General features: G+C 51.8%; 21 protein-coding genes across 21 annotated transcripts; 13 read left to right on the forward strand and 8 right to left on the reverse strand.

Moving 5' to 3' along the window:
- Positions 1–4,748: 4,748 nt before the first annotated feature.
- Positions 4,749–16,967, forward strand: fsdS (Fusaridione A synthetase fsdS; the record flags this gene model as incomplete). Its single annotated transcript, XM_032027666.1, has 5 exons — positions 4,749–5,747; positions 5,813–8,889; positions 8,951–11,374; positions 11,433–14,008; positions 14,074–16,967. 5 exons carry the CDS (start codon positions 4,749–4,751, stop codon positions 16,965–16,967), a joined length of 11,970 nt encoding a protein of 3,989 aa, XP_031875985.1.
- A 472-nt stretch (positions 16,968–17,439) lies between these two features.
- psoB (Alpha/beta hydrolase psoB) lies at positions 17,440–18,744 on the reverse strand (the record flags this gene model as incomplete). The annotated part of the gene is made up of 1 exon (XM_032027665.1): positions 17,440–18,744. One exon carries the CDS (start codon positions 18,742–18,744, stop codon positions 17,440–17,442), a length of 1,305 nt encoding a protein of 434 aa, XP_031875995.1.
- Positions 18,745–19,290: 546 nt separating this feature from the next.
- Positions 19,291–19,861, forward strand: CGGC5_v017370 (uncharacterized protein; the record flags this gene model as incomplete). The annotated part of the gene is made up of 2 exons (XM_032027664.1): positions 19,291–19,361; positions 19,429–19,861. 2 exons carry the CDS (start codon positions 19,291–19,293, stop codon positions 19,859–19,861), a joined length of 504 nt encoding a protein of 167 aa, XP_031875989.1.
- A 479-nt stretch (positions 19,862–20,340) lies between these two features.
- CGGC5_v017371 (uncharacterized protein) lies at positions 20,341–21,014 on the reverse strand (the record flags this gene model as incomplete). The annotated part of the gene is made up of 2 exons (XM_032027663.1): positions 20,341–20,868; positions 20,961–21,014. 2 exons carry the CDS (start codon positions 21,012–21,014, stop codon positions 20,341–20,343), a joined length of 582 nt encoding a protein of 193 aa, XP_031875990.1.
- A 599-nt stretch (positions 21,015–21,613) lies between these two features.
- FUS6-7 (Efflux pump FUS6) lies at positions 21,614–23,559 on the forward strand (the record flags this gene model as incomplete). Its single annotated transcript, XM_032027662.1, has 2 exons — positions 21,614–21,876; positions 22,032–23,559. 2 exons carry the CDS (start codon positions 21,614–21,616, stop codon positions 23,557–23,559), a joined length of 1,791 nt encoding a protein of 596 aa, XP_031875991.1.
- A 1,486-nt stretch (positions 23,560–25,045) lies between these two features.
- Positions 25,046–26,722, reverse strand: CGGC5_v017373 (uncharacterized protein; the record flags this gene model as incomplete). Its single annotated transcript, XM_032027661.1, has 3 exons — positions 25,046–25,294; positions 25,353–25,812; positions 25,863–26,722. The coding sequence occupies 3 exons, from the start codon at positions 26,720–26,722 to the stop codon at positions 25,046–25,048; spliced, it is 1,569 nt and encodes a 522-aa protein (XP_031875996.1).
- A 1,077-nt stretch (positions 26,723–27,799) lies between these two features.
- Positions 27,800–28,186, forward strand: CGGC5_v017374 (uncharacterized protein; the record flags this gene model as incomplete). The annotated part of the gene is made up of 1 exon (XM_032027660.1): positions 27,800–28,186. One exon carries the CDS (start codon positions 27,800–27,802, stop codon positions 28,184–28,186), a length of 387 nt encoding a protein of 128 aa, XP_031875986.1.
- A 5,993-nt stretch (positions 28,187–34,179) lies between these two features.
- CGGC5_v017375 (uncharacterized protein) lies at positions 34,180–34,926 on the reverse strand (the record flags this gene model as incomplete). The annotated part of the gene is made up of 3 exons (XM_032027658.1): positions 34,180–34,472; positions 34,523–34,680; positions 34,898–34,926. The coding sequence occupies 3 exons, from the start codon at positions 34,924–34,926 to the stop codon at positions 34,180–34,182; spliced, it is 480 nt and encodes a 159-aa protein (XP_031875988.1).
- Positions 34,927–36,745: 1,819 nt separating this feature from the next.
- CGGC5_v017376 (uncharacterized protein) lies at positions 36,746–37,380 on the reverse strand (the record flags this gene model as incomplete). Its single annotated transcript, XM_032027655.2, has 4 exons — positions 36,853–36,865; positions 36,923–36,946; positions 37,044–37,206; positions 37,263–37,380. 4 exons carry the CDS (start codon positions 37,378–37,380, stop codon positions 36,853–36,855), a joined length of 318 nt encoding a protein of 105 aa, XP_031875979.2.
- Positions 37,381–37,586: 206 nt separating this feature from the next.
- CGGC5_v017377 (LysM domain-containing protein) lies at positions 37,587–38,369 on the reverse strand (the record flags this gene model as incomplete). Its single annotated transcript, XM_066153907.1, has 2 exons — positions 37,587–37,773; positions 37,978–38,369. 2 exons carry the CDS (start codon positions 38,367–38,369, stop codon positions 37,587–37,589), a joined length of 579 nt encoding a protein of 192 aa, XP_066006717.1.
- Positions 38,370–46,286: 7,917 nt separating this feature from the next.
- Positions 46,287–50,102, reverse strand: CGGC5_v017378 (uncharacterized protein; the record flags this gene model as incomplete). Its single annotated transcript, XM_032027652.1, has 6 exons — positions 46,287–48,361; positions 48,422–48,480; positions 48,538–48,754; positions 48,813–49,487; positions 49,549–49,758; positions 49,805–50,102. 6 exons carry the CDS (start codon positions 50,100–50,102, stop codon positions 46,287–46,289), a joined length of 3,534 nt encoding a protein of 1,177 aa, XP_031875980.1.
- Positions 50,103–51,827: 1,725 nt separating this feature from the next.
- On the forward strand, positions 51,828–52,501 carry rnhA-2 (Ribonuclease H; the record flags this gene model as incomplete). Its single annotated transcript, XM_032027651.1, has 3 exons — positions 51,828–52,104; positions 52,166–52,194; positions 52,238–52,501. 3 exons carry the CDS (start codon positions 51,828–51,830, stop codon positions 52,499–52,501), a joined length of 570 nt encoding a protein of 189 aa, XP_031875981.1.
- Positions 52,502–52,561: 60 nt separating this feature from the next.
- pif1-1 (ATP-dependent DNA helicase PIF1) lies at positions 52,562–54,263 on the forward strand (the record flags this gene model as incomplete). The annotated part of the gene is made up of 5 exons (XM_032027649.2): positions 52,562–52,602; positions 52,656–53,025; positions 53,080–53,550; positions 53,606–53,801; positions 53,863–54,263. 5 exons carry the CDS (start codon positions 52,562–52,564, stop codon positions 54,261–54,263), a joined length of 1,479 nt encoding a protein of 492 aa, XP_031875983.2.
- A 1,757-nt stretch (positions 54,264–56,020) lies between these two features.
- Positions 56,021–56,475, forward strand: CGGC5_v017381 (uncharacterized protein; the record flags this gene model as incomplete). Its single annotated transcript, XM_066153908.1, has 2 exons — positions 56,021–56,368; positions 56,431–56,475. The coding sequence occupies 2 exons, from the start codon at positions 56,021–56,023 to the stop codon at positions 56,473–56,475; spliced, it is 393 nt and encodes a 130-aa protein (XP_066006750.1).
- A 1,646-nt stretch (positions 56,476–58,121) lies between these two features.
- CGGC5_v017382 (uncharacterized protein) lies at positions 58,122–59,359 on the reverse strand (the record flags this gene model as incomplete). Its single annotated transcript, XM_066153909.1, has 2 exons — positions 58,122–58,234; positions 58,285–59,359. 2 exons carry the CDS (start codon positions 59,357–59,359, stop codon positions 58,122–58,124), a joined length of 1,188 nt encoding a protein of 395 aa, XP_066006751.1.
- Positions 59,360–59,581: 222 nt separating this feature from the next.
- NPHP3-3 (Nephrocystin-3) lies at positions 59,582–62,605 on the forward strand (the record flags this gene model as incomplete). The annotated part of the gene is made up of 5 exons (XM_066153910.1): positions 59,582–59,871; positions 59,928–60,844; positions 61,181–62,073; positions 62,431–62,435; positions 62,488–62,605. The coding sequence occupies 5 exons, from the start codon at positions 59,582–59,584 to the stop codon at positions 62,603–62,605; spliced, it is 2,223 nt and encodes a 740-aa protein (XP_066006715.1).
- Positions 62,606–62,927: 322 nt separating this feature from the next.
- On the forward strand, positions 62,928–67,097 carry CGGC5_v017384 (ATP-dependent DNA helicase tlh1; the record flags this gene model as incomplete). The annotated part of the gene is made up of 8 exons (XM_066153911.1): positions 62,928–64,310; positions 64,352–64,433; positions 64,499–64,829; positions 64,913–65,894; positions 66,675–66,706; positions 66,789–66,932; positions 66,995–67,039; positions 67,094–67,097. 8 exons carry the CDS (start codon positions 62,928–62,930, stop codon positions 67,095–67,097), a joined length of 3,003 nt encoding a protein of 1,000 aa, XP_066006748.1.
- Positions 67,098–68,281: 1,184 nt separating this feature from the next.
- Positions 68,282–70,408, forward strand: CGGC5_v017385 (uncharacterized protein; the record flags this gene model as incomplete). Its single annotated transcript, XM_066153912.1, has 1 exon — positions 68,282–70,408. One exon carries the CDS (start codon positions 68,282–68,284, stop codon positions 70,406–70,408), a length of 2,127 nt encoding a protein of 708 aa, XP_066006713.1.
- Positions 70,409–77,862: 7,454 nt separating this feature from the next.
- On the forward strand, positions 77,863–80,132 carry CGGC5_v017386 (uncharacterized protein; the record flags this gene model as incomplete). Its single annotated transcript, XM_066153913.1, has 2 exons — positions 77,863–78,451; positions 78,574–80,132. The coding sequence occupies 2 exons, from the start codon at positions 77,863–77,865 to the stop codon at positions 80,130–80,132; spliced, it is 2,148 nt and encodes a 715-aa protein (XP_066006714.1).
- Positions 80,133–80,648: 516 nt separating this feature from the next.
- Positions 80,649–84,367, forward strand: CGGC5_v017387 (uncharacterized protein; the record flags this gene model as incomplete). Its single annotated transcript, XM_066153914.1, has 3 exons — positions 80,649–80,847; positions 80,917–84,078; positions 84,132–84,367. 3 exons carry the CDS (start codon positions 80,649–80,651, stop codon positions 84,365–84,367), a joined length of 3,597 nt encoding a protein of 1,198 aa, XP_066006749.1.
- Positions 84,368–86,686: 2,319 nt separating this feature from the next.
- On the forward strand, positions 86,687–91,482 carry CGGC5_v017388 (Bloom syndrome protein-like protein; the record flags this gene model as incomplete). Its single annotated transcript, XM_066153915.1, has 4 exons — positions 86,687–86,698; positions 86,727–86,731; positions 86,786–90,815; positions 91,165–91,482. 4 exons carry the CDS (start codon positions 86,687–86,689, stop codon positions 91,480–91,482), a joined length of 4,365 nt encoding a protein of 1,454 aa, XP_066006747.1.
- Positions 91,483–102,744: the final 11,262 nt, after the last annotated feature.

Below are 102,744 nucleotides of genomic sequence, written 5' to 3' on the forward strand. Positions count from 1 at the left end.
AGTTATTCATAGTAACTTTTAAAATAAAGATAATAAAATAGTTTATATTATAATTACTAATTGTATTACTCTATAAATCTATTTACTAATTATAGTATTTAAAGATCTAAAACTTTATTAAGCTAATATAGTTATAAATCTCTTTAATATCTTTAAAAAACATTATAATATTTATATTATTTAACTTTAGAGGTTTAATAATAAATTTAGCTAGTTTTATAGACTAAAGAAAATATTTTATAGTTTTAAAGAATTATTTCTTCTTAAGTATAAGTAAATTATTACTATCTTTTAATAGGTAGGCTTTTAATTACTCTTAAAAGAACTTTATATGTTAATTAGTAAATATAGTATTATAGTATTACTTTATATTATTAATATACTTATTACTATACTTAACATTGAGTAAATTAATAACTTTAAAGATAACTTATATAACTTCTTTTATATTAATAATTTAAGTAAACTATATTAGTTTCTTAGGGTTAGAATTATTTGTAACTATAATTTAAAATAACTTTATATTCTTTAAACTGAGTATATAAATATTATATTAATAGAAAAAGATATTACTAAATATGATTCAATATTCTATATTTTAGTAAGATTTAGTTACTAGAAATTACTAAATAATATGAAATACTTAACTACTAAAATATATAAATATTAAAGTAATCTAAATAAGCTATAATAGATTATAAATAGTATTAAACTTAATATTTTTATATTTATATGTAGAACTACTAAATATTAATAATATATTTCTAACAAGTATAATAAACTACTAAAACATGTATAAAAATATACTTATAATTTAAAAAATATAAGTTATACAGGTGAGGCTGCTAACCTTACTGGTAATAAAGCTATTATTAATAAGGCTGATAGCTATAACAGTATAGCAGCTATAAGTTAGCGTGAGCAGTTATTTTGAACTCCTAGGTATATATACTGTAAAGCTATTAGACTAAGCACTAATTAAGGTGCTTTTACTGCTTTTTACTTTACTATAAAAACCCCTACTAAGTAGGGTTCAAACTTCCTTAACTAAATTTCAAAAATATAATATTCTACTCAAATAGTATATATTTTATTATTAATAACTTTAAACTATTAGTTTATTATAATACTAATTAATAAATTATAAAAGATTTTATAACTTAATTACTAACCATATAGATATATATTAAAAAAAACTTATTACTTAAAAGTTAACATTTTAATTATTTATAGCTATATAAATTTATAATACTAAATATATAAATCCTTTATTTAGAAGTAAAGCTTTATTATATATTGTAGATCTTTTTATAAGAATAAATATCTCTATTCAACCATTTCTCTTAATATATATAAATTTAATAAATATCTTTAATAATTAGTTACTTATCAAGTAAATAATTACTTAAACTATATTATATTATAACTAAGGGTTGCTAAATTAATACTAATAATAGTAATAGAAACTTTAAAAGTAACTATATATTAGCTTTAGAAATGGTTATTAGTACTTTTATTAAACCTTTAATAATAGTAGAATATTATAAATAAATAGAATAAAAAGTTTACTATATCTACTAAAGCCTAATAATAAATCTTTATTAAAAGATAAAATCTTTAAACTTAATTTTAGTTAAGCTTTTATTATTTATTTATTTCCTTTATATATAATAACCTTAATTTTTTATATTTCTCTAATTAAAAAAACTTTTACAATTAAACTTTATATTATTTTAATTAGTTTAATATATTCTTTTTAATAGTTAAATTGCTTACTATAAACTTTTTCTATAGAAAAAGTTATTTAATAATAAAAACTTAAAAGAATAATCAAAAACTTTAAGTTTATAAAGTTATAACTTAATTATTAAATTAGATATTCTAATTAGATCTCTTATTAAATTAAAAGTATATTAATATTAATAGTTAGAAGGTTATATAACTTTATTTTACTTTCACTAAATCTAAATTAATTTTAATATTTAAGTTAAAATAAAAATAAAAAAAAGACTAAACTTCATTACATTTCTTAATAATTCTTTTAGTTTATTAAACTTATATAATTATAACCTCATAACCTCCTAAGTTTCTAACTACTTCTCCTAACTATAGCTATACTTATATATACCTATTAACAACCTTATAATCTTTAACTTCACTTTAATAATAATATAGTTTATAATTACTTAATTACTATAGACTACTAAACTATTAACCTATCCTCTTATATATTACCTATATTATTATTAAATATTATCTCTATTACTACTTTACTATCTACTAGTTCTCTTATTTAGTTAGACTAGCTAACGCCTTTATAGTAGTTATACTATCATTAGTAATACTCTATATTTAGTATAAGCTATACTTACTAATCCTTATTAAGCTACCTTAGCTTTAGTATTATAGAAAGTCTATATAAAGAAGAGCTACTTCTTAGGATAGCTAAAAACCTATATAGCTTCTACTTTAAGGCCTTTAGTAGTAGCTATTACTTTAATTATAATATAGATAAGGCTTTTTAGAGTATTTCTAAAAGCTTTATCTAATACTACTCTAATAATATACTACTAATTAGAAAAAGAGTATATACTAAACTAGAGGGTTTTATCTAGAGTATAGATATTATATTTCTTAGTAATAGCTTTAGTATAGCTTTTAAAAAAGAGTATACTTTATATAAAGCTAGTATTCTTATATTCCTTATATAATATAGATATTATAAAGGATTTATTATAGGTTATAGGAAGAGGAAAAGGGATAGGTATTGCAAAGGGTTGGTAGGAGCAATGTTGCAACTCGTACTTCCTTTCTCAAATGAGAATCCTCAGATGAGGAAGGAAGGTTTCTTGTTCATCTCAGCTACATCTACATGCCCTTTTATCTTCGACCCTGATATCCTATCCCTTGATATCCTATCCCTTGATATCCTATCCCTTGATGTCTTACTCAGTGCCGAACATAGCCGAGAGCATCCCATGTGACAGACCTAGCCTGTTACAGGTATAACGCTTTACTTATAATAGAGCTTTTATACTTCTAGCTATAAGAACCTCTTAAGATAACCTTTTTAGTTAAAAAGTTATCTCTTATATAGTAGTATTTAAAGTATTTTACTAGAAGGTTTAATAAAAGCCTTAATAACCTATTTAGCTCTAATATAATTAGCTCTATAATATATATTACTATACTATTTAGCTTTATACTATATAGCTAGTACTATTACTATTCTACTAATCTATTTAGCTAAAACGCGCGTATATCTTTATATAGTAATGTTTAGAGGCTTTATTTACTAGTAGGAATATATAGGGTTTCTATATTATTTTCCTTAATTAGTAGAAGGTATAGGTTAAAGTGCTTATATAGTGTTTCTAGAATTATACCTATAAATAGAGTGAATTTTGCTATAGTCTTTTTACAGGGGGGCTATATTATAATTATAAACTTAAAACTAATATTTATAAAGGTTTTTAAACTTTATTATATTTTAAAATATTATATCTAACTATAAAATATATATTAATACTTTTTACCTACTTTTAAGTATAATTAAATTTAATTACTATAAGCTTAATTTAAATTCAAAACTTTGAAATTTAGTTATTAGTTTTTTTATTTTAAATTTATATAACTTAATAATAGTTAACGTATTAAACTATGTAGTTTAAGTTTAATAATAGCTCTATATTATAACTAAGTATTTTTAAAAAAATAAAAAATAAAAGTATTTTTAGAAGCAATATAAAATAATAAAGATTATATAATATAATAATAAATAAATAAAACTAAAATTAAAGCTATATAGTTCTATAATTAATAAGTTATTATTTTTAATAGAAATAGTTTTATAATAATATTAAAAATATAAGCTAAAAAAAGGGTATAAAATAGAAGTTAGCTAAGCCCAAGCCTAAAGCCTTAATACTACCCTTAGAGGCGCGCCTACAGCGTTTATAGCTAGATTAATCAAGCCGCTTCACGCAGAACACCACCAGTCCGTCCAAGCCTCATATTCTAGAAAACCCCGGTCAGCAAATGCCGGCACGCCCCTTTTCCCCCATCGGCTGGTGAACGAATCGCTTCGGACTAATTGTCTCACCGAAGACGATCCAGACATGACAGCCTTATTGCTGATCCGCGCTTATCAGCCGATGGTGCATCCACATGGGGGTCAGGTCGGGCTTGCCACCACGGCCCCTGTTGACGTGCTTCGGACCCGTGCCGTCTTCCCACATGAAAAGCTGCATCTCTTACTTCCTAGAGCTGGCCGAATCACCTGCGAGCCACGACCCCGGCCCTCCGAAAACGGGACCCTGGCCCCGAAGTTCGAAAGGTTTTCGGTTTCGGGTATTACTCAGCTGTGTAGTCTGCTGAACGACGCCCCTTTGACGGCTCGGAGGATTATCGTGAACTCGGCAAGCCATCGGACCTGCTCCTTCGAGTTGAGGCCGCAACTGCACGGGCCAGAGCAGCCGAAGCCTACTGACGCGGAGTGTGAGCACGGCCTGAATCGGGGTTGCCGCTTATGCTTCCCCCAGACTGCAGCAAGCCGGGGATCATGGCGACTAGGCAGGTTGCCGAGTATAGAGACGACCCCATGCACCCTCGTATCCCTTGCTTGCTTCTGGCTACGAGGCTGCGTCAGATAGAGAAAGCTTTATCTCGACTCCAAGTTCGTACCTATCATTATTTCTGCTCGCTAAGTTGAGAATCCATAAACCGAGCTGTGGCTGCTACTCGTAAAGATGAACCAACACACCCATCGCCATGGCGAGAACGAACCCATCGCCGTTGTCGGCAGCGCATGCAGGTTCCCTGGCGCACTCGATACCCCGTCCAAGCTGTGGGAGTTCCTCAGAGACCCCACAGACTTGTTGACAAAGATACCCAAGGAGAGATTCAACGCCGATGCCTTCTATCATCCCGATGGCATGCATCATGGCACCACAAACGTCACAGAGTCCTACCTTCTCCGGGAGGATGTCCGCCTCTTTGACGCCGGCTTCTTCAATATTAAGCCAGTCGAGGCCCACTCTATCGACCCGCAGCAGAGGGTTCTCATGGAAGTCGTCTATGAGTCGCTCGAGGCGGCTGGCATGCCTATCGAGTCTCTTGCAGGCTCCGAGACTGGCGTCTATGTTGGTCTTATGTGCGAGGACTACGTTGACCACCTCCGGCGCGATATCGACACTATGCCAACATATATGGGAACTGGTACTGCGCGTAGCATTATCTCTAACCGAATCTCCTACTTCTTCGACTGGCACGGTCCCTCCATGACCATCGACACTGCCTGTTCGTCTAGCCTGGTAGCCGTCCACCAAGCTGTGCAGCTTCTCCGCAGCGGTGAATCCAATCTCGCGGTGGCCGCCGGTGCCAACTTGATTCTTGGCCCTGAGCTGTACATCGGCGAGTCGAAGCTCAAGATGCTAGCACCGGGCAGCCGGTCCCGCATGTGGGACGTCGAGGCAGATGGATACGCTCGAGGGGAGGGCATCGCCGCCGTTATTTTGAAACGGCTCAGTGACGCTGTCCGTGATGGAGACCATATCGAATGCATCATCCGTGAGTCCGGCGTCAACTCAGACGGCCGTACCAAGGGAATCACCATGCCCAACCAGGTTGCACAGACTGATCTCATTACACGGACCTATCGAAAGGCTGGGCTTGATGCAAAAGACCCCCTTCAACGTTGCCAGTACTTTGAAGCCCATGGAACAGGGACACCGGCGGGGGACGCACGCGTGAGTTCGAGTCCTCCATCCACATGAGGCCCAGTTCTTGTTGCTGACGACATACGGCTCTATAGGAAGCAGAGGGAATTGCAAGGGCGTTCTTTGAGCCCGGCTCAGCCCCCATGGCACAGACCGATCCTCTGTATGTAGGATCCATCAAGACCGTCATCGGCCACACTGAGGGGACCGCGGGTCTGGCTGGATTCCTCAAGGCCTCCCTTGCCTTGCAGAACTCTACGATCCCGCCGAACCTGCTGTTCCATAACCTCAGCCCCGAGGTGGCGCCGTTCTACGAAAATCTCGAGGTAGCTTCCAAGGCCAAGCCATGGCCCAAGCTACTGACCGGGCCACGACGAGCGTCCGTCAACAACTTTGGGTTTGGAGGCACCAATTCCCATGTCATCCTTGAGAACTTCGAAGGGGCCCCGGAGGCCGTGATGGAGAAGGAGCCCGCTGGTCCCAACTTCGCTCCGTTCGTGTTCTCGGCTGGATCGGAGACAGCCCTGGAGAAGACCCTCGAAGTATACACGGCACATCTCAAAGACAACCCCGACATCAGCCCTCGCGATCTGTCTTTCACCCTGCACTCGCGCCGGTCAGCTCTCAGTACCAGGGCCACATTTCCGGCCTCGTCTATTTCTCAGCTCGCTGTGAATATCGATGAACACATTGCCCTACGCAAGAGCAACGTCGACCAAGCCGCTGACCGGATCGAGACGAGGCCCATGACAGCCCAGCCTCGCACTCTCGGCGTCTTTACTGGCCAGGGCGCCCAGTGGGCCACCATGGGAAACGAGCTGATCGCGGCATCCAGCCATCTGCGCAAAACGCTGGCGGGCCTTCAAGCCGCACTCGACAGTCTTCCCGAGGACCATCGCCCTTCGTGGTCTCTGGCCGATGAGCTGGCCATGACACCACCCAAGTCTCGCATCGGCGAGGCTCTCCTGTCGCAGACGATCTGCACGGCAGTACAGGTCTTGTTGATCGATCTGCTGACGGCCGCCGGGATCGAGTTTGAGGCGGTCGTTGGCCATTCCTCGGGCGAAATCGCCGCAGCTTATGCCGCCGGCTTCATCTCGCGCGAGGACGCTGTCAAGATCGCATACTACCGCGGCTATTTCACCACAGCCATCACGTACGAGAAGAAGGGCGCTATGATGGCGATCGGCACTTCGATCGAGGACGCCAGAGAGGTGTGCGGCCTGGAGGCCTTCGAAGGCCGCATCTCCGTGGCGGCGTGCAACTCGCAGTCCAGTGTCACGCTTTCTGGCGACGAGGATGCCATCGATGAAGTCCAGCTTGTATTTGAGGAGGAGAACAAGTTCGCAAGAAAGCTCAAGGTCGACAAGGCTTACCACTCACACCACATGGTCCCCTGCTCCGAGGCATACGTCAAGGCACTGGAGGCATGCGACATCCGCGTTCTTCAGGGCAACGGGCGCTGCAAGTGGCATTCCAGCGTCTACCCACAGACTACGGTCACGAGTGCTTCAAAACTCGGCGGCGAATACTGGAAGGACAACATGCTGAGCCCCGTGCTATTTGCCCAGGCGCTCGAGAACGCGGCCGGCAGCGAGGAAGCCTTCAACATTGTTATCGAGGTCGGCCCTCACCCTGCCCTGAAGGGTCCGGCCCAGGAGACTCTCAAGACGTTCTATGGGAAGCCACTCGCCTGCACCGGCGTTCTGCAGCGCAACAAGAACGACGTCGAGGCCTTTTCCGCCAGCCTCGGGTACGTGTGGGCGCGGTTCTCCACGTCTTTTGTCAAATTTACCGAGCTGAACGAACTCCTGGATCTTGCTCCCTCACGCACTCCGCGTCTCCTTACGACACTTCCGGCGTATTCGTGGGACCATGACCGCGTATACTGGCATGAATCCCGCCTCACCAGGGCGTTCAACCAGCGCAAGCATGCCCACAACGCCCTGCTCGGCAGCCTCTTGCCCGACGGCGTTGAGGATGAGATTCGTTGGAGGAATCTTCTTCGGCCGAGCGAGCTGCCGTGGATCCAAGGTCATCAGCTTCAGGGGCAGATGGTCTACCCCGCCGCCGCCTACATATCCTCAGCTGTCGAGGCTGCCCGTGTTCTCGTCGACACTCAAGCCATTCGGTTCATCGAGATTCACAACTTTGTTATCGGCAGGGCACTCGTGTTCCAGGACGACCAATCCAGTGTCGAGACCTTGTTTACGCTGTCCAACATCGACAGGCGGAGCCAAGATGATGTGTCCGCCAATTTCAAATTCCACGCGGCTACGAGCGCCAACGCCGATAACCTGGCATGCCTGGCAACGGGCCAGCTCGTTCTCAAGTTGGATGCCGCTCAGCATCCAGACCGTTCAGCGCGATGCCGAAACCCTGAACCGCCCTACATGCTGGATGTGGCACAGCACAACTTCTACAGCTCCCTGGAGAAGCTGGGCTACCAGTATGAAGGCGTGTTCAAGTCCATGTCATCGATGAAGCGAAAGCTGGACTATGGATCAGCGTTCGTCGAGGTCCCGCACCAAGAGGCCGCCGACGCCGTTCTGGTTCACCCTGCGCTCCTGGACGTGGCGTTCCAGGCCATCTTCCTCGCCTACTGGTGGCCTGGAGACGGAAGCATAGACAGGCTCCATGTGCCAACCTCCATCTCCAGCATCAGGATCGACGTCCAGCAGTGCGAGGATGGCCTTGTTCCCGGGACCATGTTGCCATTGCAGTCTCATCTTACCGAGAACCCACTCTCTTCCCACGTTATCGGAGGAGATGTTGACGTCTTTAGCCACGGCGACTCCTCTCCCTCCGTGATCCAGGTGGAAGGCGTCCGCGCGACGCCGTTCTCCGACGCCACCGCCGAGGCCGACAGACATCTATTCTCTGAGCACGTCTGGGGGCCGCTTGTTCCCGATGGACATCTGGCGGCGAACAACCAGGCCACCGACCGAGACAGGGAGCTTGCCACCGATTTGGAGAGGATATCGCTCTACTACATGAACAAGGTCAGTAGATTAATCCCCGTGGGGCAACGCGACGCCGTCGAATGGCACCACAAGGCCATGTTCGACTGCTTTACGCATGTCATCCATCAGACACGTGAGGGGAAGCGGCGATTTACCAAGAAAGAGTGGCTGAAGGACACTTGGGAGGATATTTCTTCCATTATGGACAAGTACGTTCTGGCTCTCCTTCCATCCCTTGCCGGCCCTTGAAGCCAGCTGACTTGCCATCAGATATCCCGATAGTATCGAGGTGAGAATGAATCGTGCCGTTGGCGAGAATCTCCCTGCCGCAGTTCGTGGCGAGACGCAGATTCTGCAGCATATGACTGCAGACAACATGCTCAACCGCCTCTACGTGGAGGCCATGGGTGTCAAGGAGTCCACGGCGTTTCTATCACGAACAGTCGCTCAGATCGTCCACCGCTATCCGCACATGGAAATCCTCGAAATCGGCGCCGGCACAGGCGGCGCAACCAAGCTGATCATGGAAGGAATCGGGCGGTCCTTCAACTCGTACACCTTCACGGACATCTCGACCGGGTTCTTCGAGCGAGCGCAGGAAGTGTTTGCCTCGCACTCGGACAAGATGACCTTCAAGGCCCTGGACTGTGAGAAGGATGTTATGGAGCAAGGCTTCCCAGAGTATTCATACGACCTCGTCATCGGCTCCCTCGTTCTGCACGCCACAAAGGATCTGCACAGGACCCTGACCAACGCGCGTCGCCTTCTCAAGCCCGGGGGTTACCTTGTGATCCTCGAGATTACCAGCAACGATGTCCTCTGGGTTGGTTTCGCCATGAGCGGTCTTCCCGGCTGGTGGCTGGGAGGCGAGGACGGCCGCAAGTACTCGCCTTGCGTATCCTCGGCCGAATGGCATACCCTCATGACGGGAGCGGGCTATTCTGGGATTGACACGCTCACCCCTGAGATCGACACGCTTGCCCGCCCGTATTCGGTGCTGGTAACGCAAGCCGTCGACGAAAAGGTGAATCTTCTGAGGGAGCCCCTGGATTATCGCCCGCTGTTGAGCGAGGACGATGCAGAGAAAAAAGAGCTGGCCATTATCGGCGGTACCACTCTCTCAACTGTCGTCCTCATCGACCAGTTCCTCCATCTCATCCGTCACCTTGACTTCTCCATCACTCGGTGCCGCTCTCTCCACGATATCTCTCCATCTTCCATCGGGCCTGCTGCCCTGGTCCTCAATCTGACCGAGCTGGACAGTCCCATCTTTCAAAACCTCTCTGCCGAAAGCATGCGCGGACTGCAGTCTCTGTTGGATTACCAGCGGACGATTCTCTGGGTCACGCTGGGTTGCCGCGCCGAACAACCTTACATGAACATGAGCGTGGGCTTCGGCCGGACGGTCGCGCTGGAGATGCCAGATATCTGCCTGCAGTTCCTCGATCTCGAGTACTCGCGAAAGCCAGACGCAAGGCTTGTGGCAGAGATGCTTTTGAGGTTGAGCCTTTCGGAGCCGGACAGCATGCTGTGGTCCGTCGAGCCAGAGATGGTGCAGGAGGACGGCCGCATCATGATTCCGCGATTGATCGCCAACCGAGAGTCCAACAATCGGTACAACGCCTCCAGGAGAGCCATTGTGGAGGAGAGGGACCCCAGAGATGCTCCTCCGCTCATGTTGTGTGGCGCGGAAGATGGCAGAAACTACATTCGCGAGTCGCAAGTGAGCTCCGGGGCGGACGATGTCGTGATCCAAGTCAGGCAGTCCACCCTGTTTCCTATCGCGGGAAAGTTGCACGGAGTGCTGGGTACCAGCATCCACGATGGGAGAACGATGCTTGGTTTTGCAACTGCCAACGGCTCCCGTGCTGTTCTCGCGTCTGGCAAGCAGGTGGAATACCCCGATGTTAACAGCGAAGGGGCACTCCTCCTCAGCCTTCTCGACCTCGAGGCCGCTGCATACAAAGTCTTGGATGCGGTCCCCCCTCACTCGTCCATCATCGTCCACGAGCCTCACAAGCTACTTGCTGAGAAACTGCAGATTAATGCTCAGAAGAAAAACATCCAGGTGGTATTCACGACGGCTCGGCCCCTTGAGGCCGGAGATGATCGCACACACTGGCTTCAGGTCGACAGGCTGCTTCCGAGGCGACTGGTCAAAGCCATGCTGCCTTCAGATGCGTCCATCGTTGTCGACTGCTCCATCAACGGGTCCGAGGACCTTGCAGCTTTCGTGGCAACATGTCTTCCAAGTGGCTGCCGGCAAGTCTCGCTGCTGGAGGTGCAACGACGACGCGGCAGCTCCGACGCTGAGAGCCTGGGTCAACTCCTCACTGCGGTGCAAGCTATAGATCTCGCAACGGCTTCTACGGTCTTGCCCTTCTCCTTGCCGACTGTTGGAGTGAAGGAGCTCACAACAAGCTCAACCCATGCAGATTCCAACACGGTCATCGACTGGGAAGCCGATACCACCGTTCCTGTGCAGGTCTCCACGGTCAATGACCAGATCAGTCTCCAAGCGGACAAGACTTATGCCTTGTTCGGTCTGACGAGCGATCTGGCAACGTCTCTGTGTGACTGGATGGTCACTAGGGGCGCCCGGAACTTTGTGCTAACCAGTCGTAATCCCAACGTCGACAAGAGGTGGCTGAAGCAGATGCAGGAAGCCGGTGTCACGGTGTCGGTGCACGCAAGGTATGAAATCCACGCCCCTGGAATGCGAGAGAAATCCATGAACTGACATGAGCTGCAGCGACATCACCGATCTCGGACGCACGGAGCAGCTCGTCTCCAAGATCCGCCGCGATCTCCCTCCCATCGCCGGCATCATGCACGGCGCCATGGTGCTTCAAGACACGGCGTTCGCGGAGATGTCCTTTGAGACCATGAAAAGGGTCCTGGACCCCAAAGTCATGGGCATGATACATCTAGACCGCCTCTTCCGGGGCGAGACCCTGGACTTCTTCATCATGTTCTCGTCTCTCGCCTCCGCGGCCGGCAACCGTGGACAGTCCAACTACAGCGCCGCCAACATGTTCGGCGTGGCCAAGACGCTCGAGCGTCGCCAACACGGGCTGGCAGCATCCGTCGTGCACATTGGCGCCGTTTTGGGCGTTGGCTTCGTCATGCGCGAGCTCGATGAAACGGTGCTGCCCGCCATCTATCGAGCCGGCTTCTCGTGGATGGAAGAGCGTGGCTTCCACCAGTGCATGGCCGAGGCCATGATCGCCGGGCAGCCAGAATCCGGGCGCAATCCCGAGATCGTCACCGGCTTGCGGACCATCAACGCCCATGAGGAGGAGCCGACGCCTTGGATGAACAACCCGCGCTTCCAGCACTGCATCACCTGGGAGGGGAACGCGAGCCTCAAGAAGTCAGCAGGTGCCAACGCTGCAGTGCCGATCAAGACCAGGCTCCAGGAGGCGGCCACCCCCGAGGAGGTGCTGTCCATCATCCGAGCTGGCTTCACGGGCAAGCTTCAGGCCGTACTCCAGCTTCCACTCGAAGATGAGGCGGCCCGAGACGGCATCATCGGCATGAGCGCCGACGACCTTGGCGTAGACTCACTCGTGGCGGTTGAGATCCGTTCCTGGTTCATCAAGGAACTGGCCGTTGACATGCCTGTCCTCAAGGTTCTGGGCGGAGCCACCATCGGTGATCTGCTGGCCTTCGCCTTGGAAAAGCTCCCGGCCGAGATGACCCCTAGACTGGGTCCAGATGCGATCCCGACAACTGCGGCCGAAGGAGCTGGGCAGAAGCCTAGCACACAACCAGCCCCGACACGAACGCCGTCGCCAAGTAATTCGTCCGATGACCGTGGCTCTGCCAGCAATGGAAGCTCAGGGGCCTCGGGGACTCTCATCAGTTCCCCCGAGTTGCCCTCGGCCCTGGACGGCAACCCCGCAACCCCGATGACCCTTGAAGAAGAAGACGAGGTAGAGAAGCCCTCTCCCGTGTCTTTAACCAGGCTGGTCCAGCGCAGCGATCTCGAGAAATCCATGCCCATGTCTCCAGGTCAATCAGGCTTCTGGTTCTTGCGTCACTTCGTGGAAGATCAGAGCACCTTCAACATCACCTTCTCCATCAAGTTGACAGGCGCTCTGCGTACGGAGAAATTCGAGGCGGCCGTCAGGGCCATGGGCCAGCGGCACGAAGCGCTGCGAACAGCTTTCATCACAGAAGACGAACGTACGGTGCAGGGAGTTCTCAAGGAATCTCGCCTGTATCTGGAACGAAAGACGATCGGGCATGTATCCGAGGTCACTGATCAGTTTGAGGCGACGAGAGACCACATCTACGACATCGAGAATGGCGAGAACATGAAGATCACGCTCCTCTCCTTGGCCCAGGAAGAGGCCTATCTCGTCATGGGCTATCACCACATCAACATGGACGGGGCCAGTCTGGAGGTTTTCCTAGCTGATCTTGAGAGAGCGTACACGGACAAGCCGCTCAGCAAAAGCCCGCTCCAGTACCCCGACTTCTCCATCACGCAGAACAAAGAGCTCGAGAAAGGGGGCATGAGAGCCGAGCTGGAGTACTGGCGAGCCGAGCTGGGAGACAGCCCGGCCGCGCTACCACTTCTGAGGTCCTCCACGGCGGCCAAGACCCGTGAACCGATCCATCGTTATGACCACAACACGTCAAGGCGCCCCATCAACCCTGCTCTGGCCTCGAGGATCCAGCAGATGTGCCGCAAGCAGAAGGTCAACATCTTCCACTTCTACCTGGGCGTCTTCGAGGTGATGCTCTTCCGCCTCCTGGGCACGCCTGATCTCTGCATCGGCATGGCGGACGCCAACCGCTTCGAGGGCAACCTGGCCACCAGCATGGGCATGTATCTCAACCTTCTCCCTCTGCGCTTCCGCCCCAGGGCCGATCATACCTTCAAGCAGGTGCTGGCGGAGGTGCGACGAAAGACCCTGGGCGCTATGGCTCACGCCCGCCTCCCCTTCGACGCGCTCGTTGACGGCCTCAAGGTGCCCCGTTCGACCCTGCACGCGCCCCTATTCCAGGCCTTCATCAACTATCGCGCCGGCGTGGCCAACAAACGCCGGTTCGGCGGCGTCGAGGCCGAGGGCCTGGAGAGTCTGGCGGGCCGGACGGCCTACGACATCAGCATTGACATTTTCGACAACCCCGGTGCCGACACCGAGGTTGCCTTCGTGGTTCAAGAGCAGCTGTACTCGGTTGCGGATGCAGAGCTTCTGTCTCGTGCCTACTTTGACATGTTGGACTACTTTTCTCGCAACCCCGCTGCCAGCTTGGCAGATGCTCCTGTGCCGGAGCCAGAGGAGCCCCTGGAGGAGAGTCTAAGTCTGAGTTACGGTGAGCCACCTACTATTGCCTCCGGCACAGCATAGATCAAGAACTGACAGATTCGCGTTTCCAAGGAGGCACGGCCGAGTCTCAGTGGCCCGAGACCGTGGTGCACCTTATCGACGCCATGATCCAGACGCATCACGACGCCATCGCCTTGAAAGACACACAGGGTCAGGAGTGGACATATGCCCAGATGGCGCAACGGATTCATGCCATTGCATCGGCCCTCTTGGGTCAAAATATCGTACCCGGCTCTCACATTGGCGTCTTACAAGAGCCCGGCCTGGCATGGATCTGCTCCATGTTGGCCGTTCTCCGTGTTGGGGCGACTTATGTCCCGCTCGATCCTGGGACTCCCGCCGCGCGACTCTCAAGCGTGATACGAGACTGCCGGCCAGCTGCACTTCTGGTTGACAATACCACGCTTTCTGGTGTGGGAGAACTTGGAGAACAGCCAAGTGCATGCACCATCAACGTAAGCACGATCCCGGACTCGAAAGGCGCCATCGTGAACAAGGCCGCTGCAAACACTGCCGCCGTCATCCTCTACACGAGCGGAACGACAGGGACTCCCAAGGGTGTGATTCTATCGCATCGAGGCCTGCGCAACTACTTCGAGTGGGAGTTCGCCGATGGCCCCGAGAAGTTGAAGGCGCTCCAACACAGCGCACCCGGCTTCGACCTGGGACTCTGGCAGTCGCTTGTGGCCCTCGTTCACGGGGGAACCCTCATCATCGCCCCTCGCGCTCTGAGAGGAGACCCGTCTTCCATCGCCATGCTCATGGCTGAAGAGCAAATCACCCACGTGGGCGCGACGCCCTCCGAGTATCTCAGCTGGATCCAGCATGGCTTTGCCCACCTCGCCCGATGCACCACCTGGCGGTACGCCATGTCCGTCGGCGAGCAGTGTCCTGACCAGTTACTCGAAGATTTCGGCAAGCTCGGGCTGCCCGATATCCGCTTGTTCAACTCGTATGGACCCAGTGAGGCGACCATGGGATCAAGCGCCACCGAGCTCGTGCTTGGGAGGCATCCCGGGGGCCGCGTGCTCGCAGGCCAGGCACTCACCAATCGCTCTGTGTATGTCCTCGGTGATGACCTACGACCTCTGCCTCGGGGAGCCACCGGAGAGATCTACATCGGAGGAGCAGGCGTCGCCGACGGATATCTCAACCAGACCGCCCTTACGTCGGAGAAGTTCCTTGACGACCCTCTGGCCTCCGACCACTTCAAGACCAACGGCTGGACCCGGATGTACCGAACCGGAGACAAGGGACGTATCACGCAAAACGGCTCCTTGGAAGTTCTGGGCCGTATCGACGGAGACACCCAGATCCAGCTTCGCGGAATACGCATCGAGTTGGAGGATATCGAGAACACGATCCGCCAGGCCGCTAATGGAGCAATCCACAGTGTTGCCGTCAGCGCCCGAGGAGAGAAAAACCCCTTCCTTGTTGCTCATGCAGTCCTGAACGGGGAGCTCGAGAACGAGGACGCCTTCCTGCAGAACCTTGCCACCTCGCTGCCGCTTCCCCAGTACATGCGTCCAGCCGCCATCACTGCCATCTCGGAGATGCCCCTAACGAGCAATGGCAAGCTTGACCGCAAGGCTGTCCAGCAGCTACCCATCTCCCAGGGCACTCAGCGCGCCACTGCTGCTGCCCAGCTTGGGAACGTCGAACAGCAGCTCAGCAAGGTCTGGGAGGCTGTCCTCCCGGAGGAGATCTTGAAACTCCACACCATCGAGCCCAGCACCGATTTCTTCCACGTAGGCGGCAACTCGATGTCGCTTCTCCAGCTGCAAAGCCGGATCAAGAAGGAGCTGGGCGTCTCGTTGACGGTCATGAAACTATTCGAGAACAGCACCCTTGCCGTCATGGCCCGGCTTGTCGCGGATGCCACGTTTTCTGTATCACTCGACATAGACTGGACGGAGGAAACCGCACTCACCAAGGATGTCGTCGACGCCGGCGCCTATCGCGCTCGGCCAGTTCGTCCCGAGCTCCGGGGCTCCATCATCCTCACCGGCGCGACGGGCTTCCTCGGCAACGAGATCCTCAGGCAGCTGGTCGACACCCCCGAGGTCACCCAAGTTCACTGCATCGCTGTCAGGTCCGCTTCTAAGCTCGGTGACTTGAAGTCCTCCCCCAAGGTCACCATCCACTTGGGCGATCTCACCGACCCGCAAGTCGGCCTCTCGCCCGAGACCGCATCAGACATCTTCGGCACCGCCACCGCCATCATCCACAGCGGCGCCGACGTCTCCTTCCTCAAGACCTACCCAACCCTCCGCCGCAGCAACCTGGAGGCAACCAAGGAGCTGGCACGCCTGGCGCTGGCCCACGGGGTGCCGTTCCACTACATCTCCACCATGGCGACGGGCCGGCTGAACGGCGCCGACGTCTTCGGCGAGGAGTCGCTCGCAGCGCACTCGCCTCCGCCGCAGTTCCCCGACGCCTACGTTGCCACCAAGTGGGCAGGCGAGGTGTTCTTGGAGGAGGTCAACAAGCGCCTGGGTCTGCCTGTCTGGATCCATCGTCCCAGCAGCATCACAGGAGAGGGGGCGAGCGACCTGGATGTCATGAACAGCGTCGTGAGATTTGCGCGGCAGCTACGGGCCGTGCCAACGTCCGCAAGATGGAGAGGGAATCTCGACTTTGTGAGTCTGGAGGCGACGGCAACGGGCATCATGGACGTCGTGCTTGAGGCTGCGAGAGAAGACCGGGAGGAGGGGCTGGCCTTCCTGCATCATTCAGGGGAAGTGGTGATCCCTGTCGAAGGGTTGAGAGAGCATCTGGAGAAGGAGGACGGGGTGGTCTACAAGGAGTTAGCGCTCTCCGAGTGGACGGATCTAGCTGTGGAGGAGGGTTTGAATGTTCTGATCGCGGCCTACCTTGCTGCGATTGATGAGATGGGCCTTGATGTGGTCTTCCAAGACCTGGTCAAGGGGGAGACTGCCGCATAGAGCTATACCTTGTTTTCGGGCGTTTATGACTCGGAGTATAGCAGGGTAGTACTTTGTTTCGAACGGCTGGATGGTCTTTGTTTTGCTCTTCTCTTCAAATAGAACAGCAGGCGTTTCAGATTTCTTATTTATAATTAGTTAATGATAGATGAAAAATAATACCAGCTTATATAAAGTCCACAATGCAGTAGTTATCAGCGTTAAGAACCCGCTCGTTAAAAACGAGCGACTCGCTCCCTAGCTTCCGCACCTAAAACCGTAAATCCGTCAAAGACCTACTACTAATAATATACCCTTTAGTATATTACAACTCCCTTACTTATACGTTCTTCAGAGGTATAGGTTACTATAGAGCTATTAAGATTTGAAACTATATCAAACGTGCGTATAACTACTTATATAATAAAACAGCTTGTATACCGGGGTGTTGTAAATGTGCGACAAATCAATGGAAATTCGTCTGGAAATACGTCTAGCTCTGCTGAGAACACGGAGCACGCTTCACCTCTAGATGTTTGTCCAAAAACTGGAAGCTCTTCTGCGCCAACAGGGCCCAAGCCCCAACCTTTCCCGTCATGCCCCCATTCCCAATGTCCTCCGGTATCCAGACCTCCAGCGACGGCTCAGGCACCTGCTTCAGGGCCTGGGCAACAGCCACGGTACCATCCTGCGCACTGGCATAAAGAGACCGAGATGCACCGGTGAGCAGCACAGGGCAGCGAATGTTGTCGAGAACGTTTCGGCCATCCGCAGTTGGTACGTCAAGCGAGAACTGCTGGAATCTGCGTAATGTGTTCCCCGGTGTGGAAGTGCCCATCATCGCCATGCCCAGGCCGAACTCCCAGCGTGTCGAGAAGTCCATCGCCATGCCGAAGTGGATGGACTGGTCAAAGGCCCACTCGGGGAGCCAGCCGCTCAGCCAGAGGGACGCATACCAACCGGGCATCCGGTCCAGAGCCACGGCCCACAGGCTGTAGAAGCCGTCAATGGCGACGCAGGCCTTGATGCGCCGGTCTGTGCAGGCGCGCAAGGAGTAGTACGCCCCCATAGAACCCCCCGCGATAGCGATGCGCTTCAGATCCAGGCCGAATTCCGGGTGAGCTTTCGCGGCCCCCTCCAAGTGGTCGAGAATCGCGGAAATGACGGCTTCGAAATCAGGCCGCAGGCTCGTCTTGTGTTTCTGGCGCATTATGCCCTGCCCAGGGCCCTCGAATGTAAGAACCGCATAGCCCAGCTCAAGGCCGGCGGCAGGAAGGGCAAAATAGAGCTCTTCTTGGGTCGAATCGGCACCGCAGCAGTTGATGAGAACGGGGGCTTTCCCTCCCGCCAGTCGCTTCGCCCCTGGAGGCAAATACAGGTAGCCCGGCAGCCAGATCTCGCCCCGTGCTTCGTGTTGGTACGGTATGTCGACAGGCACCACTTGGCCTTCCATGTATGCGCATGCCTCCTTGAACAGCGCTACCGAGCGTTCTGCCGTTTGGAGAATACGTGCATCGGAGCCCGTGAGCATGTATCCGCTTGCGCGAGCATAGTTGGCCGCTCGCAAGAAGGCGCCCAGCGCTGCCCGGCGGTGGCCGTGTTGAACGGCCTCTCGAGCGATCTCTTCGGTACGGGCCGACTGCTCGGCCCAGGCCGTGAACCAGGTCTCAGGATCGTGGACTTTGAGCTTGCCCACCGCCTCGAGGAACTCGGCGATGTCGCACCCTCCGGTGCTTGTGCAGCCCAGCAGGCGTGTGAGCTCGAAATTATAGAGGTCGCTGCGGAAAAACTTGTACATCTTGAATGCTGAGGAGCTTTCCAGTTGGGTGTCGAGTGGTTCAGTTCCCGAGACCGTTGCTTGCCTGCCTCCCTGGATGGATTCGTGAATCACGTCGACTGCTTTCTTCCAATTGCGCTCTTCCTTACGTGTCTTCCGACATTGCACAGCGTATACTTCTAGCCAAATATTGGGGTCATCCGGCAAAACAGCTCATATTCGGAGCAGTGGCTTCGGTCGGGCGGGTGTAAGCCGGGGTTCACGGCATGTCATGTCGGGCCCGGTCTCTGGGTCCGCGTCGGCCCCTCACCTCCGCTCCGATCAGCCAATCGGACATTATTGCACCCACCTTCTCCGGACCAAAGCCCACAATATCCCGGCCCTGTATGTTTCGGAAGCCAAGCATGAATACGTGCCGTCAAGTATTTTAGGTCTCTAATTTGTGTCCGAGTCCGACGTCATTGGGCGGTCACCCATCCATTCAACTCTTCACCAACTACCTCCCCAGAAACCATCATCATCCTCCCTGCTCGCTCTCGTGCTGTCGCGCTAGATCAAGCCGAAATAATGTCGTTCGAATCTCCGTCGCTTGGCATGACGCTCCTCCGCGTGTCACCGCTAATTTTCGGCACAGCCATGTAAGAGATGCTCATATAAAACTTGTCCGTCTCTGGATTACAAATCTCATGTGTCCCTCGTTCATAGGTTTGCCTTCTCCGTCGGCCACGGGTTCGCTTCCGGTGCCTTCCTCAGCCCTCAAATCCCAAAACAAGCCCGTCATGCTGTCTGGGCGTACTGGCTGAGGGACTACGGCCGCATCGTGGTGGTCAACTCGCCCTCCATCCTCACCACCCTCGCCACCTGCCTGATCAACATGTACTATTCGCACATCTCGCGGGCTTGGTGGCTGGCCGCCGTGGTCCTCATCCTGGGTCACATGTTCCCGTTTAGCGTCGGGCTGCGCTGGATGACCCTCAAACCAGAGGATTTCAAGGCCATGTCGGAGGCTGAGGGGGTGAGGTGGATCAGGGAGGTTCCCGACGTCAATCGCCGGAGGGCCTTGTTTCCGGACCTGTTCGCGTGGTTGACGGTTGTGTATGCGGTGACGACCAACCTGCAAGCTGCAAGCGCACAGTAAAGTCCCCAAAATACCTCGGATATACCCTTCCCTGTCCACTAGCCGCTACCATACGTCTGGTTCACTCGGGGAAACCTGATGTTGGGGGTCCGCAGGCTTTTTCAAGCAAATACCACAACCAACGACTCTTATTGGCACCGAGATAAGTCCCCGAATGCTTCCTTCAGCAGCGTAGAATCTAAAAAGAATCCACTCTAAATTGCGGATGCATCTCTCGACTTGATCCCCGAGTAATTTAAAAACCACGAGTACCTCCGAGAGACCTGTGCACGCACCATTTATTGCGCGTGACCTAAACCCCTTACCAGGGAAAAAACCCCTTACCACCCCTAGTAACTCTTAAACGAATTATAATAATAATAAAGTAAAAACGCTTAAAATTAAGTTTAGGAAATCTAGAATATTCCTATGCAGATCGAGCGGCAGAAATAGCAGGTAAATCGCTGCCTTGAAACATTCATAGAGGAAATCGTCTGGATTCATTCTCGCCCGACCCATTCATACACCACTCGCACCGGAGCAATCTCTTCTCCTTTGCTAACCAGGAACTTGGCGATACGGTACCGTTGGCCATCGATGTTGGAAAATCCCCAGACCTGATCCGCTTTCCACCCGGCCCTCTCGTTGATAACATTGACCGTGATGTGGCCAGGTTGTCCTGGCTGCTCCTCGTCCAACCACCCCTGAAGCAGATACGGGTCCAACGGCTCACCACTCAGGCTCAGGGGGTTTGTGGTCTTGACGTCCAGCCAGCTGCTGCGAACATGCTGGGCGCCAAACATGAGGGACCCGTGAATGTTCTCTGCTCCATCCAGCTTGTGCTTTTCGTCCTCGCCCTTGATGCCGCCTGAGGCAGTCTGTTGTATAGCAATGGATGTGATTCCCTTGTCGTCTTGCGTCTGGGATAGCTTGCCAGTGATGGTCGCATAGGAAACGGCCTTGCGGAGGATCCACGGCATGCCCTGGAGGGCAAGGGATGGGCCCAAGTCATCGGATAGTGTCTTGCTCTGTTTGTGCGACGTGAAATGTTAGACAGCTGGTCTTGTGTTGCTATTATTGAGGGTAGGGTCGACTGGTCGGTCGGGTGTGACTTAATTACCATGCGCCATGTCCCATTGAGATCTCGGATAGTGACCTGTGTCGGTGCTGCCATTGTTCCGGTATGGGTGAACGAACCCCTATTACAACGTAGGTTGCAGATGTGACCTGCAATGGTCCGATGAATATTCGAGCTCGGAAAAGTGACCCGCGCAGGTTTGCTGCAATCAGAGATGTCCATGCAATTTGTAGCAACTTGAAGGTCTGGGTGGTGATTAGGGCCCGCGCAGCTGAGGGCGGCGGCATCAAGCTTCAATGACGACACCGCACCTATCTTCCACATCGTTTCTTCCCTTTTCCATCTGTTCTAAATCAGTTTTGGGCTTCCTCCTCATCCCGATCTCATTCACACATCAAATGCGAAGCAAGGCACCCATTCCGACGCTTCGACCCGAACACCAACACCGAATCCAAAAGGGGACTCAAAATGCACCGAAAGTGACCGAAAATGGGAATGCACCGAAAGCGACCGAACCCGCATCACCAAAAGGAACGCCATCCCAGAAACCACACCCGACCACTATAGCTTTACACGGCAACTTCCTTCCCTCACTCACAGCTCTTCTTTTTTTTTTTTTTTTGCCCCCATTCCTTACTCGCCACTTTCCCCGAGAGGTTAGTTCTCACCCACACCAACGAGAGCCTTGCAGCAACATGAGCACCTCCGTGAGCTCCCCGTCTGCCGATGATGCGGCGTCAGGTCAAACGCCTTCAGAGCATGCCGTGCCCGCCAAGTCCGCCACGCCTGCACTGAGGAAGGACTTCCGCTTCTGGGCCATCCTGGTCGCCATGGGCTTTGCCGGTCTCCTGACGGCGCTCGAGGCCACTATCACGTCTACTGCTCTCCCAACTATCATCGCCGACCTCCAGGGAGGAGACCTCTTTATTTGGGCCGCCAATGGATACTTCCTCGGCATGTAAGTGGTTTCCAAGTTCAACTTTTGGTCGAGCCCGACGTTACCTGTCCCATATTCCCATCCTCGCCTGCCTACCTAATCCTGGGACGCTTAACAGCCCCTCCCTCTGCCTCGCCCACTCCAAACTCACTCGTCCTAACACACCATGTCTATAGGACTGCCCTGCAGCCCCTCTTTGGGCAGCTGGCCAATGTGTTTGGACGTCGTTGGCCCACAATTCTTTCGACAGCCGGTTTCCTCCTCGGGAGTGGCATTTGCGGCGGCGCCACCAACATGGCCACCCTCATCGCCGGGCGTACCATACAGGGCGTCGGGGCTGGCGGTATCAATGTTCTCATCGAGATCGTCATCTGTGACCTGATCCCCTTGCGGGAGAGAGGCACTTACTTTGCTCTCCTGTTCGGCATGGTCGCCATTGGAACCGCTCTTGGTCCATTCTTCGGTGGCCTCATCGTGGATCACGCCTCCTGGCGCTGGGTTTTCTATCTTAACCTGCCCATTGGCGGTGTTGCGCTCGTCATTCTGCTCTTCCACCTTCGGGTCAACTACAACAGGGAGCTCACGCTTGCCACACGCATCACTAGCATCGATTGGACTGGCACCTTCATTTTTGTGGGTGCCATCGCCGCCATTCTGATCCCACTCTCATGGGCAGGCATCATGTACTCCTGGTCGTCCTACCAGATTCTGGTCCCTCTCCTGATCGGTCTTGCCGGCCTTGTAGGCTTCATGTTCTTCGAGGCCTCGCGATTTGCCCCGCAACCGACGGTTCCGCTTCGCCTCTTCTCCAACAGGACGTCGGCCTCCGTCTTCGTCTTGACGTTCTTGCACAGCGTTGTCACCATGTGGGTGCTGTACTTCCTGCCAGTCTACTTTCAAGGAGTCCTCGGCTCCTCTCCGTCCTACGCTGGTGTGCAGCTACTTCCCACCATTCTTATGCTCATTCCCTCAGCCATCCTCGGCGGCGGCCTCATGTCCAAGATTGGCCGCTACCTGCCTATCCACTACGCCGGCTACGCTCTCATGATCATCGGCTTCGGGCTCCTCACACTCCTCAACAAAAACTCGGGCACCGGAAAATGGGTCGGCTTCCAGATGATCGAGTCATTCGGTTCCGGCCTCATCATCCCCACGTTGCTGCCAGCCGTCATGGCGCCGCTGGCCGAGTCCGACGCCGCCGTTGCGGCTGCCACCTGGGCCTTCCTGCGCAGCTTTGGTCTGACCTGGGGCACCGCAATCCCCGGCGCCATATTCAACAACCGCTTCGACCAACTGGCTAGGAACATCGAGGACCCGATGGTGCGAGCTGCCGTGTCGGGAGGTCGGGCGTACGAACACGCCACAGCGAAGTTCGTGGAAACGCTCAGCTCCACTACACGCTCGCAGTTTGAGTGGGCACTGAACGAGAGTCTGCGACGTACGTGGCAGGTCGGCATCGGCTTTGCTATGCTGGGTTTCTTGTTCGTGTTTTTTGAGAAGGAGGTGCCCATGCGCAAGGAGCTTGATACGGAGTTCGGAATAGAGAACAGGGAGAAGGATACGAAGGATCCCGAGGAGGGCGAGGTGCCGTCCAGTCAGGAGGAGAGAAAGTACGCGGGCGAGGAGGAGAGGAACAACGCTGGTGTTGAGGAGAAGAGGAACACCGAGGAGGAGACGAAGACTAAGGCGGCGACGGAATCTTAGCGGATTCACCACCTGCATGATGTATTAGTTGGCGTCTTTTTAGACCCTATGGACGAGGCTGACGTCTTGAGACGCAGAGGAAAACGCGGTAATTGTCTAATACTCTGGGACCATGGGTGGTTAGCCCTTGCTCTAGTTAGAGACTTCACGGCGTTAGATAGTCAACGCCATGGATAATTGGCTGAAACTTGGTCTTTATGACTTTATGAACTCTGAAGCTTTAGTGGCCTTATGTAGATGTTCTGAGTCTCACTGTATTAATGTTTTAGGTAACGTAATCCACGGGTGAGTGGTCACCCCAACCGGGTCTCATAGGAGTTAAACCTTCATAACACAACCCTAACGCCTTGAATCAATTGAAACCAGTTGCTATCCTTTATTTCAGACCTAAGAGTAACCGTCTGATAAGTTCTTGCGTTGTGACCAGTCTTTCCGCAGACGCTATAGCATTGTTTCTTCGACGCGGACCGCGTCGACGGGGCTGGATTTTGACGCGTTTCCTCCTCCAACTGAATATCTAGCTCCCTCTGGGCAATCTGGTCCTATCCCTCGCCTAGAGTAAGACTCCCTCCTTTCTGTAGTTATACCTTTTTAGCCTTCTAACGCCAGCTAAGGGTTGTATTCTAGTATTTGTGCTCGTTTCGATTTCTGACACCTTTGGTGATCATAGCAGGAGTGGACTTGGATATGAGCTTGTGGAAGGGGAGGAGGAAGCATAATGGATTCGATAAGCGGAGCGGTAAACCCGTTTCTAGTACTATATTCCTAGCAAGACGAGTCTGGTAACGGTTGCTGCTTGTCTAACAGTGCAACTCGAAGTTGGGTCCCCTCTATAAACCTTCAAGGCGGCGGCGACTCGGATCAGAACGCGAAGGTGCTAACAGCGGAGCTATAGCGGTAAAATGTGTGAGAGTTGCTGATTCGGCAGTGACATAAGCCAACAATGCAGAGCCGCTTCCTCTACACGTGTTTGCTAATTGTTGCAGACTGCGTCTCCTCCTCGTATCTCTTGTGGTAAGATCAAGAACCCCATACATCCTTCATCGCGGCGGCGAACCCGACAACCTTGCCGCTCATGATGACCGCAGCACTCGCCATCTGCCAAACGCCCCTGCATATAACAGCCGCCAGTATAGTCACGACGGCCTCCATCACACAGTGCCATCGACATATTGGCCGGTGGTGCAGGATCTCGCCAGACGAGACCGGCCTCGTCTCGGTGGACACGGCAGGAGGCTCAACCCTGGCTAGCCTCCACTCCTATTCTCGACAGGATTCCGTCGGCCAGTGCATCACAGTTGTGAGAGGCGACGCGCGGGGTTGGGCAGTTTAGGCTCCTGCAATGGGAAAACTCTACACTCGGGATGCCCTATGTGCATGTCCTGTTGCCCGGTATAAAACTTTGACGCCAGACATATCTGGAGTCCGAGCCCTTGATTTCTCGGAAGGATTTAGGCGATACGGGTATGCAGAATATGACCGGAGTTCAACCGTCGGCGCCAATGCTTTGGTCGGCATCGGCGGTGATGTCTGTATCACTGGTCATGGTCATGTTCTCGTCACTAGTCGTGGCCATGTTGGCATCACCGGCCGTCGAAATGCCCAAGACCGCGCGAAGGTACCACGGCCAGAAATGGTCCCTCGAGTATTCAGCAAGAAGCTGAATGGCGTAGATGATTCGGTATATGCCGAGGACGTTTCTAGTCGACCCCATGGAGACCTCGCGCCAAAGAATCTGGAGCATGTCAGCATAGAGCGAGAAGACGAGGGAAACGCCAAGCGAGGGTACGAACCTTTTTGTGGCCCTCTCTCATGGTTGCCGCGAAGTACCAGTCGTGGCCTCGCACAAGTACTGCAGGAAGATAGTCAAGCTGACCAAGGACCTCGTGACATCGTTCTTGGCGAGTCTGCGGTGGCTCGCCATTCGCAGCAAGACGCATCTGCACGAGCTTCTCCAGATGCCGCCACTGAGCGGTCTGCCACACACCCATCTGCAATGCCTGTTTCTGGCCGCCCTCATCCGGACGCTTAGTCTCGATACTGACGGAGATGGGATCTCGCAGGAGAGGGTTGTGGCCGGTGTGATTGATGGAGTTGTCCGTAAGTTCGGTTCGCAATACGTCAATTGCCTCAACGGCAGGGGCATGATGGGATCCAGCCTGTCGGGGGCAGAGGTTGATGCAAAAGTCGACCATGTGTGTTGTTGAGGATCCTGACTTCGATCGGTAGGCGGCGAGGGGCTTTGCGTGCGTGCTGTGAAGGCGATGTTAGCAAGGGAGGTCAATTGGTGGTGGAAAATCTACCATGAGTCGAAGTCGACAAGCTGCCTCTTGCGGCCGTCAGCGCCATGGAGAGCCAGCTTCAGCAGGGGGAAGTGGACGCTGCAGTTCCAGGTGTGTTCCGTGTGCACCAGCTCCTGGCAACGCATCGCCTCGTGGACAAGGTCGAGGACGTGGTCAATGGGCGGCGTAGGACCCAGCGCGTCTCTCTGGCCAGAATTGTCAAAGGCGGCATTGCCTATGCGAGAAACCTTGCGATTTTTCGTGTACTCCAGGAAGACAGGACGCATTGCCTCTGGTAGCAGTCCCTCGTTGTTGTCCAAGTATTCCATCTTCTCGAACATATCGAAGGCCGGGCCGGCAGGAGGTCTCTGAACACTCGAGTTGTATTCTTTTGTGTCGAAAGGGGCATTGCCGAGGCTCACGGCTGCAAGCCTCTTGGTCGGTGATGATTGGCCGGAAACACTAGAGAGGCTAGACTCGTGGTCGCTCGCAGTAGGAGTCTGGGTGCCGAGAGAGGCTGTGTAGATGCCGGGTGCTTGCCTGCCCTGCGTGGGTGTGGCATCAGGGTCTTGCGACAAGGGCTGGTCGGTTGGACTGCCGGGAGCGGTTTGGTGATGCCGCTTCTGGCGTTTCCCAGAGGGCGTATCCGCCATGTTGAGGGGGAGGGCCTCTTCGCCGTCGGAGGAGGAGAAAGAAGGGCCCGGGTGGGATGGCGGGGGAGACACAAGGAGCGGGCGGCGCTTCCGTTTGTTCAGTGATTTCTCAACATTACGGTCGAGATCGGCTCGGTGAATGTGTTCGAGGCAGATGTCGTCGGGGATCTGCGAAAGCCAGGCCGCAATGTTGATAGGACGTCCCAAATTCGAGGACGAGCAAAGCATCGCAGGTCGCGGATGAATGGTGCTTCAGGCCCACGAAGATGTGTGCTGATGATGCACGATGCGGAGGTTGGACAGCTGGATGGATGCGATGGTGATGGGTGACATGCTGGAAGACGCGCTGGTGATGTTGTCGGTGCGCAGTTGAGCTCAGGATGGTGCGGCCAAGTGCGTTGGCGGGGGGATGTGACGCTGGTTGACGCCCCACTTCAGGCTTTCTTCGCACTGCGTCACTTTCTGTGCCTGTGTGATGGTGGCTGCCTACCTAGGACGCTGCGCCACTACGCCACACCGAAGAGGGGTTCTCGTGCTGGAATTTCCGAACTAAAACCCCACATCCTAATTGACCAGCCAATCATAGCGATGCAGGTGGCTTGTAGCTATTCCAGCCACAGATGTGGCTGGAGTGCGTGAGATGGCTTCTGCATTGCATAAGGATTCCCATCTCGATGTGTAAGCTAGATGTACAGGAACTCAACCGGCCTTCTGGACTCCGGCGACGGTATCGTCTCACAGTATCTTCAACAATAGCATCCCTCGATGCGACCGCCCATCCATGCGTGCTGCTAGTGAACTTAACCTTGAAAGGTCTTCCAGGCGTCTTGATCAGTCAAATTTAATTTGAGGATGTCTTCAAATCTCAGTGCTGCACTTTTTGTTCTAGTCCAAAGCCGTCAGGATACCCACTGCAGCACTCCTGGCCGGACTCACCTTCGATATCATTCCCTCCTCATCACATCCACTCAAGTCTCAAACCTTTTGGAGCATGCCACAAGGTGTAGCTGGCAACGTGAAAGTCAAATGTATCGCTGAATTATCGGTCGGGTCCCTGCTAGAACGGCTTTCCCCCAGGACCTCAGTCAGTTCAATTCGACCAAGTGGAAGGTGCCATCCTGTAGCCACTATCTTTTGCGAAGCACACTGCAGGCAGGGCAAGAGGCCACTACCTTTCCCCACCTACTGGAGCACCTACCCAAGCTTCTCAGTCTGCAAATCGACCGCGCTGGGCACCACGCCTCCCCAAACTTCACGACGACTATCGTCACCCCCAAGGTCCAACACACAGGCTCCCTCTCCCACATGAACGACCAAGACAAGAGGGACGAGGAAGGTCACGTCCGTCGGCAGAGATCGCGACCCTCTGATCGCTCTCAGCTGTGCGACGTCATGTCTACTGCCCTGCATTCCACTGTCGCAATGACCAACGCACAATACCCCAAACGCCGGGCGGTGCTGCCGTTGCGGCGCCCGAAGACCCCATTCTCGACACTTTCTCCCCGCCAGCATGGCAAAGGAAACTCAGACTCGGCACTCCTAGTTTGGCTTGACGTCACCCACCAGGCCCAGGCAATCCAGAGGCATCTTCGCCAGGAGATGCAGGTCAACATCCAAACCTACCTCCAGGACCCTGGAATTGCACCAACAACGGCAGCCGTCATGTCGGCAGACATTATCCGTGACGTCTAGGAAATTACTAATCCTTATACCTTCTACTGGAAAATCCCATGCTAAAAGTCGGGTTTCCAGAGGACTGCACATCGTTATCGCTGATTCTATGCTCGGTAGTCCGACAGCGCCAACCTGCCCCTCCTGGTTCGCATCGGCATTTTCTTTGTCTCCATCCGATTGTTCGCCACGGTTATCTCGCTTGCTGGAATTATTTTGATCGCAACCGCATGGTTCTGGAAGCTGCGTGCCATAAGTTGGTATGAAGCAGTCAATGGGGTTAGGGATATGGTGATTGGTATCTCCCGAGGGAACTGACGGCAAGCTGGGAACTGTGAGCTAGCGGGAGAACAAATCTGGGGTCTTGAGTACAGGAGAACTGAGGAAGACTTTCTGTCAGGAATTTCGGTATGCGGGGCAAGCCCAGATGTATGATATTAGATGGAAGTTGACATGATCACGACCCTTGTGATGGAGTTGGAAATCTTCTCCCTCCACTACCATCATTATTTTGCAAGCAATAAATCCCAGCTTGGTTAGATCACCTATGAACAGTCTCCCCTTCTCTGTCTTTGATCACGGCATCCTATAGTGGATTGGTGTGGCCATCTTGGCGTCAAACAGCCGCTTTGCCACCCAAGATCGTGGTTCATTGTCGTCGCGCCTACTTCTTTGGAAGGGGGCCGTCATGGTCGACTTGGTTGGAAATCCGAAGCGAGAATCTCCATTGGGAATCCCCGAAACTCCGAATCCTTCATCTGACGCAAATGTAAGACTTGGCCGTCTTGTTACCGGTGCGGCATGGGCTTCTGGAATATTGCAGATACCAGATTTCACATGCGTGGAGTGACTAACAATGATATTCGTTCTAACGATGAGTGCTAGTTCCCGTTCGGATGGTGGAAAAAGTCGCCGTCTTCGACCTGGGCCAACGTCTTCTGTGGCGGATAGAGGCTGAGTCCAGGAGATCTCCTGGACTCGGAGGACTTGGGATGATCGAAGAAAAGCTGGTTCAAGCAATCAGGATCAATCTGCAGGTGCTTGTTATCAACATGTGGCAAGAGGAGTTACGCGCCCTTTCTCCCAGTCTGAGGCTAGACGAACTTCTACAGAGTCCGTTCAACTTAGCCCTCTCCTTGGTTGTGGCTTCGCCGTGTCCATCCCCATGCCCTGTATCTAAGACGCGTTTGAGAACGCGATATATATTGTTGATGGTTTGCAAGTCTGTCTTCCAGCTTCCAGAACGCCTCATGCCCGTCGATATCCCACGAGGCCTGCAAATCGGTCTACCATCGCGTCAACTCGGCCCGACATACCAACGCAACGATTACACTCCCCGCCCCATTTCCAAATTATGACAACAAGCACCTGCCCGCTTTCACACGCACTAAACTCGTCGCATGCCGCTGTTTGCCATACCTGTCCATCGGTTGGAACCCAGGCAATAGGGACATATTATTACGCTAAACTCCGATATAGAAGAGGGAAACTCAGACTGCCAGGACAGAGAACGGCTGGGGGGTTGAGATCCGAAAATTATCCCGAAAGGACAAATCCACGGCGAGTTAAACCTCATCATCGGACACCCAAGACCAGCCAGAGATTGTGGGTGGAAACGACCGAACATACAGCACTCTTCGGACGGATACTAGGCCGCATAGGTCGGAAATACTTCAGTATTGGCTTGAGATTCGAGCGCAGGTACAATCAAACAACAGCACGCGCAACTAGGCACGGGAAAAGTTCGACCCATAATATGGAAATGAGCGGGGTAGCCAGGAGGGCAGGTTTCGAGTCCAAATAATCTCCAACCCCAAGTGTCGGTAGAACAAGGAAGACTACCGCCAGACTGTGGACGAGTAGCTTGCGGGAAAGATTCAAGGAGAATTCCAAACCTGCGCCTCAACAGCAGCCATGACATCTGGATTCGAACCTGGGTTTTTAGCGTGTTATTCCGTTGCTCACCTGGCACTTCAGATAAAGGCGTACTTCCAATTGCAGGCTAGAGACTAGGTGGCTTCTACTTTAGGTGTTCGTATTAAGCTGTAACAACAAGGATGGGGCGCGGCATATAGTGATTTTATCAAAGCTATTCCTGGGCACAAGGCTCAGAATATGATTCGATAATCTCGTCGCTAAACAGAGGCAGCAGAAGACAGACGAATAATGCTGCGTATTTGCGGCGTGGAGTTGTGGAGTCTAGATCGCCGGAACAGAAACGTCAATTCAGCTCTGCAGAAGAGATCCAATGCCACCAGCCTGCATCAGAAGATATGTAGAATCGTCTCAGGCTCCTCATACAGACACAACACCTGCCAGCCGTTTGGTTGGCTTACTCTTGCTAACAGCCCCGTTCAAGAGATCCCGATGGGGCTGGGTGGTCCCACCGTAGAATCGGCAGAACCTACACACGCGGCTTACTTGCAAAAAGCCACCTCGGCCAAGAGGTCCGGCCAGCGCTGAAATACGACAACGCTTATGCTCGAATCCAACTTGGACGCAATCTGCTTGCCCACAGCGCTGATACCTCGGTCGAAGAGTCGTGTTAGGACTGGCCGGTAGTGGTCCCCGTGAAGGCCAGCCCAAGGAATCTGGTACCCATCATGTTGGGTGCAGATGGCCTCCGCGCAGTTGCAACAAGCAGTGCCTCGCAACTTGAAGAAGTATCAATCTTTTGGACTCTCCTTGAGAACCACAATAAACAAGACTTATCTCATCCTCTTGCAATATTTTAGCTTCATGTCTGAGATTAAACATATCAACGCCAAGTTTGAGCTTGCAATTATGGGGGCCAAACGGATCGCGCAGAGATGTTTTGGAAGGGAACCATTGAAGCGCTGGACGTGGCCTTGCGGCCGACAAAGGGGTACTCAGCTGTAGAGGTAAAGATAGATCAAGGCGACTGCGGGTGGTTGAAGATAACGCAGACACGTAGAGGGTCCCTGGAGATGACAGGCAAAGGGAAATTTCAAATGAGTGCCGCTTTCTCAGCTGGAGTTCTCTGACTCAACCTACAAGAGAAGTTCGTGGTCTGCATTCACCTCAAACAAATTGAGTCAATCATAACTCGTCCATAACGTCCAAAACGTTCTTTGCAGCAATCTTAGCTTCCCCTCGGAGCTGCCACGTCAACTTCCTGCCCCTCAGCTTCGCCCTTTACCAATCCCCTTCTCAAGCCTTCCATTCTTCATCTCGTACTTTTCCTTCTTTGCCTAACTCCAAGCTCCTGACGCTCTCAAGATGTCGTCTCGCTTTCGACATGTTTCGCCACCTTTTTTCTGCACCCTGACAGAAAGTTTTACCCATTTCCCTATCCCCCGTAGTGTTGCGGTGTGACAGCAGCCCGGGGATATGGGGGGTTTTGGCACAGCCTGCACCGGCCTCGACCAATGCAATGCCCGCACTTGTTCCCTTCTCCCCCTTCCTATGCATTAAATGATTACCTTGAGTCGAGGACGAGTTCCACCAGCGAAGTTGACAGAGCCCGCAGCTTCAACAGCTGTGAGTCGAACGGTGCCGGGTTTTCTATTCTTATCCTGCCCCCCTTCAAAAAGGGAATCCTTGCAACTGTTTAAACTGCTGGCATACCTTTATGGGCGTACTAACGGTGGTAAGGAACCGTGCATAAGGGCTACCAGAATGATTGAAGGTTCCGGGGAATCCATGGCCAACACAAAAGACCAAGACGCGTGGGGTGATGATGTTTTGCCAAAGGTCGGGCTCGCAGGCATTTGATCGCGACAAGGACTTTAGGACGTGCGCGCCATGCATTGAATCATGGACGACTCAAGGTGGAGGCCGTACAGTCGGAGAGAGGGAGCCGTACATTGAGCAGTGCCTTCATCGCAGCCAAGCTTGGGCCTTCGATGAGGTCGACCATCCTCGCTAGGGCCGCTAGGGTGATGATTTCGAAGGTCGGGCTAGGCCGGTGGCTTGACTTCCAGGCGGTTTCTAATGAAATTGAAGTGATGAATCCTAGGTGTGAACCTTGGTGATGAAGAAACAGCCCTCTAGGTACCAAGGAAGAATGTTGCGTGTTGCAGTGTCCCGGAAGTTGACGTCCGGAGTAAACTCCGGGACCCGCCAGCGCACGGGCCAATCTCACAAGCTCCCACAACAGTGGGAGCTTTTAGGCCAGGCCCCGTTAATTAGGGGCCACCTGCTGATTCGCTCAGGGGTTACCCACCAATTCTAGCGCTAAAATCGGTAGATAGCCCCTGAAGCAGCCGCCACACCCAATTTTGACCACCTCATTCACCCGCTCTCGCGATCGGACGTGGCGACCACATCATGGCAAGCTGTTTGAGCCGCGCAAATGATGGAAACATTCAATTGATCTGCTAGAATAGAATCCCCAGATATTCCGAACAAGTTCCCACCCTCTTCCGCCTTTCATCATCATCTGCCACCACCATCATCGCCCTCACTTCCATCGGAGTTCTTATCGGTGTTAAGATCAAGTCATCTCCACTACATGTCGTCCATCAAGCATTGATCTCATTTGGGGGCAGGATTGCCGGAGTAATATGGCTAAGAGAATGACCAATTTAATGATCTAGTGCCTCACAGAGAATGGGCTGCATACTTCTTCTAGTGGTTGGAAGCCCCGGAACCTGCTGCTGCCGGAGCCGTGAAGATGACCATGTCCCATGCCTTCTTCTTCCGCCTTTGGCCAAACAAGCGTCCCGTCACAGCCGAGACCAACTTCATCATAGGGATCTGAGGTAGAGTAATAGCACCGGATGTCACGTTGATCAAGGTTTGGTTGCAAGTGCGGCCATTGACCTTGAAGTCCTGTTGATGAACCCCACGTTTACGGTCCGACCCGAATGTCCATTTGGCAATCGACACGCCCATTTATGTAGAACTGTTGATGCAATATCAGTCTCTGCATTTCGAGTTTGAGTCATAGCACTCTCAATGAATCATTTTATAGGGACTCCACTGACATTTGGGGAGAAGTTGCGACGGCCATACACACTGGGAGCGGAGTTGTTCCTCGACATCCGAGAGCTGGACCCGATCCATTGCCGGCAAGCGGGAAAGTGCCCTCGTCATCGAGATTCGTTCATACCAAATCACTCGCAGTCCGTCACGGCATCGTCGTCCTACTTTTTCTGCAGCAGGAGTCATGGAGAGAAATATCTTTTGGGAGAAGCTTCAGCTAGCTGACTACATGTAACATAATATAGCTCCCCTTCTGGGATCGCCTCTATCCAAGACCGCCGTGAATGAATGGAAGACACAAAGTAATCATGGGCGGAAGGACAGCCTCCTGTGACCCTTTCGTCCACTCGACCGTATGATCCCTGCCTGCCTCGGTCACCAGGCCCCCCGTTGTGACCGGCTGACACTGAAAATGACGCCTGTAGAAAGCCTCGAACCAATACTCATAACCAAAATAATAACAACGATAAAATACCAAAATATACAAAAGTGTATATAGAAAATCCTTACGCTAGTTAATAGAAAAATTATTCTTAAAGTTGAATGTCTCCATGGGTAGTAAGAGTGCTGGAGGGCATGGCTCGCACTGAGGTCCAGCCAGATGGACAGCCCTTTCGGGGACTGGAACATCCGGGGGGAAGATTTGCGTTGCGGGACGTCCGGGACCAGCCGAGGTCTTCTTAGCATCGTTCGAGTTTGTGTCGTCGAGGTTCGCCATGGAGGGAGCCCGCCCCAGGCCTGACATTTAATTAGGGGTACCAGCGGCCAGCAAATTGGGCTTGGATGGCTGCTTTGGGCCCGGAGTGTAAGGGTCTAGGACAAGGTCGATGCCATTGGTCTAGCCTACTACTACGAGTACAATAAATCTTCTTGAAGAACAGGAAACAGAACCGTATCCTCCCTATTTCCTGGGCATTCTTATAACCTTGCCATTGACCTTGTCGATATTCCTGGAACCTTCTAGCGAATGCGCCATTGGATTTGGTGGGTCCAATGAGTCGTGGCTGAGGGTCTTGCCGAAGGCCGAACACCGGTCCATAGACCGTGACACGGAGATGTTGGCCGGGTCAAGCAAGGGGCGGACCTAAGGCGGTCCGGGGCAAGCTGCGGTGTTCGATCGACAATAAGTCGGAAGCCAGAGACTTGCAGAGGAGAGGCTTGTCGTCGAGGTTGGCCTCGGAGGGAGACCGCTTAAGGCTTGACTTCTGGCTAGGTGTAGTGGGGACCAGAAAGTAGACCTTGGAAGGCTGTTTGAGGATGGACTTTGGGTGGCCCGGAGTGTCGTCAAGGTTGGCCTTGCATGCGGAGCGCTTCAGGCTGGACTTGGGCTGAGTGGGAGTGTCATCCAGTAGTTGGTATACTTCAGCAGGTGAGTATAGGCAGAGACCTTGCTATAGAGAGCGGACCCACCAGTTTCTAATGATATTCTCCAATTTGGGCAACCGAAAAGCCTTTGGGTCTCGCCACGGAGGTGCTGGACTTCTGGAAGACATGGATCCCCACGGAACGAGACGAACTCGAACTTGGGAGGAGTGGGGTCCTTGGGCGGGCTATCGGGGGTTTTGGGCCTAGAGATGTTGCCGTGATCGAGAAGGGAGCGGACCCAATGCAAGATTGAGCTGCTGCGGGATTTGTTCCGAAGATGGGTTGAAAATGAGAGGTTGCTGGTGGAGAGGTTGGGAGAGACTGGGAGTTTTGGGGCGGACGTGGATGGAGGAGACACAAATCACATGGGACCTAGGAGGAAGGCGAGTGGTTCTTGCCTTTCATTCCGCCGGGTATTACAAGAAAGGCGGAAGCAGCCATGAGGGCATTGCAATTACAGAAGAAAGTAGCCCCCGCTAGCAGCACCGGTCGGGGGGGTTAAGTGTTACGAGCGGGTCAGGGCAACCAACTGTGGCACAAAGCAAAAGCTTCGATAATGACAAATCCGTTGTCATTGTCCCCTGTTCTGCACTATATAGTTACGAGCCTACAGTGACCAACTGTAGCGGTCGTAACACTAAGACTGATCACCTTAGTCTCTGAAGACCCGATCTACTACCAGCCTACGACCTACGACCAGACCACGACCCCAGTGTACTGTTATAACGTGTCAATCCCCAGCTTCTGTTAGCAGACCCTACTGTCGGATAGCTGACCGTAACAATGAGGTTCTTTAGGAAAAATATGTTATAGTATATATATAACTATAGCAATTAATTAAATAACTTATAAGTTAGCTAACTAATCAAAAACACTAAGAAAAATCTTATTAACAGCAAGTATGGGGGTTAAAATTGACTTGATTGCACTTGTGGGGCCGCTGCTGCAGTGTTACGACCCGTTATGCAAGGATAACAGTTGACCGACCCACCCGGGCGTCGGGCGGCTAGGACAGGACATTTGTGTTACGGTCAGCTATCCGACAGTAGGGTCTGCTAACAGAAGCTGGGGATTGAGACGTAATAACAGTACACTTGGTCGTGGTCTGGGTCGTAGGTTGTAGGCTGTAGTAGATCGGTCTTCAGAGGCTAAGGTGATCAGTCTTAGACTCAACAAGTAATTCGCAGTGAAGGTAAGCTGAGAGTATCCGTGAGGATGAATACTAAGTTGATTGCTGAAGAGCTATGGAAGTCTGACCATGAGCCAGGCTCAGGGTCATACTATATACAAGTCTAATTCCGAACATGTTCCTTTGTACCTTGGGTCGATCTGGATCATTCTGATCCAGAATGATCGTTCGGCCCCCAAGTCGTGTTGGATCATATTGATCCAATATGATCGTTATCTTATCGTCACGTGACTTGGACCATAGTTCTTCCGTTTACCGAGTGAGTCCCTGTTGTTCCCGTGATCCTGCAGTACAAATGTCCTGTCCTAGCCGCCCGCTGCCTAAGTGGGTTGGTTATCTGTTATTCCTGCATATCGGGTCGTAACAATTTGTACTGCAGGATCACGGGAACAACAGGGACTCACTCGGAACGGAAGAACTATGGCACAAGTCACGTGATGATAAGATAAGACTGAGCGCCCAGTAAGGGTGACAGATCATCAGTATGGCCACTAGCAGCATAATGAATGTGGGATAAAGTTGTTAGACAAACGATGTTGATTTAATGCAATACCACTGAGGTCCATTGATCAAAAGGTGATTGTTCTGCTTGATTGAGGGATTTCCTCCTATACCGGTCCGAGCGGGGTTCTGTCTTGTATTTACCCATCATCACCGGTTCTTGCATATTATTCAATGCATTTCTAGCATCCCTTTATCCAGACACAGTCGTCAATCCAACAACTTCACGCAACCCCTGTTTTTCGTAGGACCGCTTATCGTACGTCGGTCCTTCTTATCATCACGTAACTTGCTCCATAGTTCTTCCGCTCCGAGGTGATTTCCTGATTTCACGTGTCATCCTGCATACAAATGTCCTGAGGCCGCCAGGCGCCCTGTGGGGCGTCACCCTGGTCCTGCTATGCCTAACGGGTCGTAACAAGGGACCAATTGTAGCGGACGTAACACTCCGCATAGCAATCAAATTATATAACAGACCCTGATGGTTGTTCCTAGCCAGAAACGCCAACACAGTACGCCTGGCCTAGCCAGAAGTTGGTCACGCAATCCCTTAAGACAGCAGGGCTCCAGTCGAAAAATTAATTAAGCGTGATGCTGTTGTCGCTAGCCATGGACGCGCAGCTGTCGCCGCTCACCACGACATCCCACTTGTTATAATTAGCTAGCTGGCTGGTATGCGTTGGCGCTAGCGGCATCGGCTTCGCTATCGTCAGTGGCGACGACGTCACGGCGGGAGGGGCAGCATTACTACTAACACTAGATCGGCTGACGCAGTATGCCTGCCCCAGCCAAAAGTTAGTCACGTAATCCCTGGACACCGCTGGGTTCCAGTCGCAGAACCGGTCCACGGTGATACTGTTGTTGGCGGCCACGGACCTGCAGCTGTCGCCGCTCTCCACGACGTCCCACTTGTTGCAGTCTGACGGCTGGCCTGTGTATGTCGGCGCGGGAGGGGTTGGGGCTGCTGTTGCGGAGGGAATAGACGTTGTCGTGACGCCGGGGTTCCCGGCCCCGGATACGCTGACGCAGTATGCCTGACCTAGCCAGAAGTTAGATATATAGTCCTTGGAAACGGCAGGGTTCCAGGCGTAGAACTGGTCGACTGAGATGCTGTTATCGCCGGCCAGAGAACTGCAGCTATCGCCCTTAGCCACAACGTCCCACTTATAGTTGGCGGGTGACGGTTTGTCAGTATGGCCAGCGGAATATGCATGTATGGGTGAGCAGAAAAGAGTGTCTTATTCGTACTAAAGAGAGAAAGAATCACCACAGGCTTGTGGGCCTAATGCTACTTTAATAAGTCTATAGAGCTAAGACCAGGTGGAAATGACAGTCTGGCCTGTTTCAGTATGTTCGGACCATTGCGAATGGGTTATGCCCATGACTCGCATATAAGCATGCATGGATTCTGTCAACGGGTTAGCTAGTATGCGTGGGAGCTAGGGGGGTGGGCTTGGCTGTCGTTGTGGTTGAGGCAGACTGCGAGGGGGTGATGCTGACGCCCTGGCCCTCCCTGTGCGTGCAGTACGCCTGTCCGAGCCAGAAGTTCTGGGTATAGTTGACGCTAACGGCAGGATTCCACTTGAGGAACGTCGCAAGGGAGATGCTAGCGTCGTTAGCGACAGACTGGCATGAGTTGCCGCTGGCCACGACGTGCTAGCTGTCACCGTCTGCTGGCTGGCCGTCGTGCGTGGCTGCTGGCGGCTGGGGCCTGGTGTTGGTGGGCTTGGGGTCCTTGGTGGTGGTGGTGGTTTGCGTGGGTGTCTTAGCCTAGGAGCTGCAGTACCGCACGCCGACCTGGAACACGCACGCTAGGTCTGTGACGTTTGTTATGAGCGAGTTCCAGGCGGCGAAGCTGTCAAAGTCGACGTTATAGTTTGACGCTGCGATCTCGCAGTTGCTATTCCAGTAGCCGAACACGTCCGGTGAGTACTGGTACTCGTCGCCCTTAAAGTAGAAGACGCAGTTGTCGCGGACTCCAGTGGCCAATGGGACCTCGGTCGGTCTCAGATCCAGGGTTATGGTGGCGTTGGGTAGCATGGTGAAGGGGACGCTGGTGAAGGACTTATTAGGGTTAATAGTGATTGAGACGTATCTGGGACGGCCAGGGTAGTTATTAATATCACCGACCGCCTGGATATAGTAGCTCTCTTGGGCGAAGAGGTTAGTGCAGTTAGAGTTGATGCCCGTGTTGAGGAACATGAAGTCTGGGAGCGATATAGCGAACTTAAGAGTCACCAGGTTGCAGTAGTCGCCAGCCTCTACCTCATACTAGCAGCCGCAGGGCTTGTTAGATCCGATGGCGGTATTGGAGGGGATCTAAGCGGCAGTAGTAGGCGTCACTGGGGGAATACCTGTCGTCTGGGCAGGTGGCAGTTGGGGTCCGGGTGGCTCGATGCAAAGCGTGGTACCGTTCATCATGTCGAGGTTGGAACAGACCGGGTTAATAATAGGATTCCAAGCTAGCAGCTATGGCTCTGTAATGTTGGCAGCTGTGGCGATAGCTAAGCACGTCGTGTTAACTGCCACTGTGACGGTTTTGCACGTGTTGGTGATATAGAGACTGCCTGAAGTCGGGAACCCGTCACAATAAGCACTGAGGTGGTTGTCAGACAGCATCCAGGCTGTACTGACACTCTAAGCCTTGGAGATGCTGTAGCCATCGTCACCGCCCTGGATCTGGTATGCGGTGCCGTTGCAGACCGACTCAGTGGGCGCCAGCTCGCTGGTGAAATAGTCAAGAGTGAATGTGGTGGCAGGCTTGCCCGTGATGCCGCAGCTAGACGTCAGGGTTTAGTAGATAGACTTACTGGCCATAACGGGGCCGTTAAAGTAGGGCGATCTGGCTGCGAGACATAGGTCGCAATCTGCAGGCTTAACGGCGCCCTCAGGAAGTTCGTTAATATAGTTAAAGATAGAAACTAGCAAGCTGTTAGTTGAAAATATGCTACAAAGTCTGAGATTCGCTATCCCACTATAATCTAGTTAAAGCTCACTCGCCTAGCGGGGGAGACTTACCTCCAGGATTAGTGAAGAAAGCTGCTAATGCTGCAATGGGGCTGCAGAAGACATCGTTCTCTTTAAGACACATGAAGTCATAGATATATCGGCAGCTAGCCGGGAGCACAATTGGTGATGCGTTAAGGTCATCCTCAGCAGGAATAACAATGTCGTTGCTATAGGCAGACCGGACCGAGCTCTCCTATGACTCCAGCGCGGAAGCATAGCTAGCAGTATATATGCAGGTTATTGTTTGTTTGTTTTGTATTTAACGCCGTGGCGGCAAGGGCGCAGCCGCCCTTGCGGCCGACCTCCCGAAGGGTATGTGGCGTGGAGGGCCGTAGGTTCTCGCTATATACTATACAGTACACGCTGTCCCTCCCGTCCTCCAGATCTTACTCGTGAGTCACTTCCGTGTTCTATCCATCCCTAGTTCCCACTGGTGCCCTAGTTCCGTTATAGTAGTCTGGTCTCCCCTATGAGGTAGACTTTTGTTCGGAGTATAGGTTATGGCCTATCTCTCAGTACTGCGGGCAGATCTTCTGGAAGAAGTTTGTCACGCTAAGGAAGGCCTGGAAGCCTTCATGGTCAGTGATTAGCCCCTTGAAGTAGTGCTCAAGGGATCCTATAGGTCCTATAGGCTCCTGGCGACCATAAGGGTAGAGGGTAGGCCACTGTTGCCTCCTCACTAAGGTCTTTCGGCAGTAGACCAGATGGTCTGCTTCCTTAGCCTCCCCGCAAGAGCAGGTAAGCAGTGCTTCTGTATGGTTGAAGCGTTGATGATACTGTTCGAAGTCCCCATGGCCTGATCGGGCTGCTAGGAGATGATGTAGGATTGCCCGTGGTAAGGCTAGTTCAGGGGGGCAGGCCAGGGTAGCCTTAAGCCCTAGTTGTATATAGCGAGGGGCTGCCTCTTGCCTCCACCATTTCCCATACTGGTGTCGTTTACGCTCTTGAGCAAGCCGCTTGATCCCTGCTAGGGTAGCTAGTAGGCCTCTGGGGACTGGTAGCGTTGTACCCTCCTTAGCTAGGCTATCAGCCTCCTCATTCCCTCTTATCCCTTGGTGCCCTGGGGACCAGTGGGTTTGTATATTGTGTATCCTAGCTGCTTCCTGGATCTCTAGGAAGGCAGCTTGTGAGGATTCCGGGGCCTCACCTCGGATCCCCTGGATAACGCTAGTGTTATCGATACAGATGTGTATAGGCTGGCCTTGGGAAGTCAGGAGGGCCCTCCGGAGCCCTGCCCTCGCCCCCTCTGCCTCGCCGTCGAACACTTCTGCAATGCCGAGGCGGCTGCACCCTTGAGCTATGCGCTTGTTACTGCGGTAGATAACAAAGCCGAAACCTGTAGCCCCGTTAGGGGCTTTAGAGCCGTCTGAGTAGATGATCGTATGGTTCTCTGGCACAGTCTTAAGCCAGTCTTGGAACGCTTTAGCTGCTTTCTCCTTGCTTCGTCCATCTGTAGGGTCTTGTAGTCCTGAGAGGTGCTGCGGCTGTAGGAGTAACGGCCTTGGGCACCTAGGTAGGAGGGCTGCTGTTCTTTGTAGTCTTGTTTGCTGCCGCCCTGGCTGTGAAAGCCTAGGGACTAAAGGGTGCTGTTGGTCAACCTTCTGTAGGCGTGTAGCAAAGCGTAGGCGTGCCCCTTCGAGGGCTACTTTTGCTGTTGGCAGGCCAGCATCTCGAAGGAGGCTACTAGTAGGCGTAGTCTTCCAGACGGGTAGGATAGCCCTTGCTGCTGCTGTCATAACCTTCTCTACCCTCTTTATTAAGCCCTTCTGCCTTGTACTAACAGTAGCTGCCTGGTTATTAGCACTGCTGCTAGTAGCAGTAGTGCTGCTGTTTCTAGCTGGTCTCTTTAAACCTGCATACCAGGTCTCAGCTCCATATAGGGCGGTTGGGAGGACACAGGCAATAACAGCTTGGCGGGCAGCAGCAGCTGGGAGCCCCCCTTTAGTGTTTGATAGATGGCGTAGGAACTGGGCTACCTTCTTTGCTGCTGCTACCTTTGTATCGACGTGGTGCCGGAAGGTGAGTTTCTTATCAAACCAGACCCCTAGCCATCGTATAGGCTTAGTTGAGGCCTTAATAGTTAGGTCCTTTGCCTGTATCTCTGGTAGGTCTACCCTCTGCTTATGTTTCCTGCTGAAGTGGATTGCTTCACACTTAGCTGGGTCAAACGCAACCTTATTATCAATACCCCAGTTGAGGATCTGAGTTATCTCCTGGCCAAGGGCTGCAGAGTTTCCCTCTAGAGAAGGGCTAGTAGCTAGCAGGCCTATATCATCTGCATAGCCGAACCGTAGCTTCTGGTTATCAGCTAGGATATCAGCTATATAGAGCAGAAAAAGGATAGGGGATAGCGGAGAGCCCTGAGGGAGCCCACAGGATAGGGGGAAGTCCTCTGTAGTAGTCTCCTCTAGCCTGACTCGGGCGGTCCGGCTAGAAGCAAAGGTAAATATCAGCCTAATCAGACTACTAGGCCAGCCTTGCTGTCGTAGCCTAAGAATAAGTCGATTTCGTAGGACAGAGTCAAAAGCCCCCTTAACATCCATTGTTGCTAGAGTTGCAGTAAGCCCTAAGTCTAGAGCCCTTTCGATCTCATGGGTTAGACAGGTTGTTAGGTCGACTGCAGCCCTCCCTGGCAATGCCCCAACCTGCTGTGGGCTGGCAACCCCTTCTAGGATAGTAAGATAGGCCATCCTTTTTGCTATCAGCCGCTCTAGGCCTTTGCCTAAGCAGGATAGCAGGGATATCGGGCGCCAGGACCCAGTCTTAGAGAAGTCTGTTTTCCCTGGCTTCTGGATCATAACAACCTCTGCCTTGCGGAAGGTTCTTGGGAAGTAACCTGTCTGAACGCAGGCCTGAAAGAGCTGCTGTATAGGTGTAGCTATAAGGCCCCAAATAGATTGTAGTAACTTTGTAGTAATCCCATCAATCCCAGGGGTTGTAGCCTTTGTGAGAGTAGCCTGGCGTACTTCCTCTATGCTGACTGTGTGCTGCCAGGGTATTAGACGCCTTGCGACTATAGGAACAGTGAACGGGTTCCCAGGTAGGTCGTCTGCAGCATCAAATCTCTCTAATAAGGCCTTCCGCAGGGCTTGGGCCTTATTGTAACTGTTGTTGACAGCCTGTCCATCCACTATTAGAGGTGGGGCCTTGATAGCTAGCCCAGACTTACGCCAGCTTAGTATCTGGTATAAGTTCTGGTTAGACCCAGCCTCCTCAATCTTAGCAGCCCAGTAGGTGCGTTTTGCCTTCCTGACTGTAGTCAGAAAGGCCTTCTGCTCCTCTAGGATAGGCAGTGGTATTACTAGCCTAGGTTCTTGGGCTTGTCGTCGCCTAGCCTCAATAGCTGCTCGATGGGCCTCTGAACACTCTTCTGTCCACCAGGGGGCTCCCCTGCCCTGGTTAGTCCGTCTCTTCCCTACTGCTTCTATAGCTGTAGAGAGGAGGCTGACTAGTTGGGTAGCTAGAGTGTCTATTTCTGCTGGAGTAGGTGTATCCCTTAGGGTAGGTAGGGCTGGGATCCCCAGCTTAACTAGGTCAGCTAGCCGGAGTATAGCTGAGTCTGGGACTATAGGGTGGCTAGTCTGACGCCTCTGTTCCTGGGCCTTGCTTATCGGTATAATAGTCGTAATAGCTTGATGATCAGCCCCTGGGTGTATATGTGGGCTAATATAGGCCTCAGCAAAGGGGATGTTTGAGAAGGTTAGGTCGAGGGTGTGCCCATGAGTGTGGGTAGCAGCTCCAACCTCCCCAATAAACTCAAGATCGTGGCCTTCAGCCCATTCCGCGATGTCGTCTCCCCGGTTCCGGCTTCGGGAGCCAGGTTCCCAGTATGGGCAGTGCGCGTTAAAGTCCCCAGCTATAAGAGTTCCTGCTAGCGGTTGATAGCCTAGGAGGGTACTTGTTGTATGGTTTATAGGCTCGCCTGGTGGCCTATAGACGTTTGTGATAGTGAAGTTACCAACCTTAACCCATAGGATATCCCTTGATTGGGTAGGTCTTTGTTGTTGTATTTGCAGCCTTAGACCTTTACGTGTATAGGTCATAACCCTAGGCCTTGTGTCCCTGCTGTTCCAGAAGTCTACTGGCACATAAGAGTTATAGCCTGGGTGTGTGTTAATTTGCATCTTATCTCTATAGCCTATCCAGGGTTCCTGGATCAGTACTATATCGATCTGATCTGCCCAGCAGAGCTCTAGGAGAGCTGTGTGAGCTGGACTTATCTTCCCCACGTTACACTGGGCGACCCGTAGTACCCGTGGGGTAGCCGTTCTGAGCCTACTGCTCTGAGTCGAGGTCGAGGTGGGTATAGGCATTAATAACGTTATAGTCAGGCTTCTGTGCTACCCTCTGGCTTCTGCTGCTGCTTGGAAGCGGGCGGATAGGGCGGTTAGTTAGGGGGAGGGCATCAGAGTCCTCAGTTTCATCCTCATCCATACTGCTGCTGCTTCCAGCTATGCTAGCAGTATCTGCAACAACAATTGAGTCTTGTGTAGGTGTGGGGGGGCGAGGGCGCTTTGATGACAGCTGTTGCCTCTGTGTAGCGCTTAGCCTAGCTTTAGCTTGTTGTGTGCTTCCTGGGGGGCAGGTCTGACTGGTAGAGAGGTTCTTGGTTGCTTCCTCTCCAGCTTTTCTGATCCCTCGTAGTTCCTTCTGAGTTGGGATAGTGAGGCTCCCATTCACTAGTAAAGGTCTAGCTGGGCAGTCTGTATGGCTTGATGGGAAGGGCCCATAGCAGTTAGCACACTTAGATCTGGCTAGGCATAGCCCAGCCTCATGAGTATCTAAGGGCTTGCTGCAGTTCTCGCAGAGGGCTTGCCTGGTGCAAAAGCGGTTTGAGTGAAAGCCCTGGCAGCCAGGAGAGTGTCGCTTAGGGGTATGCTTCCTTGGGGGAAGCAGACGGGCAGGGCCTGACTGGCCAAACAGGCGGAAGCCTTCCTTAACCTCTTGAGGGAGGGCAATAATCAGGCTTTGCGTGGCTGTAGCTAGGTTAGGGCTATCCCGGGTTGGGCGCCAGGAGAGAAGTCTTTGCTTTGTCCTTAGAAGGACCTCCTCCTCTATTTCAGATTCTAAGCCTACCCTACTACCATCAAGGCTTGTGAAGTAGAGGGGGCAGAATGGGATGTTGTACTGATACCACTTTGTAGGCACCTCCACCTTTTCAGCTGTGAGACAGTTCTTGATCTCAGGGGCCCTCTGGAGGAGTAGGGCCTGGATTTCCTTGTTCTGGGGCCGGAGTGAGAAGCCTGTAGCAGTATGGCGGACCTCAACTAGGTCCTGCGGCTGTAGGTTGAGCTCCTTTGTTACTACCATCTTGACTGAGTGGGGGGCTAGGGTTCTGGACGTAGGGATATGTTCTGCAGGGAGCCGGACTAGTAGGCGGAGGTCCTGGGTCTGTTTTGGTTTGTTTGTGTTGTTGGTGGCCTGCCGGCCTGTTGTTCGGTTCGGCCTGGGGCCGGGGGTGGGGCCGGAGAGGGGTCCGCCTCTAGTGGAGCCTCCGGCGGCTTGGGCGTATGTTTTTCCGGGGCCGGGGCTAGGGGTGGGTCCAGAAATTTCTGAGGTTGCAAATCTGGCAAAAGAGTTGATAAGGTCTTGAGCTGTAGCCTTCAGACGTGCTGGAGCCGTCCCAATGAGGGCATCTAGACCTTTTGCGAGGAGGTCTAGGGCCTCATCTTGGAGGGCCCGGCCTTCCCGGGCTTGCTGAAGGGCGGCAGTGGCCGTTCGTGGCCCTCTTCCCAGGGGCCGGATAGGGGGGGGCGTGAGGCCCCTCGGGCGCGGGGGTAGGGAGGTAGGGGGGGGAGGGGTCTTCGGCAGGTTATGCATAGAGAGTAGGAGGCCGTTAGGGCCCTGCGAGGGGCCCGCGGCTGGCTGTGAGGCCATCGCGGGCGAGGGTTCTGGTCGTGGGGGGTAGATTTGGTGGTGTTAGTGTTAGGGTGGCGGACCCAGCGCGGCACTAACAGTGGGTGCCGGTGGGGTGGTATGTAGGAGGGAAGTCCATATATGCAGGTTAGCGTGGCAGGAGGGTAGTAGAAGTCATGGCGGAGGGCTGGAACGAGAGGATCGCAAGCGATATTAGCCATGAGGGCCGCAGAACATGCTGCATCGAGATCCTCAGGAAGACTGTCGTCATAGAGCATCTTAACGGCGGAGACCGGGCTGGGACTTAGGCTCAGAAGAGCCCCGAGCCCAAGGACATAACGCCAGAAGGCCACCATGATTTGATGAAATCGTGTTTTCCTGCCTCTCTTTCTCTCTCTCTCTCTCTCTCTCTCTCACCAGTAGTTAAAAGAGTGAACAGTGAGAGTGGATAAGAACTAGGACATCTAAACAAGGGGAGAAGGGAGTGTTATGTCTACCCACATAGACATAAGGAGCAACAGGCGACCGCAAGAGTGGCAAGTAGGTCAGAAAGTGCTAATGACTCCAGAGCAACGGAGGTGCGGAAGAGTTGCCCAGGTCTGATGGGAAATTTCTTCCGAGGGAGTGCAGCCGATCCAACTTGTCGTCGTTCTATCCGAGCCGAGACACAACCGTCCCAATGCAAGAGAAAGGGTCACAAGAGCCCACGTGCAGGTTTAGCATGTCAAGGATTAGGATCCAAGGGCTATGCAATATCAACTAACAGCTGCCTGAAAAGGAGAAGAGTCCTCTGGTGATTAGGTTTTATCTTGCCAGTGTGTTTTATTCAATAAAAGGTCTCAGTAATGCAATATATGAAATAAGAGCGTCTCTAGGCTACACTTTATTTCAACAAAAGGGAATACGTAGAGCCTTAATTTTGAAATATTAAAGGCCTCGGAGGATACATAGTAGGGTTTTGTAAACGATCGAAGCCACTGCTGCAAGGTCGTGACAGTGGCTGCGCTCAACAAACCTTGCTCAAGCCATGTTGAGCGTGAATGACCCTGAGTCATCGTTTCATAAACATTTCTAGCATCGTGTGATGTGAATTGGTTATTGCAACACAATTGATATTCCTGCGAAAATTATTACGTTAATCTTCAAGTCCAGAGTTACACAGACTCCACGTAGAAGCGAATAATCTTAGACCTCCGACCGCCGGGCTCCCTCCCAGGAGATCATGCCATAATGTCTTCAAAATATCTGCCCCTTTCACGCGGAATGCTTTGCTTTAGCCCCGTAAAAGACATCGCGAACCTTCCTCTTAGTCGGCAGCCACTTCATCTTCTCAAAGTCCCCATCACCCGCCGTCCTCATCCTGGTTCCGGACTTTAACACGGTGTCCCCCTGATTCCTTAGACACGTATTCCAGAACCGCGCGTCTGACAGACAAAACATCCCTCGTCGCTCCTCGTCTTCATGCGCCGCCTCGTGTATCGCCTGTCGAAGTACACGTCCCGGGCAGGACTTCCCGTGCTTGTCCCATAAATCGAATGCGAGGTCGACTTGGAATTGCGGCAGCTGGGGTTTCCAACCACTTAGGAAGAGGAAGTTCGCGAAGTTGGGGTCAAGGATGGCCGCTCGATTGAGTCCGGGAGTAAGAAATAGAATGCTGAGCATGGTGTCCGATGATCCCCAGTCCTCATGCGGTCGATGGACGTCTGATGATCTGAAGAATGCGGGTCGATGCATCGCTTTGAGGTAGTCCCGCGCCTGTAATGAAACATACCAAAACGAACGGTCTTTGAAGTAGTTGGGCGAGCCCCAACGGTGCCGATAATCGCCAAGATCGGCGACTTGTGAGGACCCAGGAGACAACTTGATGGGCCATTCGCAGTGCTCGTGCCACTGTTTATCTCTAGGCTCGTTTGGGGTTGAATAAATTCGGTCGAGCCACAGCCCGGCGGCTCCCACGTCCCCTGCTGCCGCGAACCAGAGGGTAAGGTATGATGCGATGCGTCCCATTTGACAGAATCGCCCATTGCTCTCCCGTCCTTGGTTGTTTCTTGTCAACTCTTGCTCCCAAAGATCCCGCAGGACATTCGCTAAGGTTTCGCCGTGTCCTGATCTCAGAACGTCCCCAAATCTGTGCTTCAGCCTGTCGAGCCAAGGCGGATACACCCTCAAAATCGTCCAACCGTTCGTTTTCAGAAGGTGTACAATGAACGGAAGAGCTACGTGAATAGCGTCCATTGAGTGAGTGAGATCGATGCTGATTCTGTAGACCAAGGGGTCAGTGACGTTCAATGAGATCACAGACTCGTCAACCTCGTAACGCATCCATCCGATAGCCAACTCTGCTTCCTTCATGTTGTCGGAGGTAAGTGCTTGTAGAAGCTGGGACTGGTTTTCAATGCTCCTGAACATTGTGCTTTCATCATAGCACTTGCGTAATGTCCTCGCAAGCGACTCGATCGTATCATACGTCAGAGTGTCGTAAAACCCGGCTGCCTTGATCCTCATCTTGCTGGCCGTGATGAGGTGAGAGACGGCCGCCTCGCAGTTTTTGAACGACAAACCCAGGCCCAAGCGCGCGCCTGCCGTGGCTGAGTGGTCTTCACCTAGAACCTGAGTGCGTGATCTCAAGAGCCAAGCGTACCAATTCGCGGAATGCGAGCAGTACCAATCCGTAGAATACAAGCATTCGTCTCCTTCCCTGGTCCACATGGTTGCGTACGCATAGTTGCCGAGGATTTCCAGCACGCGAGGATGCCTAGTGGGGAATCTTTTCATAGCATGACATCCAATCCACGCCAGGATCTTCCCGCCCTCCCTGCGGTATCGCAGCGTGCGGGATATCTGGCCATCGTTAAGAAGGTCGTACATTATCTCCCATTCGCTCGTGTAGTACCTTTCCATGTTGTTCCTTCTGAAAACGAATCTAGCAACATCGCCGATGATGCCGCTTATCCACAGGATCAGGCCGACCTGCTTATCCAGGAGACTGCAAGTGAGCAGGTCGTGCGGCAGGATCTCACCATTCCCTATCTGCGGGAGATTCACTTTCTGTTCCGGCAGTAGGTCGCAAGCATGGGATTTCATGCTGCTGTACACTGAATGCAGATGGATAACGTGAGCTGGTGGTCGGAACTTGTCGTCTACGACCGCGGCGTGCTTGCGAAGCATGAATAGCACCTTCCTCCCGGTGGTTTGCTGGTCTTGAAGGCTCATCCGGTTTCTGGCCCAGAGGTGAATCAAAGGGTGCATCGAATAGTATCCATCGACCGTTGCCTCCTGCAGCAAAGAGAACGATAGTAGGACGCCGAATGCTTGTCTAACTTGAATCTCTAGGGTTAAGCGTCAGCATGAAGTCGGAAAGGATGCCGGTACGTCGCGGGGGAACAAACCAGAGAAATAGTCCCCTAGCTTGAAATAATCTTGGGAAATAGTATCTGAGGAAAGAAAGCTGCAAGATGATAATATAGTAGCTGCCTCGGGCATTTTATTTCTAACAGCAACGTACGAGATCTCGTACGTCGTCAAGACTGTGTCTTCCTTGGTGTCCCATCCGGCTCTGGCGGGCCAGTCACCAAGAAGGTCGGGAGGCGATTTGATATAGAGATCGAGGTATGAGGTGATTGGATTGTGGAAACGATGTACGGCAATGTGCGCTCCAGCCTGAACTATTGCTAACGGTAGATACGCCAGCTTGTGTACAAGCGAGAGTCCGTTTCCAAACTCTTTTTCGATGTCAGTGACGTAGCTCACTCGCGTGATGTTGTAACTAGTCCAATTTACCTTTTGTGCCATCTATCAAGACGGTGCCACTGCTCTTTTGCAGCAGGGCCAAGGCTTCGTGCTGCTCCATGGTAGCAATTTGTATCGAGTCCCAATTGATAGCCAGGTCCGATCGACGGCTGGTAACGATAATACGGCCAGCGGAGGCCGAGGGAAGCAGCTCTCGAAAGTTGACACTTTCCAGATCGTCCACGTTATCTATGATGAGAAGCCACGAGTTGTTATCCTCGTGAGAGAGCCACTTGAAGTAGTTGTCGCGGGCGTGACTGCTCGAAGTGTCTTTCAGCAGGAGGTATCGGGGACTCTCGGTGTTGCCGTGGCTTTCGTAGTGCCGTCGAATGTTGTTGACGCATGTCTCGACGCTTATTTCGATGACATCTTCACGACTGCCGTCGATCCAGTGAATTGACGTGTAATCCGTTTGGTGGCGACGAGCATATTCGAGTGCGATGTGCGTCTTCCCGGCCCCGCCGGGACCGTAGAGCACCACCATTTGGAAGCTGTTATAAGTAGACTTCAAAACAAGCATTTCGTCCAGGAGTCTGAGGATTTCTTCCCTGCCGGTGAAATGTCGGTTCCAAATCGCTCGGAAGGTGATACCCACGTCAAACTCTTTCTGGCTTGCGCTTTGGGAGTTAGAGTCGAGAGGCGTGGTTAATCGGGGGTCCGGACGTGCTAGTTCAACAATTAGTTGCTGAATAAGTCCAACACGAGACCAGGATGATGCGTAAGATACCTTTTAGAGCCTCCCAGACTCTCCAGTTCTCCCTGGTCTGTTCAGTGGCGGACATCGACAATACCTGCAGTCTTTTCGCTATCTTTTGGAAATTAGGGTCCTCAAGGTTGTGGTATTTGACAATCGTAGAGTGGTCAGCGGTGAATGACACCTCCTCCGAGTTGACAGCGCCAAACACGACGGCGGAGTATCGGGGAACAATCTGCAGAGCTCGAGCGTGAGTTGTCGCGTCCTCGTGCGGCAAGGAGAAATTGACCCAGAAGTAAACGACCCAGAAACGGCAAAGGCATCTCCAGCGTCTCGTAACAGTAGATTGCCGTAAAGTCTTGGCTGATCGCGTTGTATCGATACTGCAGGTCGAGAAGCCAGTCGGAGTTCGGCCGCATGCGGTCCAGCAGTTTGGGGTTTGTGTGCGAAACGCTTGACATGATTCTCGTCACGATCTGCGCGATTGGCACGCCTCTTCCGCCCTGATGAGGAGTTCCGAGAAAGATGACCGCGGTAGTGGAAAGCTTGATGGACCTTTGGCTCTCGAGATGGCCGACGCGAGCCATGTCGGAATGCAACAGCGCCTGTTGGGGATCAAGTTAGCTGCTGCTGATGATGATGTCCCAGCTTTTCTACTAACACTTTTGACAACGATACCACCCAAGCTATGTCCGAGAAAGACAATGGGTCGTTTTTCGGTCTAGTTTTTCAACGGTTAAACGTTTCCTTGAATAGAAATTGACAAGTGCGCATGAGTGCTCAGCGGCTGGGGCACGAACATTTGTTAGCTGACGAGTGAGCGTCAACTCGCTGACAAGTTCCCTCCCGTGGTCGGATATGTCGAGTGTCAGGGGCGTATCTCCTCCTCGAGTTCTCGAATCATAGCTGTATGCGTAGATCCGCGCTTCTGGCAACGACTCGGGGAGGAGGTCCCGCAGCCAGAACACGCCGTTGTCCGCGGTCCATGACCTCGTCCAATGTCCATCTAGGCCGTGTACGGCGACAATGATAAGTTGAATCGGTTCAGAATGCCTTCAAACATTGACAGGCAAGATCATGACTCACTCAATCGAAGCGTTAGGGGGATTTGTGATCTGTCTGAGTCCCCAGTCGCCAGATTCCAGATATTCGCCCGTTTGGGAAGCGGTAGGCTCAATCTCTGGGGCCGCTAGACGGGTGTGGACGAGAAGGCATTGCTGCTTTCAAGCATTAGGACCATCTTACAATGATTAATACTGGTAATAGTACTCACAACAATCGCCAGAAGCGGACTGGTAATTCGCATTTTCACCCCTTGATGAAAATGTGTTCAAAGCTTAGGTAGCCGGTACTAAGAAGGAAGTCTTGGGAATTGGCGAAGAGAGCCTTGTCTTGGGTATTTTATGGCGCGAAAGTCTACATTCGATCTGCGGTGCCCGCCATCTCTTTAAACCCGAGAGATTACGCCTTTGCAGGCGGGTGAGACGTTACCTAGTTACCTAGGTAATAGCACCTCTACAGAACATTTTGCAGGCTGAGATTTCTGGCAGTTGTATGTATGTTGTTGGCTAAACCCTTACTGCTGATCGGCTCCACGCCGAGTCGCGTGAAAAGACATCCATCGAGTTCAAAGGGATGGCGGGATCTCTTGTTGAAATGGTGTGCGGGCTCCTGGTATCATAGGCCAATGCGGGCTAACATGCAAGCCTGATCCTCAGCTTGAATACTTTCTTATGGCTGGCACTGCGGCAATAAATTCATTGTGTCACCCAGAGTGAAAATGTCTTATGTCGCCCAGAGTCTGCTTTCCTGCACATAATTGATTTGTCTGTGCCTTCGTTTTTGTCTCGCTATTTCTTCTTCCCCAGCCCCCTTAGCACAGATGACATGGAAAACAAGTGATCAGAATAAGATGTTCCAATTCTTTACCTCTTCAGTCGTTTTCTTCTCAACGTTACAATGTCGTCCGACTCGTACCCAACTCGCAGTGACCCAGTCGCAGCAGCAACCGCTTGTGCGGCCTCGCCGCTGAAAGAACCCACAGAAGTGATCCCGACTCCAGAGATCAACACGAACCCCCAACCCGCCGAACACGATGGCGTGCCGACAGTTGCTTGGTAAGGCTCTACAGATGGAGTGTTGGGAGGCCCCATTGCAAGCAACGTTGACCTCCGTCTGCCCTCGCAACAGCGTCCGAAACAGCTGCAGACCTAAGCGCTGAGTCGCGTTCGGAGCCGCCAGCGACGCGGCGGCAGCGACAGACCCCACCTGTCGTGCACACCAGCGTTCCCGTCGACGATCCGACGAACACGATGCCGACCTCCCAAGACGGACGCGCAGAGTCGGAGGGGTGGCATGGATCACTGCAAATCCGTGATAGAGGATCCTCGTCCACCGATCCTGAGAGTCTGATCCTAGCCGAGGTAGGTCGCCTGATGGCCGAATACACGCGAGACATCGAAACCAATGTACGGCCCACGTCAACGAGGCGCAAGGCGTACTATGTCGTATGGAAAGGGAGAAAGCGCGGGGTATTCACAAGCTGGCCTCAATGCATGGCGCAAACGTCGGGGTTCTCAGGTGCTCGATGTATGTCAATAGCATGCGTAAGGTGCGCTGGGGACGTGTTTGCTGACGCATGTCCACAAAGTCGAGGGCACAAGGACGTTCCAAGAAGCCGTGAGTTACCCGTTTTCGAGAGTGCTTGGCTAATGTGCATCAGGCGGACAAGCTGCGAGACGAGTTGACCAAGGACGTGCGGCTACAAGCTTCACGGGGCCATCTTAGCTTGACAGCAGAAACCAGCAACGTTCCGCGAGCGATTGCTGCTTCACCGGCCCTCCACCACGGCAAGACTCCAAACCCCGACAGTCCCGCAATCGGACCAAGTCACCCACAATCCAGTTTCGCACTTGATATCATCGCCGCCGATGGCCCGACGGTCGACAGACAGGACCGACACGAGGCGGCACGCGCTCATGGCTAAGGAAGGCCGCCATTATGCGTAGCCGGGGATCCTCCTCTCTACCCAGAATAGCAAAACGCCATGGACCTTGCCATGCAGGGCCACAACCTATTCATCACGGGGTATGCCCCAATAAGTGACCCCAATAATTCGTTCGCTGACTCCGTGAATACAGGTCCGGCGGGTGCGGAAAATCTGTTTTGGTTAGAGCCCTCTACAGAACTCTTGCTGCTCGCTACCAAGTCATGAACAAGATGGTCCACCTTCTGGCGCCCACCGGGCAGGCCTCAATCAACATCGGCGGCAGAACCACCTACAACTACGCCGGATGGACACCCGAGGATGCAAAGAAGCCACTGGATGGTCCTGGCAGCGTTATCAAAAAGGCACGTGGCCAGCGTATTTTCAGGCGATACTGCAACACCCAAGTCCTCATCATCGACGAAATCAGCATGGTCGAGAACCAGTTCTTTCAGCGACTCAGCCGCGTCATGAGCGTCATCCGAAATGACCCGAGACCGTTTGGGGGCGTCCAGATCATCGTGGTGGGAGACTTTTGCCAGCTGCCGCCCGTCAAGCCGTTCCAGTACTGTCTATAGTGCGGTAAGGGAATGAACAACCTAAACGACCAGTGGATTTGCCCCGAAGGCCACGACCGCGCATTCAAAGCTCAGGACAAGTGGGCGTTCAAGGCCCCCGAATGGGAAAGATGTAACTTCAAATGCGTGCGGCTGACAAAAGTCCATCGTCAGTCGGATGAGGCGTTCATCAACGTCCTCCAAAAATGCCGGCTCGGCCAGCATCTCGATGATGCCTCCGTAAATCTTCTCCTTAGCCACGATACCGAAACTGAGAACGGAACGGAGCTCAAATCCACTCGGAAGCAGGTTGACCTGCGCAACCTTGAAGAATTCATCAAGATCCCCGGTGATGTTCGCCAGTACAAAGCTGCCGATGCTTGTACCCGCGCGAAAGGAGAGACAGAAGAGCCCCTCGAGCGGCTTGAAGAGCACCGCTACCCCCGGAAACTGCACCTGAAGGTGAACACGCCCGTCATACTGCTCGCCAATGTATGTAACGTAGGCACGATTCCGGCTTTTCAGCTGCGGACTAACGCTATCCCAGGCTGATCTAGACCGCGGTCTCTGCAACGGGCGGCAGGGCGTCGTTGTAGGGTTCGTACCCAGCGACACGATCCAAGAGCCTCGACCACCGTCGCCAAAAAACTACGAAGACGACGATGACGGCTATCGCGCTGCGACGGAGAGATATAACAGGATCGTTGATCATCTTAACCGCGCACGGTGCGAGAAGGACAGGTGTAAGCGACACGCCCCTCAGCAGCGAATGCCACGCTTGACAGCTTTGCTGAGATACTCTAGTTCCCGAAGTCAAGTTCGCAAATGGCGAGCAGCGGGTTATCGGGCCCGACTGCGCTGTCATCGGGTATGGCGACCAGTCACCTTACAGCTACCTGTCTCGAACACAGATTCCCCTGACACAAGGTTGGGCTATGACTATTCACAAAAGCCAGAGTCTGAGTCTTGACCGCGTAAATGTTGATCTCTCACACATTTTCGAGCACGGGCAGGCGTACGTGGCGCTGGGTCGAGCGCGGAATTTCCGCGGCCTCAAGGTGGAAGGGGCCGATGCACCCAGGCTGGGAGCCCTCTTTCGGCTAGATGATGCGGTGAGGGCGTTTATGAGGAGTATTGAGGCAAACAATATGGGAAATCAGCTCGCAGACGCGGAGGAGGCCGCAAGAGCGCTTTCTGTTGAATAGTGACGGCTCCATCGATTCGGCATTGCGGTCGTACAATCATGATGTCTAAAGGACTATAAGCACTTCTACATACTATAGTACAGTATCTCTGTTGAGCTTCCCACCCGAAATTCTCAGAGGTGGTCCGCACGCTCAAGGGTTTGCCTGCACTCTGGCGATGAAAAAGCACGTGCAGATGCTGCTAGGGACACGAAACTGTGACCCCAAAGGGTTTCATCAAGTTGCACACCCAAGGCGGTCGACGCTCGCGCCATGGATTGACTCTACGTTGTCGGACGGCCGATGGTTCTATCAAGCCAGCCTAGCTTGCGCAATACGCTGTCGCGGCTTCCGGATGCCCCAGTATGCCGGACCAAATTGGCCCTGCGAGGATCATTTAAGCGATTGTCAGCGAACAAGGGCTACGGCTGCCTGTCCCGGTTGTGGCTTTGACGAAATGCCATCCGATCAACCAAGGTGAGGGCGCGATGCACAGTCACCGCTGGTCGCGCAGCCACATCAGTAGCACCAGCGCCGGCGCAATTCATCAACATTTGGTACCTGTGCCTTTTTCTTCGCGCACGGCATGGTAGGCTGTGGTGTGGTGAATTCTCGTACGATACGTGGCGCCGACCGAAACGCGGACAAGATTGCCTCTATCTATAGGGTCCTATCAGCAACGTGCTACCAACTTCGCTTCCTGGACAATCGTGCAGCAGCAGTGTGCAAATCCCACACACCTGCCGGCAGAAGGTGATACTGTTACCCGCCCTCATCAGCGGGAACGCAAGCGAAAGACTCAAGCAGTTGGGAGATTCACGACCTACATCTCGTCTGGCTGCCAGGGCGTACCAAAGTCTCAGGCCGCCACCGCCTGGCCTATCGGGAGGTGGGGCCTACTTAACCTACTGGCAACGACAAACACCTACTGTACTAGGTGATGGTTGAAATCCTAACCTACTGGAAAAGTGGGGGTTTACATCCATGGGGTAGGTGTTGATTGAAAAGGTAGGGGGTAGGTGTTGGAAGAAGATCTCAGCCAATTCTGCAGTAAAAAGTGTGCATCCAATTGCAAAATATAGTATCAATTGAGGACATGAAGTATGCTTAGTTCAGAGGTAGAATAAGAATAGATTGATTTATAAGTGAATTTATTGCTGAAGCTGCAGTTTTGATGTGGTGTTCGCTGCTCCACACCCCCCCCCCGCATTGATGCTATTGGACCGCACCGCTGATTCCCCCATAAATAATTGGCCCGTGCGCTCCAGAGCATTCCACTTGGGTGGTGCGTGAAGTGGCTTGTATTGGTAACAGGCTACGAACTATCTCTATCGGCTAGAAAACGAGCCGGCCGACTTACGTAAGGCGGGGCGCAGCGCTAGGATGCATAGTCCCGTCTCGCAGAGGGTCATAATTGAACTGATTGACTGGCGATGGCCTCAAAATTGATTGATTGATTGATTGAACTTGACAAGTTTACTTGCCTTGCAGGGAGCGCTGCGCCTAATATGCTGGGGACCTCTATCTTATTTGCATCTCGCTTATGCCCAGACACACCATGGTCGACCGGTAAGTGTTACGAGCGGGTCAGGGCAACCAACTGTGGCACAAAGCAAAAGCTTTGGTAAGTCAACGTACCCACTTCCGAAACACCCCCCCATGCGAAACACCCAAAAATGCCTCACCGCCACCACTAACCTCCCACTTTCACCAACAACAATATTTTAAACCCTCATCCAAATAACCTCAATTTTTGCACAGAAATTCCTTTTTACGATATGCCTCAGTATACCGAGTTTGAGATCAGCCAGGCGATTGACGCTGTCAGCAATGGCAAGAGTCAGAGGGAGGCAGCTCGTGAATATGGCATCCCACTCGCCACTCTTCACCATCGCCTCCAGGGCCGCCAACCAAGAGCAGCTGCTTTCGAAGACTTCCAGAGGCTCTCTGCTAGTCAGGAGGCCAAGCTGGCCAGCTGGGTGCAAGTCCAGGCTGATCTTGGGCTTGCCCCAACCCATCAGCAACTGAGGGACTTTGCCCATCGCATCCTCATTGCGATGGGAGATACCCAACCTCTAGGGAAGAGATGGGTTAATGCCTTTATCAGGAGGAACCCATCCATCAAGGTCCAGAGAAGTCGATCCATCGATTCTAGGCGCGTTAATGGGGCTTCTACTGAGATTATCAGGGACTGGTTCAAATATCTCGCCATCCCCCAGATTGCAACCATTAAACCAGCCAACAGATATAATATGGATGAGACTGGGATCCTTGAGGGCCAGGGGGATAATGGGCTGGTGCTGGGAAGAGTATCAACAAAGTCAGTGCGGAAAAAGCAGCCCGGATCGCGAGCCTGGGTTTCTATCATCGAGTGTATCTCAGCTGAGGGCATTGCTATCTATCCCCTTGTTATATATAAGGGCAAGACGGTCCAGCAGCAGTGGTTCCCTCTAGATCTTACCCCATATGATGGATGGGAATTCACAGCAACAAAGAATGGCTGGACTACTGATGAGACTGCTGTTGAGTGGCTGAAGAGAGTCTTCATCCCTCAGACTACCCCCAGCAAGTCTGATGAGGCTAGACTGCTTATTCTGGATGGGCATGGGAGCCATACAACAACAGAATTCATGTGGCAGTGCTATATCAACAACATCTATCTGTTGTTTCTGCCGCCGCACACCTCACATGTCCTCCAGCCACTTGATCAGTCGGTCTTCAGCCCTGTTAAGTCAGCCTATAGAAAGCAGCTTGGATATCTCACCCAATGGAACGACTCCACTATTATAGGCAAAAGGAACTTTATTTCCTGCTATCAGAAAGCACGCCTGGCTGGGCTGACGGTAGATAACATCAAAAGTGGCTGGAAGTGGACTGGATTATGGCCTGTTGCTATAGCCAAGCCTCTCATGAGCTCCCTGCTGTTGCCTAAGGCCTCAACAACAACAGCAACACCATCAACACCATCAACACCACTCAATAAGACTGCTCAAAGCATCCAGGATGCCCAGGATATAAGTGGATTAGCATCTGCTGGATCTGCTGTTGCGTGGTCTACACCTAAGAGGGTGAAGGATCTAGATAGTCAACTGCAGCTGTTTAGTCAGTTAGAGCAAAGTATTACTACACAACGCCAGTTATTCAGAAAGGTCAAAAAAGGATTCCAAGAGCAGTCTATACAGCTGGCTACTGCCCAGCATGAAATCCAGCTTCTCCAGGCCCAAGTTAACAACAGTGCAGCAAGGAAGAGAAAGGCTGTCAAAGTCGACCCTAATACTAAGTTTGCGACTATCGGCGATATACAGCAAGCCCAGATTGAGGCTAGCGAGGTTGAAATTAATACAGATGAATCCAGCGCCTCTGATTACCCTAGTGAGGCAGAAAGCTGCATAGTGGTTGCAACTATGCCTCGTTGATAGTTAATTGAAATTGGTGGTGTTGTTGCGATACCATTATTTTTGGGTGTTTCGCATGGGGGGGTGTTTCGGAAGTGGGTACGTTGACTTAATGACAAATCCGTTGTCATTGTCCCCTGTTCTGCACTATATAGTTACAAGCCTACAGGGCCCAACTATAGCGGTCGTAACACCGGATGACACAGAATAACGTGGGGAGTGTAGGGCCTGCCTGGAATCAATTCAATTGCAGATCATGGTTCATCTGATGCATACGGTAAAGGCATAGGTATGCTAGAAGTTTGTCGCATTAAGTTTATGCAATAGTAGCTGTCGCGCTAGGGACGGGCCGTAGCTTTCAGGGAGTGTTAGGTTAACTAAAATGGACTCTGTATTGACGACCGTATTTGAGCTGTGGAAATTTGAACAGCGCGACACGACATCGTCAACTGTATGGTTTGTTGCGGCGGACGAAAGAGCAGTATTATTTCACTCCGAAGCTGACATTCCCCTGCACATCGCCTTGGTTTACAAGGGAATTGTTACCGAACGAATTGTGCGAAATACTACGGTTCCCAGAGGCCGTCCGGGTCTGATCTATTCCCATGTGAGCAGTCAGCGGCTGTGTGAGATAAATGGAGACCTACTGGGGTCAGGTCCGGGACGAGCGTCGATATCGTTGAGGGTGTATCGTTCTAGCAGCGCCTTTGCCACAGATGCCGCTGTGGCCGCTGCGAAATCCTGCCACTTCTTGTTCTTATGACTGTCCGCGTAATCGCAGATTCCCTTGACGATGATGCTTGGGATTTCGTCCCATACTCCGGCGCCTTCCATCTCAAACGCGATGACCTCCTCCGCTTGTGCAATCTCATCGCGGTGTTTCCCTGATTTCTCTACACCATCCCCCGAAGCGATGCGCCCGATGAAAACCCCAGGACGCTGTGCGTCATGCTCAGTCATGTCTTGTCTGGCTTGCAGGCGCTTCCTGACGACCAACTTCCTCTCGTCGCATCCCAGCTCGGCACAAGAGGCCTTCGCCGCCTTGTCGCAATAGGTTGCTGATTCACTAGTACACAAGTCGCACAAACCTTGATGCTTGTGATCGTAGTCAGACGCGAAAAGTTTGTCTTCGGAGACGCCGGGATACTGGTAATTTGCACTCCCTCTCTCGCCCTTGGCGACGCGCTGGAGGGCCTTGAGGTGCTCGGCAGCCTTGTCTTCGAGCCTTCGTCTCCCTCTCGCCGTCTCAAGCGCTTTGATGAGACCGCGGATATCCTTGTTGGCCCTGCCGAGGTTGTCCTCAACTGTGTCTTTGCGGACGAATTTCTCCGCGTACTGCCTGCCAAAGTCGTATTGAACCACCGTCTCGCTGATCACTACATCTCCCAAAAGGGCCTCGTTCCCCGCGATTTTGGGCACCCCGCCGCAGATGCCTACAAGCAACGCAAGCTTGAGCTTATTATAGCTCAGCCGGAAGCTAGCCGCTGCCGCTGCCGCACCCGCTTTGCCCATGTTGGGAAGAACCACGAGAACAACGTCATGAGCCCCGATGCGGCCGGTCGTGTAATGGTTCGTGTCTCCGGCAGCCCGACCGAGCTTATCGCCGTCTTCATCCCAAAATCGATCAAAGAGCAGGGCGACGGCATCGAATTCTCGCGGCAGAGCGCATATGATTGCAATCTTGAAGTCGGCACGACGAGAGGGCGGGTGAAACTCTGCCATGATTGTTGGTGCAGCGTGGTGAACTGTGTTTGAATGTTGCACGAGATGAATGGTGAAGTTTCTCTGTTTTCGTGATCTGGCTGAGGTCTAGTGGGGTGAGGGGTTGGGCTCCGGATGACGCCGATCCCCCGGTAAAAGCCGCAGGGCTGGAGGAGGGGCTGTAACCGCCCAGCCTGATTCTGACCTTCTAGATACAATCATACCAACACATTCCAGGTTGAGATGATAGGCAACCCTTCGACGAGCTCCATGGACCCCAGTACTCATCAACGCGATATCACGGGGAACAGGTTTGGTGACGGTGCATATGTCCACCAAGGAGACGTGCACGGCAGTGTCCACTACCACGCGCCGGACGTACCGGCCACGGCCAAGGTTGCTATCCGCGTGCTCCCATTTCCCCGCAACGAAGACGTCGTCATACGCGAAGATATCTTCTCCGAGATTGAGCGGCTTCTCCCGTTTGGTGGAAGAGGCCAGACCGCCGCCCTATGCGGCCTTGGTGGAACGGGGTGGGTGATCCTAGTCGCCTCTCTTTGTCTCTCCTCGGCTCCGCTGACCAGCCTAGGAAAACCCAGATCGCACTAGAGTATGCATACCGACGATGCGCCAACGACACGTGCTCCATCTTCTGGGTGCACGCCGATAACGAGACGACTTTCGTTCAGGACTACAAAGGGATTGCAGGGAGGTTGGGCGTGGCGGATAACTTGGATGGCGAAGCGCTATTGACAGCCGTGCGGTACCGTATCGAGACGGAAGCAGACTGGGTGCTCATCCTCGACAACGCCGATGACTTGGGACTATTCGGCGTTGGTCAGCCGCCAGCCGTTCAGCCGTCGACCGATCAGTCGTTCTACCTCGATCGGTTTATACCCAAGGGGCCATCCGGAACGGTCTTGTGGACAAGCCGTGATAAGCAGATTGAGGGTAGCCTCGTTGGACCGAGGAGGGCTATCGACGTAGCTCGTATGACGGAAGATGAGGCGCAAACTTTGCTGGGGCGTGTCCGAAACAGTGCAGTTAATGAAAAAGAGGCGAACGACAGTAGGACACTTTTAGCAAAGCTTGACTGGCTACCACTCGCCATTTCTCAAGCCGCGGCCTACATGCGACGAACGGAGACATCGATTCCAGCGTACTTGTCGAAACTCAAGAAACGGAAGTTTCTCCAGAGATCAGAGGCTGATCCACATCGAAGGTCACACGTATCCAACAGCGTACTCCAGACGTGGAAAATCTCTATCGAGCACATCCGACGTGAGAACAAAATGGCATATAACATTCTACACATCCTAGCTTTCTTAGATGGGCAGAACATTCCTTGGGAGATCGTCAAGAAAGCGGGACAATTCGAAGGCGGGACTCAGCATAACGACAGTATGAGGAGCGGTAACTCAACTGACGATGATACAAGCGAAGGCGATACGAGCGGAAGCGATAGCGAGGGCGATGAAGACGTCCTGCATGCGGTAACACGTCTCTGTGAGTTCTATATTTTTACTAGGGTGAAAACAAGTAAAGACAGTCGGGCGTACGCCATACACATGCTAGTACAGCAGGTGACCCAGGGTTCTATGAGTCAAAAAGAGAGCCGCTCAGAAGGAACGCGCTTCGCAGCGGCGGCCTTGCAAATTGTCACGGACATTTTCCCGCAAAGTAGGTCGCAAACATGGGAAAGATGCGAGAGATACTTAGCACACGCGGTGCATATAGGCGAGTGGGCAAGTTTAAGTAGGAGGAAAGGAGAAGCTGCCCAACTACTGTCCAAAGTATCACACTATCTCTATGACCGAGGGAGATGGAGAGAAAAGGAGCTAGTTGATGAGAAGGCACTTAAGCTAAGGCGGGATGTCCTTGGCGAGAAGCATCCCGACACTATTGATAGCATGGCTTCACTCGCAACGACATATCACAGCCAGGGACGGTACGACGAGGCGGAGAAGATCTCAGTCGAGGTACTGGAGCTGCGGCGAGATGTTCTTGGCGAGAAGCATCCCGATACAATCTGGAGCATGGCTTCACTCGCAACGACATATCACAACCAGGGACGGTACGACGAGGCGGAGAAGATCAAGGTTGAGGTACTGGAGCTGCGGCGAGATGTTCTTGGCGAGAAGCATCCCGATACAATCTGGAGCATGGCTTCACTCGCAGCAACATATCACAGCCAGGGACGGTACGACGAGGCGGAGAAGATCAAGGTTGAGGTACTGGAGCTGCGGCGAGATGTTCTTGGCGAGAAGCATCCCGACACAATCTGGAGCATGGCTTCACTCGCAGCAACATATCACAGCCAGGGACGGTACGACGAGGCGGAGAAGATCAAGGTTGAGGTACTGGAGCTGCGGCGAGATGTTCTTGGCGAGAAGCATCCCGACACAATTGATAGCATGGCTGAACTCGCAACGACATATCACAGCCAGGGACGGTATGACGAGGCGGAGAAGTTCTCAGTCGAGGTACTGGAGCTGCAGCGAGATGTTCTTGGCGAGAAGCATCCCGATACAATCAGGAGCATGGCTGAACTCGCAACGACATATCACAGCCAGGGACGGTACGACGAGGCGGAGAAGATCAAGGTCGAGGTACTGGAGCTACGGCGAGATGTTCTTGGCGTGAAGCATCCCGATACAATCTGGAGCATGGCTGAACTCGCAACGAAATATCACAGCCAGGGACGGTACGACGAAGCGGAGAAGATCTCAGTCGAGGTACTGGAGCTACGGCGAGATGTCTCCTAAACGAGGATAACGCCCGTCCGTGGACGTACTCCGACCTAGGACAATACAGTCGATGGGTTGAGCTATAGAGGACAAAACGGAGAATTCCTTACCTGCCGATTCTAGTCTCGTCCAGAACTATCTGTTGGCATAGTCGCTGCAATTACCCACATCGAAGTGGCAGGATCCCATGGATGGGATCGGGCGTGGAGGATCACGTATCTACGTTTGACTCGGCACATGACACCCCTCGCGCCTAGAACAAAACCAACAGCTCTGCCACTTATTCTGAATGGTCTATTCAACAAGATCAACGCAAAGCGTATACGACTCGGATACTGTCAATAGACACGGTTAGTGCCCCGCGTGATCTTGTGCACCACTGCCAACCCTAACCCTACTCAGTTATTCCATGCTGGAACGCGTCGAGATACGGCCGTCCGTGTACAGCCATTGGCCCGACTTGTCCGGAGCCCCACCCGTCACCCCCTGCCCGACTTGGAAATCTCGACGCGTTCCCTAGGGTCTCTGATTGGCCGGCATTGACTTCAGTGTCTCCACCATCAATTGAAATCTCGACGCGTTCCAAAATGAAACCTCGACGAGTTCCGAAATGAAACCTCTTCTCCTGACTGATGGCTTGTGAACTGGAACGAAGAGTATGTCAACAGCTTCTGCTATAGAGAGATAAAAAAGAAGAAGAAGAAAAGTAAGCAAGAAAGAGAAAAGAAAAAACGGGTTTAGGGAAGTAATGATTAAGAAGAAGAAAGCAGGTGAAAAAAAAACCGCTTTATAGTACACTTCTATTGTTGAAGAAGACCGGTTGAATCGGTCTACAGCGAAAGATGGCTTTCCCATCTCCCCCTCCGTCGTCGCCGCAGCCCGGGCCTATGGTACCGCACAGCTTGACGGACAAGCAACGCCGGCGCCTAGAAGCCTTGCAACTGCATTTCAACGAGCCTGAGCCGGTCCTCATCTGCCGGCCTTGCGGCTACGCCTTAAAGCCGTTCGGGGAGCGCGTGAGCCGCCACCTCGCCGAGAAGCATGAGGTTCCCAAGCCACAACGCCGTGGGCTAAGCGCTCTGGTGAAGTCCCTACAGCTAGGGGACCCGAACGACGTTGCTCTTCGTCCCGACGGCCTCCCGCCTCACGAAGCGCTGACGGTCACCCGTGGCCACGCCTGCCGCCGCTGCAGCTACCGGACGGCGAGCGATGACCTGATATGCCGCCACATCGCGAAGTCACACGGCGTCAAGGGCTTGCGGAAGACAGACGGCTGGCAACGGGACCATATCCGCAGCGGCGTCCTGCTACAAAGCTGGTCGCAGAACGGTGCGCGGGGTTTCTGGATAGCCCAGCCTACCGCGGCGGGGTCAACGACGCCCCGCGAGACGGGCACTCCTGATGCCGATGATGTGCCCGCCGCCCAGCACGCTCTGCTCGCCGCGGCTCACGATGCGGAAAGAGCCCACCTCGCCGGCGGTCTCCGTGCTACCGCTTCTGCCACGGGGCCTGTCGATATTGCATTCCAGACCGGCTGGATGCGTCGCACCGGCTGGGATCTCATGTTCGACGGCGCCCGCCGCGACTTCCTCGTGAAGATGTCGGAGCTGCCGGACGCCGGCCGGCACGTTGAAGACGACATGCCCCTTGCGAGCCCCCCGGAGGACGAAGCCCGGCTACGACGTATTGTGTCAGCCGTGGACGGCGTCTTCAACCGCTGCGAGGATACGATACGCTCCATGGATATCTCCATGCGCTGTTGGCTCCGCAGCACGGAGCCTCACCGCCCGTACAAGGCGCCATTCGAGCTCGTCGGCCGGCAGGCCACCACGTATAAGTACCGCAGCCTGGTCAAAAGGCTTCTGTGCTTCTGCATACGGCTATGGCGCCTTCCGCTAGGGACGCGGCTGTCACAGTGCCGGAGAAGCCTCACCATCGCCCAGTCATGCGCGCTCGACGCATTGTGGTCCGACGAACTCTGGAACACCCCACGCCCGGATGACGCCGCGGCCGCCGCTAGCCCTGCCAGGTCCGGCGCCGTCCTGGCTCACGGGGAGGCAGCAGATGCAGACGGACGGCGTGTGTTGCACAGGACAACAAGGATGAGAGCACGGGGGATACCGTCTCATCGAGCGTCCAACTCCCCAGCTGGTGGAGATCTCAGTGACGATGAGAGCGACAGAAGTGCGGCCGAGACTGATGATGAGAGTGACTTTGAAGACCTTGTTAGTGAAGCTGGGAGGATTTTGATGGGTTTGGCCATGAGGATGCGAATGCCAGCAGCCATACAGATACCACCGAGGACGGCTGGGCAACCGACGCAACAGCCAGCCCCCCACCATTTCCAGGTCAGTCTCCTTTTACCATTTCTCCCTCCCTTTGCTTAGCAGGTTTACTCAGCAGGTGTCTACAGATTGGAGTCCAGCGGGCGGCTACTTCTCATCCGCACTCGAGGATCTCACGCTGCGCCTGCTGTACTTCCTCATGACAGAGGAGTTTGAGGACGGCCAGTCCAAGTCAACCCTCCTGGTCTACTTCGGCGGAGTCCTCGGCCTCACGTCCGACGGGTCCGGGTTCCGGCGCCCCGGGAACTACACAGCGAGCCTATCAGCGTTCATCTACTGCGCCCGCTTAGTCGTCGTCGAGGTGTTGCTCCCCCGGACCAGCCACGACTATGTGAGCTATCCAGCAAGGCCCCGCAGCGGACAGCTCGACATACTCAACCGTGTCCGCCGAGAGACGATGTGCCTGGGTCGCAAGCGCCAATCGGCGAGTTCCTGAGCCTCCGCGCGTATGGGCGGGTACTAGCTACTGCTGACGGGCCTAGCTTCCGCTTTGACTGGAGCGACGACGGCCAGACGATCTCCTGGGACGACGGGCGGCTGTCCCTGCAGCAGTTCCGGTCTCTCGCGCACAAAATGGTCGAAACTGTAGCTGCAGCCGTCGAACGGTTGATGTATGGCTGGCACCCAGTTTTTGATCTATCCAAGACCAAGGATCGGATGGTCAACACACACCAAGGCTATTCCTTCGTCTCGGAGCCGGCGAACGGCCTTCAGGAGGCCTACCTGGACCTCTCGCAGCGAGCGTGTCTCTCCAAGATTGATGGCCTCTTGTCCAAGGATGGTTGGGTGGTGCGCCGGGTGCAGCGCTATATCAACGATAGTGAGGCGCTGCTGTCTGCACTGTTCGCACTGATCCACCTCACTGGGGGACAGGCTGCGCGAGGATCCGAGCTAACAAGTGTTCAATACCAAAACGGTACATCTACGCCGCGCGGTGTCTATATACATTCCGGAGCACTCGTTCTTATCACGAGGCATCACAAGACACGGCATACGACAAACAACGAGTTCCAGGTGGCGAGATTCCTCCCGACTGCCGTGGGACGACTTCTCTACCTCTATCTCGTCTATATCCGGCCCTTCACAAGCATGCTTACCAGAGTATGCCTCTGTGCGCCTGATACGCCGGGGACCTCCATCTTGTTTGCGTCTCACTTATGCCCAGACACACCATGGTCGACCGGCAAGCTTTCCAAGGAGCTCATGAGATCTACAACGCAGTTCACAGGGCAGCCAATCAACACTCAGACATACCGTCAGCTATCGATCGCCATCACTGAGCGGCATGTGAAGCAGATACACACTCTGTTTGACCAGTATGACGACAGGAGTCGTGATGCCCCGGTGGAGTCGGCGTTCGCTTGGCAGAGCGGCCATCGCCCGTTCCAGCGGGCCATCACGTACGGACTCGACGGGGCATACCCAGACAGCCTCCAGCCGGCGTTGCTGGACAGATTTAGATGGGTTTCTAGGCAGTGGCATAGCTTCCTTAGGCTTGAAGCACCCGACCACCCAACATGCGCGACAACCCAGCAGATAGAGAGTGCACCACCACAAAGTGAGGTATCTAGTATCCCAGCACCTCATGCGACTGCAAACGATGGTCAGAGCACGACGCGCAAACGACAAGAGTCGCCAATAGCTTTAGCAGCGCCTACGCTCGGATGTCATCACCCAAATAAGCGTATACGCTTCACTGCGACTTCGGGGCCCAAGGAGACCACCACACATAGTGTCCCATATATCAGTAATCCCCAGACGGAGCCAGATCCCGATAGCGGAAGCGAGGACACCAGCAGCGTGGAACTCCAATGTTACGACCCGATATGCAGGAATAACAGATAACCAACCCACTTAGGCAGCGGGCGGCTAGGACAGGACATTTGTACTGCAGGATCACGGGAACAACAGGGACTCACTCGGTAAACGGAAGAACTATGGTCCAAGTCACGTGACGATAAGATAACGATCATATTGGATCAATATGATCCAACACGACTTGGGGGCCGAACGATCATTCTGGATCAGAATGATCCAGATCGACCCAAGGTACAAAGGAACATGTTCGGAATTAGACTTGTATATAGTATGACCCTGAGCCTGGCTCATGGTCAGACTTCCATAGCTCTTCAGCAATCAACTTAGTATTCATCCTCAGGATACTCTCAGCTTACCTTCACTGCGAATTACTTGTTGAGTCTAAGACTGATCACCTTAGCCTCTGAAAATCTGATCTACTGTTAGCCTACGACCTATGACCCAGACCACGACCAAGTGTACTGTTATTACGTCTCAATCTCCAGCTTCTGTTAGCAGACCCTACTGTCGGATAGCTGACCGTAACATCCAACATGGCAGCATAGACCCAGGAAGCCCCCAACCAGAGCCGGGGACCAGGGGGGGAAACAAGGACACACACAACGCAGACCCCCAGAAGCAAGACACCATAGAACCGTTTGTGTTTAATGCTGAATTCTCGATTGCCATCTGCAAAAAGTGTCGGTATGCAGTCATCGGCAACGAGGTCTTGTCACATCTCAGAAACCAACACAGGGGCATTAAAGCAGCCGAAAGAAAGGGGATCGCAGACCGCGTGCAATCACTACAGGGTATCGTCCGCAGCCAAACCGAGTTACAGTCATTCCAATACCCAGACGCCACAGTTGAGCCAATTGCCCATATTGCGCCGCCGCAGCCAGAAGGGTTTCGTTGTCACGAGTGCAATTACGTGTGCCGCCGCGTGCGGAACATGCAGCAGCATTGCCGAGCAGAGCATGGGTGGGCGAATGATTGGCAAAAGGGGGGTAACGTTCGTGAGAAGGCGAAGGTAGCTGCCATTACGTGGGCGATGGCTGCCATTACGTGGGCGATGGCTTGAAGTCAAAGCCGTTGTGGCCACCACCAGAATTGAAAGTGGGGCCAGGGAGAGGGGGGTCAAAGCCGGCACGTAGAGGGGGTACAAAGCCGTAGAGATTCCCCAGAGTAAAATAGACAAAAGTAGCATGCAATTGAAGCCACAAACCGGGTCATTACGGGAATCCAGTTTTCAGTGTTTTGTTTCGCCATTTGAGTCCAGAAATAGGGAAATAGGGTAGTAGATATTTTTGTGATGTCGTCCCGATCCCCGCATTAACCAGCCAATCACATAACAGGGCCACCAGCCAGGCCAGAAAGCCCGACCGAGCGATGGAACGTAAGCAGGGAGGAAAGTAGATCAAGGAGAAAGTATATGGAATTAAGGGGCAGGAAGGTGAGTTTATAAAGAGAGGACAGGAGGAATCAGTCATAAACAGTAGATAGAAGAAAGTAACCAATACATATAGCCAAAGATGGAGCCATTCGTTCACGACACGCAGTATTCCATTTTGATATGCACGTTATGTAAGTATGCAGTCGTAGCCAACGAAGTCACAGCACATTTACGCAATCACCATCGGTCAATCACCGCCAAGGCCAGGAGCAAGGTCGCCGGATTAGTCGGCGATATTCCCGGCGTCATCCGCAGCCAGGCCGATTTGCAGTCGTTTCAATACCCAGACTCCACAGTCAAACCCATCGCCCACATCGCACCACCCCAAGTCGATGGATTACGTTGCCATTCATGCCGTTATATGTGCCGCCGCGTGCGAAACATGCAGGAGCATTGCCGGGCAGAACATGGATGGCAGAATGATTGGCAGAAGGGGGGTAATGTGCAGAAGAGGGCCATGGCAGCAAGGGATTTGCCGTGGGCGACGGGGGTGCCATGCCAGCGGTTTTTCCCATCGCGCGCCGGGAGCCGGTGGTTCGAGGTCGGGCGGGGGTTAGGGGTGGCCGTTCGAAGCGAGCCATTGGAGCCGGGGACGGACGACATGGCGTGGTTCGTCGCGTTACACGATGACCAACAGAAGCGGTTCGAGGCCGACGCGCGCGAGGAGGTCAGTACGGTGGACGAAAGGTTGGAGCCGAACGGGTGGTTATACCGCGTCGGGTGGACGAGGGATTTGGAAGGGTTGAACAAGACGCAGTTACAGGAGGCCACGCGACCAATTGAGGATGGCGAGGAGACGTTAGAGGCCATATGGGCCGTGTTCAACAGCGTCGCGGACAAGGCACGCGCAACAGCAGCACCGCACAAGGTCGGGCACGACGTGTTGTTCGAGGCGGAGCGGAAGGAGATCGGCCAGAAGCCGGTGCGGCCGTTCGATAACCGCATGGAGGACGACACGTGGCAGCGGTACAAGGAGGTTTGGCGCAAGATGGTGAGCATATGGTTCCGCATGGACGAGTGGCCGGAGCGCGAGCGGCCGCCGTACCGGTTCACCATGCGGCAGGGGTCGTTGTGGGATGCGTTCACCAGCCGTGTCGAGGCGGACGTCGGCAGCAGGCAGGCCGCGCAGGCGGAGGAGGTCGAGGAGGTTGAGAGGATGTGTTTGGACGCCATCATCGCCATCATCGAGGACCCGTACAAGCAGAGCCAGAAGGAGAGCGCGATGATCGGCGCGTTGGCGGTGTTAGGCATCCGCGAGGACGGCGGGTGGCACCAGGCGACGGAGTACACGACGAATTATTCGGCCGTGATCAAGGTGGCCAAGATGTTCGTCGTATACCAGGCGTGGTTGGAGCGGCAGGATGAGGTGGCGGCGTTGACGGCGACCAAAGGGGCCGAGGCGGCGTACGAAGAGGCCAGCAGCGTGTTCCATTTGGTGCGCGACAAGGTGCGGCGGTTCATGACGCGGATGCCCGGGCGGCCGGACGACGAGCCCAGGGCGATGAATTGGATTTACGATGCGCGGACGTACGGGATGCACATCCGGTTCAACACGGTGGCGCCGGGGATGGTGGATTGGAGCGGCGACCGGATATCGTTCCGACGGGTGCAGGTGCGGGTATGCGAGTTGGCCGAGATGTTCCACGGGTTAGCGCAGGAGGCGCGGTCGTTGTTGGCGCAGTTGGCGGTGGTGGATGGGCATGGGGACAGGGATAATGAGCACGGCGATGAGCATGGCGATGGGTATGGAGGCCGATCAGCGTTGGCAGCAGCGTTGCCCGCCATCAGGTGGGAGAGCATGCACGACGACCACAGCCAGAACCGGCCGGGGTATTCGTTTTTACACGACGAACGCAACGAGGCGTGGGTGGGCAAGGGGAAGTGGTGGATCGCACGGCGCATCGCAGAGTCGGAGGCACGGCGGCGGGCGTGGTTAGACCCGACGCGAGGGACGGCGGCGGCGGCGGCAGTGGCAGCAGCAGGAGAGGCGGAGGAGGCCACGTCCAACCGCAGCAATAGTCACCACCCGTACCGCGAGAGGACGGAGGAGGCCACGTCCAACCGCAGCAATAGTCACCACCCATACCGCGAGAGGACGGTGCAGGCATACAGACAAGCGTTGGAATCGTTCCGGGAGCGGTTGTGGATGTTGATGCACATGGTGGCAGGGCAGCCGGCGCGGGCGCCCGAGTTAGCAGGCATCAGACACAGCAACACGGCCAACGGCGGGGTCAGGAACGTGTTTGCACACGACAGCATGATTTGTTTCGTCACGTCGTATCATAAGAATTACCGCCAGACGGGGACAGCCAAGGTGATACACCGGTATTTGCCGCGCGAGGTCGGCGAGTTGTTGGTGTGGTATTTATGGTTGGTGTTGCCGTTTTGGCAGCAGGTAGGAGGCATCATCCATCAGACGGACCGGAAGAGCGCATTTTTATGGGCGGACGACGTGGTTGTAAGGGGCAGGGCGGCGGGCGAGGCGAGCCGTGATAACACCAGGGGCGACGAGCGCCGCAATAACACCAAGGACAACGACGCCCGTGACAACACCGAGGACGACGACGCCCGTGACAACACCGAGGACGACGACGCCCGTGACAACACCGAGGACGACGACGAGTGGTTAGGGCAGATGATCCAATGGGGAGGGGTGCAGTCAAGCAAGTTGTGCCGGTTGACGAGTCAGTTGTGGCAGAGGGCAGTAGAGGGCGTAGCAGAGGGGTGATCAGGCAGGGCAAGGCGGGGCGAGTAGGCGCCGTACATAGGAGTACGACAGTTTAGGGTAGGGAGTAGGGAAGTATAGTAGTAAAGGATAATAGAAAACAGAGCATCAGATGTTTTTTCACACAGAAAGATTTAATAGCACAAGAGAGCAGGAGGTGGAAGATGACAAAGAGTAACAGAGGGGATGAATAATAAGCAAGGAGCAAGAAGGGGGGAATACAAGGAGCAGCAAAAGGTATAGGCAACAGTGGAAGGATGGAAAGAGCAGAGAAAGGGGCCGGAGAGAAGGGAAAAAACAGAAGTAAAAAGGGGATGTAAGAGCGTAAATATAATACAGATGTAGTGTTAAAGATTTCAGGGCCAGTTTTAGGTTAGATAGCGTAGCAGAACAAAAGGGCAGAACAGTAAGAGGTCAGTTAACAAAGGCGAATTAGTAAGAGTATAGGAGTTATAATAAAGCAGATTAGGGGGCAAGCAGAGGGAAAGAGAATAGTATTAAGATAATAGGAAAGAGTAAAAGATTTATTATAGAAAGAGAGCAAAGTACGCCGAGAAAAATTACAGCCAAGAAGGGGTAGTAAGGTCAGCAAGAGAGGGGGAATTAAAGAATCACATACCAAAGATAGCAGAATTATACAGCAGACAGTAGTTAAAGATAAAGGGAGGTAGAAAGAAGGTAGACAGAGAGAAAAAGAAATACAAACAGATGGAAGACCAAGGGGGGAAGAGTAAAGAAACAGATTTCAGTAAAAGAGAAGGAGGGAGATTGATTTAGCAGCCCATAGAGGTAGAGTATAGGGGAGCCAGGGATAGTACACAGTAAGGGTCAGAGATAGGTTAAAGAGAAGGATTAAGGTCAGAGTAGGAATCAAAGTCAGGAATACAGCAAAGAGAAGGGTTAAGAATAGGGCAGAAATAGAAGTCAGCAATAAAGTAAAGTTTAGGAGGGATAGAGTAGAGAAAAAGTAGGAGATAGAGTAGAGAAACAGATAATAGAGGGGATATACAATTAGCAAGCAACAAGAAAGGGGGGATCCAAGGAGCAGAGGAAAGTAGAGGCAAGAAGGGTAAAGCATAGAGAGGAGAGAAGGGATAGGGAAGAAGGGAGGAATATAAAGAGCAGAGAAAGAGACAAAAGTAAAGAGGGCAAGGATAGGAGCGAAAAGGGAACATAGGAATATAAGCATAATATAGACAGATACAGAGTTGAAGATGACAGGACCAGTTTTAGATTAGATAGCATAGTAGCATAGTATAACAAAAGGGCCGAGTAGTAAGGTGTTCGTCCGTAGAGGCGAGTTCGTAAGAGTATAGGAGTCATAATAAAGAAGATTAAAGAGTAAATAGAGAGAAAGAGATAAGGGAGTAAGATAGTAAAAAAGAGTTATAAGTTATTCACAAAACAACAAGAAAGTACGACGAGAAAGGTTATAAACCAAAAGGTTAGAAGAGTAAGTAAGAGAGGAGAAGTTAACAAGTAACAAACCAAAGATAGCAGATTCATAAGGTAGATGGTTAATGTATATAATAGAGTAGGAAAGGGAAGAAAGGAGTTAGAGGGAGAAAGGAAACATATACAGACAGGATAACAAGGAGGAATAATAAGTAAACAGAGTTAGGTAAGGAAGAAGGAGGAAGGTTCATATAGCAGCCCACAGAGGGAGAGCATAAGCAAGTCAGAGATCGTACAGAGTTAAGGTTAGGGATAGGTCAAAAGGAAAGGGTTAGGGATAAAGCAGGAATTAAAGTGAGAGTTAGAATAAAGGCAAGTATTAGAGATAGGTCAAAAGTAAAGTTTGGGATATATTATAGGGAAAGGGTTAGAGATAGAGCAGGATTAGAAGTTAGGATAGAGTAAAAAAAGGGGTGAGGGATAGAGCAGGAATAAGAGTTAGGGATAGAGCAGAAATAAAGGGCAGGATTAGAGTAGAGAAAAGGATAAAGGATAGGTTAAAAGAAAAGGGTCAGAGATAAAGCAGAAATAAAGGTGAGGGTTAGAATAAAGAAAAGGGTTAGGGATAGGTTAAAAGAAAAGGGTTTGGGATAGAGTAGAAATAAAGGTGAGAGGAAAAAGGGTTAAGGATAGGGTAGAAATAGAAAGTTGGAAACAGAGCAGAAATAAAAGTAAGAGTTAGAGTGGAGAAAAAGTTAAAAATAGAGTAGGAATAAAAGTTAATGATAAAGTAAAGGAAAAACAAGAGGGGTGTTTATATTAATAAAGTAAGGTAGTCAGCATAAGCAGGCATAAGTAAGAGAGAGAGAGATTCCAGTCCAAAGCCAGAGTCAAAAGTTCCAATTCGAATAGAATTGTAAAGGCATATAAGGATATAGATGAAGATAAGGGGGTAAACAGGACGACAAATACAAGTAGATAGGCAGCATTATACAGAATTCCAAGTTCATAATATATACAGATTAAATAACACCAAGATATAGAAGAATAGTAAGCACCAGATAAATTAACACAGAACAAGCCGAATAAGGTTCCAAAGACAACCATTTTATCATAAGGTCAGGGGCATGGCAAGAAGGGGTAGCAGGACACATTGTACCAGTAGGCAGGAGTACAGGGGAATCAGTTTATATATTAGTTAGTTATTTAGAAGAGGATTTACAATATAGCAGTAGATAGTCGATAAAGCAGAGCGTTAAAAGTTATAATAATAAGGAAAGAATTAATTTAATAGAGAGAGTAGGGAAGAAAAGAGGTATTAGTAGGAGAGGTAATAAAGGGGCAATACAGCATAAGCCAGCAATTATATAAGAGGAGTTATAAGGGTTTATATAACAAGAGGGGTAATATAAGTAGGAAGGATAAGATAATAAAGGGAGAGGAGTAGAGAATAATAAGGATAACAGAGGGGTTATAAGAGGAGAAGGCAAGAGAAAACAAGCCAGGCAGTTAGATAGAAGAAGGCATACATATAAGAAGGAGAAACAGGAAAAGAGAGTAAGAGAGGGTTAGATTAGTAAGAAAAGGGTTAGAAGATAATCAAAAGACAGTATAAGTTGTAAGTTATAGAGGCATAAAGGAAAGAATTACAAAGTTAAGAAGATATAAAGTTAAAGAGGATCAATATTTTAAGGTTAAGGATAGATAAAAGAAAAGAATAGATAGTTAGAAGTAGGGATAAATAAGAGAAAAGAGTAGGGGTAAAAAGAAAAAAAGGATAGGGATAGATAGAGGAATAAGTTAGGGACAGGTAAAAGAAGCAAATTAGGAATAGATTAGAGGAAACGTTTAAGTATAGGGGAGCACCATAAGGACGTAATTCAGATAAAAGGTATTTAGAATTATAAGGATATATATAGTAGGGAAGAGATTTAGTTAATAAAGCATAGGGATAAAGTAGAAGTTTAAAATAAGTAGAGGAAGGAGAGTTCAAAGTAAACAAGTAGTAGCAACAGAAATATTTCAGTACATATAAACGAAAACGCCAGGAAATACAGGATATAAATAAGATAAATAAGTTAGGGATAAGGGTTAAGCATTAATAGAATAGCATAAATACATCGTATAGAAGAGGTACATAGTAACATGGCGAAAATCAAATATAGGCATAAGTTAAAAAGTAGAGAAAAGAGGGAGATATAAAAGGGAGGATATAACAGCAAATTGTAGGGTTAAGTATAGGAGCATATAGTTTATATTATAAAGCAAAATAGAGAATTAAAGCAGACGTCCAAAGTTTAAGGTCAAGATTGGATAAAAGAGACATAAGATAGGAAGAGAAAAGAAAGAGAAGGAAAGGCAAAAGAAAAAGGGGTAAGAGATATAAGAAGTAGATATCAAATAGAGGTAGACAAGAGAGAATAAGATAGCAACAAAAACAATAGGAAACAAAAAGACAATCATTTAGATAGGGCCAAAAGCATATACATAAAGATAAGCCGTTCCACAAAGTTTATAAATAGAGGAGTAGTACAGCAAAAGCCAGTAAAAATCGAGGAGGAGATAGAAGAGTTTAGATTTAGAGAGGTAAGATAAGGGTTAAGAAGAAGTAGAGGAACAGGACAGGTTAGAACAAGTAAGTAACAAGGGTAGAGGAGAATAAAGATGAGAGAGAGGTTAGGGAGAAGGAGGTAGGTATTTAAGGTTCAGGTAAGTAGGAGTTTAGCAGGTAATAAAATAAGAAATAGTTAGGAAGATAGTTCGGCAAAAGTATAAGTATAAGGAAGATAGAGATAAGTAGCAGGAGAGAATAGAGCAGAGAAGTAGTACGATTAAAGGGGATAGATAGGGAGAGATAGAAGAGGAGAGTAAATATTGCGAGGCAATGGACAGAGAAAAGGAAAGGGTTCGGGATAGAGAAAAGGAAAGGGTTAGGGATAGAGAAAGGAAGAGTGTTGGGGATAGAGAAAGGAAGAGTGTTTGGGATAGAGAAAGGAAGAGTGTTGGGGATAGAGAAAAGGAAAGGGTTAGGGACAGATAAAGGCAAAAGGTTAGGGATGAATAGAAGAAAGAGGTAAGTAAGGGAAAGGGGCAAGAATAAAATAGTAATAGAAAGATATAGTCAGGGTTATAAGTATTTAGAATTATAAGGACGTTAGAAGCAAGGAATAAGTTTAATTAAAGGAGCAAAAAGGATAGGAGAGAGGTTGATGATAAGTAGATAGAGGAGATTATAAAATAAGGAGTTCATGGCAAGGAGAATATTTCAGTACATAGGGACGAAAGGGTCAGGGAATAAAGGGAGTAAAAATAATCAACAAGTTAAAGTTTAAAAGAGGTAGATAAAAATATAGTAAGATAAAGCGTAAGTATAAGTTAAGGATAAGAGAAGGCGTGAAGATATAAAAGGGAAGAGATAGTAAAAAGGAAGAGGTAAGGTTTAGAAGGGCGTAGTTTACAATATAAAGGACGAACGAGAATTAAAGTAGAGGTCCAAGGGAAAGGATTAGGAGGAGAAAAATACAGATGGAATAAAGGATGAGCAAGAGAGAGAAAGAAGAAGGAAGAGAAAAAAGAGTTAGGGGTAGTATATAGCAAAGAGGTTAGTAACAAAGCAAGAGTAGCGTGGCCCGACGGCACGGGTCGGGGCAGGGTAGGGTTAGGAAGCAGCAAAAACAGGCAGGCAGGCAGGGGCAGGGCAGGCAGGTCAAAGGTCCAAGGTCCAAGATCCAAGGTCACGAGCACGAGGAGAGAGAGGGATAGGATCACAGGCGGGCACAGGCAGGCACAGGCAGGCAGGCATACTGCTAAGCTAGGTAGGTAGGTAGATAGATAGGTAGATGGATGTATAGATTTATTTGTAGCTAGCTAGGCAGGGTAAGGCAGGCTGTAGTGACACGCCCTTGGGGGCATGAAGCAACGCATGCCCGTGGGGGCATAGAAAGCTGGACGCCCCTGGGGGCATGAAGCAACGCATGCCCGTGAGGGCATGGAAAGCTCGACGCCCCTGGGGGCATGAAGCAACGCATGCCCGTGAGGGCATAGAAAGCTCGACGCCCCTGGGGGCATGAAGCAACGTATGCCCGCGGGGGTATGGGGGCTTCAAGTGTCAAAAGCCCGATGCCTCATGCCTGGGGACATTGTCCAACTCACGCCCTCGCGGCCAAAGAACAACTTACGCGTTTGGGGGCTTCGCAGGCCTCAACCAAACCCCGCCGTACAGCTTTCATCTAGAAGCCGCATTAACGTTCGCGCATCTACTTACCTTGTCTTACCTTAGGAACGTTATGTTCAAGCCTAGCTAGCTGGTCCACGTAAGGGTTTCCGTCGAGCTTCGTGGTGATGCACATCACGTCGATTGTTCGAGAGCCGCAGGCCTCTCTCTCCCTTCGCGGGGAGTATTCAGATTGAGGGAGAAAGATGGATAATGTAGTAAAGCGTCCGCAGGTGGCTATTGAGCAGCACGCATGTATCCGTAGCGCCGTTACTTTCCTCTGTATTTCATCTAGAGATGGCGAGATGAAGATGGGATGAAGAAGGAAAGAGAAAACCAGGAGCGCGTCCCCCCGGGGAGGAAGCAGAGTTATCCACGCGTTTAATGAAAGGGTGTTTGGCTATGAGTCAGCAAGCGCCTTACCGGAAGCGGACTAGTGCATAACGTCGCGTCGGAAGGAAGCAAGATAAACACGTCAAGCCCTGTATGGAGAGGAAAGACAAGCCGCTCCTATGATCAAGTCCATTATTCTAGACAGGTGAGACAAGTATAGAGCAATGGCCGGGCTATATGTGCGTGGAGAGGCCTGGTCGGTCAGCCTAGGGAAGTGAGAGGAGTAATAGCCAGCAGAAAGGCATGAGAAAGACGGGGAGACGCGTCCACGAAGTAGCATAGTCGGGTGATGTAAAAATAGAAGGAGGGGGGGGTGTAGACCCTGAGGGAGGTCTGGGGACAGCCCTTGGACGGGAGCGGACAGCTCTTAGAGTCTGGAACAACTGCGACCCCGTGCCGGAGGCCGCCCCACAGTAGTTGATTATGTCAGAGCCTGTTGAGCATCAACTGGGCGAGTCGCCCCTCGAAACCCAGGGTTAAAAGATGCAAATAGCGAATAGTTCCACGCGTCATGCTGTAGCTAGTAAAAAAGTAGATCGAATAGCTTATATAGATAATATAGAGGTGATTTAGAGTTGAAACGGGCAAAATCGCTCATTGCAGCACTGAGACGCTTTTTTTTCTGCATTTTATCACAAGATGTATTTGGATATGCACTAAAAGTGTGTGCCACACAAAACCGCCATCCAGTCCCAATAAGTATACACATCCAACAGATATGCTGTATTAGTATCATGATGAATCTTTATATCGTCATAAACAGATGACCAGCTGGGCTACACATACCCTTATGTGTAGTGATAGTCAGCCCAGGTTAAGCTAGAAGAGCGTGTATTGCTCCTCATAACAGACCTCACGCTGGACATCTCCCTACTAGAACAGTCGTCCGCCTAGGATAGAGTATATACAGTATAGCCAGACAGGGCTCCAACTCACCATCCCACGCTCGTCTCATGCTAGAGGCACGCTGAAACCCTACTACAAGCTCGCAGGACCTGAGACGCAGCCTGTAGAGGGCGTTAATCCTCAGCATAGAGCGTACGAGACAACACGGCTATCCGTTCAAGGGCGATGAACAGCGGGTACAAGCATCCACGGCATTCACAGTTGTAAGTGCATATTAATTCCCTGAGCCGTTGTGGCTGGCTTGTCGCCGTGCCGCTGGCCGCTGGCCGCTGGCTGCTGGCCGCGCCGCGCCGCCACGGCTGGCCCGCCCTCGCCTGGCAGCCTAAAGCAGCAGTCTCAGCCAATCACATCCAGTCATGCTGAATACGTACCCCTTTTTTGAGTACCATGTTCCCTTTTACGCACACCCACATATCTCATCTCACCAACAGCACTCCCGCACCCTCTTAACCACTCAACCACCCAGTCCTAAACCACCACCCTGGAAACAAAGGGGGAAAAAACAGGAAAACCCGATAGTTTCCTCCATCAGAAAGTGCACATCACCGCAATGACCAGAGTGCCCGCCAACCAGCGGAAGAGGAAGCGTGACGAGAGCGACGATAAGAAAGCGGCTACGGCAGCGCCGTCAGGGTCCAGGAGGCGGGTGCGGGCCAGACGAGAAGACGAGGCCAGCGCACCCTTCACAGAGACCTCGTCCGCGCGAGAACGGGCACAACCTTTCCTCCTCGCTGTTGCTAGGATGCCCGTTGACATGCTCAGCACAGCCTGGAGCGTCGGAAAGAATCGGCCGATCAACGCGGCCCACGTCCAGGAGCTGGTACACGCATTCAGGAGCGGCGGGCTGGAAAGGCGGGCGCCGGAGAACCGTATCGTCGTCCTCTGCAGCGCCGAGGAAGTCAGGCGTATGCTACAGGACGGCGGCGACGAGCGCGACGAGGACGACGAGGACGATGAGGACGACGAGGATGACGAGGACGGCCCTCGCGAGCTATGCTTCCTGCGCTGGGCCGAAGTCAATGGGACCAAGGCTGAGGTGATGGCCGGCCAGCACCGCATCCAGGCGCTCCGCGAGTACGTCAAGGAGACGGGCGCGCCGGGTTCCAATCTGTGGTGGGTGTGCGAGCTCTACGATAAAGGTAGGAAGGCGCACCCTCCCCCCTCCCCCCCTCCCCCCTCGCCATTCCCATCCGGTTCACCACACAAAAAGCATAAGGATGATGGTTCACGAGAGGCTAACGGACGACATGGAACACTAAAGACCGCCTGCCGCGCGACCTGAACGTCAAGCTGCGTGTTAACCGGCGGGACCCAAGCCTGCCCGACAACCACGGGCAGATCTGGATGCAGCTCGCGTCCATCGCCTTCACAGGAGGGCGGGAGGACGAGGGCTTGGGCGGGGAGGACGCCGCCCCGCACGTCATTGAGGCACTCCGCCTCGGCGGCGACAAGCACTTCCCAACGCGGAGGCTCATCACGTTATGGAACCACCGGAGGTGGCGGCCCACCACGACGCAGTGGTGCCGCACGAGGTTAGGGCTGGACACCTTCAACATCTCATACTTTGAGTGGATCGCCAGCCTCCGCATCGATGAGTACTGGATCGATGCCTTGGGCGAGGTCCTCGGCGTCCTGGCCGACCTGCCCGCGGACGAGCGGGATAACATCACGCCTGCCGACTGGGAGAGGCTCTCAACCTGCCAAGCCGCCCCCAACGTCACAAGCGTGTTCTACGCGCCTGGGGAGCAGCAGGCGGGGCAAGCGCCGCGCACCGCGCGGGTCGACGGGTTCCTCGCGACGCTGGATGACAGCACCTACCGCCTCGTCCACGACCACATCGCGGAATCGCTTGTGCTCACGTTCCCCGACCTGAGGCGCGTCCTCCATTGCAGGAAGCTAGAGATCCAGACGGCCGTCCGCGTGCTCCATCACGTGATCCGCTGGATCAGCCCAGAGCAGGCCAAGGCCGTCGACGACATCAGGCCTAAGGTGAGGAACAAGCCCCTCCTCCGGGAGCACCTGTCGATGGCGCTAGACGAGCTCGCCTCAAGCAGGGGCTGGGCGCCCGGGGCCTTCCCTGCGATCGCGGCTGTCCAGCTGCAGAGACGCGTCCTGGACTACGTGCGGGACAACCTGGCCGAGTTCCGGGCGCCGGAGCTGCTCCCGCTCCTGGACGACGACGCGCCCGCCGAGGGAGAGGACAGCGACGAGGGCGGCGGCTCATACGGGCAGCGCTTCAACTACGTCGCGTGGGCACGCCTGCTGAAGCTGGTGCGGCAGACGACCGATAGGGAGGGCCATACACTGCGGCCATCGTGGCAGACGGAGCGCGCGACCAGGAGGTGCGAGCGCCAGGCCAAGGCCTCCACCCTCGTGCAGGGGTTCTGCGCCGGCCTGTTCAAGCTCGCCGGCCAGCAGGACGCCGCGGCGATGCGGCTCGCCCAGCAGAAGGCGGAGGAGCTCGTCAACGCCTATCTGTACCTTGCGTTCCCCAACAGCTCCCCAGCGGCGGCGCCGGACCGCCCCGACGACCCTAGCCAGCCGCCGCAGGACGCGCCCGTCATCGCCAGGCAGTCCTCCCGCCAGCGCCAACGCAGCGGCGGCGGCGGCGACGTCGACGACGAAGATGGCGCTCAGCACGTAGCACGACCCAGCCGCCGCAGCAGCATCCCCCCTTCCTCCTCGCCGCCGCCGCCGCATCAACAGCGGCGCCCTCTGCCGTCGCCCCCAGCGCCAGCAACTACCGCCAGCCAGAAACCAGGGCCACGCTGGAAGCTAGGGCCTAGAGCCAGGAAACCGGCCAGCGCCGCGCGGCAGTAGGGGCGTTGGCACGTTCTGGGTTCCCCTGCATACCAGATAATGAATGCGAGAAAGTTAATTCCGCCAATGGAAAATGTCTCAGCAGATGCGTGCGCCCGCCGGGCAAATACAAATCAGGTTTCTCATTTCCCACAGCAAAGTGGGTCTCGCAAATATAGTTTGATAACCCATTCCTAAGCGACCATCAGCTTGCTTTTTCTTCTTGCTATCCCATGCCCTCCCGGGCACGCCAGGAGGGCATACGTACATGCATAGATGCTGCTGTGCATCTGCCTCCTACGCCTATAGTGGGCGAGGTCTATAGAGGGAATAGGGTATGATCAGCAGCAACCTGTCCACCACCTGCTGAATAAGTGGTCAGTAGGTGGTCTCCTCCCAGCGGAGGATGCACAGGTGGTTTCGTATAGCAAATAGAGGGCGTTTTGTAGGAAATCCCTCAGCCAACGTGTAGATTACACACAACTAAGACCGTGGATAGCAAGGCCTACACCACTATCACGCTATAACCATACTAAGATGTCTACAGCTAACGAGGGAGATGTTGCTACTGAGATGCTGCTAGTGGATGGTGAAGCCTTCTCTGACGTTGGTGCTGCCTCCGACCCGGACGGCGACGAGTTCTTCGTCGACGACCAGCAAGAGGACGAAGGCAACGACGGGCGGACCAGCCACAGGTGGGCGGTGGACCACTCCTCAGGGCACCACAGGTTCCGAGGTATATATGTAGAAGGAATTCAACTAGGAGCGAGAAGAAAACGCTGACGCCTCTCACACCTATCCACAGCCAGACGCTTTATCGAAAAGGTCCTCCGAAGCGATTTCGAGCCAGCCGATGCTATCAAGATGCTGCAGGAGAAGCACACGATTGACTTCGGGTCCCGCGCTGGAGGCAGCGCGCCAGCGAAGGCCACGGACGCCTTCTTCCCGCAGTTCTTCCTTGACTTCTTCAGCATCGTCGGCAAGCCACGCAGCCCCATCACGAAAAGCGACGGGCCCGTCTTCGACAACATCGAGTTCTCTCTCGAGTCATACGCAGCGCCCTACAGCGCAAAGCATATCGGCGGCATCCCGTTCGATATCACCGGGCGCACGTTCAGGGTCGCTAAGGCTGGTACCCGAGAGGTCTGGTTCGTCGTCATGCACCCCGTGGCGCACGAGCCGACCTCCAGGGGCGGGGCCCCACGCGAGAGACCAACAGCCTTGGACAAGAGCGGGATGCCGGCCGGGTTAGCCCGCGAGCTGGCCGCATACATCGTGGGCGTCTTCCAGTCGCCGCAACTGCTTGGCGAGGGGGTTGAGGCCTGCTGGCGGTTGGGGACAAAGAGTACCCAGCGCATAAGCTCGGCTAAGTGGCAGGTCTTCCAGCAGCAGTTCATGGACGGTTGGGCCGCCTGGGCTAGCACCCACAATCCCAATTCATTCTGGCGACGCCACGAGCCGGCCTTTCACGCGTATGACTACGGCGCGAATATCGAGATCCAGGTCAGCGATACTATCTACGACCTGCCGCGCGAGAGACATATACCCTATGAGGAGGAGGAGGAGGAGGAGGAGGAGGAGGAGGAGGAGGGGGTGGAGGACGCCGAGCAGGATGCCGAGGAGGAGGGCCTCAGAGATGGAAATTCTCGGCAGGAGGTCGAAGAGCTCTCTCTTAACGAGGGACAAAGTACACATAGCGATACAGTGGAAGGCCGGGAGTACCAGCAGATGCTCAGAGAGAGCAGGGACCTACAGAGCATGATCGTGGAGCTCAACGCCCGCTTTGATCTCAGCAGTATCAGTGCTATATCTTACGCCCTCGCAGTCTGTATCAATAGCGAGTCGGGCGGCTCACAGACGCGCTGCCTCCTCGCCGACCGGAACATGGTGGCGCGAGAGTACCCTGGGAACCGCGACTACACCTTCTACCCGCAGGCCTTCCACCCCACGTATGGAAACTTCTCTTCCAGCCAGCCGCCCGCCTTCCTTAACTCGCTCTACACCGCTCTACAGGGGAATATGAGCGACCGCAATGAGGGCGCAGACGTGCTTTCGTTCGGCTACTTCCAGGGCTACTCCAACATCAAGAGAAGCGTGCGCCATAGCGCCAGCGCCCTCCTCGCGACAAAGGGGTACGCGACAGCAGCGCTAACAGCCCCAACGTCACACACATCCGCCATGTCGTACACAAGAGACAGGCGGGAGAGGCTACTACGTCGTATCCGTGGCGACCTCACGCCTGAGCAGCCCGAAGAGTCTAAGCCGTTTGCGCGAGAGCGCAGGCAGCTGGACATCGCTATCGAGAAGGATGAGGTAGCATACCGGATGGAGCAGGTCGTATCACTCAACATACGACATATGGACAGCGTTGAGCGCACATTCGAGAACGTCATTCGCCCCATTTTCCAACTCATGCGCTTCTTCCTCACAGAGCATGAGTCGTATGTCCATATCTTTCGGTCTATACCAGTCGGAATCTTCCCCCGTATCATGTCGGCCTACTGCCGCCTGTTTGAGCTTGCTATCTGTGAGATGGAACGGCGTTACGTTGCTGGCGGCGAGCGCGGCCTAGACCTCGCACACTCTGAGGCTGTTGCAGTACTTGACCGGCTTGGTGGGTATATCTTCACCGGGCATGAGCGCCACCTGCCGAAGACGGTGCTCCGGCCGCTAGGCACCATCGACAGCCTTCTAGCTGGGGCGTGGCCCTATATCGACCCAGCCGTACTAGACCTCGGTCCAGCCGGGGCAGCGACCTGCTTCATGGACACCAGCCGGTGGCCCCGCTCCGCGAAGACGGGAAGGCTTATACTGCTCCATATTAGCGAGCTACAGCACCACTACGGCGACCGCCTTGCCTCCCACCGGGAGACCGAGATCTGGTTCAGCCAGCTAGGCCGGGACGCATTCAAGAGCCATGCAGCTGTGACAGAATATGTGACGGAACTCCTGCGGGAGATGTGGATCCCCCAGACGAAGCTCTTCATAGCCAACCAACTACGGCGCAGGCTGCAAGAAGGTAGTAGCGACACTAGTAGCATACCTATCACCTTGGAGCAGAAAGAGGCGTGTAAGTCGGCTGTTGAGGCGTGGGAAGCGGCGCCAGACGCCTTCACCCATATCGTGCTACAGCGGCTAACTGACGGTCTCACCTCGGGCGGCTCGCGCATAAAAATAACCTTGTCGAGGACGCGCACCAGGCATGACTTTGCTACTGAGCTTCTCCGCGTTATATCTACCGAGAAGGGGCGGGCAGCATCCGCGCCAGTCAACGCGACATGGCCGGACCATCTGCAGGCGGCCATAACTAGCGGCAACCAGGCTAGCAACGGACTCAAGCCTGATGAGTGGGTCTCCGTGATAGCTGGCCGACTCCTCGCGGCCGGTGTTGAGTGGGTGCCTGACGCCGTCAAGGGCCGCTTAACGTCAACCACCGTCGTCAGCCTGCGCGGTCGAGAGGTCGCGCACGTAGTAGTAACCGGTCCGCCAGGCTCCCTGAGGCGCGCGGCGCAGGAAGCTCAAATCAAGCACGAGAAAGCTGCGCACGACCGGGCGCTCAGGCAGACGCGCAGAACCATCAGCTTCGGCTGCGGCTTCCCCTTCACCGACGTCCCCAGCCTCATCACGGACGGTTTTCTCAAGGCTAAGGCGATCTTCTCTAACAAGGGCGACCTACGGGTTCTAGACCACTATCAGCTGGCGATAAACTGCCTCTCTAACAACATCGACGACCCCCTCTGTTGCCTGATGCTGATGATCACATTGACCGTTTGCTCCTCATCGGAAACGCCAGAGGTTGCGCCTGGGTCGCGCGAATTCGGGACCGCAGCCAAGAGGAAGGACCCGGCCCAGCTGGCCCTCGTCATGGTCACGAGGATGATGTGGTTCCTCTACCCCGCCTCTTTCCCCTGGAAGAAGGGTTCAAGTGGGACGGCCTATGATGTAGCCGAGATGACGAAGAAGATTGGTACAGTATAACGCAGGGATGGTGTGAGGCTTATGATGCTAATGGCGCTGTAGAGCATAAGGGGTGCAGCAACCGGATGTTGCGTGAGCTGGGTTGGGTCACCTCAAAAAGCAACCGCGACAGCCCCCGAAACACAGACCTGCAGCTGCGGCCTCAAGAGGACCTCCTCCAGACATTCCGAGAGCTACGGTCGGCCATGAAACGGCCAGACGACTTTATCGGCGTGGTCTTCAACAGCCAGGACAGCATCTGGACGGAGCGTTGCGCGAGCATCATCAAGGATCGATAGGGTTATACAAATACAATAAATAGGCGCATAAAGGAAGGGAAGGGAGATGATGGGAATTGAGTAGGAGATGCAGATGCATTGGGTTTTCTTCCAATTTCGGTGGGCGAATCCGATGGGAGCCAGGTGAACGCTTAAGCGCGTTACACCCTAAAGCCTTAAGGATGCATAGCCCCAAGTTAATCACTGGGACAAATTATAAAGAGAGAAGGTCTAGGAGGGGAGGAGGGTCCGCAGTGGTTTTCATAGCCATCACCTATACCTCTAGCCTCGGCTTTCGTCTCATCTCAGGCGTTGGGGTCAGATCGGATTACCAATGCTGGGTAGGCACATGAATACAACCAGGACCACAGCGAAGACCACCTCACCTTCGTCCAGGTGATGCGTTTTCTCCACCAGCCTCTCTTGCTGAGCTATCACGTGGGGGACACGTCGACTGTCGTGTCGAAAGGTTATGTATCTCGCCAACAGGACCATTGTCCTGAGGAAGGAGAGTATAAACGGGGATTGGAGATACGAGAGACCAAGATATAGTATATAATGTGAGGCTAGGCGGTTCCTTGCAGGAGAGGAAATTTCATGAACATGTTCCCAAGTATACGTAAGGTATCGCACTCTGATGGCTTAGAACTGAGAGTATAAACGAAATAAACCCTAAAACAAGGGATTTCTTGCCAACGGAGAGGCCTATGACAAAACGGATTGGATATTTGAGATCAGGGCAAAAAAGAGGCCCACCCGGGACTCGAACCCGGATCTTCTCCTTAGCTAGAGGAGTGCTCGACCGATTAAGCTGATAGGCCCTCGACTGGGGATTCTATCTCTCACCGTTGTTATACTTGGCCTTTTCGACGTACGTCCAGCTCGGCGAGGGGACCCGGCGGGTCACAGAGCAAGCGAGGCGCACCGCGTCTCAATTGTGTAGCGCATGCTTATGGACGACGTTGTCGCATGCTTCCGAAGTGGGTATGGCCGAGATTACGCGGCCGCGGCGGCGGCACCGAGCGGGGTGGTACGACCGGTCGGGGCGGGGCAGCCGGTCGCGGACGACGTCAACCACACTCACCGCACAGCGCAAAAGAGGGAAGGGGGAAAAAAAGGAAACAAAAGGAAAGCTAACGACCCCACCTGGATCTTCTACGACTGTCGGTGTATAACTGTTGGTCTAACTCGTCCTGTCCCACCTATCACCCCCTGCCTAACCCTAACCCTAAACGCCTTCCCTGGTGCCTCTTAGGGTACAGGTCAAGGTTCGGCTTGTTCACTGCAATCTCAGATGAGTCGAGATGAAGGGCACCAGTTGCCAGAGCCATCACAGCTCCTCCTCGTTCCTGGACGGGCTAACCTTACGACTTGGGGTTTTGGACTATACTATAAGCAATCTCACTACGCTCCTTTAGAGACATAAACTAACGCTTTGAGTTTAGTCTTGAGTCTGCCAATCTCATAGGAAAGGGGCTAGATAGTTAGTTATTGGTGGTAGGATTTCCACGACACGAGCTGTTAGTGGAGGCGCTGACAGCTACCGTGGGGTTTGTTTTCGCGAGGATGCAGAACACTAAATAACCACCACGCTGCTTGGCTCTGTGTATATAGAGAACCCTCAGGAGCTGGATGGACTGGTCGTAGAGCTTGAGCATGTAGAAAAGCAAAAAGATGCTAAGGCTTATAGCGACTACAACTGCATACTGAAGTAATTCTAGCGCATAACTATTTCTCAAAGTCCTTGACCTAAGGCGAGGAGTTAGTTGACGGGATGGGGTAGTGTTAGGATTAAGAGCCAGCCCGGCCGCCCTTCTGCCACATACGACCATACCTACTGGAGAATTCGGGATCCCGTCCGCTCTCCCATAGACAAGCCAGTGAGGGCTGGAGTAGTAGTCGGGTCGGTGACGACCGGCGAATGCCCGGTGTTGTATGTTTCGCCCTTCTTTGGTGATTCTTTTTTTTTTGCGCCTGACATCACGTCCACGATGAACTGATGTCGGGTTCATCAAGACGGCCAGCCAGATTAAAGTGGGTCCGCAAAGGCATAGGGTAGGGTTCATTGAAAATAGGGTAGTAGAGTTCATAGTGATTTTCAGCCCCAAAATAAACGAAAATAGGATGCATCAAAAGCCATAATGTAGATCCAGTCAGAGGTATATTTTCAAAGGTACTCGATGCATGTAAAAGGAGGAACAGGTCGGTTTCGTATGAGGAGGAAATTGGGATGTTGTTGGTGATTGGGCGCGCACGGACCCATCGAGTTGGGAAGAGCGCGCCATCCAGCGAATCAGATAACACACCACCCAGCAGGAGAAGATGATTCAAGGGGGCAGGATGCAGAGACAGGTTAGAAGTAAATAGTTTCAGGAGGCAGGTAATGTTAGTATTTAGCATAGGAGGAAGCCATTTAACAAGCCATTAACAGCAGAATAGATTCATCATTATTCATCCCCCAGCACAAGTCATCCAAAGGCATTGCCGGGCCGAGCACGGATGGCACAATGATTGGCAGAAGGGGGGCAATGTGCGTAAGAGGGCCACGGTAGCAAGGGATTTACCGTGGACGACGGGGGTGCCGTGCCAGCGGTTTTTCCCATCGCGCGCCGGGAGCCGGTGGTTTGAGGTCGGGCGGGGGTTAGGGATGGCCGTTCAAAGCGAGCCACCAGAGCCGGGGACGGATAACACGGCGTGGTTCGTCGCGTTGCACGAGAACCAAGAGAAGCGGTTCGAGGCCGACGCGCGCGAGGAGGTTAGTATAGTAGACGAAAAGTTGGAGCCGAACGGGTGGTTATACCGCGTCGGGTGGACGAGGGATTTGGAAGGGTTGAACAGGACGCAGTTACAGGAGGCCACGCGACCAATTGAGGATGGCGAGGAGACGTTAGAGGCCATATGGGCCGTGTTCAACAGCGTCGCGGACAAGGCACGCGCAACAGCAGCACCGCACAAGGTCGGGCATGATGTGTTGTTTGAGGCGGAGCGGAAGGAGATCAGCCAGAAGCCAGTGCGGCCGTTCGACAACCGCATGGAGGACGACACGTGGCAGCGGTACAAGGAGGTTTGGCGTAAGATGGTGAGCATATTGTTCCGCATGGACGAGTGGCCGGAGCGCGAGCGGCCGCCGTACCGGTTCACCATGCGGCAGGGGTCATTGTGGGATGCGTTCACCAGCCGTGTCGAGGCGGACGTCGGCAGCAGGGAGGCCGCGCAGGCGGAGGAGGTCGAGAGGATGTGTTTAGACGCCATTATCGCCATCATCGAGGACCCGTACAAGCAGAGCCAGAAGGAGAGCGCGATGATCGGCGCGTTGGCGGTGTTGGGCATCCGCGAGGACGGCGGTTGGCACCAGGCGACGGAGTACACGACGAATTATTCGGCCGTGATCAAGGTGGCCAAGATGTTCGTCGTATACCAGGCGTGGTTGGAGCGGCAGGACGAGGTGGCGGAGTTGACGGCGACCAAAGGGGCCGAGGCGGCGTACGAGGAGGCCAGCAGCGTGTTCCATTTGGTGCGCGACAAGGTGCGGCGGTTCATGACGCGGATGCCCGGGCGGCCGGACGACGAGCCCCGGGTGATGAATTGGATTTACGATGCGCGGACGTACGGGATGCACATCCGGTTCAACACGGTGGCGCCGGGGATGGTGGATTGGAGCGGCGACCGGATATCGTTCCGACGGGTGCAGGTGCGGGTATGCGAGTTGGCCGAGATGTTCCACGGGTTAGCGCAGGAGGCGCGGTCGTTGTTGGCGCAGTTGGCGGTGGTGGATGGGCATGGGGACAGGGATAATGAGCACGGCGATGAGCATGGCGATGGGTATGGAGGCCGATCAGCGTTGGCAGCAGCGTTGCCCGCCATCAGGTGGGACAGCATGCACGACGACCACAGCCAGGACCGGCCGGGGTATTCGTTTTTACACGACGACCGCAACGAGGCGTGGGTGGGCAAGGGGAAGGGGTGGATCGCACGGCGCATCGCAGAGTCGGAGGCACGGCGGCGGGCGTGGTTAGACCCGACGCGAGGGACGGCAGCAGCAGCAGCAGCAGCAGCAGCAGGAGAGGCGGAGGAGGCCACGTCCAACCACAGCAATAGTCACCACCCGTACCGCGAGAGGACGGAGGAGGCCACGTCCAACCGCAGCAATAGTCACCACCCATATCGCGAGAGGACGGTGCAGGCATACAGACAGGCGTTGGAATCGTTCCGGGAGCGGTTGTGGATGTTGATGCACATGGTGGCAGGGCAGCCGGCGCGGGCGCCCGAGTTAGCAGGCATCAGACACAGCAACACGGCCAACGGCGGGGTCAGGAACGTGTTTGCACACGACAGCATGATTTGTTTCGTCACGTCGTATCATAAGAATTACCGCCAGACGGGGACGGCCAAGGTGATACACCGGTATTTGCCGCGCGAGGTCGGCGAGTTGTTGGTGTGGTATTTATGGTTGGTGTTGCCGTTTTGGCAGCAGGTAGGAGGCATCATCCATCAGACGGACCGGAAGAGCGCATTTTTATGGGCGGACGACGTGGTTGTAAGGGGCAGGGCGGCGGGCGAGGCGAGCCGTGATAACACCAGGGGCGACGAGCGCCGCAATAACACCAAGGACAACGACGCCCGTGACAACACCGAGGACGACGACGCCCGTGACAACACCGAGGACGACGACGCCCGTGACAACACCATCACAGACGACGCCCGTGACAACACCATCACAGACGACGCCCGTGACAACACCATCACAGACGAGAGCGCCAACGCCACCCCCGGCCGGGCGCCGTGGACGGACGAACGGTTGTGGACGTCAGACAAGGCAAGGCGGATCATGCAGCAGCACAGCGAGCGGTTGGTCGGCAGCAAGATCAACATCAGCGGGTGGCGGCACATGGCCGTCGCCATCGCCAACCGGTATTTGAACGAGGCGTTCGGGCGGGCAGACGACAAAACCAACGACAACGACGACGACGACGTGGGGGTTGAGGACAGCGCATTGGATTTGCAGGCCGGGCACGGCACGCACGTGGCGGGGATGATATACGGGCGGTTGTACCAGGAGGCACCGTTCGGCACGGCGGCATTGCGGGACAGGTTCCGGGCCGTCAGCCGGCAGTGGCACCGTTTGTTGGGGTTCGGGGCGGAGGACCGGGGCGGCGGGGCACCCAGCAAGCGGCGGCGGACGGCGGCGGACGAGGAGTTCGAGGGGCAGCGGCGGCGGCGGTTCACGCGGTTGCAGTTGGCCAACGCCGCCGGGCAGTTGCGGCAGATGATGGGGGACCCGCAGGCGGCGTTCCGCGGCCAGCAGGAGCGGGTGATCCGGTCGATCATGCGCGGCGACGACCCGATCGTGCAGGTGACGGGCACGGGCGGCGGCAAGAGTTTGTCGTTCATGTTGCCGGCGTATTGCGCGCCAGATGGGGTGACGATAGTCGTGACGCCGTTGGTGGCGTTGCGCACCGACATGGACGCGCGGTGTTCGAGGTCGGGGTTGGCGTCGACGACGTGGCGCGGCGGCGGGCGGGCCAACACGGCGGCAGCAACGGTGGTGTTCGTGACGCCCGAGTCGGCCGTCACGCAGGGATTCCGGGATTTCGTCGGGCGGTTGCAGCGGCGGCAGCAGTTGGACCGGGTGGTGTTGGACGAGTGCCACGTCGTGTTGGACGGGTCGAGGGGGTTCCGGCCGGCGTTGCGGGCGTTGGGGCGGACGGTGCAGGAGTTCGGGGCGCAGTTGGTGTGTTTGACGGCGACGTTGCCGCCGGCGGAGGAGCGGGAGTTTTTCGCCGTGACGGGGATCCGGCCGGAGCGGGTGCGGGTGTTCCGCGAGGCGACGACGCGGAGGAATATCGGGTATGGGGTTGTCGTCGTTGCGTCAGGGTCAGGGGGTCGTGGTCGTGGTCGTGGTCGTGGGGCGGCAAGCCGCAGCCGCCGGGCAAAGTCAGGGTTAGGGTTATGGTCAGGTCGGGAGGGTGAGGACGGCGAGTTGAGCGCCGTAGAGGAGCGCGGTTGCCAGGAGGTCAGGGATTGGTTGCGGCAGCAGCCACGCGGCAAGGCGGTGGTGTACAGCAGCACGATCGAGGGCGTCGAGCGGATGGCCGAGGCGTTGGGGTGCGCGGCGTTCCACAGCAGCATCGGCAGCACGGAGGACAAGGCGTCGAGGTTGGAGGCGTGGAGGAGGGGCGACGGCGCCGATGGGGGCGTCATCGTGGCGACGAACGCGTTGGGGTTAGGCATCGACGTGCCGGACGTGCGGTTGGTGGTCCACGCGGGCATGCCGCGGCGGTTACGGGATTTCGTCCAGGAGAGCGGGCGTGCCGGGCGAGACGGCCAGCCAAGCCGGTCGGTTGTTATATGCAGTAGGGCAGCCGTGGAGGAGGAGGAGAAAGAGAAGGAGGCAGGGGAGGCAGCGAAAGATGGGAGGGCAGCCGGAGGGGGATGGGAGGTGTCGACGAGGATATACATCAGGGGAGAGGTATGCCGGCGGATCGTGTTGGACGAGGTCATGGACGGGCGGACGGACCGTTCAGGATGCGAGGAGGGTGAAGAGGCATGCGACATGTGCCAGCAGAGGGCGTCGGAGGTGATGTGGGCAGATGACGGGGGAGACGTTCAAGCAGCAGTTGGCGCGATGGGCGGGACGGTGCACGTATTGCGGGATACGCCGGAGAGAGAGCGACGGGCACACGTTGGACGATTGCCCAGGCCGCGGGGAACAGGCGTGGGGGTGGACGGCGCAGTACAGGAGGCAGATGGAGGAGGCCATGTTCGACGGACGGAGGATGGAGAATTTCAGCAGTTGTTTCCATTGCGGGTTGCCGCAGGGTTGGTGTCAGCGATGGGAGCCGTTGGGCGAGGACGGCGGGCGGTTCAGGGAGGTCGAGGGCGGTTCATGCCAGTACCAAGGGTTGATGGTTGCGATGTTCGCCGTCGCAACAATCGGTGTAGGGTCGAGGGTGTACGAGGAGACGGTGAGGGCGATGCGTAGGGCGGACGGTTTAGAGGAGTGGGCGTCAAGCGAGAAGGAGGTGTACGAGTGGTTAGGGCAGATGATCCAATGGGGAGGGGTGCAGTCAAGCAAGTTGTGCCGTTTGACGAGTCAGTTGTGGCAGAGGGCAGTGGAGGGCGTAGCAGACGGATGAGAGGGGGCAGGGTAAAGCCGGCGAGTAAGGGTAGTATATAAGAGTATTGTAGTTAGACAGTAAGGGGTAGAGAAGTAGAGCAGGGAAGCAGAATAGCAAACGGAATATCAAACGTTTTCACACAGGATAAGTTCGCATAACAAGTGAGGGCAGAAATAGATAGTAAGTTGAAAAGAAGATAGAGGACAACAGAGGACGATAGGGATCGATGAAGGTCGATGGAGGTCGATGGAGGGCGATGAAGGAAGATTTCAGTCAATAAGGCAGAACGGGGATTCACAGAGAGGAGAGAGTGTGGATAAGGAAATTCAGAGTTAGTAAAGAGACGGGGAAATCACTAAGGAAACGGAAATAAACACAACAAGTTAGTAAAGAAGGAGGGAGATTTATTTATCAATAAGTAGATATATGAGGCGTAAGTAGATAGAGCAGGGTTAAAAGAAGGGAAAAAGGTCAGAGTCATAGACGAAGGAAAAGGTTAGGGATAGATGGAAGAAAAGGGTCAAGGACAGCGCAGAGATGTCAGTCAAAAGAGCGGAAAAATGTAGTGTACGTACGTAATAGGGCAATAAAGTGCACAGCCGGGTTCAAAGCATTTTCCAAAGGTTAAATAGCATTCAGTTCGTACACATCACAAAGAAGGAAGATGACACAGTATATATATACCAGATATATAGAGTATATGAAAAAACAACAAAATGAAAAGGAGAAGAGAAAGGAAAGAGGAGAAAGACATAAAGGTAGAGGATAGGAGGTTGAGAGCAGATGCAGACGATATATCAAACAGAATGAGGGCAGAGGCATACCAATAAGAAGGAGCAAAGAGACAGAACATCCACACATATATAGAACGTAGTATAAGTAAGTTAAGGTAGGATAGATGGAGACAACCATCCAAGTCAGGGTTATACATTGAAGATCGTCAGATTGTATAGTTATATATACAATCACATAACGATAAGCGTATAAGCACAAAAGCCAAGATAATCATAATCATCCGGGAAATACAACAGGGACATCAGTATAATGCCAAAAGAAGATTGAATATAACAGAGTAATAAGAGGAAATTTAGGTTAGGATATTATCAAAATATGCACAGTTGTATACAAAATCATCAGTAAGGCGATATTCAAAAGGAAAAGAGCAACATCAGTTTATATATAATTTAACATAAGGTTCAGAAGAAGCAATACCAAGCCAGAGAGGACGTCAAAATAGAATAATAATAGTATAGTTCAAAGGTCGATTTTTGATGCGCATTTCAAGGTTATGATAGTTATTAAGAGAATGATAGGCAGGTTAGGGTTATATCAGAAAACACAGGCAGCAAAGAGAATATATAGTCCACATATGATGAAGGGTTCATGATACCACGACACACAGCATATAATAACAGTAGAAAGATAAGCAGAACAAAGTATAAGGCATTTCCACATCACAAGGTTTAATGTTACACAGGAGGTGAAGAAAGAAGATTGACGGGAGAGTTGAAAAGTCCAGAGGCAGGCAGAAGGAGAGAGTAGGAGGGAGAGCAAGAGGTCCAACAGAGCAAGAGAGACCAAGCAGGTAAAAAGGGTTAGGAGATACATATCAAGGTTACATAATACAGGACAGCCAGAATAGCGGTATAAGATTTTAGGGTTAGGGTGGAAGTACAGTTCACAATTTCCACAGTTGGATAATAAGCCAGGGTTAAATAAAAGGTAGAGTAATAGGGTGAAGCAGGTACAAAGTTAAGAAAGAAGGAGTGAGATGATGGAGGTAGCATCAGAAGAAAGGAATTTCAACAGTGAATGAAGGGATAAAGACGACGCAGATAAGGGAGTCCACAGATGAAGACCATAATGACATAGGAGTAGCAGGGATAGCGAGGAGGGGGAAGAGAATTTGGGTTACGAAGGAAGGTTTCAGAGTAGCCAGTCAGAAGTGATTTTAGAACGGAGGAAATCAAGTGGAGAGAGGGAGGTTTTTAGGGTCATGAATAAACACAGAGCAGTTAAGACGAGGAGATGAGCAAGACAAAGAAGTTACATATAGCAGGTCACGTTATATATTGGTAAGTTTACGTTCAACATGGACGGAAGAGTTAAAGAAAGAGGAGAGAGAGAGAAGGGTAGGATTATCGCAAGAGGGGCAGGTAGAGACGGACAAAAGAAACAGGTCAAGGTCAGAGCAGGAGGAGGTAGTCAGGGATAGATAAGAGGAAAGGGTTAGGGATAGATTTTAAGGTTATTAGGAAACAGAAGGTCAGGGTTATGACGGTAGAGGGAGAGAGAAGGGGCAGATGAAAGAAAAAGGTTAGGAGCAGGGCAGAAGGGGATAATTAGAGGTAGATAAAAAAGAAGGTTAGGGATAGATGGAGGGAAAAGGTTAGGGACAGATGAGAGAAAAGGTTAGGGACAGGCGAAAGAAGGTAGTTAGGGACAGATGAAAGGGCAAGTTAGGGCATTGAACAGCCCAACAAGGATATTAGGAGTAGAGGTTGAGGGACGAGATGGAAAAACAGGGCAGAGGGTTAAGGATAGAGTGGGAGGAGAAGAAGGGGAGGAGGAGGGAGAGAATGAAGGATATTTTTCGGGTCAGGGTCGCCAGGCAGAAGGAGTTTTGGGATGGAGGAAAGGATGTGGAGATGGAGAGGGTTAGTAGGGGAAAAGAAAAAAAAGCCAAAACAAAGAAACAGAAAAAACAAAAACCAAAAGGGTTCAGTTGCCAGGGTAGGTAAGACGGGGAAGTAAGTGAGAGGAATGATTCATTCAGCGGGTAAGGTAATTTATTCACAAGTCCAAGTCCAACATAAACAGGGGGGGTTAGAGAAAGAGGGGAGGGGAGGTAGGGGTTATCGCAGGAGGAGCGAGTCGGGGATGGAGGAGAGACAAAGGTGGGGGTTTAGGGTTAGAGGAGATGGTCAGGAACAGACGAGGGAGAGGGGTCGGGACAGAGGGTTGAAAAGGTTAGGGATAGGTGAGAGAAAAGGGTCAGGGTCAGATAAAAGAAAAAGGGAAGGGATAGATGAAGGAAAAAGGGTGTGGACAGGGCAGAGGGGAATAGTAGGGAATAGATGGGAAGAAAAGGTCGAGGATAAGAGGCGAATTTGGAGGGTTCATTCAGATGAGAGTCGGTTTGGGTTAGTACAAGGGAAAGGGTAGGCAAAGAGTTCCAGTCAAAAGAGTTTAGGACAAGTGGAGTGAGGGGAATAATAGAGTTTAGGGTGAAGGCAGATATTAAGAGAGGAAAGGAAATTCAACGGTGAACAGAGGGATGAAGACAACAGAGGTTATGTAGAATGCGTCGGAAGATAACGGAGTTTAGGGGTAAGACGATAATGATACAGGAGTAGTAGAGATAGCGATGAGGGGGAAGAGAATAAGGGATGATAAGGGAAGGTTTCAGAGATACGGGTCAGAAGGAATTTTAGAAGAGAGGAAATAAGGTAGAGAGAGGTAGGGAGCAAAAAAGATCAATTCACAAAGAAGTTAAGATGATGAGGTGAGTGAGAGAGGCAAGTGATATAGCAGGTTAGGTTATTTATTCGTAAGTTCACGTTTGAATACAGACAGAAGAGTTAAGCAAAAGGGAGAAAGGGAAGGTTAGAGTTGTTATAGAAGGAGTAGGTAGAAATAGGTAAAAGAAAAGGGTTAAGGTTGGGGCAGGAGGAAGCAAGTCGGAATAGGTAAGAGGAAAAGGTTAGAGATAGACAAGGAAAATTAGAAACAAATGGTTAGGGTTAAAAAAGTAGAGGGATTGGGGAGGGGATAGAGAAAAGAAAAAGGTTGGGGTTATAAAAATAGAGGGGGGGAGCAGAAGGGTTAGGGTTATAATTGAATATGAAGAGGAGAGGGGTATAGGGAAGGGACAGATGGGGAAGAAAGGTTAGGGATAGGGCAGAGAGAAAGGATAGGGATTCATAAGAAAGATGAGAGACAAAAGGTTAGGGTTTTTTTGGGGTTAAGGGTGAGAGCAGAAGGAAACAGTCACAATTCAATATAAAGAGGACAGGAGAGGAGATAAATAGGGGGGAAAGGTTAGGGATAGATAGGAGGAAAAGGGTAGAGATGGAGCGGAGGGAGCGGTGAGAATGAAATGGAAAGAAAACGTTACAGATGGAAGAGAAGTATTTAGCGTTAATCCAGATAGAGGTCGTCAGGAACAGATAAGAGGAGAGGTCAGGGATAGACGAGAAAGATTGGAAACAAAAGGTTAGGGTTATAAGCGTAGAGGGAGAGAGCAGAAGGAAAGAGTTATAATTAAATATAAAGAGAAGAGGGATTAGGGATAGGTAGAGGGAAAAGGTTTAGGGTTAGATAGAAAAAAGAAAGAGGAAAAGGTTAAAATAGAGCAGAGGAAATAGTAGTGATCAAGTACAAAGGAAATGGTAAAGATAGAACAGAAGTATTTAGCGTTCATTCAGAGAAAGGTGATTCATAATAAATATAAGGGAAAGAGTAAGGAAGAGGTTCAGTCAAAGGAGCATAAGGAGAAGGGCAAAAGTTCAAAACAAACAAAGCAATAGAAAATAGAAATAGCAGTCAAAAAGGAAGAGGAAAAGAAAGAAACAAAAGCAGAACGAAAACAGGTTAACAGGTAGAAGAGTTAAGAGGAGGAAGGAAGGAAGCAAAATAATAAACAAAGAAGGAAGCAAAGTGATTACATGATAAGTTCACGTCAAATATGGACAGAAGAGTTAGAGAAAAAGTAGAGATAAGACAAAGGTTCAAGAAAGATAAAAGCAAAGGGTTAGGGATAGATGCAGAAGAAAGAGATAGAAGGTCAGGGTTATAATAGAGGGACAGGGTTAAGGACGGAGAAAAGAACAAGGTTAGGGACAGATGAAGGGAAAAGGTTAGGGATAGAGCAGAGGGGATAGTTAGGGTTAGATATGAAGAAAACGTTAAGGATAGAACAGACGTATTTAGCGTCAATCCAGAGGGATAAAGATGGTTTAGAATGAACATAAGGGAAAGAGTAAGGAAGAGGGCAAAGGTTGAGAAGAAATAAAGTGGTTAAAATGACAAAGTAAATAGTATAGTATACGCAGACATAATTACACAGCAAAACGCATAAGACATATAAGAGTAGGAGAATAGGATGGAAGCAAGAGAGGCAGGTGTTAGGGTTAGGGAGTATATTTCAGAGAGAGGGGCGGTTTTATGGTTTAGAAGATAGGGATAGGAGTTAAGGAAAGCAAAAAAAAGGAAAAGGGAAAAATAAAATCAAAAAGAAAAGAAGAAAGAAAAACAGGTTAATAGGTGGAGGAGTTGAGAGGGGGAAAGGGATAAGGATAAGCAAAAAAAGGAACAAAGAAGGAGGAAAAGGGATTAAATGACAAGTTCAGGTTCGATATAGGCAGGAGGGATGAGGAGAAAGTAGAGATAAAAGGTCAGGTTGGTGGCAGGGGGGACAGGGGTGGAGATAGATGTAAGAAAAAGGTAAGATATAGAGCAGAAGGAGATAGTTAGGGGTAGATAAAAGCAAAGGGTTGGGGACAGATGAAAGGAAAAGGTTAGGGACAGATGAAGGGAAAAGGTTAGGGATAGAGAAAGGAAAAGGGTTAGGGATAGAGAAAGAAGATAGAAATACAGGTAAGGGATAGATGAGAAATAAAAGGTTAGGGACACATAGAATGAAATAGGCAGGGGCGGACAGAGTTAGGGTTAGAGATAAAATCAAACAAACAGGTTCGGGATAGATGGAGGGAAAAGATTAGTAACAGTTAAAAGAAAAAGGGCAGGGAAAGGGCGGGGAGGTCAAGTCAAAAGAGCAGGAAAACAAGGTATACATACATAACAGGGTAATACAGTAAACAGTCAGGTTAGAAGCATTTCCACAAGGTGAAACAGCATTCAGTTCGTACACATCATAGAGGAGGAAGAGGATAAGACAGAAGTACAAAATAAGTAGATCAAAGAGAGTGTAAAGTAGATAGTTTATAGTAAAGGGGATGTTTTAGTACACATAGATGAAAGTAATAGATTACAGTTAAGGGAGGATTGAGGTACATATAGATAAAAACACCGCAAAACAAAGAATATAAACAGGGTTGATTACCACGTCAGATATAAAAGTATTGAAAGAAACGTATAAATATAAGATATAAAAGGGGCGGATCATGAGACAGTAAATACAAAAGGTAAGCGTAAGCCGAATAGCAGAGAAAAAGAGGGATATAGAATAGAGAAGATAATAATAAAAAGCATATGAAGTATAGTAGGGGGTAGTTGGCATAATAAAGGAAGAATGAGAAATTAGTTAGGGTCAGGATATTGGGGTTAAGACCAAATAGAAGAGGCCAGAGATAATAGGTAGAGAAAGTAAAAGTAAAAGGAAAGAGAGTATAGGATTCAGGGTTACATAGCAAGTAAGAGTAAAATCAAGATAAAAGGAAATTTTAGATATAATAGGGAATAGAAGAATAGTTATTCCAAAAGGTAAAGAAGATGTAGATAACGTCAGCAGTGTAATAGGGTATAGAAGGAGAGAAAGTATAAGATAAGTGATAAAGAGATAGAAAAAGATAGAAAGAGTATAGAGTTAAGGTTAGATAGAGAAATAAGGAGGAGAAAGTAGAGAGGAAGATGGTGAAAAAGAGGGAGTATAGAGTGAAGGCAATGAAGGGTTTAACAGGTAATAGAAGGGGAAATAGTTAAAGGGGTGAATGAGAGAAGGTATAAGAGAGTGGAGGAGTATGGAAGATGGAGGAAAGTAGTAGCAGGTAGTAAGATAGAAAATAAATAGAAGTAGAAGAAGGGAAAGGGTGAGGGTTAGAGAAAAGGAAAGGGTCAGGGTTAGAGCAAAGGAAAGGGTTAGGGACAGATGAAAGAAAAAGGTTAGGGATAGATGGAAGAAAAAGGTTAGGGATAGATGAAAGAGAAGGGTCAGGGATAGATAAAAGAAAAGGGTCAGGGATAGATAAAAGACAAGGGTGAGGGTTAGATTTAAAGAAAACAGGTCAGTGTTAGGGCAGAAGGGTATTCGTCATAAGTAGATATAAAGTAGATATTGAGGATAAAAGAGGAAGATTGAAGGTTATTTCAGACAAAGATAGTTAAGAGTGAATATAAATTAAGAAGTGAAAAGGGTTAAAGACATATTTAAAGATCAGGGACCATAATATATACAGCAGTAAGAGAATAGTATACAAGCAAGAGAGAGAGAGAGGTATCAAGAGACACAGCAAGTATAGAAATGCATACATAGAACGCGTTTTTAGCATAAAGTCATTTTATTATTTAGGAAATTGAAAGCCGCATTCAATGAAGGACGCGAAACGAAAGCAAAAAACAATTGATAGATAGAACAATAAATAAAGAGAGAGCGAGGCAAAGGTTTTAGGGTTAGGTTCAGGTTACAGGCGGACAAGAGAGATAAAGAAAAGGAAGATCATAACAGAAGAGGGGGTTAGAGTTAGATAAGAAAACAGAAGAATAGTTAAGAAGAGAAAGAGGAGATAAGAGAGAAAGAGATGAATGAAACAAAAGGGAAATATTGGAGGTGAATAAGAGGTTATTAGTTAAAAATAAATAGAGAGAAAAAGCGAGAAATGGATAGAGAACAGAGGTCAGAGATAGCAAGAGTGAAGAGGGTAAGGTTTAAACAGAGGGAGATGGATGGAAAGAAATCAAGACAAAGATTTCATTATAGAAGACCAAAGTAAAGAAAGATTGACGTTGAGAGTGGTTAGAATTTTAGGGTTATGTAAAGCGAAGGAGAGGTTCGATTGAAGAAGCATAGAGGATCAAGCAGATATTTACGATCAGCAGATAAAGGAGAGTATAGAGTAAAGAGTATATAATAAGAAGAATATTTGAGTATATATAGAGCAGAAGGCGGCAAAACAAGAGATGGAAATAGGATGAATAGGCGGGATAGATGAGGATGAATGGAGGAGGATAGATATAGAATAGAAAAGAGATGGATAATAATAGCAGATGTCAGAATATTAGGGTTAAGAACAGGCAGAAGAGAGTTTTAGGGTTAATAAGTAGGGAAAAGAAAAGAACAAAGGGTAAAGAAGAAGAAAAGTAAGAAGGGGAGAGTAGAGGGTAAAAGAAGCAGATAGTCAGTAGAAGTGAAATAGAGACAAAGAGATGATAAGAAAGACAATAAAGAATAGAAAGATGATTATTCCAAAAGGTAAGGGGCATATAGATATAGTAGGGGGGTTTCATAAGATATGTAATGAGGGTTGGTATAGAAGGAGTTAGGAAGGGTAGAGATAGAAGGAACAGTATTTAGGGTTAGGGTAAGAGAGTGATGAGAGGATTGAAGTTGGATGGAGAGAGGAAGAATAGAAAATGAAAGAGAAGATAGGAAAGAGATGAGAGAAGTTTTAGATAAAAGTGCAGGAGTTAGGAGTGAGGGGAATGAAGCATTGAACAGGTGATAGAGTTAGGGTTAGGTTGAAAAGGTAATTGGGAGAAAGTATAAGAGAGGATAAGAGAGGATAAGAGAGGACAAGAATATAGAGAATGATAGGAAGTGGTAAGAAATAGGAAAGGAGGAAATCAATAAGATTTAAGAGGGTGAATAGAAGTAGAAGGAAGGGGAAGGGTTAGGGATAGAGAAGAGGGTTAGGTTTTTAGGGTCAGGGAATAGGAAAGGGTGAGGGATAAGGAAAAGCAAAAGGAAAGGGTGAGGGATAGGGGAAAGCAAAAGGTGAGGGATAAGGAAAAGCAAAAGGAAAGGGTGAGGGATAGGGGAAAGCAAAAGGTTAGGGACAGAGCAGAGGAAAGGGTTAGGGACAGAGTAAAGGAAAAGGTTAGGGATAGAGAAAAGGAATGGGTGAGGGACAGAGTAAAGGAAAGGGTGAGGGTTAGAGAGAAAGAGAGAGATGGGAGTAGATAGAGGCGAGAGTGTAGGTATAGAGAAGAAAAGAAGAGAGGAAAAGCAGAGTTAGGGTTAAGATGAAGTATAGATAAAAACAGGCGAAGGAAGGTAAAAGAAGAAGAAGTGGAAGGGGGATAGGATAGAGAGACAGTTGAAGTGATTTAGATTTGAAAAGAATAAGGGCATGAAGATAGTAACAGAGAGAGAGTAAAAGTTATAATGAATAGAGAAAGAAAAGGGTAAAATGAGAGTGATAAGAAGGGGATAAGAAGGGTGAGGAAGAGGATTTTAGGGATCATGAAAAGGGTTAGAAGAAGAGGGAATAAGGGGTATTAGGGGTACAGGTTGAGGGAAGAGTGAGAAGAGAAGGATAGGTAACAGGGGTTATAGAGGGAGTGTGGGAAATAGGTATGCAGAGGCGAGGTGAAGAGTAGGGTTAGCGGCGAGAGAGAGAGAGGGCAGTGTCGAGAGGGTTTACAGAGGGCGAAGTTTACAGAGGGCGTGTGGGAAATAGGTGAGAGGGTAGTATATGCCCGGCCATGTTACATGTGGTGGAGGTGGTGAAGGTGGTGGATGTGGTGTGGTGAAGGTGACGTGGTAGAGGTGGTGGAGGTGGTGAAGGTGGTGGAGGTGGTAGATGTGGTAGATGTGGTGAAGGTGGTGAAGGTGATGAATATGGTGGAGGTGGTGTGGTGAAGGTGGTAAAAAGATGAAAAAACAGAGAAGTTAAGATGGGGAGGTGAGGGAGACAAACAAGTGATATAGCAGGTTAAGTTGTTTATTAGTAAGTTCACGTTGAATACGGACAGAAGAGTTAAACAGAAGGGACAAAGGGAAGGTTAGAATTGCTAGAGGAGGAGTAGGCAGAAATAAATAAAATAAAAGGGTTAAGGTTAGAGCAGGAGGAGGTAGTCAGGAACAGAAAAGAGGAAAGGGTTAGGGATAGATAAGAAAGATTAAAGAAGTAGGGTGAGAGGGAAGGGACAGAGAGAAGAAAAAGGTTAGGAATAGGGCAGAGGGAGAGAGCCGAAGGAAATAGTTATAATTCAAAAGAAAGAGGAGAGGGGTTAGGGATAGATTTAATAAAGAAAAGGTCAGGGTTAGATAGGAGAAAGGGGTCAGAGATAGAGCAGAGGGAATAGTGATGATTGAAAATGAAGAAAATGTGATAGATAGAACAGAAGGATTTAGCATGAATTTAGAGAAAGATGATTGAGAATAGATATAAGGGAAAGAGTGAGGAGGAGGTTTAGTTAGAGGAGGATGAAGGGGAGGGCAAAAGTTGAAAACAAGTAGAGCAATAGAAAATGGAAATAGCAGTCAAAGAGAAAGAAGAAGAAAAGGAAAAGAAAGGAAAAGAAAGAAAAAACAAAAGAAAAAACAAAAGCAAAAACAGGTTAAGAGATAGAGGAGTTAAGAGGAGGATGGAAGTAAGGAAAATGAATAAAGAGCGAGGCAAAGGTGTCGAATGATAAGTGCAGATCAGATATAGACAGAAGAGATGGAGAGAAAGTAAAGGTTGGTTAGGGTTACAGCAAGAGTAGAGGGGTAGGGATAGATTTAAGAAAAGAGATTAGATATAGAGCAGAAGGGGATAGTCGGGGGTAAGGTTAAGGGGAATATTCAAGGAAGACAAGCAAGAGGTTAGGGATAGATTTAAGAAAAAGGGTAGGGATAGATGAAAGGATAGGGGTAGGGATAGATTTAAGAAAAAGGGTAGGGATAGATGAAAGGAAAGGGTTAGGAATAGAATAAAAGAACAAGGTTAGGGACAGATAGAGGCCAGTAGACAGGTGTGTAGGGGTGATAGGTAGATGGGGTATGGGACGGAGGATGTGTAGATGAGGTGTGTAGACGGGCGAGAAAGAGGGCAGTGTCAACAGGGTAGAGGGTAGTATATGGCCGGCCATGTTCCATGTAGTGGAGGTGGTGAAGGTGGTGAAGGTGGTGAAGGTGGTGAAGGTGGTGAAGTGTGAAGGGTGGTGAAGGTGGTGAAGGTGGTGAAGGTGGTGAGGTGGTGAAGGTGTGTGGTGAAGGTGGTGTGGTGAAGGTGGTGTGGTGAAGGTGGTGTGGTGAAGGTGGTGGACGTGGTGTGGTGAAGGTGGTGGAGGTGGTGAAGATGGTGGAGGTGGTGAATATGGTGAAGATGGTGAAGAGGGTGTGGTGAAGTGGTGAATATGGTGGACGTGGTGGAACAAAGGTGTATGTGGGTGTGTAAAGGGCGGAGGGCGGGTGACGGGTGGAACGGGCGGGTAGGCGTGTGCCGGCGACGGCGGTGTGGAACGCGTTAGACGCATTGGTGTGATGGACTGGGCGAAGGTCGAAGGCGGAGGCGGGACGGCGGGACGGCGGGGCGGCACGGAGGCGGGCCCCACGGGTGGGTGAAAGGCGGTGTGGAACGGGGGACGGCGGGACGGCACGGACGCGGCCCCACCCCG

The sequence above is a fragment of the Colletotrichum fructicola genome, assembly GCF_000319635.2.
Source record: "Colletotrichum fructicola Nara gc5 chromosome Unknown KSG_Nara_v1_contig12, whole genome shotgun sequence".
NCBI lineage: Eukaryota > Fungi > Ascomycota > Sordariomycetes > Glomerellales > Glomerellaceae > Colletotrichum > Colletotrichum fructicola.